Below are 131,655 nucleotides of genomic sequence, written 5' to 3'. Positions count from 1 at the left end.
CATCCATAACCGCTTATTCTGTGCAGGGTCACGGGCACAGAATATGTGATTGGTCAGACTTTAGAGCCCTGACACAGGAAGGTCCCTGTCAGCCATTGGGCTTGAACCCAGAACCTTCTTGCTGTGAGGCAACAGTGCTAACCATTACACCACCGTGCTGCCCCTTGATAAACATGACATTTGAAATGGCGTTTTATCATTTCATAAATTTTGTTCATGAACATTACTACATTTCACTGCTTTTTTTCACTATACTTTGAAATGCACTTTTAAGAGTTTGCTCTTTCGCCCACCCTTTAAGCCTAAGCCGGCAGTTCGTGGGCATGACAAGTCTAACGCTAACAATGGAAGAGCTCTCCTTCTGAGCAGTGACCAGCCACACCATGCCCAGTTATTTAGCAAAGTTTGGGAAAACACTATGGATTCAGCAACTGCTGAATGAACGAGTGACATAAGATTTCTGAAACTTGCAGAGAAACAAGGCTCTCTGAGCAAGCTATGGCAGTATTTTGCTTTTCGGGCAAATGATGGCAGAGAGGTGGAATATCCTTCTACACCTGTGTGCAAGCAGTGCCTCAAGTTATGTGTGGCAGGAGGAGGCAGTACATCTAACCTGATCAAACATTTGATGCACGTACATCTCCATTTGTACAAAGACTTCTAGGAATGGAAAGTGCACATGATGATCACACAAACAAATTGAAAATAAGATTGTCTAAATGATAGGTACTGAACATTTGTCCATGGTTAGCTTATTCACAATATTTCCCATCCTGAATCTAGCCAACAAACTCGCCCGCTTGCAATGCAAGTTTAGCCGGCCTGACCTTACATGGGACTAGCTAGCAGGCAGCCATTGTGAGGATGGAGTGAAGGCTACCGTTTGTCGTCTTAGCTAACTTGGCAGCCTACTCCTCAATGAATTCATGAATGAAAGAACAATGAAGCTATAGAAATAACTTTTGTCAGATGTTTGTAAAATTATCCTACTTAATCCTTCTTTCTACTTCCAGACAGAAGCAGGAAGTCAATGTTTTCAGTCACTGGATGCAGTGTTTAAACCATAGACATCCTATTACGTAGACGGAGCATCCAATGTAAATTCTAAAAGCACTGACGAGACGCGGGGCCGCCATCTTGGAGTGGTGATACCCTGCACTCAGTGTAATGCGCTGGCAGCGCTGGCTCGCATTTTTTTGTCATACATGTAGCTATGATAAAGGATAGCGGCGGGGTTATTATTCATAGTTGGCTTCACGTTAATAGAATATCCTGATATTAAGTGAACAGACGTCGGAGATTGTTGAAGTTGAGGAAACGGTGATTAATATCCTACAAAAAAATGTGTGAATACTAAATACATTAGATATGAACAGCTTAACGTTTTTCTATCGGCTACAACCACCAATCTGTTGCAATGGATAGGGTAAATTCAGGTAAAGTGGGACACTTTTTTAAATAAAATGCGGTTTTAACAATCTAAATCCATTATAATGATTCAAATGTGTGCATGTTTTCTTTAAATAGATTGTTAAGAACATATCAAAGGGGAAATTAATCTAGTCAGTGAATTTATAAGAGCCTTTTACATCCTTCAACACAATCCGACACCCCCTTCAGCAAAGCTGATGTATTCAGGTTGAGTGGGGCACTTTGTTTGGTATGTAGGACAATGCGTGATGACCATATATTGACCACAAACATTTTTTTTTTTGTTTTAAAGCATATCAAAACATTTATTTATAACAAATTAATGTCAAACATAAAAAATAACAATGTAGTAAATGAATAAACTAGTAAATAAATAAAAAAAGGTAGTATATGAATAAACATTTAATAACAATATATATAATATTAGCATACAACATTAAAACATGACTCGTGAAACCACTTATCACACTTACAGCAGGCCACCCATTCCTCTATTGCCTTTCGGTCACTTGCATCCCCCATACACCCCCTTGCAGACAGTATAATAATAATAGGATGTCTATGATCTCGCGCTTATCTCACCACTCCAAGATGGCGACCGTATTTCTTGCGTCAGAACAGCCAACGCTCTGTCTACGTAATAATAGGATGTCTATGGTTTAAATAATACAACTTCTCATGTTCAGGGCTCGACATTAACTTTAAAAAAGAAGTACTCACAAAATAGGGGGAAAGTGGAAATTTACCCCCCCCCCCAATATTATCACTTGCCCCCTATTTTGCGAGTACTACATTTTTTAAAATAGGAAAAACAGAATAGTTGTGAATTGCAACATAAAATGAAGATCACATATTGAGTTGAAGTTTGGTTATTGGTTACTTTTTACTTGTAACAAAAAAAAAACCACCACCACGAGATTCTTAAGCAAACTCTTCCATCCTCACTTTCGACTTTGTTTCTGTAAAATACATTTTAAATACAATCGTGAATTTCTCTGGAGTTTTCAGGCTTCAAAGTGGATTAAAGTGTTTTCAGGCTGAGCTCTTTTCGTATTCTTTAACCACTCATTTCCTCATTGCTCTTGAAGCATTTGCTTCCATTTTTCTTGATAGCAGGGCGACGGTAATGCCTTTTACCCATTTCTGTTTGAACAAGCAAAAACAGCGCAAAAATTAACCATATTGAAGACAGATTAAGCCTTGCTTGCATGAAAGATGGTGTCTGTCTGACCCCAGCTGTAATTATCACGTAATGCGTGACATCATACACGAGGGGTCTATCAACAGTATGCGTAACATACTACAACAGCGGGGGTATATAAAATAACTTGTAAAGCAGTAAATGAAACCGAGACTAAGAAAACAGTCAAGACATAAATGGCAGATATGTAGTGAGGGCCGCTTTTAGGCCATTATTAAAAAATGTTCTGCTTCCGGTCCACCGGCCGGGTGAGTGCTATTTGCGCGGTTGAAATTTTTTTTTTTTAACGCCTGTTTTTCGACATTTTTTCAGGTTCGTAAATCTAAAATCGAACTTGACATTTACGCATTCCCAGGGCTTTCCACTAAGGCTCATACTAGCCAGCCATGACAAATAAATAGCCAGCCGGGGGGAGTAAACACAAAATAAACTCCTGTGCACGCAGTTCCCAGGATTAAATGTATTTTCCACAGACCATTTATTTATTCACTTTACTCAAATACAAAGTAAAATGGCAGTAAATCTTCTTTCTTTTCTTGCGTATTGCATCATGAGGCGTTCCTGGCTTGTAAATCTCTTATTTTCGGTGCATGACACATTCACGCAACTGAGCATGCTATGAATTAACAACGACAACAGTCTGCAGTGGGGCTACACAAACACTCAGCGAACATTTCTCCATTTGTGTATGAAAATACACTCCAACGACTCAGTTTGGTTTCATTTACAACCAACGGTGTCTTTTGATGCCAGGACGTAATTGAACGAGAGAAGACTGGTTTACCGGAGACAAAATAAGCGTTATCTCTGCTTCTGTTCCCTCCGACCGCCCCGACACACTACTGCCTCCGCCGAATGCGCGCGCGCACACCACATGTTGGGGCCGCGGATCAGTTACTCTCCTTTGATCAACGAAGTCAGCGGGGAATTTGTGGTTATTATCGGTACAAACAGTGCGAATCACAACTTAAATGAATGCGGTTCAGTTTGACATTACTGTCAGTCCATTAGATAAACATTTAATTTTATTAAAATCGAAAATTAATATTTAGAGCCTGTGGGCTACAAAAATAATAGTCATTAAAGTAGCCGGCTGGACTCAATTGTGTGGCTGGCAGCCGGCACTTGTGGAAAGCCCTGCATTCCACGCAGAATATAGAATTGAATCAGCTCTGCGCATGCGCCACAAAAAAATGGCAGCCACCATGAAGGAAGGAGAGCCGGAGTTTTCAAACATTTGCTTAAGTGTGAAATCGCAAAATGGTATTCTAGCGAACAGCAAAATAGTAAAGATTCAGAAAAACAAATCATTCAGTGATCATTTTAATAGTGTAATTTCATCCGAACTAGGCCTAACGGTCGATTTAGAACTACAAAGAGTCTGTGTGTCGGACATTTTAAGTACCTTTGTAAAAGTTTTGCAAATGTTGCAGTCAGCATTTAAAATGCTAACTTAAAGTTTTTGTACAAGTTTCAGTAGATTAAACTGTCATTTTATTAAATGTGTCTGCTTTTGTAATAAAAAAGTACTGAAAGAAAAAGCAAACACAGCATTGCGATTTCTTATCCATCCATATAAAAAAAAAAATCCCTGCCTCCCGACTGAAAATTTTTTTGCTCACCCGGTGGACAGGAAAGGGATTTTTTTTAAGGATGGCCTTAGGAACTGAAATAAAAGATCAAAAAGCCTAATTTTTGTGGTTGTACTGTTCCCACTACGCGTTATATACGTCCAGTATGTTAACGTAGATAAACAGCCAGCCAAACTCGGTTTTCACGAGCCACGAAGCGAGCGCCTTGCTCCTTTATTTACAGTTTCATGTGTGACAAGTGAAAGACTGAGTAAAAAGCCGTTGCTTTCGAAGGTGTCTACACAAAGTTTAAGACATAAGGAAAACCTCCATCACGTTCATCGGAGCTACATATTTACAACAATTAGTCTCTATCCCATAATCCATAGCGTATCCCTTACAAGCCTTCAAAGTAAGAGTACATCATGAAATAATGTAAACATTTTAGCTCTAAATCATATTATTTAACATTACATAAATTATGAACTCCCCTTTTTTAATGAAATAAATTAAAGGGCAAATCACAACTTTTATCAGAGGGCAGAACACTCCCCGTCTGGCATTAACTAATGCCACTGTCCATATATTTATCCTCAGTCTTTTCTCAATCAGTCTCCAAAAGAATGATGACATCAGAGATGGGCCTCAGGTAAAGTTTTAATGGTGCCCTGAAAAGATGTCCTCACTTCAACCTTGCAAACCTTCCCATCCCTACTTGGAAAAGTGGACATGACCAGAGCCATTGGCCATTCGTTCCTTGGTGCTTGGCCCTGTTTCAACAGCACAATGTCCCCAGGTTGTAGGTTGCGACGTGTCCTGTGCCACTTGCGTCTTGAGTGAAGGGTGCTGATGTATTCGTTTCTCCAGCGGCTCCAGAATTCATTATCAAGTGCTTGTACTCATCTCCACTGGCATTTCAAGAGGTCTTTTCCAGTAAAGTTTCCTGGTGGAGCAGGCAAGCCTGGTTTCTGAGTCAAGAGCATAGCTGGGGAAAGCAGGAACGGTGAGAAGGGGTCCGATGAGATTGGGGCCAAGGGTCTGGCGTTGATTATTGCAGATACCTCTGCCATCAATGTACAAAGTACATCATGTGTCAGATGAGTGTGTTTGTTCTGTAAAAACATGGAGTCAAAGATTCTGCGTGTTACATCTATCATCCTCTCCCATACTCCTCCCATGTGAGAGGCATGAGGTGGGTTGGACTCCCATGTGCAGCTGTTGCTATGAAGATACTTCAAGATGTTAGACTGCTTTTCATCAGGCGATCTCATGCCTTGTTCTGAACTGGCAGCAAGGAAGTTGGTGCCCCTGTCTAACCGGAGCTGCTTTGCTGGGCCTCTAGCTGCAAAGAATCTTCGCAATGCATTTATGCAGCTGCTGGCATCCAGAGACTCAATGATTTCAATATGTACACCTCTGGTACTCATACAAGTGAACATAATGGCCCACCTTTTACTTTGAGTCACACCGCCTCGTGTGCGTCGGGTCACAACCGTCCACGGTCCAAAAACATCCAACCCAACGTAAGAGAAGGGTGGAGATGTGTCAAGTCGTTCTGGGGGTAGGTCTGCCATTTTTTTGGACTTCTACCTTCCCTCTGAGCTTGCGGCATGTCACACAATGATGAAGTATAGATCCAATTAGCCTTTTGCCGGCGACGATCCACAGTCCTGCTGCTCTAATAGCTCCCTCCGTAAACTGCCTTCCCTGATGTCTCACTTCACTGTGATAATGTCTTGCAAGCAACTTAGTTACATGGTTTTGCTTTGGAAGGAGGATGGGGTGTTTTATCTCTGACTCAAGAGAGGCATGTCTGAGACGTCCTCCGACCCTCAACAGACCGTCACTCGTACGGATCTAAGTTCAGGAGTGAGCTTGAACTAGGGATTTCCTTCTTTGCCTGTAGGGCACCATACTCATTGGGAAATGCATCTTTTTGAACAGTCTCAAGGATGAGCCTCTTAGCAGCTGCGAGTTCCTCAGGAGTGTAAGGCCTGCTGCATGGATGCCATCCTTTACATGTGTGCTGTGTTGCGTCGCTGGAGCCAGCTGACCTATGAGAGCGTGCTTGGTCAATCAAGAAGGAGACAGCTCGCAGTAGAGAATTCCATGTTGAAAAGCACTGGAAACGTTCTGACGCAAGTTTCTTGCTTTCAATGTGTGTAGCAAGAGCAATCACTTGTGGTCTCACTTCCACATCCACTTCAAGGTCTACAAGTCTAAAGTTCTCATGCACTTCAGGTTTTGGGGGTTTGTAAAGAAAGTCAGGTCCCTTAAACCACAGTGTCCATGAGCTGCGATGCAGGTACAGACCTGGTGGCTAGATCTGCTGGGTTTTGCTCCGAAGAGACATAGTTCCACTGCTCAGGAGAAGTTGTCAGGCGAATGCGGTGCACACGGTTATGCACATGTCTGTGAAGATTCTCAGTCATCTAGGTCATAGTAAACTGTGGGTGGTAGAAGAGAGCAACTGGACTTGTTTGAAGATTCTTGAAAATGTTTCACCTCTCATCTGAAAGGCTTCCTCAGTTCTGTCTGACTAATAGGGAGTATCAGGTATTTATCTTCTCATGGATCATAATAGAATCAGAATTCTGATTGCTGCATAATAGGTAGCTGATAAAAGATGTCTTAGACCCCCACCTCTGTTCAGTGATGGCCGTTCCAGGTTGACAAAAAAAAAAAAAGAATGATCCTCTCTGGCTAAAATGTCATACATTTATGTTATGCACATACACAAAGAAGCGCTTCGAGTCATTGCAGATGTAACCAAGAACGACTCAGCTGTCACAGTAGAACCTCACAACATTTGGTTTGTGATCCATTTCATCTAAGATGAACTCTGCCATCTCGACCACCAAAACAGCTCCACACAGCTCAAGGCGAGGAATAGTGGGCTCTGGCTGTGGTGCAAGTTTTGCTTTCCCGAGCACAAATCCAACTTCACGGTGACCTTCTTCAGTGACAGCTCATAAGTATGCTACTGCGCCTATGGCCCAGTTTGAAGCGTCAAGGCCAATTTATGCTGACAACCCAGTCCTCGCAGATAGTGTCGCAGACAGTGTCTGCGTAGCCCCCCCACCTTCGCAGACGCTCTGCGCGCACCTCCCAAAAATTGTGACCACTGCAGAAGCCTCGCAGACAGAGCCGCAGACAAGAGGGCTCTGATTGGTCCACTCTACATCCGCTGTACACGCACTTCCGCTTCCCTACTTTCCCGGTTTGGTTTGTTTTCACGACCGGCATTTTTAAAAACACGAGCGAAGATGGAGCAGCACGAAGAGCGGTTGATTGAGGAAGTACGTACATCTATACGACTCCAGTTCTAGTCATTATATAAAAAAAAAAAGTTCTAGTCATTATAAGCAACCGGAGGATAAACACTCCACTAACCACACCCACCAACTACTCCTAGCAACTTCGCGCCCCCTTGCGTTGTGCCGATGAATAACATCGCGCACGCCTATTACTCCCGCTCAACAATAAATTACAACTGTCTGCGAAAAGCTATCTGCGAAAGCCTTGTCGCAAGAGCATGCAGAGGCCTTCAGAGAAGACACATAGCTCAGTGTACGTGGATGCCAAAAGGGATGTTGGTACATAGCAGCGAGGTACGTAAAGACTGCTTAGCTCCTGAAGTGATGCTTTCCAAGCCTCCCATTGGCTCATTCTCTCATCAGAAAAAGGCGCATCCCAGTCTTGAACTCCGATGGAAAGCTCTCGCAACAATGATCTACCTCTAACTGTTACTGGTGCTGCTAATCCCAAGGGATCAAAGATGCTGTTAATGATAGAAAGCACCCCTCGACGGGTGTATGGCTTGTCAACAACAGCTACTTTGAAGGTGAAGGTGTCTGTTTTTATGTCCCAGCATAAGCCCAGGATCCTTTGGGTTGGCAAAGTCTCATTGTCGAGACCTAAGTCCCTGATGCCTGTAGCCAGTTCCTCAGGTTCAAAGGCTTGCATCACAGAGACACTGTTCGATGCGATTTTGTGAAGTTTCAGGTTTGACTCTGCAAGTGATGCACAAGTATGTTTCAGCAGATCTATGACTGCAGACTCTGTGGGAAGTGATCTCAGTCCATCATCCACATAGAAATGTCTTTCAACAAACTATCTTGTGTCTGCTCCAAACTTTGGCTCACCTTCTTGAGCTGCTCTTCGGAGGCAATAGATCGCAACCGCTGGGGATGGACTATTGCCAAAGACGTGCACACGCATGCGATACTCTTGTACTTCCTTGGACAGGTCATTATCTTTATGCCATAGGAATCTCAAACAGTCTCTGTGGTAAGGTCTTACTAGGAATCCATAAAACATTTTCTGGATATCAGGACTGACTGCGACAAGGTCCTTCCTAAACCGTAGCAATACACCCAGGAGAGTATTATTTAGGTCGGGACCTGTCAGCAAGACTGAGTTGAGTGATACACCGTGTTGCTGGGCACTTGAGTCGAACACGACTCGTATTTGTCCTGCCTTCTGGGGGTGATAAACCCCCAAAAAGGGCAGATACCAGCATTCACGTTTCTCACTGACAGTCAGTGCACTCTCTGCATGCTTATTCTCGAACAGCTTTTCCATGAAAGAGGTGAACTGCTGCTGCATCTCAGGGTTCTTACTCAGAGTGTGCATCAAAGAACTCAGACGGGACAATGCTTGCTCCCTGTTGTTTGGGAGTGGGAGACAAGGTGAACAAAATGGCAAGGGGGCCACCCAATTGTTCATTTCATCCTGCTGGATTTCAGCCTCCATTATTTTCAGAAAAGTTTCATCCTCAAAGGACATAGCACACTTGTTGTCGTTCTCTGTACGTTCAAACACCTTGAGCCCGAGCTGATCTTCAGCTGGTGTAGGCTTTGATGTACGTGTAAAGAGGCCATTTCTGTGCTCTCGACCGTAACTTGGTTTCTCCTTTACATCAATGCTATTATGACAAGGAGCAAAGAGGGATGGTCATCCATTCTGGAGAATATGGGTCTTGAACACACTTACATTTGGCTTGTGAGCATTGTCGATGCAAACTTCGCCCACAACTACCCAGCCTAAGTCAAGGCACTGAGCAAAAGGTGCATCGTGGGGCCCATTCACTTGCTGTCTCACTTTGTGCACCCGTATCATGTCTCTTCCCAATAAGATCATCTGAGCATTAGGGTCCAGCTTGGGAATGTATGGGGCAAGGTGTTTTAAGTGAACATGTGCTAGAGCGACCTCTGGTGTTGATATTTCAGATTTGTTGGTCATCATTTCATTGCATTCAATGAAAGGTGGGAGATCCAAGCATACACCTCCATTTACTGCTTCAATCTGGAAGCCTATTGCCCTCCTGCCAGTCATCTCAGTTGAACCGGCACATGTCCTCATCAGATATGGTGACGGACTGCCTTTAATCCCAAACAGGTGAAAGAACTCAGAACGAGCAAGTGAACGGTTACTCTGGTCGTCAAGGATAACGTACATCTTGACAGAGTGTTCTGGCTGACCACGAGGGAAGACCCGCACCAAACACAGCTTGGAACAGGATCGAGGTATGTTGCTGGCTTCACCACAGACCTCAGTGCACCGTGATGTCACCTCAACTGGATTGCCATCTTGCGACTCTGTATCTGAATCAGGTGTAAGTGATGGAGAACGTGGTTGAGAGGTGGCAATGTGCATTGTAGAGCAGTGTCTTTCACTTTTGCATTCACTACATTTCAATGTGGCTTGACAATCCTTAGCCAGATGGTTCGGAGAGCAGCACTTGAAACAGCGTTTGTGTTCTTTTAAGAGGTTTCTTCGTTCCAACAATGTTTTCATTCTAAAGGCTCTACATTTAGCCAGAGGGTGGGTTTTCTTATGAATAGGGCAGTATCAAACAAGATCTGTGTCTTTGGGACTTGTATCAGTGGTTATGTGATAGTATGATTTCATGTGTGGTTAAAGACACAGGATAAATAGAATAAATACTAATAAATACGTTGGTAAAATTATATTAAAAAGGGTTAAAAACTCAATTCATTTAAGGTATTAAAAATATATGTGTTCATGGGTTAAAAATGGATTAAAATGCATTTAAAAATACATGTTCAATGGTAAAAAACAAAACAAAACTCATAACAGTGCATAGAGATGTTAAGAGGATGTGTTTTCGGTGATTGATTAGTTTGCCTACAGGCCTGAAGAGGGAGCCCATGCCGCTCGATGCTTCACTTGTAATGAAGCTGGCAAAGGGTTCAACCGTGTCCTGTCTCTTCATTTACATTTCGCTCTTCAGGTACGAAAAAACACGGTAATTGTGTAATGTGGTTGTAGGTATATTTTGTTTATAATTCGTGAGTGCCCGGACATAAAGCAGAGCGTCAGGGAAAGTGTTATTTTGTATATTTTGTTGTGTATTGCTGGTGTAGCATTGTCGAGTAGCAGTAGCTAAGCTAACTAGCCACCTGTGGCTCCCGGAGCAGGTTCTCAGGTCTGAGAAAGCACTGTGTGCGCGTGTGTTAAAAGTCTGAGAGAGTACTGTGTGTACATTATCAGTATGGTTATTCCCGTGTAGTGTTGTGTATTAATGAATACATGAGAATGCAAAATGTATAAATTATGTTTCTTTCACTTGTAATGAAGCTGGCAAAGGGTTCAACCGTGTCCTGTCTCTTCATTTACATTTCCCTCTTCAGAGAGGACATTACAGTTACAGTAAAGTCTGTCTTATACACATATACAGTTTTGTTTCCAATGTGTCTAAATGAGATTTTCTCACCTTTGTTGTGAGACTGGCTGCTGTTTGACAAGATGAAGCTTGGGTCATTTCTTGCTTTAGCCTGGCCATAGACAAAGTCAACGAAGAATGAAAAAGGAGGGAATATCACTCTGTGCTCTTCTTTATAACGGGAGCCGGTGAAAAGCCACTTATCCTGTAAACTTACAGGCAGCTTCTCGACTATAGGCGTTATCCCGCGGGGAGTATCGAGATACGGTATGCAAGACCTGGAAGATATCCCTCATTTTTTGCTGTCAGGAGCTCCAAGAGAAGATCGTGGAGTTCTCTTAATTTTGTGTTGTCTCTGGGAGATAAACGGGGAAAATTATCAAGTCTCTTGAATAGGGCATTTTCCACAATTTCTGGTGTAGCGTAGCATTCTTCAAGTCTGTCCCAGGATAGCTCGAGGGCTGCTTGAGGGTTGATGGCATGAACAGCACAGATTCTCTTGATATGCTCGGAAGACTCTTTGCCGAGCCACTTGACTAGGAGATCCAACTGTTCACCGTATGTGAGCCTTACGTCCCGTGTGGCATTGAGAAATGATGATTGCCATGCTCTGAAGCTTTCTGGTGTATCATCAAATTTTGAGAGACTTGTAGTCACCAACTCTCTGCGTGCGAGGAACTTGGCAATGTCTATCATTGGTGGGACAGTAACATGATGAGGGGAATGCTGATTGTATTGTCTTTGCTGGTTATCCGGTGAGCTTGGAGAAGGTGTGTGATGAGCCGTACGTGCGTGCTTCACCACTGAGGGTGTGAAGATGTTGTGTGTGGATGTTTCTCCTGCAACCATGGGTGATGTCTTCAAAGTGGGATTTTCTCCATGGTGGAAGAGTCCGTTGTGCGGTGGAGCTAAGCTTTGAGTGTTGAACTGTGTTTGCACATACTCTTCCGTTCTCTGTTGGACCGCTTGGGGTGGAATTGTACTTCTCACACTGTGAATATCATAATTTTCAATGGCTGCAACTGCTTCTAGGATCTCAGCTCTAGCCCGAGCGGCTGCTGCTTCTTTCTCGCTCTCCAAGACCTCGATTTCTGCTTGTAGCATGGATTTTTCGAGGTCTAATCTGGCTGATTCCTTCTTAATTTCTTGCTGTTTCTTAACATAGGCAGCCTTAGCAAACACAGCTTTCGCCGAGGCTCTAGCTCTGGCTGCTGCTTCAATCACAGAAGATCTTGTAGAAGATGAACGTTGAGAGTTAGCTTTGGATGCAGCCTTGACCGAAGACTTTGCAGAGGCTGAACAGCGGAGGCTAACTTCTGATGAAGCTATATTGACTCTTGCATTGGCTTCATGGTTGGAGTCCATAGCTGTGTCTTGTATTTTCACTTTCACCCTCTGATGGTACAGCTTTTTACTGTACTGTTCCCACTACATGTTATATACGTCCAGTATGTTAAAGTAGATAAACAGCCAGCCAAACTAGGTTTTCATGAGCCAGGAAGCGAGCGCCTTGCTCCTTTATTTACAGTTTCATGTGTGACAGGTGAAAGACTGAGTAAAAAGGCGTTGCTTTCGAAGGTGTCTAGACGAAGCAGTGTTTTCCCCAGAAAAAAATTAAAGACCTAAATTCTGGCATGATAAAACACAGACAATTGAGCGCCAACGGCGCAAAGCAAAACTAGGGGGGTCCGGGGGCATGCCCCCCCCCGGAAAATTTTTTGAAAATAGATGCTCTCAGGTGCATTTTCAGGGTCTCTGAGAGGTTTTATAGATACATGATTATAGGATAGATTTTAACAGTGCTTCAATGATTTCTGACCTAAATAGTATTAATGTATACACATTTGAAATTTCACCTTAAAGTTCAACATGCAAGTTAAACTGTTTTGTTATAGATTACTTAGGTATACGATAGATTTGAAAATCTACGGGGATACCTTGCACTTAATTATCTATGATCAAGTAGTGTTGTAACAAAAATGTGCATGAAAATATGAACAGTGGTTTGCTCCATCTTATGCAATCCAATGAAGAGAATCGATCATCATGACCTCCTGTTGATCACAAAGGGATCTGAACCTAAGACCTGCCACCTTAAAATAAGTTGCTGTATTACTATAACTGTAATGATTTAGAATGTTTCTGATGCAATTACCATAATATATGTATAACTAAAAGATGCACTGAAAAGAAAAGTAAGGCAACTGCATATTATAAAATTTAAATTTTGGCACTTTATTAAATGGACTAGATTAAGATTAAAACATATTTAAAGGAAAAGAAAACTTAATTCATTCATACATTTAAGTTTGCAGAAAGATTATGTATTTATAAAAACATTCATGAAGAGATTGTGTTAAGTGTCAAATGTAGCATAATTTCGAATAATAATGATAAGCATATTTGGCAGTGTGATGTCACTGTGAGCCTTTAACAAAAGAATAATCCGGAGCCTTCTTTTGTTAAATGGATCCCAGTGACATCACACTGCCAAAAATGCTGATGATTATTATTTGAAATTATGCTATATTTGACACATTTGGAAAACTTCACTTTGTGAGAGTGTTTATAAGTACATAATCTTTCTGCAAACCCAAACTAATGAATTAAATTTTCTACTCCTTTAAAGCAGATTAATTCTCCTTGGCTTTTGCTTGGCCCAATGTTGGGCAACCCTCTCATAGTCCATCTCGCTGTCATCCATGCTGATGTGGATTAATTTGTCCAGCGAGTCTTCTCCTAGCTTATTAAAGTCAGTCGGCTTTGTCCGTCTGGTGGGGGACAACATCGGCAGCCAATGAGATCGCTTATAATGAATCGGAAACTTCCGGGATGTTTGACATTTTCTTTTGATATTTTTATTGGACGGTTTGAACACGTGATCTTGACGTAGCCAACAGATTACAGTTTGTTTACATCATACCACACGGACATATTACTTTGACAGAATCAACACAAACATTGGAAAAAAGATCGCTTGTTTAACACAAATATCAATCAATATGTAAATGTATCTGTTATTTGCTCTCCTATGTATCTAGTTACTTGTGGGTAGGAAATTTAACGTATCGGTATAAATCTAAACGTATCAGATTTTAACTAAAGCAACTAAGCGTATCGGCAGGCAGAGCAAGCGTATCGGGCCCGATACGCTAAAACGCTTTGGGGAAAACCATGACGAAGTTTAAGACATAAGGAAAACTTCCATCACGTTCATCGGAGCTACTTATTTACAACAATTAGTCTCTATCCCATAATGCATAGCGTATCCCTTACAAGCCTTCAAAGTAAGAGTACATCATGAAATAATGTAAACCTTTTAGCTGTAAATCATATTATTTAACATTACATAAATTATGAACTCCTCTTTTTTAATGAAATAAATTAAAGGGCAAATCACAACTTTTATCAGAGGGCAGAACAGTGGTGCTAGCTCGTAATACATGCTCATTCCAACTTGCCCGGTTGGGCATGTCGGGGACATATCCCACTTACCCGAATGCATGTTTCACTCACCCTGGGCAATGGGTAATGCCGGGTAAATTGGAATGAGCATATATTACGAACTAGCATTGGGGTTTTTTTTTCTAAATCTGCCTGGAGGTTTTTTGACACCCATCCTCCCTGACTCTGTGAATTCTTCATGAGAAAGGGGATTCCTTCTGAGGACCAGTAATGACGCACTCAAAACACACATGCAGGTTGTTATGGCAGTAACAGGAGACTCTAATGGGGAACCGAGATCTCTAGAACGTTCCCTTCAACAGACCTTTTCAAACAAAAACAAATCCTCAAGTGTCAATTTTGCCATTATTTCAAAGAACAGAAAATACATATGTAAATATGATGTGGTGTTGATCCTATACTGCAACAACAGATAGGCAATATATAAAACTGCAACTTACACCATAGCTGCTTGGACGATTACTGCTCGACATTCTTTGGTAGTTTGTAAAGCAGCCTGCTCGGGAGGTTGCAAATGTGGTTTACATCGCCTACTTACAAGTTTCACAAAGTAACACACACACACTTACTTCAAACCAGGCCCTGTTTCTCCCTGAACTGTAATAGCTATGTAGGATTGGACTGAACGGACATTCCAGAGGATGGTAAAGCTTTTCTCAGCCACAGCCTAGACTTTGTAATAAGGTGAAATACGGGTGTAATAATCCCAGCTGTTTACATGACAGATTATATGCAAATTGGCTGGATCATCCTGATATTGCTTCAAAGTGGATCCCCACGCTCTTCCACTAGAAAACAAATAATCTGATAATTACACCGCATAGTTCTCTCTTAGCAAAAGCAAGAATGCTTCATTCAGCTGTATAATATTCTCACAAGCAGGACAGACACAGTACAGTGCAAGACTCAATCCAGTCACTGCAGTCCTAACGTGTTTTAACACAACAGCCGTCTTTAATCAAACAGCACCAGGAAAACACAGGAACACAGCACTTCAGTGCACCAGTGTAGACACTGCCATCCTGCGTCTCAAGGGAATACACATCTCCCTTCCCCTTCACACTCTGTCATTTAATCTCTCTATCTTTCTGTCTCATTCTTGGCTCGTGCTGCTCTGGTTTCATCTGCACTCTGCTGGGGGATTCCTGCTAATTCCTTGCACATTCCCGTCTTCCTCTATTAAAGTCAGGTCACCATTCGCCTTCCCATTCACGGTATTGCCACGAAACAGAACGACAGAAACGGAGACACACACACACACACACACACCCTTTGGAACAGTATGAGCTCTCGGATAGAATATTGGTATACGTTCTGAAGCAGATTTGCAAATACTGTACAACAGGCACGAGGGAGGGAAACAGGGGAACTGTAAATGAATACATATGATCTAATTAAAGCTAATAAAGGGCTGGTGTCAGTTTACATGATGCGAGTTTGATTATGATCCTATGTACACATACACACGTGCTTGTACCAGTATATAAATGTAGATACACAGTGTGTGTATATATATATGCAGTGTGTGTACTCAGTGTGAGGTTTCTCCTCACGCATGCACATGCGCAGCTTCACAATCAAAGGTCGGAAGTTTGCAACACTGGCATCCTCCGACATCTTGAAGCAATCTCAACTTTGCTGGGGGTGAGTGTGTGTGTGTTATACGCCTAAGTGTGTATTTTTGCATGTATATCTCCATGTACGTGTGTGAAGGAAGTTTATGACATGCAGTATCAGGGATGGGGTAGAAAATGTTGGCCAAAAAAAAAAAGAAACCCTGACAAGCAGCACATTTGGGATGATTACTGCATGCTACAGTATATTTGTTGCATTACAAAGAGACAATGGCATGTTTATCTGCTTTATCTATTATGACAGCGAAGATGCTATTACAAACAACACTGTTCCTTCTCTATTTGAGTGCTTTAACATGGGGGGGGGAGCACATTAACACTTTTGTATAAAACAGTCATGGAAATACAATCAGAGCATTGCAGTGAAGCACAAGAAATTAACAAATGCAGAGAAATGAAGCCTTGCGTGATCCAAATGTTTGTCATGGCAGTTCCTCTACTCACGGACACTGAAGTTTTTCAATAAGGGCATGTCTTCATTGGCAATTTATAGCACACCATAAAAACTGTTTCCACTGAAGAGTGCCTGACTAATTCTCTCTGTAATGCGTCAATTACATTTTTGGACAAATATAGGGTCACAAATTGTGTTACAAAAATTACCTACTTGGTTGATTCCCAATTCACTAACACACACACACACACACACACACACAGAGATGAAGCTCCCCAGAAAGACGAGAGCTATTTACACTGCACCATCTGCGACTACAAACGAGATTTATAAGTTTAATGAGAAAAATGGTAAATAAAAGAATCCAGAGACAGACCTTTCCAATGTGTGTAATGAGAGACGAACAGGCCATCACGTTGCTCATTAGAGAAAGGCAGTCATAAAGGCAGGGGACATTCCTCATTACATGAGCCTTCACGCATGCTAAAACATTAATCTTGTTAATCCCATTCTCCTCCACCATACTGCTGCTCCAAAACTCACTTCCATCATGCACCGGGCTGCCTGTTCTCTCACATACAGTCAAGGACAAAATCAAATTTGATTTCTAATAGCTAGGCCTTCAAACCTACTGTGTGCGCAACGTGTGTGTGTGTGGGGGGGGGTGAAAGGAGTGAAAAGGGATCATACATGCAAAAAAGTCATTTTCGAGCAAAAACCAATGTACTGACAGGCCATCAAACGAATTAGTCGATTTTGCAGAAGGAAAAAACATGTAATTTGCCTCATCTGAAAACACGCCATACGAGCAAATCAGCACTGTTTTTCAATCCCAAGTTTACTCTGCTTATCATTAACACGGAATAAAATGGATGGAAACATTAGCCACGCTCTCCCTCACTGTTGAACCTGAGGACAAAATATGCAAAGTAGTGCGTGCGTGTCTGTGTGCACACGCGGAGATAGTTGTGTATATATTTTGAGAAAAAGTGAGTGTGTGTACACCATGTTCCCATTCTTATGATCTTGAAGACAGACTGTGTTGCGAAGAAAAGGTGAAAGTAGGATGCGTGTCTACTAAAACAGGAGTGTGTGCTAGTCTGTGTGTGTGTGTGTGTTGCAGGATGAATAATAGTGAACAGCAGCATCACACCAAAAAAGCTCTAGCGTCCCACAGCATCATCCTGCTCTACAGGTATTTCGTGTGAGCTGCATCACTCCTCTTTCGACACCTCACTCCACTGTTTGTGTGCACATTCATGCGAAATAGTGAGAACGTATGCGCATAGTTTTGTATATGCGGTTCAGTGAAACTGCCTGATATTGGTCTTTTTTTCCTTATTTGTTCGTTAAAGATTAACGACATACGGTACATTCCAGAAGACCAGCCTGTCTGCATTCCAGTGTAACGCACCCCAAAAAAACAGCACCAGATCTTGGGGAAACAAATACTCCGCAGACCTGCAGGATTCAGCCAGAAGAAAACTTAAAGCAACACATGTTCACACTTATAAAAACACACATGCTTGTCTGCAGCACTTTTTTTTTTCGCACACACAATCTTGGGGTTTAGGGACCCCTTGGATGCGTTGTCATGACAGTGCAGAAACACGCGTGCACGTGTGTGTGTGTGTGCGCGCGCGCATGTGTTTGACTGCATGTGGGGTTCTTACCGGACGGCACAAAATGAAGAGCTTTGTTTGGTTCCATGATTGCTTTCTCAACCCATCATTTTCCCATAGTCCAGTCACTAATGAGGGGAAGATCACCTATGCTCGGATCTCCTCCTCTCTCTCCTCCTTTCTCCCTCTCTACCTGTCTCTCCCTCTCTCGCTCCCTCTCAGACAAATTCAGTGAGTCAGCCTCGCGTTGCCTCTACACAGCTGTGACTCTGGGTCCTAAAGCCTGCCGCAGTTGCTATCTACCTGATGCCTGCAGTCATTCATAACTATGGACCCTTTTCAGTCACGTGACCTTCGTAAACGCGACCGCCATTTTGGACATGTAGTGGACTTCGGCTCGAATCAGTTTGAATGCGAGGAAGGCGACAAACGAAAAACATAAAAGAAAAAGGAGCGAGATGCATAAAACACCTTCACTATCCAGCGACGTAGGGCATTTACAGAGCGAGCAGAGGGAGAGGTATTTGCAAAAATTGAGGTTAGCGGGCTTAGAGAACGACGTTTACCTGCTTCCACCAGGATTGTTCACTGACGTACGGAAGTACACGAAGCCCTCGTCTTTACCTGACTTCGGCCCACATGATCTGTATACCTATGTCATTAAAAACCCATCGCCATACACATACACGCCAACGTCCGAGGTTCCGGAGCGCGCTCCGGCTTGCTCCAGGAGTGCTCCGGCCGAGGTTCCGGAGCATGCTCCGGCTTGCTCCAGGAGTGCTCCGGCCGAGGTTACGGAGCGCGCTCTGGCTTGCTCCGGAGCAAGCCGGCGCGCGCTGCTTAATTTGAGGGGAACCTCGGCCGGAGCACTCCGGGAGCAAGCCGGCGCGCGCTGCTTAATTTGAGGGAGAGCAAGCCGGCGCGCGCTGCTTAATTTGAGGGAGAGCAAGCCGGCGCGCGCTCCGGAACCTCGGACGTTGGCTCCGGCAGCTATTTACACTGGATCCGGTGTAAATAGCTGCCGGATCATAATTACAGTAAACTGGTAAATACAGTAAAGGAAAAACTTGAGACTGAAAGGTTTTAACAGTCATCCAAATGACTGAACGTAAACATTGCTACAGTAACATACCAGCTACTTGTTGACATTAGCTAGTCAACAATAGCTACTACAGAAGAACAAAGAGGTTACAGTGGGTTATTTTAGCCTATTTGGTTACACACTCGCCGCCACAGAATGTTAACAGCAATGTAATGCCTTTTCTGGCTAATTTTATTCGTCTTACCTCCAACAAAGTGGTCACTACACAAGCGTTGGTATGCCGAGGGCTGCCAATCTGTTAATGGCCGCTATCCATCTTCTCCGTCGGGATCCGATAAAATGATAACCCTTGCCTTGTTTGTTGATGGTCACTACATCCAGGTGCACAACAATATAGTGGCATGATGGAAGTCTTGCTGAAAGTAAACACTTTCTTTGCTGCCGTTCCTCAATGTTGGCTGTGGTAAACTACTGGTAGTACACGTCCAAAATGGCGGCCACGTTTGTCGTGACGTCACGTGAAAAGGGTCCATATTGTGAGCAGGGGCAGACTGGCCATCGGGAGTAGCGGGAGTTTTCCCGGTGGGCCGGTGGTTCAGCGTGGGCCGGCGGAGAAAAAAAATACATTTGCGCTGGCCTTTAATAGAGTGCTCCGAGATGATGCTAAAAATAGTAACACTGTGGTCTGCGCGGCCATCTTGGAAGTCACTCGCTCCAGAGCGCGCATAGAGTACACATCATAGAGTAAACATTCACCGATTCGTTTCCGCGTTAGAGGGCTTAGAAGCTTTGATTTTTTAAGAATTTAGACATCTGAAGTGATGGAGCACTACTGTGAAAGTTTGGATAAGCAGGCACGGGAGCGTTATGCTGAGAAGGTACGTTTCATTGGGAATGTAGATCCATACACTGTTAGTGAGAAGGAATGGAAAGCTGACCCCAGCTTGTTGCCGCATAATTATCAATTATTTTAGTCAGTGAATAAAATCTAGACATAGTATGTAACTTGTACTAACAGCATGTGTACATAAACATTACTAGGCCTAGATCTTAAATGCCATTTGATGCAACAATGCAGTGCAGTAGACATAAGCTACCTAATGTGACAAATATATCCATTAATCATTGCTGAAAGTACATAGAAAAGATAATAGTTTGTATCACATTTATTTTAGTAACTATGAAATTCAAGACAATTTAACCTACCTGTCACAAAGTGATCAGAACAAGTCCGGATACAGTCAAGTTGTCCTAAATTTGATCGGTTAATGGTAGCCAGCCACTGTCGTCTCCTCCGCTCGCTTTTCTCCTGTGCTGCAATTCCCGGGTTAGTCACGACTTTAGGGAGACTGTGGAAGCTTTTGCCACCCTTTTCCCCCGGCTACTACAGCCAACAATGACACACGTATTCGGCATTTTGCTTCGCTGAGCAACAACAATGCACTGACACAGCGACGTTTGACTTCCAATATGGCCGCCGCCGGGTTCGCGCTGATCTCGAAGCACTCTATTGCCGCTTTTCCACTACCAACGCGGCTGAGTTGGGCTGAGCCGTGCCGTGCTGAGTCGAGCTGAGCGGGGCTGTTGGAGTTGCATTTCAACTACAATCGCGCTGAACCGTGCTGGCTGGAAGTGGGTGGACACATTGGGTGGAGTTAGCGAAAGTGGGTGGACGTCAGGTGATGTCGTTAGGCGGCGCAAACAGTGACAACAGTGATCTTTTAAGCGGTAGTCTCACGACCCGGAGAGTAAACAATAAACATGGAGGACATGTTGTCGTTAGTGTTGTTGGTCTTGGTGCTGTGGCTTGTTGTCACCGACAACGCCAACAGATACTGGCAAGAGCGTATAGATGAGGCGAGGCGCATAAGGCTTCATAATTCTCGTAATTCGTAATTCTTCTTCTTCCGGGTTTACGGTGTTTACAGATCCCAGCGTGCTCGCGGGGCGTGTGTGGGCATGTGAGGACACTCCTCCTCACCAATCAGTGCACAGGGGAGTGTCTGCTCACGCCCCTAGCCTCACTCAGCTCGGTTTGGCTCGCTTCAGCCCCACTCCAAAACCGTGCGAGTTTTGGGGGCTAAGCAGGGCTGAAGTGAGCTGAGTAGTGCTGTTCTTAGATAGTCGAAACGCGAGCCGTGTCGGGCTGAAGTGAGCTGAAGCGAGCTGAAGTGAGCTGAAAAAGGGTAGTGGAAAAGGGCCATTTATGATAAGCAATGTTAACAGTTTCTCTAGTGTCTGGATAATCATCATTGGCTTACATGGGCGTCAGTCGTGGGGCTGTTGGCCAATCACAGCTGAGCCGAGGGTTTCGGGCCGGCCCCCTTTTCCTCTTCATCTGTCAATCCAGTGCTTTAAGTGGGCCGGTACGCACCGGTACGGAGTACCGGCACTTATCAGTTTTAGCCCCTAGCGTACCAGGACTTTTTACGGCGTACCGGCACTTCTCATGAGCTCATCGTACTCTGTCTAGAAAGTTCTATTTCTCTCCTTGCGGTTTGTGATCATACTCTTCCTGTATGCTCACGCATATCAATATCTCTCCTCCAATCATGTCCTCTGCCCTCCGGCACCGTGTTTGACCATAGGGCTGCCATAGACCGTATACAGTCTGTGTGTTTGACAGCGGAGGAGGACAGAGGACGGAGGAGACGAGAGGAGGAGGGATATTGAAGTGTCGCTAGGTCTCGCGAACGGTGAGTGCTGCTGAACATTAGCGCGAGTTTGAGTTACTGGGCGGTCATTGTGGTAGTCTCTGGTTCTGCGGTTGGTCTGAGGTAATTTAGTTTAATTTAGCGAATTAACCTACCATACATCGCGAATGTTGGCGTGGATTCAAAAGGGCCAAAAGAGAGCGCGGACTACTGACGGACCGGGTGAATATGATGGTTGTGCATCAGCCTGAGGTTCCCCCCCCCCCCCCATGACCTCCCTTGGGCCAATATCCAAATGAACAAGATAAACATAAATTATCTGGAAATGTGAAAGCTCAATAAAAAACAAACTTATTTTGTAAAAATATTTGTAAAATGTAAAAATTATTTAAATATTACTTGGTCTGCTGTTACTGTCACCCACCGCGTAATTTACCTGGCAACAGTCGAATAATGTGAGTACCAGCACTTATTTTTTCCCACTTAAAGCACTGTGTCAATCAATTAATCATCCGTGCAAAAATGGAGAAGAAATGCAAGGGAGGAGTACAAAAATTAAGAGAAAAGAAAAGGCACGCACTACAAGCAGATGCGGCCAAGTGTCAGAAACTGACAAATATATTTTCTGCTGCTGCATCATCTGCACCATCTCTCGCGCCGTCGCCGTCTGGAGGACAACGTGCCCCGGAGGGGGATGCTACTCAGGTGGGCGGCTGTAATGTAATAACATTATTTAGCTTGCTTGCTAACTTTTAGCACAACGCATTTAGGCTAGTTTGGCTGTAAAAACGTCATTATTGTGTATGGACTACACTAGTACTGCTAGGCCTAGTATACTAACAACAACATTTTTTTTAACCATCTTAGCCCTATTATCAAAAAAAAAAAAAAAAAATATATATATATATATATATATATATATATATTTTACTGATAGTTTGGTTTAGTGGTTTACTAAAACAATACTAACAGTACGAATCTCTTATTTAGACTGAAGATGATCCAGCTACTGCTAGAGGAAGCCAAGCCCAGGAAGTCAATGCTCTCTCTTCAAAAGTTGATTTTTTTACAAGGCCAAAACCAGAGGATTTAGATTATTTCTTGAGTCATCATCCCCAGCAGAAGGCAGAGAAGGCTATAGTGCAGAGAGCTTTTTCTTGCAAAGATGGCACAAATAGGAAATGGCTTTCATACAGTGAAGACAGACAAGCACTCTTCTGCTTCCTTTGTATGACATTTGCTAAGGCTACAGATAGCAGTTTATTCATCACTGGCATGACAGACCAGAAACACATACATCAGAGAGTGGAAGAACATGAGAGGAGCAATCTACACAGAGGTTGTGCAGAAGCATTTCCTTAGGTCCTCAAAACGCAATGTTGAGAACCTTCTCATGGGACATCAGATGTCTCTTTGTAAAGTGCAGGTGCGCAAGAGGCGGCAAGTGTTGGAGCGCATCATAGATGTGGTGAAGCTCATTGGAAAAAGAGGTTTGAGCTACAGAGGGTCACAGTTGGAGACAGCATACATGCTTGATGATGATGATACAGTGGATCATGGCAACTTCTTGGAAATTATTGTGTTGCTTCAAAATATGATGTTTGCCTCAAGGAACAGTGAGCTACTTGAAGAGAATGAAGAAACAGAGCTGGAGGTTGAAGCTGCTCTGCCACCAAAAAGGGGTCAAAGAAAGAAATCCATGCCTGGAGAGATGTCCCAAGATGAGACTGTCTGACACAGAGGCATTGTACAGAATCAATGTCCACAATCGCATCATGGATACAGTCATTGAGAGCATGCACCAGCGATTCCTCAAAAATGGCACCTTGTATGCTGATTTGGCTCTTCTGGACCCAAAAAACTTCAGCCAGGTAAAATCATATTCAAGTGGCTTCCCAGAGACAGCACTCAAAGATCTGAGCAAATGTTTACTACCATTTGATGACAGGGCAATGGTCACCAATTTACAGAGTGAGCTCCTCAGTCTGGCAGGACAGTGGGATAAGTTGAAGGCCTCAATATTTGAGGAATACACAACCATGACAGCAAAAGAGGTTGGGTCAGAGGTTGCTGAAAAGGAGATGGTGAACACAAAGTGCCCATCTTGCAAGGACTGCCCATTGTGTTGCTACCATATGCTGAGGAAGTACAACCTCCTGACAGATGCATACCACATAATCGGCCTTGCATACAAGTTCCTGCTTACTCTGTCAGTCACACAGGTAGCATGCGAGCGCAGCTTTTCAACACTAAAATTCATCAAGGACAGGCTCAGGAGCACTCTCTCTCAGCAGCACCTGGAGGCATTAATGCTCATGGCCACTCAGCAAGATGTTCTTAAGATGCTGGACAGCGAGGACATCATAGATGGTGTTGCAGAGAAAAGTGTGCTGCTGCAGAAATTGCTACTTCAGTCAGGTGATTATATGTTAACTATTATGGTATGATCATTATTACTGTGACTTACATGTTCACCAATCTACACACTATTAAGCAACTATTGCAGACCATTTTAAGTAACTATAAAAACTACTATATGTTTGTTTGCAAACCCTAAACAAACATTTACTAAACGTTAGAATTAGGTTTGGTTTGCAAACCCAAGCAAATAAACATTTAGCAAACGTTTCTCTTAGGTTTGGTTTGCAAACCATTGTACACAAACATTTATTAAACATTTGTTTTAGGTTTGGTTTGCAAACCTGAAATATACAAACGTTTAGTAAACGTTTCTGTTAGGTTTGGTTTGCAACTCTAAAATATATAAACAGTAAACAAACGTTTGTATTAGGTTTGGTTTGCAAACCTGAAATATACAAACGTTTAGTAAACGTTTCTGTTAGGTTTGGTTTGCAACCCTAAAAATATAAACAGTAAACAAATGTTTGTATTAGGTTTGGTTTGCAAACCCAAATATACAAACTTAGCAAACAGTTGCATTACGGTTTGGTTAGCAAACCCCTAAAATACAAATGTTCAGCAAACATTTTCATTTGGTTTGGTTTGCAAACACAAAAATACAAACTGTTTGCAAACGTATCTGTTAGGCTTGGTTTGCAAACCCAAATGAACAAACATTTATTTAATGCTTTCATGAGGTTTGGTTTGAAACACAATCATGCAAACTCTTAGCAAACATTTATATAGAGATTTTCACTGTATCATGCATGCCCATTTTACTACTGAATTTAGACGTTTTAAAATAAATGCTCATTTTAGGCTATATAATTTAAAGGTTTTGAAAGTGTATGTTTACATGTATAGATTCAGAGGGTTCCTGATGCTTCTATAAATTTGATAAATGGAAATGAGTATTTCTTATTAACAAATCACCATAACTAGCCTATATGGTCATATCTAAAATCAACAAATCGGAATGGGCATGGAATCTTAATAGGCTGATGAAGTGATACAATTAGGCCTACTTGCCCTTTTGTATTTTGCATTTGTAGACTGTATTTGCCCCTTTGCTACCACTTGTCTTGAACACTACAGGTGCAGTATGTCTATAGTAAACACTATATTTGTCAATTTTGCTATATCTGTACAGGGTGCTGCCTGTACCCGATACACAATTAAGTTATATAATTATGTCCGTGCACTGTTAATCCCGGCCGTTAATCCTGTTAATATTTAGGCCTGTAAAACCCAGCTAAAACATTCCTCAACTAGGCCTATATCACATATAGCCTACCTGTAGCCTGAGGCTATAAACCCCCTAATATTATTAAGCCTATCGCTATAAATCCCCTAATATTACCTGCTGTACTGTAGAGATAATATATAGGCTTAGCAGCCTGCCTATATACCTGTATATTTGCTACTGCATTTAGACCTATATTCTCTCATATGTGGATCAAACCATAGAATTCAGAAAATTATTAATTTCTGACCAAACCCAGCCGCCTTCTAATGTAGTGGCAGAGGTGTGTGTATATGTACAGGGTGACCCAAATTAAGGTGACTCTATTTTTTTGGGGGTCACCCTGTATATAGGCATATGGTCCAGGCACATAGCCAAGAGGGTGCCCTCGCCCACCCACCAATAGCAAATCCTGGCTATGTGCCTGATATAGGCCTAATAAGTATAAAACATTGTGTTCAGTATATGGGCCTACTATAATATAGGCCCTATACGTGTGTGTGTGGTGTGTGTGTATATATATATATATATATATATATATATACTGTAGGGCGGCACGGTGGTGTAGTGGTTAGCGCTGTCGCCTCACAGCAAGAAGGTCCTGGGTTCGAGCCCCGGGGCCGGCGAGGGCCTTTCTGTGCGGAGTTTGCATGTTCTCCCCGTGTCCGCGTGGGTTTCCTCCGGGTGCTCCGGTTTCCCCCACAGTCCAAAGACATGCAGGTTAGGTTAACTGGTGACTCTAAATTGACCGTAGGTGTGAATGTGAGTGTGAATGGTTGTCTGTGTCTATGTGTCAGCCCTGTGATGACCTGGCGACTTGTCCAGGGTGTACCCCGCCTTTCGCCCGTAGTCAGCTGGGATAGGCTCCAGCTTGCCTGCGACCCTGTAGAAGGATAAAGCGGCTAGAGATAATGAGATGAGATGAGATATATACTGTATAATGTCGTCTGCTTCAAAGTAGGCCCTATATATGTCAGCTATACAAAAAATGCTTAAAACACATTTAGAAGCTCATAAAGTAAAATTCGAAAATTTAATTATGTAAAACTTGAATACTGACAGATTATATAATGAGGCTGGGTGATTTGTCATTGATAATCACATTGAAGGTGTCAAAAGTTTCTAGCTAAGCTTGGTTTGAATCCCAGTGACTTTCAGATACGCCCAAGTAACGAGAAATTTTAATTATTTGCCATTTCATGAATATTCCTCCAGTGAGGATCAACTTTTGTAGGCCTGTGTTTCCTATTATTAGTAGATTTAATGTTCCCGCCCTGGGTACACTGGCCCTCGATACATTAGGGTTTAACCTCGCCCCATCCACCACCCACCCACCTTATAATTTTCAGCCTACATAGGCCTACACAGATATGGCCTATATATAGGGCCTAAGGCACAGCACAGGGCTGGTGCCCCCCCGCACGGGTCCCCATAGACCCTTACGGCTATTTACAGAAACCGGTATTCAAATTAATAAAGCTGTAACCTATTCTGAATTGTGTTTATAGAGGCCTACATCTATATTGGCTCCTTTTCAACAAGTTCAAGTCAACTTTTCATGTTACAAGATTTATAATAAACATAGGCATAGGCCTAAGACTATTTACAGACCTTGATCAGTCAATAGAGGTAGGCCTAGATAGATCTATCTAGGGCCATTGTATATAGATTAGTTGTAGACATATAGGCCTAAGCCCTATACAACCCATGTAGGCTATCACTTCTGCCAGGGGCATCTGGTACAAACATCAATCTATGAAGACATAGTTTGTGGGTACAACTTGCATTTCTCCCTGTGTTAGAGGCCCCCATATATATATATATATATATATATATATATATATATATATATATATATATATATATATATATATATATATGTATGTATGTATCTTTCCCAAGAGTTTATGTCAGTGGAAATTTTAATAAAGTTAATTTATTCAGCGTCCTGTTTGTCAGCAGGTCTAACGTTAGCATGGATTTTGTGGTATTTTCCATTAATTTTGCAGGCAAAGCAATTAGGCCTAAAGGGTGGACCAGGGGGTCCATAGTTAGGGGGGCATGGAAGAATTTTTGTCATATGGATTTTTTTTTTCATACCCAAATCCAGCGTGAATGCATGTGTAGGGCCTAGGCCTATATTGCGCAAGCCTAGCGAGTGAAAAAATGTTTTGAATTCTTTGTAGGCTTATTGGACCCCTTGGGGTTTTAAAAATTTTTTTTTTACTTGCTGCTCCTGAATTAGGCCAAGTCTATAAGTCTGTAGATCTATTCTTTTCCCTCTTGCTGAGCAATGATTAAAAAAAAAAATTATTAGGCTAATTTTATTTTATTAATGTTAGGCCTATTATTAATATTATTATTACTATTATTTATTTATTTATTTTGGGGGGGGCACTGCTAAGCCGATTCTTTTCCACTTCTCTGCTGCCTGGTGGATTTTGTTTCCTAATATGTTACCCCCCTCCAACTATTAAATAGTCCACCCCTAAGATCCACAGGCTTGCTTGGTTTGGTATTTTCCCCCTGGGTATTTTCCATCAAATAGACCTCTTGCAGTCATGTGACCGAATCCCGGCTGGAATGTAAACAGCCACCATCTTGTCAGTCAACAACACAGCTGAATATAACCGACGGACTACACGGCTCATTTTTCTAATGAACAGATAACTAGATATATGTCTAAAATAAACGACCTACAGATTAGTGACCCTTATCGATTACGGACGTAGTTTTCACGACCGTGTCAGTGGATATTGAACTGCCAGAGGTGGAATACCCAGATGTGTATAATTACCTCATTAACTTTCCCTCGCTGTTCAGTGGTGAAGCACTGCGTGCTTATAAATCTCTGGACAGTTATCTTTACAGAAATTCAGGATTTGTCAGCCCCCCTCAGATGTGGCATCTTGTAAACAAGAAAATAACAATCCTCATCAGACGGGTAAGTCACTTAAGTATTGAGTACTAGTACTGATACTAGATATATCAGTAGTATTTAGTATAGCACTGACCAGCCGATTATAGAATAGAATAAGGTAATTCCAGCTGTAATTCCAAATCGTCCGTCTTGTTTACCATGGATCTGGCGTTGGAGAGGTAGAGGCTTGGCAGTGGAGGTTTGAGTGGCTGTTTTCTGAGCTTAGTCAACAGGCCGGCTTTGCAGCCTCGCTTTTGCTTCCTCTCCCGACGCCGCCTCCTTCGCCTGCCAGACCTGATAACAATCCACGGAGACCCCGCTGGTCTCGCTATCTCGTCAGGAATGTTGTGCATGCGATGGAAATCGCTACAAACCGTCATTTTCTGCTGGAAACCAATGTCCAGTAAGTCCATACGGTTGTAGTGGATATTGAAGTCCGGTACAGACGAACAACACGCAAAAATACACACAAAAAACATAAAAAACGTGCACAGGTATTTACTGTATATAAGGTATACCTGATAGCAGCAACCCATTTTGCACGCCTGTCAGGGTCCCGTGGCAGCCTACTGTCAAGTGTATGTGAGCATCATGGGTTTCCCACACTTGAAAGGGAAGGACTCAGACACAGGATTCCACTCGTCTTATGTTTTATTGATTTTCAGTGGAGTTGACATTGTAGTAGAATTGTATATAGTAGGGTTTTCCAGAAGAAAAGGTAGAAGTAGAAGTAGAAGGCGGAAATATGGCATTTGACCGACAAGATGGCATCTGTTTACAATCTGGATCGGCTGTGACTTCACATGCAAGTCGTCTATTGGCGGTAAAATAATACGGGTCATCACGTGTCATCCCAAGCGCGCACGTGTACGTAGTTCTAAAGGACAGCAAGTCTGGACAACAAGTTTGCGTCAGAGCAAGGCATCAGAGAAGCATTAAAAAGCAAAAAACAGTTTAGATCTCCCATTATACAAATATATCATCACCATTAAATCACTGAAGTTATTTTTTGTGGATTTACTGAAGTGAACTCGGAAGTTTAAGTCTTCCAAAAACACCGGCTTCAAAACACATCAGGCCTAAACAACTTGGAGGTAAGTTAAAATTGTTTTAAACACATTTTGTCAAATCAGTTAGTGTTAGGCTACGTTATTAGTCTGTCTGATGCTTTAGAGTGTTCAGTCATATGGAAGCGTATTGCTGCCACACTCAAAAAAAATTGGCTTAGTATCAAGTAATTACGTGAAAACTTTGTTATAACAGTATCTTATCACGTTTTTACAATATATTTATCATGTAATAACATATTATCATGTAATTTCATGATACGAAATTATCACGTTATTTCATGATATTTTCATGTAATAACGTGAAAACACCTTATCAAGAAATAACGTAAAAGTATGGTTTAATGTCATAGGCTAGGCTACTTCCATTAAAAGCAGATGGCCTAGCCTAGCCTAACACCGAGCAAAAACATGGCTGAATCCTGAATGACTCAGTTTTGTATAAATAGGGGACTACATAGGTGGCAAAATGTAGTGTTTTTCCTGCCATGGAAGTGCACTTGTATACCGAGGGGAAAGCAATTTGCATTACAGCCGTAAATGAAACTGAGCCGAGGCGCCATTTTGAATCCTCATTCAAAATGGCGCCTCGGCTCAGTTTTCCCTTCCTTCTCAGTATTGCTCGGTGTTACCCTAGGCTGACACTTGCACGACTTTTGGCCACGATTTTGTCGTGGCAAGTCGTGCCATTTTGGGGCACGAACTGGGAGGCTCCCGCACTGTTCACGACTAGTTCATGCATAGTTCACGACGAGTTCACGAATGCGTGCCCGTCCACATTCACGAACTGGCACGACGAGTTCACGCATAGTTTGCGCAGTTTATGCACTTCCCGCATTGGCACAACGAGTTTGCGCAATTCGGACAGTGTTGTGCCGACTTGGGCATGCCTGTGTCATGCACAACCTCATCCTCATCAGATACCCACACGCAATTTCAGAAGTGGACCGCGAAGATCCGGACACACATGATCTGATCCCTGGTGGATGGAGAACTGACCGACACCTGCAGGGGCTGCTGCCTCTAACCGGCCATCATACCCAGAAGGATGCAAAGGATCAGCGAGACTACCTGTCACATTACTACATGTTCCCTGCTGGTGCTGTCCCTTGGCAAGAAAGAATGGTAGTAGCTTCTTGAGCTGCATCCACAGTTGTTCCATTTTTGAAATAAAAGAAACGAAACTCCCCCCCCCAAAAAAAGTCATGAAGGAATAGAAAATAAAAGACATTAAAGAAAAAAGCAAGAAAAAAAATTGCGAATGGCGAGAAGTGTCCGGGAAGCCCTATATATACCCCCGCACCGACACGAGCGCCACTGTCGCGCAGTAGTCATGAACTGCTCGTGAACTCGTCGTGAACTGCTCGTGCCATGCGCAAACTGTTCGTGAAGTGCGTAAACTAGTCGTGAACGGCTTGTGCCGTCAATGCGTGACCGTGTCAGTGGGAAGGCACGGCCACGCTGCGACGCGCACCAATTCATGAACATGTCGTGAACTACCCGTGAACTCGACGTGAGCTGTTCGTGAACTATTCATGGCAGTTCGTGACAGTCGTGGCATGGCGCGCACTTCCACGCACTGGCACGCATCCTCCCGCATCGTCCCGACGAGTTCACGACGAGATCACGAACAGTTTGCGCATAGTTCACGACCCGGTCGCGAAATTTTGTCGTGACCAAAATTTTGAACATTTCAAAATTCTCGTCCTGACATGGCACGCAGTCACGACGGGTTTACGCACACTTCACGCCAGTTTACGACTAGTTTGCGCACTGGCACGACTCGAGTCGTGCCAATGCGTGCCACGGAATCGTGCAAGTGTCAGCCTAGCCTTAGGCTATGTAGGCGCAATTAATGATTTTGTGTATTTAGGATTGGATAAGTGATCAATCTTTAATAATTACATTAAATCAGTTTCATTAAATTTGAAGGTTAATAATTAAAATGAATCAATCCTATTGAATCGTTTAATTTGACTCATTTGAATTGAATCATACCATAGAATCAGTCTCATTTGAATCGTTTGAAGTGAATCATTTAGTGAATCATTTAGTGAACCGTTCAATGAATCATTTAGTGAATCATACCATTGATCCTGGATAAATTACCAAACAGCTAAATTATGATACATCATTATTGATCACTTACCATATTACATAAATCGTCTACACCTTTGAATTCTTTGCGATTGGGCAACTTCAAAATATCGAAACAGCAGATGAATACACACAGCTTTTATAATAAATGAATTTATTATACAAAGATCAAAAATGGATAATCAGTTGGAATATATACAGTGAGGTGTGTGTATATGAATGTGTGTGTGTGTGTGTGTGTGTGTGTGTGTGTGTGTGTGTGTGTGTGTGAAAGAGAGGGAGAGAGAGAGAGAGAGACACCTTGGGTCTCTCTTGAGAGGGTTGGCTCTTGTGGCTGTGGAATGTTATCTGCAATCTTGGGGGAGGTGAATCCTCATTATTTAGTGAGCACGTGTTTTCTAAGTAACAAAGGAATTCCACACTCATAACATTATCAAACTCACTGAAATCTTAATAAGGTCAAAATGTATAAGAATGAAATTGAGGATTTTAGTAAGGAATGAGAGAGAGAGAGAGAGAGAGAGAGAGAGAGAGAGACATGCACAAATTTATGGATTAACCAATTTTAAATCAACAAACAAATGATAGAGAACCAAAATTCAGTGTATACACTTCATTTAACTTTATATAACTTCACATTAAGTGAATAACTAATTCCTAAGACTTAAACTTTTGCCCAATGCCGGTTCTTACTGAAAAAGTCTCGTCTTCTGTCGAAATGGCAGGTTGGAGAGGTTGTGTGGAAGCGCTTCAGTGAGAGAGAGAGAGAGAGCGGTTGCTCTGAAGTTTTCTTTGAAGATCTTCGTAGCTCGTGAGAAGAAAGTTCTGATCAGACAGGGTTAGGACGGTCCAGCCGCTCCCAACACCAATAAAACTGCCTATTTGGTTGTAGTCTAGTACGTACTAAAAGAAATAACTGAAAAAAAAACAGTTTATAACTCACTTGAGTTAAAGCACACGCGTGTTTCCGGAGTCCACTGTGATCAAGGGTGGACAGAAGGAGGAGAACGTTCTAAAACGTGTCTCTTGCAGGAAAGAGTCGTGGTTTCGGACGGTCCGATGGTGAGCGTCCCTCTATGGTCTGTTCTCCGCTGAGTCCAGACACCAGAGACAAAGAAAAATGGAGTTTCCAAGTCTCTTATGTGAAACCTGAAGAATGTGATGTACGTGATCCCGCCCAGGCGTGACGTAGTCAACGCGGAAGTGGGCTGGGAGTTGTAGTTCTTAGACACAAGATGCGCATGATACCTACATTCCCCCTTTTGGTCTCAGGGGTATGACGGAGTCGTAGCACTGAGAGCATCGTACTGTATCATCGCCGTGTCCATAGTCCTTGAGGTAGACTTGTTCTGTACAGTTCATGGTGTCCTGTGAAGACTGTGTAAACTTGTGAGTTCCAGTGAGACAGTTGGAGGTAGAGGCATTAGAGCATACCTGTTACAATCACCATAGGCACTTGGGCATATAATCACTATCTAACTAGATTAGGGTTACCTCAAAATTTAAACAGTGAACGCTACATATATTTCATTTCAGTGAACACTACATACATACTTCATTTCCTACTCAAAGAAAATAAAACAAGAAAAAAGAGAGGAAGTGGAGTAGAGAAAAGAAGCGTTAGTGGTTAGGGTGTTAACCTAATCTTCTGGCAAGGTAACGGCAACAGGTGGTTTGGCCAGAAAGCATGCGCTACTATGGCCAAAACTGTCAGGGACGCAGACCCCTTTATCCAGCTTGGCGTATAGTGTCGCTATTCGTTTGTGTAGCATGCATGCGATACCAGCAGAAAAGACCCAGCCACTGAGAATAAGTCCCAAAACAATCAGATGTATGGTAAATTCTAGGTCAGGTGACTCTCTGACCCGGTTTTGGGAGACTATGGTCGAAATTCCATTCTGACCTAAACTAAATTTCACCGTTTTGGTCCCTTCAACCAGCAGTTGCTGTTGGAGGGTGTTACTGATCTCAAGATCATAACCTTCGAAGGCATCTATCATCTCAATCTCTGAATCATACCAGTCAGTACTAAGATGGTGTAGGGTGATGTCACCTATGTGAATGGTGGCTCCCTGTGGTACACTAAGGAACACTGTTTGGTTTGGGATTTTCATTTTTGTGGCTGTGTGGTGCTGGTTGTATGACATCAAGATTTCAGTTTTTGGAGTGTTAACAACCCACCGACTACCAGCTCTTTCTACTCTAGTTTCCATATCCTCGTCCTTTGCGGACATTTGACCTACACACTTTTGTTCGGGCGCTTTCGCCCTCAGACCGCACAGGCGATCCGTAGTGTCTCTAAGAAATGGGTTGCTTGGGCAGACCCAGTGGATGTCTTTAGTGGAGGTGCACATCTCTAGGTTGGGAATAAAGTAGACAGAGGGGTTGTCATCATGGTATGCTACCATGGGTGATGTCTGTATGTGTATACAGACATTGTTTTTCCAGAAACCCACGTTGAGGACAGACTTGAGTCTATATATGTTGTTTCTCTCAATGATGGGTAGATTTAGTATGAAACCTATCTCGAAATCTTGTGGACTCACAAAAATGGGGATAGCACTGCCGAGACTATATGCCAGGTGTATTTGCGAGGAATGCACGTTAGTAGTAGTGGTGGATTGTAGTATATTCTCCACCAAGCTAAGGGGTGTGAGATACGATGGGACCTTGCCACTACTCAGGGAACTGATTGAGTCACCTACTTCTCTAAGCAGGTCTTGCATTAAATCCCTTACTACTCTGACATATTTGATCTCATTCTTGATTATTTCGGCCAATTTGTCTACAGTCTGTATAGTGCTATAGATTAGATCTGTTAGGGTTTTGCTGGGATTCGAACCTGGTTCGTTGGTGTGATGATCCAGCAAACCCCCACTAGGCCACCAGGGGGATGACTCAAATGCAGAGGCGTGAGGCGGAAGTAGAAAAAGAATCAAAAAGGTTTATTTAAACTATATACACTATATACAGGGCAAAACAAAAGACAAAAAAAACCAAAGAGTGTAATCCAAAAGAAAAGCAAAGTGCAAAAATACAAAAGCTAAGAAGATCAAAAAAACACAGTACAAAGGAAACTGGAGATAAACATAACAGCACAAAGACTCCGTGACAAGAGGACTGAACTCAGGGGTATAAATAGACAAACTAATTAAGGACACAGGTGAAGATAATTAGGCAATTAACACAAACACAAGACACAGGAACAGTGGCGGCCTCTAGAGGCCAAAATAAACACGACATGAAAAGGAAATAACAGCGGCCTCTAGAGGCCAAAACAGTCCTAGTCCTAACAGGACCCCCCCCTCTAGGAGCGTCTCCTGACGTTCCCAGGGCGATCCGGATGGGCCGAATGGAAGTCCCGACATAGTTCTTTATCAAGGACATCCCGAGCAGGAACCCAGCAGCGCTCCTCAGGACCATAGCCCTCCCAGTCCACCAGATATTGCAACCCGCCGCGGACCCGGCGGGAGTCAAGCAGGCGATTCACAGTGAACACAGTCTGCCCCTGGAAGATGCGGGGGGGTGGGGGGTTCCTAGGGGCAGGGGCATACGTAGACGTCAGTACGGGCCGTAACAGGGAAACATGGAAAGTGGGGTTGATCCTCAGAGTCCGGGGCAACTGGAGCCGGTAGGAGACAGGGTTCACCCTGCGCACCACCTTGAAGGGGCCAATGTAGCGAGGAGCAAGCTTGCGGTTCTCCACCCGCAGTGGAAGGTCCTTAGTGGACAGCCAAACACGCTGCCCAGGGCGGAAAGCGTGTGCAGGTCTTCTATGGCGGTTGGCCTGAGTCTGGTTGGTTCTGGAGGTCTGTATGAGGGTCTTCCTGACCTTGCTCCAGGTCTTGCGACACCGTCTCACATATTGGTTGACCGAGGGCACCCCCGCGTCCTCCTCCTGGTCCGGGAACAGAGGTGGCTGGAACCCGAATTGGCACTGGAATGGCGACAGCTTGGTGGCCGATGACTGCAGGGTGTTGTGGGCGTACTCCGCCCATGGCAGCCAGGTGCTCCACGATGTCGGGTTATCCATAGCCAGGCCTCGCAGGGTGGTTTCCAGGTCCTGGTTGAGCCTCTCCGTCTGACCATTGGACTGTGGGTGAAACCCAGAGGAGAGGCTGGCAGTGGCTCCGATGACCTTGCAGAACCCGTGCCACACTCGGGAGGAGAACTGGGGCCCTCGGTCTGAGACGATGTCCTGTGGAAGACCAAAGACTCGGAAGACATGATTAAACAAAAGTTTCGCAGTTTCAAGAGCAGAGGGGAGTTTGCACAGTGGTATGAAGCGGCAGGCCTTGGAGAATCTGTCAACTAAGACCAAAATGACCGTGTTACCTTGTGACTCAGGGAGACCCGTGATAAAGTCGACTGCCACGTGGGACCAGGGACGCCGGGGAATGGTCAGAGGATGCAGGAGACCCTGGGGACGCTGTCGTGGGTTCTTGGTTCTGGTGCAAACCTCACAGGACAGGACAAATGACCTTACTTCCTGCTCCATGTTAGGCCACCAGAAGCGTCTTTTCAGGAAGTCCAGGGTCCTCCGAGCTCCCGGGTGGGCGGTGAGAGGGGAAGAGTGACCCCACTGGAGAACCTTGGCCCGGGCTTGATGTGGGACGTACAAGAGGCCTGGTGGCCCCGTCCCAGGACCGGGGTCCTGGCGTTGGGCTCGTCGGACAGCCTCCTCAATACCCCAGCGGACAGGGGCCACAATCCGGGACACAGGGATAATAGGCCCGACTTCATTCTCCCTGTTAGTGGCAGAGAACAGTCTGGACAGTGCGTCAGGTTTGGTGTTCTTGGAGCCGGGGCGGTATGAGAGGGTGAAGTCAAATCGACTGAAAAACAGGGCCCACCTAGCCTGTCGAGGGTTCAGTCTCTTGGCTTGCTGGAGGTACTCCAGGTTCTTGTGGTCAGTCCAAACCAGGAATGGATGTTGTGCTCCCTCCAGCCAGTGCCTCCACTCCTCAAGGGCCAGTTTGACCGCTAGCAGTTCTCGATCCCCCACATCGTACCGGGACTCAGCAGGACTCAGGCGGTGGGAGAAGTAAGCGCAGGGGTGCAGCTTTCCTTCCGAACGTTGAGAGAGCACCGCGCCGACACCACTGTCCGAGGCGTCCACCTCCACGATGAATGGTTGGGAGGTGTCCGGGAGAACCAGAATGGGTGCCGTGCAGAAGCGGTCCTTGAGGTCTTTGAACGCCTTTTCTGCCTGAGGAGACCAGCCATAAGATCCACCTGTCCCTTTGGTGAGGTCTGACATGGGTGCTGCCACAGAACTGAAGTTCCTGATGAACTTGCGGTAGAAGTTAGCGAATCCTAAGAACCGCTGAACCTCCTTAACGGACTTGGGAGTAGGCCAATCCCGGACGGCCAGGGTCTTGGCAGGGTCCATTTGGAGTTGGCCTGTCCGTACAATAAATCCCAGAAAGGAGACCTCGGGAACATGAAATTCGCATTTCTGGGCCTTGGCGAACAGATTGTTCTGTAGCAGCCTCTGGAGAACCTGGCGGACATGGTGGCGGTGCTCCTGCACGGTCTTGGAAAAGATAAGGATGTCATCGAGGTAGACAAAAACGTATAGGTTAATCATGTCCCTTAAGACGTCGTTGATTAGGGCCTGAAAAACAGCTGGTGCGTTGGTGAGTCCGAAGGGCATCACCTGGTATTCGTAGTGCCCAGACGGGGTGTTAAAGGCAGTCTTCCACTCGTCTCCCTGTCGGATACGGATGAGGTGGTATGCGTTCCGTAGGTCCAACTTGGTGAAGACGGTGGCGCCTTGGAGCAGGTCGAAAGCTGTGGACATCAGCGGAAGGGGATATCGGTTGCGCACAGTGATCTTATTCAGGCCCCTGTAATCAATACATGGTCGGAGCCCCCCATCCTTCTTGCCGACAAAGAAGAAGCCGGCTCCAGCAGGTGAAGTGGAGGGTCGAATAAACCCAGAGACCAGGGCATCTTTGAGGTATTCCTCCATGGCCTTGCGTTCTGGCTGAGAGAGTGAAAACAGTCTGCCACGAGGAGGGGTAGTCCCAGGGAGCAAGTCGATGGCACAGTCGTAGGCCCGGTGCGGAGGAAGAACGGCGGCCCTGCTCTTGCTGAATACCTCCTTGAGATCCCAGTACTCTGTGGGAACTTGAGATAACTCGGTGAGATCAGGGGGCTTGGCAGGAGACACAGGAGAGCTAGAGAGCAGACAAGAGGCATGGCATGCAGGGCCCCATTCCACAACCTGGCTAGTTACCCAGTCTATGCGAGGGTTGTGGCGAGTAAGCCAAGGAAGGCCTAGAATAACTGGGAACTCAGGTGAAGGAATCAGGTGCAGGGATATTTCTTCCTTGTGACCTTGAGACTGGAGGAAGACTGGAGAAGTAACTTGAGTGACTCTTCCATCACCTAACGCTTGGCCATCGAGGGCAGACACAGACAGAGGGACTTCAAGAGGTGCAGTAGGTATATTGATGCTTTGGGCGAAGTGAATATCCATAAAGTTCCCAGCCGCCCCTGAGTCTATCAAAGCTTGACAAGAGTGGACAGACTCACCCCAGGAGATGGAGACCGGGATGTAGATTCCTTGGCCAGGGAGTCCGGGAGAGAGAGTAGGCCCCGTCACAACCCTCCCTCGGCTGGACGGGGCGGTCCTTTTCCCAAGAGTTCGGGACATGATGCTCGGAAGTGACCAGGCTTGCCACAGTAGATGCAGCACTTGTCTCTCCTTCTGCGCTCCCTCTCAGATGCGGAGAGGCGAGTACGACCCACTTGCATGGGTTCTGGACAGTCACTGAAGGAGGTAGACGGTCTCCAGGTAGAGGTAGGGAGGCTGGGGGGGCTCAAGGCTTGGTGGCGTTCTCTCATCCTGTTGTCCAGACGAATAGCATGTGAGATGAGGGTTTCGAGGTCACTTGGGCATCCAATAGAGGCCAGACCGTCCTTGATGGGGTCAGACAGACCATGGTGGAAGGCTGACACCAGGGCAGTCTCGTTCCATCCACTTACTGCTGCGAGTGTTCGGAACGAGATGGCGTAATCTGCGACGCTTCCTCCTTGCCGGATGGACATGAGCTTTCGGGCTGCGTCGGTACTGATGTCTGCCTGATCGAAGACCCGAAGCATCTCTTCAGAAAACAGCTGGAAATCAAAGCACTCAGGTCCCTGTCTTTGCCAGATAGCAGTAGCCCAGGCTCGCGCCTTACCAGCTAATAAGATGATCACAAAGGCAATCTTGCGGCGATCCGTAGTGTAGGTGGTAGGCTGAAGCTCAAAGGTGAGTTGACACTGGGTAAGGAACTCTCGGCACTCACTGTGCTTGCCGTCATACCTCTGTGGTGCAGGAAGGCTGGGTTCGCGAGGTGAAGAAGGCAGCATTGCAGGAGGCACTGGAGCAGGAGTGGGAGCTGGATCAGGAGCAGGAACTGGATCAGGAGCAGGAGATGCAGGCAGAGATGTCAGCTGTGCCAGGGTTTTCCCAATTTGCTGAAGCAGTTCCTCGTGGCGAGCGAGGGCCTCACGTTGGCTGGTGAGCGTACGTCCATGAGCGTCCATGGTTGCTCCGAAGCGTGTCAAAGCTGCCATAATTCCCTGAAGGTTGGCCGGGTAGACAGTTGAAGCAGCCTCTGCTGAGTCGGTCATGACGGAGTCTTTCTGTTAGGGTTTTGCTGGGATTCGAACCTGGTTCGTTGGTGTGATGATCCAGCAAACCCCCACTAGGCCACCAGGGGGATGACTCAAATGCAGAGGCGTGAGGCGGAAGTAGAAAAAGAATCAAAAAGGTTTATTTAAACTATATACACTATATACAGGGCAAAACAAAAGACAAAAAAAACCAAAGAGTGTAATCCAAAAGAAAAGCAAAGTGCAAAAATACAAAAGCTAAGAAGATCAAAAAAACACAGTACAAAGGAAACTGGAAATAAACATAACAGCACAAAGACTCCGTGACAAGAGGACTGAACTCAGGGGTATAAATAGACAAACTAATTAAGGACACAGGTGAAGATAATTAGGCAATTAACACAAACACAAGACACAGGAACAGTGGCGGCCTCTAGAGGCCAAAATAAACACGACATGAAAAGGAAATAACAGCGGCCTCTAGAGGCCAAAACAGTCCTAGTCCTAACAAGATCAATATGCATGTTAACGGTTAATATAGTTCCCTGCAGGGATTTGCCTAAGCCCTGCAGCTCTTCTTGTTGGATAAGCAGTTTCTCTCGGATCTCTGGCATTTCCTTTTGCAGAATGCTAACTTCTCTTTTCAACGTATTCAAACTGACTGTGTTGGCTGCAGAGAGACCAATAGAAAACAAGGATCCAATGGCAGATGCACCGATAATTAAACCCCCAAGGAACCTTTTCTGACGTGTTTTACCACTCAGTTCTTCCTTGGTGACTATGAATTTTTGTAACTGTTCTAGCATGTGGGTAGTGGTGTGTTTAGCGTGTACAACTACATTAGATATCTCGCCATTTGGTCCGTTATCGTCGATCGAAGGTATCAGTGACTTGAAGTGTTTGCGGTATACGGCCCATGGGTCTAGCTGGGCGTATACCCGTTGAGTGTGGATGTGACAGTTTGTAAGAAGGAGCCCAGGAGCCTCCTGCAGGACGATGCCAGCTGGGGGGCCAGGCTCCACCACCTCACTTGACTGACTCAGTTGTAAGGTGAGGAGGATGCACAGGATTCCGAGGGAGTCCATTCTGTAACATACAGAAGGGTTTTTTTTATTTTTATTTTATTGGGTTGATAAATGTGATCGGGAATGTTGGTGTATGCTTAAAGATAAGTGATGCATACAAGCTAAGTAGACAGGATGGGCCTAGCTATCCTCCACCCCCTTTTGGAGTGAGGACTGTTCAAAAAGTTTGCTTCGATTATTATGGACCCATCGATATGAGAGCGTTTGATTAGGTTGGGGTGTCCTAATGTGATACACGACGGGGAATGGTTTTCCCACGATCAAAAGGTCTCAACCAGGATGGTAGGAACTTCTCTAAGATTCGGGCATAGTAGGCTTTGTGTCCTACACTCGAATCGAGATTCTTTTGGGCACCTGTAAAGGTTGACTGTAGGTGGCATCGTAGGTCGCTGACATATTGATGTGCGGTGTATGCAGTTGCGATGCTCATGTCCTCTGGTTTGTATAGGAGATGCGGGGGAAGAACCGTCTCTTGCCCAGTCATCATCCCAAAGAGTGTGACTTCAGTGGCACACTGAGGGGTGGACCTGATGGCCCTTAGCACCAAGGGAAGTTTCACATCCCAAATTTTACCATGGTGGGTGACATACTCTTGCAGCATGCTCACAATGGTTTGAATGGCTCGTTCAGCCTGACCAGAGAATTGAGGGTGGTACGCGATATGGAATTTCGCCTCGACGCCTAACATGTTCCACAGCGCAGCCATTACATCAACAGTGAAATGGGTGTCTGTGTCTGAGTCGATGGATAGAGGGAGGTTTTTCAAAGAATTGTGGCCACTAGGGGGAGTTGCGATGTCGGGTGTTTCGACACCGGACTCAGTGTGCAAAGACATGAACTGAAGTTCATCAGAAATTTGATCTCGCGTGGCACTTGGTTGATCAGTGTTCGCACTAATCTCATTGCAACGAGTTTGTGCATGTTTTGTGGGATCCAACGACTGTGGGATTTTGATTTGTGTAAAGCTGACTAAGTTTATATTGCAGGGCTTGGTTGGGATTGGGTCGCCTTGTGAGAGCCGTGTGTCAGAGATGGTGGTGAAGACTGTAGCGCACGTGAGAGGTGCGTTTTGTGTGTTTGCCTTTACCACTGGGGGGGCCCTACATCCTGATCCTCGCCTGCTGTTTCAGAGGGATCTCCTCCCCCTTTCACGAGATCTACTCGTGGTTCCTGGCCTAGTCATGCCAGTGGGTAGCTTTTGTCATTTTTCTCGGGCTCTTTGGTTTTATCGGTTGAGGAATTTGACTGTTCCTGTAACAGTTTCCTAAATTCAGCCAAGCAGGCCTTCAAAGAGTCCAGTTCTGAGTGGGACTCATCAGGTTGGTCCGAGTCACTGTGTTGTTCATTTCTACCTCTACGTTTAGTGTTACGATTGGAATGCTCCTGCCATCTCTGGCCAGAGTGGGGATGACGGTCTTGCTGCCAACTGCTTTGTTCCTTGTGACCCTTTTTACATGATGGGCGGTTGCCATAGTCACTATGACCTTGCCATTGGTCTCTCCTGGCCTTACCTTGCCGATTCTCTCACTCACCTTGGTGATGGTTCAGCAAGGAGTGGGCTGGACCGGGATTTTTCCAGGTGGGTCCCCCTTTCAGTGCTTCACCTCCTTCTAAGGTTAGCGGGGGCTTGTCCTCACCCTGGAGGCTAAGGACTCTGGGTTCATCATCGTTTCCGTTTACGGTTTTAACAATGGTCTCCCAGGTCATTTGGGCTAGCTGCCTAGTTTCCTTCATCAAGTAGCAATTTTGCCGACACATCAGTGTGACTTGAGTCCGCACACTTGGGTGGAGGTTATGTAAGAAAAGGGATTTGAAGCCCCTATCTTCTTCTAAACCCGGTGCATTGCTACCCTGGAAGTAGGCGGTACGTAGCCATCTATAATATTCACGAAGCACCTCAGACCGTTTCTGTTTGATTTGTATAGCACACAATGTCACGGTTTCATCCGTGTACGGCGCATATTCTTCCCGCATGTAATTGCAAAGTTTCGAATAACTATCGCAAATGTTTGGTGGTAGTGTCTCTAAAAAGGCACAGACGCTGCTACTGGAGGTCTTCCAGACCAGTTTAAGCTTCTCTCGCGTTGTGGCTCTCGGTAGGTCCATCAGGCATCGGTCAATTTCTTGTAAATAATCATTTACGTTGGTTCTTTTATTATCGGGATCGAATCGCTCAATATATTTGGCAAGTAGGTCAATTTGCCGTATACGGAGGGCTTGATGCGCATCCTTACGCGACCCCCTTCGCTCTCCTGAGTGCTCACTATCTGAGCTACTCTGGAATTGCTCCCGTTCCGCACGAGAGTCATAGTCTGATTCACCCGAAGGCGGATCAGGGAAGCTGTAGCGCACTGACCTAGGTGTACTATGGGCCTGGGCTCGGGATGAGCGCAGGGCAACTCCACCCTGGCTAGACGACGACGGAGTCATGTAGTGAGTTGATGGAGGAGGCTACGCTCCCTAGATAAATCATTGACCTCGGCTGTCAGCTCGGCGTTGCTGGTGGTCAGCCTGTCAACCTCTCCGTGCAGGGATCTGATCTGTTGATCAGTATCCTGGAAGTGTAACAAGAATAGTTTACCTAGTGCATCTTGGACACTGATTGTTGTTCTCTTTGGATCTCTCATTTGTGTTATTGAGTTGATTATGCTAGCTTGGCACTCATGCCCCTAATGGTTGCCCTATCGGAGTCAGAGCAGTGAATGAGGTCTGCGATGACCTCAAAAAGAGACACATCTTGGCCGTTGTCTTCAGTCTCTGAGGCACGAGGGGATGCCATTTTACTTAGATTGGGTATTTAACCAATCAATTAGTTAATTATTAATCAATTATGATTAATTAACATTAACTATGTAATTAATTAATTCACAAGGTTATTTGTTTGGACATGTTCTCTTATCCTAAGTTATCAATAGGTTGTTAGAATTTGTGATATGGTTATCACACTCCTGTTAACTGTTTTAACACACCTGGGGATATACTTTAGCAGTGGCTGAATCTGCTGTAACAATACTCAAGAAGTCGACAAACCAATCGCCTCACACGGGGCACCAATTATGTAGGTGTAATTAATGATTTTGTGTATTTAGGATTGGATAAGTGATCAATCTTTAATAATTACATGAAATCAGTCTCAGTAAATTTGAAGATTAATAATTAAAATGAATCAATCCTATTGAATCGTTTAATTTGACTCATTTGAATTGAATCATACCATAGAATCAGTCTCATTTGAATAATTTGAAGTGAATCATTTATGGCCCTTTTCCACTACCCTTTTTCAGCTCACTTCAGCTCGCTTCAGCTCACTTCAGCCCGACACGGCTCGCGTTTCGACTACCAAAAAACAGCACGACTCAGCTCGCTTCAGCCCTGCTTAGCCCCTAAAACTCGCACCGTTTTGGAGTGGGGCTGAAGCGAGCCAAACTGTGCCGAGTGAGGCTGGGGGCGTGAGCAGACACTCCCCTGTGCACTGATTGGTGAGGAGGAGTGTCCTCACATGCCCACACACACCCCGCGAGCACGCTGGGATCTGTAAACACCGCAAACCCGGAAGAAGAAGAATTACGAATTACGAGAATTTCTGAAGCCTTATGCGCCTCACCTCATCTATACGCTCTTGCCAGTATCTGTTGGCGTTGTCGGTGACAACAAGCCACAGCACCAAAACCAGCAACACTAACGACTCCATGTCCTCCATGTTTATTGTTTACTATTCGGGTCGTGAGACTACCGCTTAAAAGCTCACTGATGTCACTGTTTGCGCTGCTTAACGACATCACGTGACGTCCACCCACTTTCGCTAACTCCACCCAATGTGTCCACCCACTTCCAGCCAGCACGGTTCAGCGCGGTTGTAGTCGAAATGCAACTCCAACAGCCCCGCTCAGCTCGACTCAGCTCGACTCAGCACGGCACGGCTCAGCCGCATTTGTAGTGGAAAAGCGGCATTAGTGAATCATTTAGTGAACTGTTCAATGAATCATTTAGTGAATCATACCATTGATCCTGGATAAATTACCAAACAGCTAAATTATGATATATCATTATTGATCACTTACCATATTACATAAATCGCCTACACCTTTGAATTCTTTGCGATTGGGCAACTTCAAAATATCGAAACAGCAGATGAATACACACAGCTTTGATAATAAATGAATTTATTATACAAAGATCAAAAATGGATAATCAGTTGGAATATATACAGTGAGGTGTGTGTATATGAATGTGTGTGTGTGTGTGTGTGTGTGTGTGTGTGTGTGTGTGTGTGTGAAAGAGAGGGAGAGAGAGAGAGAGAGAGAGAGAGAGAGACACCTTGGTTCTCTCTTGAGAGGGTTGGCTCTTGTGGCTGTGGAATGTTATCTGCAATCTTGGGGGAGGTGAATCCTCATGATTTACTGAGCACGTGTTTTCTAAGTAACAAAGGAATTCCACACTCATAACATTATCAAACTCACTGAAATCTTAATAAGGTCAAAATGTATAATAAGAATGAAATTGAGGATTTTAGTAAGGAATAAGAGAGAGAGAGAGACATGCACAAACTTATGGATTAACCAATTTTAAATCAACAAACAAATGATAGAGAACCAAAATTCAGTGTATACACTTCATTTAACTTCATATAACTTCACATTAAGTGAATAACTAATTCCTAAGACTTAAACTTTTGCCCAATGCCGGTTCTTACTGCAAAAGTCTCGTCTTCTGTCTTGTACTCGGTGCAATATGTATACTGTTCCTACTTATTCAGGTGACATTGGGCATACCTAACCACCTGTGTTTTCTTTCTCTTCCCCCCCCCCCACCCCAAATCTGTCCCTCTGAGTTACATGGAGTCAACAGGAAATCTTTTGGTGGAGACGGTGGGGACCTCGACTGGCTATCGTAGCCTGCAGGGAATCGGCTGTCAGACGTTCTGTCGCATGTCCCAGACCCGGTGAAATGTAACTGAATTGTCTTTGCCAGGCCTAAGGGTCCCATCTGCATCTCATCATTGCTGAGGAGTGTGCTCCCATCACCCAATCAAGCATCTAGCCAGAGCAGGTCATGATATATTTTTTACCATATTAACATGCCATTGTGCGTCATGCCTGATGTAAAGACTCTCGTCTCTGCGAGCCTACCACACAGATTTAATACTTGTCATTTTTAGGGCATACCTAACAACGTGTTTTCTTTCTCTCCCCCCCCATCTGTCCCTCTGAGTTACATGTTGATCCTGGGATTGAGATGCTGGCCTCTTCTGCCCCTCAGACCTGCTTGATCCATCCTGGTGCCCTGTGTCTGGTCGGAGTTTTATCGCCCCACTCCTGTGAAGGACGGCCCCATGAGGACAGTTGAGGGTTATACCTGTTAAAACTGTTAATATTATAGTCAGGCTGTCTGTTGTTGCCCAAATGAGGATGGGTTCCCTTTTGAGTCTGGTTCCTCTCGAGGTTTCTTCCTCATGTCGTCTGAGGGAGTTTTTCCTTGCCACCGTCGCCACAGGCTTGCTCATTGGGGATAGATTAGGGATAAAATTAGCTCATGTTTTAAGTCGTTCAAATTCTGTAAAGCTGCTTTGCGACAATGTTTATTGTTAAAAGCGCTGTACAAATAAACTTGATTTGATTTGATTTGATTTGATTCTGTCGAAATGGCAGGTTGGAGAGGTTGTGTGGAAGCGCTTCGGTGAGAGAGAGAGAGAGCGGTTGCTCTGAAGTTTTCTTTGAAGATCTTCGTAGCTCGTGAGAAGAAAGTTCTGATCAGACAGGGTTAGGACGGTCCAGCCGCTCCCAACACCAATAAAACTGCCTATTTGGTTGCAGTCTAGTAGATACTAAAATAAATAACTGAAAAAAACCGGTTTATAACTCACTTGAGTTAAAGCGCGCGCGTGTTTCCGGAGTCCACTGTGATCAAGGGTGGACAGAAGGAGGAGAACGTTCTAAAACGTGTCTCTTGCAGGAAAGAGTCGTGGTTTCGGACGGTCCGATGGTGAGCATCCCTCTATGGTCTGTTCTCCTCTGAGTCCAGACACCAGAGACAAAGAAAAATGGAGTTTCCAAGTCTCTTATGTGAAACCTGAAGAATGTGATGTACGTGATCCCGCCCAGGCATGACGTAGTCAACGCGGAAGTGGGCTGGGAGTTGTAGTTCTTAGACACAAGATGGCGCATGATACCTACAGCTAGGCTAGGCCGTCTGCTTTTAATGGAAGTAGCCTAGCCTATGACCAGGGCTCTACAGTGCGCACATTTCACTTGCATTTGCGAGCGAATTTTTCGGCATGCGAACGACGAAAAAAAACCGCGCAATTGTGCGAGGGCTTCTTGCGGCAGACAATTTAGGAAAGCACTGAGCACAGACGCGACGAGCTTAACATTCTAAAATGTATCAAATGTTAAACTGCAAAGTATGTAAATCCAGTGCTGGATAGCCTACCTAATATCATTTTTTTACACTAGAGACAAGAAAATTACATCAATGTGTTCATCAGAGCCTTGTAGTGCTCAATGTGAAAGAATTTTGTGAATATCTCCTTCCGTTTTCGTGTAAATCCCTGTTGTTTGGAGGGAGCACTCTGAGAAAATCCTGCACTTTCTGTGTGACACTCTGTGCCTCTGCACTCAGCCCGCGGGTGGGGGAGGGGCTGCTCGCTCTCACACACACACACACACACACAGGAGGGAGGGGATGCTCGCTCTCACACACACACACAGGAGGGAGGGAATGCTCGCTCTCACACACACACACACACACACACACACACACACACACACACACACAGGAGGGAGGGGCTGCTCGCTCTCTCACACACACACAGGAGGGAGGGGCTGCTCGCTCTCACACACACAGGAGGAGGGGCTGCTCCCTCTCTCACACACACACACACACACACACACACACACACACACACACACACACACACACACACACAGGAGGGAGGGGCTGCTCCCTCTCAGAGAGACACATGCTTGTAGCATCATGGCAGTGTAACGAGTAACGGCCTGTATTGTTGTAAGTGTGTGTGTTCAGTGTTGTGTACGTGTGTGCGTGTGTTCTGCCTGCGCCTTGCTCCCTGTCTGTAGTTGCGTGCATTGCCTCTGTCTTGCACTGCGGTGGTTCCCACGGTAACCGGGGGGGAGTGAAAAAGTTACATTTTTTTGCCATTCTGCCATGCTAGTGCGTTTTACTCGGACATGAGATTTCAGCATTTTTATTCTTCTCGGTCTGTAGCTTGAATAAGTTTAGGCTACTGAATAACACTTTCAGTTAAAGTTGAGTCTGGTGCTTTTGTGCTGATGCTACAATAGCCTACTATCACAATAAATATCCCCTGTAACATTTCCCATTTTCTACTCATCTTTCTGTGATTGCCCCTCTTTCCCATGGTTGTATGTTGTGGGTGTGGCATTAGGTAGGAAAAGTGCTTTTTAGGGATCCATCAGATCATTCAACTGAGAGATAGCTGAGAACTGGTTCGGACCGAGCTGAGAAATCTAGTCGCTATGCAGAGAATAACGGCATTTTTTAAAAGCAATGATGGTGGAAACAAGAATAAAAGAACGGATGAGGAAGAAAGTGTAGTGAAGAAAGCTAGAACGACGGGAGAAGGTGCAGGAAAATTATATAATGAGATGGAAAGCACACACCCCAGTGCAAACATTTAGATGGGAACATACAACACAGCAGAAAAACAAATAATATACAGGATATAGAGGATGTGCAGTCACGTGACCCGCATGTGTGTACTCCGCCATGTTGGACGGCATCAGGATTGTTTACCTTGTGCAAGCGTAATGGATCCAGGGAGTAATCCCCAAGAAAATTCGGAAAATACCCCATCTACATCGTACGATTACTTGTCTAAGTTTGTTCAGCATCTTGAAGGTGACGTGAGGCAGCGTTACGTGGAAAAGTGTTCCAGGTTGGGGATTGCAGATCTGTACAACTTGTCGCAATCCTTGTTCAGGGAAATTCGGAGCTGCGGTGCTGGCGATTTGCCCGATCTGACCTACCACGACATTTACAATTTTCTTGTTAATTGTGAATTGTTACACTGGCAAAGCCCTCAAAGCTTAGAAGAGCCTGGAAGCTTATAAATATTTTGTTGCGGGATGGGTATCCCAACTATACCTCTGGAAGGTTCCGACGAAGGAAGTCTACTTGATAACCTCACGGGTAAGTTGCATTAAGACGTTTATCATAAAGAGACTATGCAGGACGTTTTATCGTAGGAATGTTCGAAATCTAAACTCAGTTCCAGATAATGACAGGGTTGTAAATATGTATGTTTTTGTCTGAAAAAAAAATCACAAATCACTGCTATCTTTATCTACGGAGAATTATTATTCAATATCAGTTATAAATGTATAAGGGTCACAGATATGTCCAGCTTCTATATTCAAGCAAATTAAAAAAATATTTTCTTGCACCTCTATGTGCCTAAAATAACATACATATTCTTTTTCAGTACTTTACACAATCTGATAGGAAGAACTTTATAAACAAGTTATGCATTTGTATACATATTTTATTAAGAACATTAATATTACACGTCCATGTGAAAACTAGTTATATTTTTTGATCACAACTTGGTGATAGGTGGTGCAGTATACTACAATTATACAGCAAGTTCTAACTAATATTTTGAAAAGACCCCAATGGTCCAATAAAGTGTGCAGTGACTAAAAATAACCAGTAGGCCTACAGAAAAATTCAAGTTCTCTTAACTTATATCATGTTATGCATTTTTACTTCAGGTTGCCCATTCCCAGGCTTTGTCAGCTGCCCCACTCAGACCTTGGGTAGCTACAGACACAACTGGAGAGGTTCTGTCAGCCCACTGCACATGTATGGCAGGCTTAGGGGGAAGCTGCAGCCACATTGCAGCCACCCTCTTTTCTGTTGAGGCAGCTGTCAAGATTGCAAAGGAGACATCCTGCACATCCCTTCCCTGTGCCTGGTCTAACACATCTGGGGCCAAGATTGATTATGCAGAAGGCTGCAACATAGATTTTACCAGCCCCCAAAGGAAAAAAGTCAAATTACACAAGACAGTGTCTCCAGCAACAGGCACTTCCAGGGATATCCCTTTGCCAACATCTGATGATAAACAGTCCCTGTATGACAGCATTCATGCAACTGGAGTCAAATCTGCAGTCTTGTCACTGGTCCCCAAATATTCAAAGACATTCAGACCAAAAGCAGTAGCTCTGGGATTACCAGCATCATTACCTGAATTATACCGGGAGACATTTGAGCAGCTCACCTGCCAAGAGCTACATGACAAGTGTGAAGAGGTCTTCACTACCCTTCAAGTTTCACAGGAACACTGAACTTGAAATCAAATATTTTTAATATAAATAAACATCATTCTGCTCTCCCCACAGTATTACTTTAAAAGTTTCCCCTTGAATCAACTTAAATTTGGGGCCAGATAACATGAAATTATATTCTCTCTGTAGTATAAATAAACGCAGCTATCTGATCTCAGTGTTACTTATTAAGCTTAACTGTTAAAAGTTTAAATTTATTGTATGACAATGGCTATGATCAACAAAGCGTCCTTCATTAACTAAAATTCTTATGTAGTAAACTTTTAATGCTACGGAAATGGTACCCTACACATTTTAAGTTTCTTGCTCGATTACAGGCAGCAGTGATTGAGCGAGAGACCCGAGAACAAACAAAGTGCAAGATTTGGTATCAACAGAGGGCAGGACGGATCACTGCATCACTGTTCAAAGCTGCCACATGCACAGATCCACACAACCCGTCTGTCTCACTGATCAAGCAGATCTGCTATCCAGGGGCTTTCTCACTCCAAACAACGGCAACACGGTAGGTTATAAGTTCTACATAAGACTCAAAATTATACCAGAAGCAACAAAAATAAAATTTGAGTAAAGTAACACACAAACATCAGACGTATGTATACACTTTGTCACATGCGTTTAAAGATACCAAGCCGAAGAAACATGAAAAAACATATTTTCAGATGCACCTAAGGACACTGAAGATAATTTACAATCACCTCATTCTTATTTTGTAAATATTTGATAAGTGTATCACCAACTACCACTTAAGTTCCACTGCTGGGTGAGTGTGGTACAGGCTCTTAATCATAAAGAAAGAATAAGTTATAAAGATAAAACAGGGTGGAAACTCAATACTCTATCAGAGCATAGATACTGGAAATATTTTCTGGATAGAAACCACCCTTGTGTAAATTAAAGAAGAGTTCCGCTTTCTGTGTCAGTATGCACTATGTGAGAAACTTCCTGCTAAATGTATATCTTTTATTCCTAAGTACTGCAAAACTGACCGCAATGCTTTAGTAAAAAGAAATTATTATAACCCATGAACAGCTAAGCTACTTATTGTTATAAGCGCGCATTCAAACTAATCTAAGCTACTTATTGTTATATGGGTGCATTCAAACTAATCTAAACTCTATCTTGATATAGTCACATCTGTGTAGGTGCAATCAGTTAATTATTGATATTAAGTGATCAATCTCATTAAATCAGTCTCATTAAATTTGAAGGTTAATAATTAAAATGAATCAATCCCATTGAATCGTTTACTTTGACTCATTTGAATTGAATCATACCATAGAATCAGTCTCATTTGAAGTGAATCATTTAGTGAATCATTCAATGAATCATTTAGTGAATCATACCATTAATCCTGGATAAATTACCAAACAGCTAGATTATGGTATATTTAGGGCCCGAGCCCTACTGGGCGAAGGTCCTATTGTTCTTGTAAGAGTTCACTATTCTTCTTCTTCTTCTTCTTCTTTATTTTTCTCCGCTGTTGGGCCATTTTCGGGGCGCTTGAGCCCTACTGGGCGAAGGCCCTATTGTTCTTGTAAGAGTTCACTATTCTTCTTCTTCTTCTTCTTCTTCTTTATTTTTCTCCGCTGTTGGGCCATTTTCGGGGCGCTTGCCATGGGCGAAAACGCGCGAAATTTGGCACCAGTTCCGAGAATTGCCACCGCTACTCAGAACCAAAAGCCCAAACTTGGCCGGGGCTCAGGGCCTCTATAGCGCCCCCTAAGTCGTTGTGATTTTGGCCTCCCGCATTAAGGTGCCTGATTGCCATATAGTTTGTAGTAGTGGCATGCCATTTGGTACGCATATGTATCTCACTGAGCCGGACAAAAATGTAATGCCAATGCATTAGCCACGCCCAACAGGAAGTGAGGTAATTTCACTTTTGTGCGCAATGCATGGCCACGAAGACGGCGCAACTCCTCCTAGACCGTTCATGGGAATGTCACCAAAATTGATACACATCATCTACAGACATGGCTGACAAAAGTTTCTAAATACGTTTCACGTAGGATAAACCGTTCAGAAGTTATACGTCAATCAATTTTCACTTCAACATTTTACATGCTTAAAAATTCATAACAACTCTTCTAATTGCTCAAAACTGCTCATTCTTCACACGCAAATCACGCATTGGGCTTCTGACATGTTACCCAATTTCTGTGATATTTCGCCACTGGGGGCGCTATTTTTGGGCAAACATTCCAGTCTTTCCTCAAATTTGGTCAATCTTCACGGCCACCCTCTTACTACCTCCCATGTCATGTATACCACATTTTGGGAATTTTCGTCCATGGGGGGCGCTGTTTTTGGCCGACGCAATTTCTCCAAAACGGGTTTTTGGTAAATAATTCCATAATGCTTTTCCTTCACACCACTACCTTGTGATAGTACGTTGCTGTTGTAGACACTTATTTTTCCATCTCATAATCGCTCATGTACAGCATAGCGCCACCTACTGACATGGGAAAAACCAAAAAATTTATTCTTCAAAAATCTATATCTCATCTTCTATTTACTCAATTGTCATCAAACTTCTTACACAAACTCATCGTTGCTCACCTGACATTTACGCCAAATTTTGTGCACTTTCGCCCCTGGGGGTGCTGGTTATGGCAGAAATGATATTGCAGCTTCTGATTTGTCAAACTTGGCAAGCAAACTCTTTACAAGACCCTTATTGGGGCGCTTGCCATGGTCGACTACGCTCGAAATTTTGCCCCTTTTTCTTGGACTGCCACCGCTACTGAGAACCATTATTATTAGGCCCCGAGCACCGTACAGTGCGAGACCCTATTGTTGCCTTGTGTCCAATTCTGTGCTTTGTCGCCATTGTGGGTGTAATGTCTCTTGCCGAAGAAGCTGTGGAAGGTTTTTCGCGGGGACGCATGCCCCCGCCCCCCTTGGCCGCTGGCGCGAGGGCCCGTTGAGGCCGCTTGCGGCTTTAATTCCAAATTATTATTGATCACTTACTATATTACATAAATCTGCACCTTTTTGAATTCTTTGCGATTGGGGACTTCAGATATTGTTCACACCAACAAGATGAATACACACAGCTTTGATAATAAATTAATTTATTATACAAAGATAAAAATAATAATCAATATATACAAGCAGTGAGGTGTGTGTGTATATATATGTGTTTATGTGTGGTGTGTGTGTGTTAGGCCCCTAGGCCTGAGCCAAGGTGTGTGTGCATGAGGGAGCTATAAAATTTAGAATGTTCTTATCTGGTGTTTTGGTATGTTGAGTGTGGAGGAGGGGCTTGACCATGTGTTTAGACAAAAGGCTAGTTCTGTATAGGTTAGTGCAGTAGGCGTGGCCTACCTACGTATGTTGTCCAAATCTACTCTGATTGGCTTACTGTGCCGTTGTCTCGTGTCTCCCCACCCCACACGAAAGCAGAGTAAAGAAAGGCTGAACGAGCAGCGTGCCAGATGAAAACAGCTTTAATAAAGTAACGCATAGTATTTTATTGTAAGTAACGGGAACGGCGTTATAACGATGTAAAAAGTAATTAGTTAGATTACTCGTTACTAAAAAAAGTAACGCCGTTAGTAACGCCGTTATTTCTAACGCCGTTATTCCCATCACTGATTATTATGCCCAAATATATTTTACTCAATATCTTGCCTCTAGCAAAGTTCTGAGAAGATGTTCGCCGTTGCAGAGCTTCGCTGTTCATGAAGCACGTGAGTCGATTCCGTGAGTCGATTCCGTGGACAGAGAACTTCTCGATCCGACGCGTCGTTCGTGATGAAAGGAAAGTCTCTGATTAATGTGCACAGAACTTCAATCAGGAGGAATTCTGGTCGCTCCTAATTACAAATTAAAACTGCGTTTGAGCTGCAGTCGTGACGTCACTTCTAATACGAATAAACTGGTTGTAACTCAGGTTGAGTTTAAAGATCGCGCTATTCTGGACTTTTACCTTGGCCAGTGGTTAAGCACAGAACGCGCTGGATGGTGAATCTTGCAAGAAAGAAGTGTTTTCGGGTTTGAGAGCATCTCTTTTGTGCATCTAGATTCCTTGGAATCTGGACACGAGAGACAAAGAGCAGAGCTTCCGCCTGGACTTATGCACGCATGGCGGACTGACGTAGATGATCCCGCCCACGTGTGATGTAGGTCACGCGGAAGAGGACTGGGAGTTGTAGTTCTTAGAGACAAAATGGTGGCATGATACCTACATCTGTATCTGTTTTTCACACTACACTGCTATTCTCACTTTGCTAAAATAAAACACATAATATGCAAACAACACCAGGACTGTTTTGTTCTACAATTCTAGTAAATGCCTGTCACTAAATGCAGTTGTTCCTTCCCTTGCAGATGGGGATGCAACCATGAGAAACAAGCCCGTGATATGTATCAGGAGCACATTGCCCTCAACCACCAAAATGTAGAGGTGACAACAGCCGGGTTACACCTACATCCTGAATACCCATTCCTTGGAGCATCCCCAGATGGTCTTGTGCAGTGTGACTGCTGTGGAAGAGGAGTGCTTGAGATTAAGTGTCCATTCTGCTTGACCAAAAAGGACATTTATGCAGCAGCAGAGGACAAACAGTTTTGTCTCAAGAACAACAATGGCATACTCCGGCTCGACCACCGCCATAAGTTTTACCACCAAGTCCAGCTACAGCTACTTCTTACTGGAGCCAAATACTGTGACTTCATGGTGTGGGCAGAAGTGGCTGGAAGTGATGACAACAAAATCTACCTGGAGAGGATAGAACCGGACAGGACATTTATAGAACAAGCAGTTGGTTAAGCGAAACCCTTCTTTGTGCAGTGTATCTTACCAGAACTGGTTAGTAAGTGGTTCAGTAGGAAGCAACATCTCACACAGGATAAGAATACAGATGAACCAGACAGTACACCTTGCTACTGCAAAGATGACACTGTGGCTAGCTCGCTCATAATATGCAAGTCTGGATTTTGTCAGATTAAGTACTTCCATCAAGTATGCCTAGGATTAAAAAATCCCCCAAAACGTAAATGGCTCTGCCCAGACTGCAGAACCATAAGCCGACAGACCAAAAAGTGAGGTCAGTCAAATGGTACCACTGATTCAGACAGGTTAGTCAGGGCACAGCTAACACGTACAATTTTGTCTAATGTTGTTAGTCCATACTGGTCACTTTGTAAATAGGTAATAGGTATTTTTGATTCCAGTATTGTGTACTTCTGTCTGGTAAGTCCAATGACCCATTCAACATGTATACGAAGCGAGGCCAGTGCTCTGGTGCTTTCAATGTCCAGTGGACTTAACTGCTGTTTCCCTTTTGTGAATGCCGGAATCTGAAGACGTGCATTGTAAAGACCTACGGAGTCTTCAATATCAAACCCTCTGTCAGCTAGAATCACATCTCCAGGAAGCAAGTTGTTCAAAAAGCCGCAGTTGTTGATGTGCTTGTCACTTGTGCGACCACCCCAGCCTTTTGAAATGAAAGAGATCACTCCCTGGGGTGTTATTCCTATTAGATATTTAATGGTGTTGTGCGACTTGTAGCTCAAATACGTTTCAGCCCAAGCTTTCAGGTCGCTGGCTCTTTCAATAAAGATTTCAAAGCAGTCAATGATACAAGCACATTTTCCGTAGCTTTTTCTGAAAGAAGCAGGCATTGTTAATTTCAACTGGTCCCGTTCAGGCCAAAAGATAAGAGCTGACACAAGCCGCCTGTCCATCACTGCTAGAACGTCATTAAACATTCTTGAAACTGTTGACCTTGATACTCCAAAGAGATATGCCAGTACGTGCATGTTTATGTTGCATTTCAGCCGCATACACACCAGAAGCAGCTGTTGAAATGGATTAAGTATAGTCTTATCACGTAGATGTTCTGCAATGTTTTCCAGTATAGCAATAAACAACGCAAATGTTGGTATACCAGTCAGGACCTTCACTTTGGCATCATTTCCTTCTAGTGCCTGTCTGTCAAGTGAAATATCCCAAATCTTTTGTCGCAGTACCCTGTTTTCCTCATGCAGATTTTGGCACTCTGCTTGAAGCGCCTGAACATCAGGCTCCTCCAAAGTTTTATCGTCCTTATCAATATCCTGATCCCCAAGATCATCATCTCCATTCAAAATATCTTGGTCTGCAGCTGCAACTTGTCTGTTCTCAACTACTTGGGCAGCAGATTCTGAAGCAGCACAGTCTCCGTGAAGCGACAAGTCTAGAAGGGCACTTGCTTCTGTTGATCTCTTGCTTTGTTCAATTTTTCTCCTTTTTGTTGTCTGCCTTCTATGAAAGTCTTCCAGTTTCTTTTTTTTCTTTCGCTTCTCTGGTGAACTTGTGTGACAGAAGACAGAAGGAGTGTAGTCCGGGGACAATGGGTTGTAATTTTTCTTCCCTGAAAGATAAGGTAAATGAAACATTTAGTTGCCCCATATTGCTGAATTTAAAGCAAGGTTGTAATATAGACATCTGCTGTTATTCAGCCGCAACAGTGATAAGATATTCAGTATGAAATAGCTCCTCTACATAACTTTTGCCTGAAAACACATATCAGCATACTACATATCAGTAGCTGATTTGTGATATGTAAGATAAGATGCACGCATGGCCCAGTTTAGCCTTCACTGTGCACAAGAAGGGCCTAAAATACAAATCATCCACTCATTTTTGTACATATGGTGGTATACAACAATGTTCAGCTTGTTAAGGTTTTGCTGGGATTCGAACCTGGTTCGCTGGTGTGATAATCCAGCAAACCCCCACTAGGCCACCAGTGGGATGACTCAAATGCAGAGGCGTGAGGTGGAAGTAGAAAAGTATCAAAAAGTTTATTTACAATATATACAGTCCAAAAAGAAATAATCCAAAACGCTCAGAAGATGAAGGGAAAAAAATATCCAAAAGTTCAGTCAAAACAAAAGCCAAAAAAACCAGAAAAGAAAAGGCAAAAATACCAATGCTCAGAAGATCCAAAAAACAGTAAATACTAGGTCCAAAAAGTCCAAAAAGAAAAGCAAAGGGCAAAACCAAAAAGACAAAGGCAAGGAACACGGTACAGAGGTAACTGGAGCTAAACATAACAGCACAAAGACTCCGTGACAAGAGGACTGAACTCAGGGGTATAAATACACAAACTAATTAAGGACAGGGTGGGGCAGGAAACAGGCAATAAGACAAACACAAAACACAGAACACAGTGGCGACCTCTAGAGGCCAAAACAAACATGACCAAACAAAGGAAATAACAGTGGCCTCTAGAGGCCAAAACAGTCCCAGTCCTAACACAGCTATCATTTTCAGGTACAACACAAAGAATATTTTCTGACACCCCTGTGTCAGTGTGTGTCAGGCTGTGAGCCAAATAGGTCTGGATCACTCTCTCCAAGGGGGACATGAAACATAGGAAGTATGAGAAAAAAACAGTAAATCAGAAAGCTGCGCACATTTGCGCAGCTTCCGCGAAAACGTGCACAGCTTTCTGATTTACTGTTTTCTTCTCATACTTCCTATGTTTCATGGACTGTAACAGCATTTGCTAATTTCGTAATTTTAATACAGAATTTACTCTGATGAAATTATTCAGACACTCCAATGCCCCCCCTAAAAAAAAAAACAGATCTGCACGATTCAGCCATGAAAAAGGCGGCATCCGCCGTTTGCATCCCTGTTTAAACTCATAGGTTAACCGACTTTAACCCCGGCTCGATGGTCGGTCAAGATTTTTTTTTAGTTTTCGCCATCCCTACTATGGATTGGCCTTTCAAAGGCATATATGAGCCAAAAAGATAAAACATTGTCATAGACTAGGCCAGGGTAATAGGGCTAGGCATAGCCATTTTAAACGTTAGAGATCAAGCGGACTAATGGCCACAAACACTGTACTGTCTAGTTTCTAAGTATGCAGTTATCATTCAATCCAAAAATCAGCTTAACAGATGTACTAGGAGTATTGAATTAGAAGATTACACCTACCGGAACTGATATGAAGTGTTCACTACAAATTCAGCTGGTAGAACTGGGGTACCAGTTTTCTCTTCGCACAGCGGACACTCATTTTGTGCGTCTCTCCTCGTCTGCGGGGAATCTATAAAATGACAGGCCCTCCTTTTGGCCCTGTCTATTGGTACAACCAAATGCTGAACAAGATATAACCATTCTCGAAAGATCTACTCCCACACACTTGATAATTAGAACGGGTTCGTCTAAGTTCTATGCGCGGCCTTGCCGTCCAAGATGGCAGATAAACAAATATCACGTGACCTCGTGACGTCACGTGCACGCTCTCTATACAAATGGTGCATGTCACAACACAGCAGAAAAACAAAGAATATATATACAACTGGGCGTGTTGAGTTGCAGATGTTAATTGCACATTAGTTATAGAAACTCAGTTCAGCATCAAAACTCAGGATATTGCACTGTATTTGGTATTGCATTGTATTGGGTATGGATGTAAAAGTGTAGAAATATAAAATATACAAAAGCTATAAAAACTAAAAAGTTGCTCTGTGAGGTTGCGCTGTAATAAGTATTGCACTGTATCAGGTAAGTGTGAGAATATTGTCCTTTTAGGTCCTTGTTGGTGCATTGTTGCACCTGCCAGAAGTGGCATCAGTCAGTGCATGTAATTAGCCTATTTCACATTACGTCACTTGCAGAAGAACCTCACATCCGTTTTCAGCCTTTTGAATGGAAGAAGTGGCGGCACGCTAATCTGCTGGCTAACAAGTAGCAACCATAGAAAGTCAGTAAACTTCCTTTCCAAAACAAGGCAGATAGGTGACTGGAATGGTCGCTAACAATATGTAATGATAAACAACAATGCGCAATATTATTATCAATCTTATCTGTGAATGACGCAGTTTTGTTAACATATGTTGCTGCCGTATACCTCTTCTTCCATTCAAAAGGCTGAAAACGGATATGAGTTCCCCTGCAAGTGACGTAATGTGAAAAAGGCTAATTGTTCAAGGTGGTTATGGCCTGTGGGAAAAAATGTTTTTGAGTCTGTTGGTCCTTGCTTTGATGCACCTGTAATGCCTGCCTGAGGGCAGCAAGTCAAAGAACTCGGAGCCAGGGTGGGAGCTGTCCTTGATGATGTTGTTAGCTCTGCTGAGCTCTGCTCTCTGTTTAGCTACTGTTTGTTCATTCATTCAGTTGTTCGTTATTCATTTGTTTGTTCATTCATTCATTCATTCTCAATTGAATTTTGCGTTTTATGTGTTGGTGTGTCTAAGGTTTGCGCTGCAATAAACCTTTAAAATGAAAACCTACTTGTGCTTGTGCCCCCATTTTTTCCCTGTGCTCCTAAAATTTTTTAACTTAGGAGCATGTGTGCTCCTGAAAAAAAAAGTTAGTGTAGAGCCCTGCCTATGACGTTAAACCATACTTTCATGTTATTTCTTGATGAGGTGTTTTCACGTTATTCCATGAAAATATCATGAAATAACGTGATAATTTCATATCATGAAATTACGTGATAATATCATGTTATTACATGATAAATATATTGCAAAAACATGATAAGACATTGTTATAACAAAGTTTTCACGTAATTACTTGATACATATAGGGGGCGAAGCCACTATATGTAGTTTTCATTATTTATGGCTCACAGATCCTCTCCCATAGCCAATATCAAGTGCCTGTGATACAGGCCTGTATTGGCTCTAGTTAGGATAGAGAAATATGAAACACTGTGGAAAGAGATCAGAAATAGAAAGTTACTGTTAAACTATTCCAGTGGGAGTTACTACTGTAGGAACAGGCCTGATTTTTTTTTTTTTGGGGGGGGGGGGGGGGGGGGGGTAAAAATTAAAGTAGTAGAAAACTATTTTTGTGTGATGGCCGCAGTTCTTAGATATGTACATACAGTTAGGTCCATTATATATTTGGACACTGACACAAATTTTGTTTTTTTACCTGTTTACTGAAACATATTCAGGTTATAGTTATATAATGGACATAAAGTCCAGACTTTCAGCTTTCATTTGAGGGTATCCACATTACAATTGGATGAAGGGTTTAGGAGTTTCAGCTCCTTAACATGTGCCACCCTGTTTTTAAAGGGACCAAAAGTAATTGAACAATTGACTCAAAGGCTATTTCATGGGCAGGCGTGGGCAATTCCTTCGTTATGTCATTCTCAATTAAGCAGATAAAAGGCCTGGAGTTGATTTGAGGTGTGGTGCTTGCATTTGGAAGATTTTGCTGTGAAGAAAACATGCGGTCAAAGGAGCTCTCCATGCAGGTGAAACAAGCCATCCTTAAGCTGCGAAAACAGAAAAAACCCATCTGAGAAATTGCTACAATATTAGGAGTAGCAAAATCTACAGTTTGGTACATCCTGAGAAAGAAAGAAAGCACTAGTGAACTCATCAATGCAAAAAGACCTGGACGCCCACAGAAGACAACAGTGGTGGATGATCGCAGAATAATTTCCATGGTGAAGAGAAACCCCTTCACAACAGCCAACCAAGTGAACAACACTCTCCAGGAGGTAGGCGTATCAATATCCAAATCTACCATAAAGAGAAGACTGTATGAAAGTAAATACAGAGCGTTCACTGCATGTGCAAGCCACTCATAAGCCTCAAGAATAAAAAGGCTAGATTGGACTTTGCTAAAAAACATCTAAAAAAGCCAGCACAGTTCTGGAAGAACATTCTTGGGACAGATGAAACCAAGATCAACCTCTACCAGAATGATGGAAAGAAAAAAGTATGGCGAAGGCGTGGTACAGCTCATGATCCAAAGCATACCACATCATCTGTAAAACACGGCAGAGGCAGTGTGATGGCTTGGGCATGCATGGCTGCCAGTGGCACTGGGTCACTAGTGTTTATTGATGATGTGACACAGGACAGAAGCAGCCGGATGAAGTCTGAGGTATTCAGAGACATACTGTGTGCTCAAATCCAGCCAAACTGATTGGTCGGCGTTTCATAATACAGATGGACAATGACCCAAAACATAAAGCCAAAGCAACCCAGGAGTTTATTAAAGCAAAGAAGTAGAATATTATTGAATGGCCAAGTCAGTCACCTGATCTCAACCCAATTGAGCATGCATTTCACTTGTTAAAGACTAAACTTCAGACAGAAAGGCCCACAAACAAACAGCAACTGAAAACCGCTGCAGTAAAGGCCTGGCAGAGCATTAAAAAGGAGGAAACACAGCGTCTGGTGATGTCCATGAGTTCAAGACTTCAGGCAGTCATTGCCAACAAAGGGTTTTCAACCAAGTATTAGAAATGAACATTTTATTTACAATTATTTAATTTGTCCAATTACTTTTGAGCCCCTGAAATGAAGGGATTGTGTTTAAAAAATGCTTGGACCTAACTGTACATTTTAAGTTTACTTAAATATCCTTTTTAATTAATTTTGTATATATGCATCATACATGTGTGTATATATATATATATATATATATATATATATATATATATATATATATATATATATATGTGTGTGTGTGTGTGTGTGTGTGTGTGTGTGTGTATATATATATATATATATATATATATATATATATATACACTTGCAGAATAAATGGGTCGCCACAACCCTATTGATCGAAAAGCTTAGAAACAAAAAATTAAAAATGAACTGGCAAAGGTTAGACCTTGTCAGGAGCAAGGAAAAAAAAAACTGAGTCACAAAAAACCTATATTTGTAATGTAGATCCTGACAAGGTTTCCAGTGGTACAGATTTTAGCCATATAGATTACACTCTGAAGGAAGTTACTAAATCTGCTGAGTCAGTTAGTACGCCTACATCTACAGTAGATGTTGAACACATTACAAATGAGTTATGCAGCGTGGATAAATCAGAGGAAAAAGTGGAACAGCAAAAGGTATTGCAAAATGACAAACACCAGAAAGAGACAGATTCAAAGAGAGGCAGTCAAATGACCTTGAGAAATTTTCCACTACAGAATGATCCACTATATCTTGGCTACTTACCGTAGAGTGGAGAAATCTGAATTGAGGTATTTCACCTGACGTCACAGGGTCATGTGATGCCCCGGTGTCCGCCATTTTGAACGTCAAGCTAGCTAATGTCAACAACATAGTCGCTATGTTACTGTAGCAATGTTTACGTTCAGTCATTTGGATAACTGTTAAAACCTTTCAGTTTCAAGTTTTTCCTTTACTGTATTTACTAGTTTAATGAGCTAGCACGCTAGCTAACGTTGTGTTCCTTTGCTGTTGGTAGACTGTAGGACAGATCAGAGGCAGTGTTGCCAGATATTGCTGACGTTTTCCAGCCCAAAATATGTTCAAAACCCGCCAAAATGAACTTAAAACCACCAATCTGGCAACACTGATCAGAGGTAATGTCCTACAAACAGGGCTTAATGAGCAAGCCGGAGCGCGCTCCGGAACCTCGGACGTTGGCTCCGGCAGCTATTTACACTGGATCCGGTGTAAATAGCTGCCCGATCATAATTACAGTAAACTAGTAAATACAGTAAAGGAAAAACTTGAGACTGAAAGGTTTTAACAGTCATCCAAATGACTGAACGTAAACATTGCTACAGTAACATACTAGTAGTAGTGCTAACAGTAGTGGCTAGTGCTAACAGTAGTGGCTAGTGCTAACAGCTAGCTGCTAGTTCACTGCTACAACACAGACACCGACCCTAATAATACAGTTCTTGGTCATTGCCTGGTAACAGCAAATTTATAACGGGCCATGTCTCAACAGACTAAGAAGTTATTTCAATGACATTTAATAACATTTTGTTTATCCTGAGGACCGAAAGTAAATGAAAATGTGAACAAACCTTAGCTGTAATAAGATGGTGACCACCGGCTCCAGGGACGACCCACTGATGTAGGCATGTTACCCAGCCTGACACAAAATATTTATAGGCATCCAAACTCTTATACGCTTTCAGACAAATACCTGTGTATGGCGATGGGTTTTTAATGACATAGGTATACAGATCATGTGGGCCAAAGTCAGGTAAAGACGAGGGCTTCGTGTACTTCCGTACGTCAGTGAACAATCCTGGTGGAAGCAGGTAAACGTCGTTCTCTAAGCCTGCTAACCTCAATTTTTGCAAATACCTCTCCCTCTGCTCGCCCTGTAAATGCCCTACATCGCTGGATAGTGAAGGTGTTTTCTGCATCTCGCTCCTTTTTCTTTTATGTTTTTCGTTTGTCGCCTTCCTCGCATTCAAACTGATTCGAGCTGTGACGTCCAAAATGGCAGCATCACATGACTTGGTCACGTGGGTGAAATACCTCAATAGGAGGATAAAGTATATTGAAGAGGGTAGATGGAACCAGTAGACAAAAATATGAATATTCATGTAGTTATTTTTCATTTTGCACATGACTCTTTATCTGTCAAGCTGTTAACTATAAATTTATGAACAATATTTTTTATTATGTAGCTGCAGTTCCTGTGGTACTATGGCTGCCCCATTTGACATGGGATATGATAGTAATTTGGAGACTCAAATTTCCCATCCTTTAACTAATGAAAAGAAAGCAAAGCGGAGGACATATATGAAGAATTATATGGCCAAACGTCAAGCAGATGCAAGAAGAGCTACGGTTACAAATTTAGGGGAAATAAGTGACATTGAGGATGAGATTGAAACTTCCTTGAGGACTGACATGAATGATGACAATATTGATTGCTCAGAGGGTCATGATGAATTTGACACTGGAGCTGAATCATGGCCATTGCAGGAGGAAAATGGAAACATGACAGCTAGGCCCACAGAAAATAATGAGCACCACCTGCCTGTCCCAAGCCTACTGGATAATGTGTATGACCATTTTGATAGTGATGATGAACTGGCTGTGGAAAGTCTCATCTCATTATCTCTAGCCGCTTTATCCTTCTACAGGGTCGCAGGCAAGCTGGAGCCTATCCCAGCTGACTACAGGCGAAAGGCGGGGTACACCCTGGACAAGTTGCCAGGTCATCACAGGGCTGACACATAGACACAGACAACCATTCACACTCACACCTATGGTCAATTTAGAGTCACCAGTTAACCTAACCTGCATGTCTTTGGACTGTGGGGGAAACCGGAGAACCCGGAGGAAACCCACGCGGACACGATGCAAACTCCACACAGAAAGGCCCTCGCCGGCCCCGGGGCTCGAACCCAGGACCTTCTTGCTGTGAGGCGACAGCACTAACCACTACACCACCGTGCCGCCCATGGCTGTGGAAAGTATCAAAGAAATTGAAGCACTGCAAGAAATTGACTGTAGTGATGATGAAGAAGAATCTGCACTGTCAGAATGTGAAGATGAATTGGATGCAATGGTTTGTGCATCCACTGCTCCAGATGCCCCGGCACACCCTGGTCTGATCTTTGCGAGGCAGTTTATCAAACAAGGATGAATACAGTCCAAACAGATGCTGTTCTTCCTGTTCTCTTTAAGCATAAGGACAGTGTCTCTGCCACATTGCCTAAAACCCATGCTACGGTAATGAGGACAACTCACCAGGCCATGCATGAGAAGATAAAACATGTAAGTGGGCACAGTTATTATTACTTTGGTCTTGCAAATCAACTACAGTTTGTGTTAGGATTATATCCTGTTCATGTCATCGCAGATCTAGATGTGCTCATGATTACCTGGAATAATGATGGCCTCCCCCTTTACAATTCTAGGCAGATTAGCTCTTGGCCTGTACTAGCTTACATTTTGAACATTAAGCCTAGACACATATTTGAAGTTCTGCTTACTGCTGGTGAGGGCAAACCTTGTAATCTTAACTTTCTGGAGGAATTCATCGAAGAGCTGTATGATTTGATACAGAATGGCTTTATATACCAGGGAAAGACATACAGAGTGAAAAGTAGCTGTTTGTGATGCTCCTGCAAGAGCCATGATAAAACATACCAAATCATTCTCTGCAATTGTAGGCTGCTGTCAGTGTGAGATGGAAGGATTGCATGATGGCAAGAGAATGATCTGGGTTTGTTAGGACTGGGACTGTTTTGGCCTCTAGAGGCCGCTGTTATTTCCTTTTCTTGTCATGTTTGTTTTGGCCTCTAGAGGCCGCCACTGTTCCTGTGTTTTGTGTTTGTGTTGATTGCCTGTTTGTCTTCATTATCGTCACCTGTGTTCAATTTATTTTGTGTATAAATACTCCTCTGTTTGTTAGTGCTAGTTTCCTCTGTCCCATGTACCTTGCCTGTGCCTTAGTATTCTTGGTTTTGTTGCTTTCTTTTGGACTTTGTGGATTTTGTTTTGACCTTTGGATCTTCTGAGCGTTTGAGTTTTTGCCTCTTCTTTTCTTAGTTGGATTTTGGACATTGAACCTTGGGATACTTTTATTTTTGTATATCTTCTGAGCTTTGGATTATTCTTTTTGTTTTTTCCCTTGGATTGTATATATTGTAAATAAACTGGTTTTGATACTCTATTTTCGCCTCACGTCTCTGCACTTGAGTCATCCCCCTGCTGGCCTAGTGGGGGTTTGCTGGATTATCACACCAGCGACCCGGGTTCAAAACCCTAACAGGGTTGGCAGCAGCCATTACATTTCGCGCAGTGATGAGAGCTTCAGGTCTAAGCGACAGCCTGAGTATCACAAACCAGGTGAAACTCCCCTCCTTAAACTTGTTGTAGATATGGTTTCCGCTTTCCCACCAGACTTCATGCATCAAGCAGGTGGAACAGTCAAGAAAATGTTGTTGTGGATTATCAAGTGGCCCAAGAAGGCTGGCAATGGCAAGAGGCATTGCAAAATGAGTGCAAGAAATATAAGCATCCTTGATAAGCGCATTCAACATATCAAGCAGTTCCTACCCAGCACGTTTGCGCGCAAGTAGGGCTGTGCGATATGGGAAAAATGAATATCCTGATACATTTTCTCCATTTCACGATATACGATATATACCGTATCTCGATATATTTAAATCTCCTCTAAAGGACCCCATGAAATCTAACTTTTACTCTTTACTGTTTTCACTACAAGCCCTGCAGATTAAATAACATTCTTGGTTAACTTTACAGGTGGTTTTCAACAACACATTTTAAATTTTCATGTTAGTGATTTAATCACAACTGAATTGAAATAAGACTATTTTTATTCAACAAAGACGTGGCACAAACTGCAAAAACAATCTTGAAAATTGCAACAAAGGGGCAATACAATATAGAGCTGCTCATGGCTCAAATCAATAAAGTGCAAGCTTAACACTGAGAAAGACATTTAGCCTAAATAAGAAAAGTGCTCATTCATTAAATGATTTAAAAAATATAGATCTCCAAACTATTAACCTGACTACTGAGAACCACTGGAACATTCACAATAGAGAGAGAGAGATTGAGGGAGAGAAGAGAGAGATCTGCAAAACATAATTTTTCTCTTTGCACACTTTTGAACTGAATGTTTTCTGGCTCTGCCTCTCAGATGTGTATAATTCCGGTATTGACTTCTCTGTAAAATGTCTGCGACCAGGCAACTCATGTTTGGGATTGAGTGTGTTTAGTAATTTTTGGAAGCCTGGTTTTTCCACTATACTAATTGGGATCATGTCTTTGGCAATGAAGTTAGTGATTGCATCCGTTATAGCTCTCCATCTCTGACTCGTTTTCTCATATGGGGTGGCTTTGGAGAACGAGGCCGCTATGGTCATTTGTTTAGCTTGTGTGGTGGTTTTAGCTCGTGGGCAAGTAGTTCGGAGTTTAAGAGACTCTTCATACTGTACCGGGTGAGTTTTCAGGTGATGGAACATATTGTAGTGCTGCTGTCTTTCATGATGACAGGGTTTTTTTTTTGCACACTTTACAAATTGGCATTTGCTGTTCCACGTCCTCCTCGCGATATCCAAAAAAATGCCAGATGAATGATCCCTTACTAGTTCTTTTAGGAACCAACTCGTCCGCTTCCATTTTTAATTTGTTGCTGAAATTGACACAGCTTACACGGTAGCCTATGCAACACCAGCGACTGCACGAACTGAGTCAGCGCTGTAAACCGTGTTGCCAGAAACTGCTGAAGTTTTCCAGCCCAAAATATGTTCAAAACCCGCCAAAACGCACTTAAAACTGCCCAATCTGGCAGCACAACCGAAACTAGGAAATCTTCCCGCAAGTTCCTTTCAGCACTGAGATGTCGCCCGGGATTGGTTGGCAAGTGTGTGACGTTATTTATTTTATTTTTTTTACCCTTAGGCAGCCTCTCACTTTACTGCCTGAGGGACAGGGAGAAAAGCACCAGGAAAGGTTTTAAACAAACGCAACAAACATGAAACAAACGCAAGTCGGAAGATGACCATAAAATACTTGATAGTTACGATATAATAATTTTATGTATCTCACACAGAATATTCGGCAATATATCGAGTATATTCGATATATCGCACAGCCCTACGTGCAAGCTAAGGAAAACAATTGAGTTGGCAGATTACAAGTTTACAGAACTCCACCAATTCCTTTTGTATACAAGCAAAATCCTCCTGCAGGATCTAATGGCCACCGATGATCACTACAAGCATTTTATAACATACAATACTGTGTGTGCACTCATGGTGGACAGTGAAACTGCAGCCATCTACACAGACCTGGAAAAACTTTTGATGAAGATTGTGGTTGATGGCTTCACTGAGCTGTATGGCACTGCTTTTATGACTTACAGTGCACATGCTAATATCCATTTTCCAGATGTTGCTGCCGTCCATGGCAGCCTAGAGTCTGTGTCCGCTTACCCTTTTGAGAATCACTTGGGTCACCTCAAAAAGAGCATAACATCTAGCAGGGCTCTACACTAACTTTTTTTTTTTCAGGAGCACACGTGCTCCTAAGTTAAAAATTTTAGGAGCACAAGGAAAAAAATGGGGGCACAAGTAGGTTTTCATTTTAAAGGTTTATTGCAGTGCAAACCTTAGACACACCAACACATAAAACGCAAAATTCAATTGAGAATGAATGAATGAATGAATGAACAAATAAATGAATAACGAACAACTGAATGAATGAACAAACAGTAGCTAAACAGAGAGCAGAGCTCAGCAGAGCTAACAACATCATCAAGGACAGCTCCCACCCTGGCTCTGAGTTCTTTGACTCGCTGCCCTCAGGCAGGCGTTACAGGTGCATCAAAGCAAGGACCAACAGACTCAAAAACAGTTTTTTCCCACAGGCCATAACCACCTTGAACAATTAGCCTTTTTCACATTACGTCACTTGCAGGGGAACTCATTTCCGTTTTCAGCCTTTTGAATGGAAGAAGAGGTATATGGTGGCAACATATGTTAACAAAACTGTGTCATTCACAGATAAGACTGATAATAATATTGTGCATTGTTGTTTATCATTACGTATTGTTAGCGACCATTCCAGTCACCTATCTGCCTTGTTTTGGAAAGGAAGTTTACTGACTTTCTATGGTTGCTACTTGTTAGCCAGCAGATTAGCATGCCGCCTCTTCTTCCATTCAAAAGGCTGAAAACGGATGTGAGGTTCTTCTGCAAGTGACATAATGTGAAAAAGGCTAATTACATGCACTGACTGATGCCAATTCTGGCAGGTGCAACAATGCACCAACAAGGACCTAAAAGGACAATATTCTCACACTTACAGTGGTGCTTGAAAGTTTGTGAACCCTTTAGAATTTTCTATATTTCTGCATAAATATGACCTAAAACATCATCGGATTTTCACACAAGTCCTAAAGGTAGATAAAGAGAACCCAGTTAAACAAATGAGACAAAAATATTATACTTGGTCATTTATTTATTGAGGAAAATGATCCAATATTACATATCTGTGAGTGGCAAAAGTATGTGAACCTCTAGGATTAGCAGTTAATTTGAGGGTGAAATTAGAGTCAGGTGTTTTCAATCAATGGGATGACAATCAGGTGTGAGTGGGCACCCTGTTTTATTTAAAGAACAAGGATCTATCAAAGTCTGATCTTCACAACACATGTTTGTGGAAGTGTATCATGGCACGAACAAAGGAGATTTCTGAGGACATCAGAAAAAGTTTTGCTGATGCTCATCAGGCTGGAAAACATTACAAAACCATCTATAAAGAGTTTGGACTCCACCAATCCACAGTCAGACAGCTTGTGTACAAATGGAGGAAACTCAAGACCACTGTTACCCTCCCCAGGAGTGGGCGACCAACAAAGATCACTCCAAGAGCAAGGCGTGTAATAGTCGGTGAGGTCACAAAGGACCACAGGGTAACTTTTAAGCAACTGAAGGCCTCTCTCACATTGGCTAATGTTAATGTTCATGAGTCCACCATCAGGAAAACACTGAACAACAATGGTGTGCATGGCAGGGCTGCAAGGAGAAAGCCACTGCTCTCCAAAAAGAACATTGCTGCTTGTCTACAGTCTGCTAAAGATCATGTAGACAAGCCAGAAGGCTATTGAACAAATGTTTTGTGGATGGATGAGACCAAAATAGAACTTTTTGGTTTAAATGAGAAGCGTTATGTTTGGAGAAAGGAAAACACTGCATTCCAGCATAAGAACCTTATCCCATCTGTAAAACATGGTGGTGGTAGTATCATGGTTTGGGCCTGTTTTGCTGCATCTGGGCCAGGATGGCTTGCTATCATTGATGGAACAATGAATTCTGAATTATACCAGCGAATTCTAAAGGAAAATGTCAGGACATCTGTCCATGAACTGAATCTCAAGAGAAGGTGGGCCATGCAGCAAGACAACGGCCCTAAGCACACAAGTCGTTCTACCAAAGAATGGTTAAAGAAGAATAAAGTTAATGTTTTGGAATGGCCAAGTCAAAGTCCTGACTTTAATCCAATCAAAATGTTGTGGAAGGACCTGAAGTGAGTAGTTCATGTGAGGAAACCCACCAACATCCCAGAGTTGAAGCTGTTCTGTATGGAGGAATGGGCTAAAATTCCTCCAAGCCGGTGTGCAGGACTGATCAACAGTTACTGCAAACATTTAGTTGCAGTTATCGCTGCACAAGGGGGTCACACCAGATACTGAAAGCAAAGGTTCACTTACTTTTGCCACTCACAGATATGTAATATTGGATCATTTTCTTCAATAAATAAATGAACAAGTATAATATTTTTGTCTCATTTGTTTAACTGGGTTCTCTTTCTCTACTTTTAGGACTTGTGTGAAAATCCGATGATGTTTTAGGTCATATTTATGCAGAAATATAGAAAATTCTAAAGGGTTCACAAACTTTCAAGCACCACTGTACCTATTATAGTGCAACCTCACAGAGCAACTTTTTAGTTTTTATAGCTTTTGTATATTTTATATTTATATTTCTACACTTTTACATCCATACCCAATACAATGCAATACCAAATACAGTGCAATATCCTGAGTTTTGATGCTGAACTGAGTTTCTATAACTAATGTGCAATTAACATCTGCAACTCAACACGCCCAGTTGTATATATATTCTTTGTTTTTCTGCTGTGTTGTGACATGCACCATTTGTATATACTGTATATTATTTTTTTTTCTGCTGTGTTGTATGTTCCCATCTAAATGTTTGCACTGGGGTGTGTGCTTTCCATCTCATTATATAATTTTCCCGCACTTTCTCCCATCGTTCTAGCTTTCTTCACTACACTTTCTTCCTCGTCCGTTCTTTTATTCTTGTTTCCACCATCATTGCTTTTTAAAAACGCCGTTATTCTCTGCATAGCGAATATATTTCTCAGCTCGGTCCGAACCAGCTCTCAGTTATCTCTCAGTTGAATGAACTGATGAATCCCTAAAAAGCACTTTTCCCACCTAATGCCACACCCACAACATACAACCATGGGAAAGAGGGGCAATCACAGAAAGATGTGGCAGAACGGCAAAAAAATGTAACTTTATCACTCCCCCCCAGCTGCCATGGGAACCACTGCAGGTGCAAGACAGGGGCAATGCACCCAACTACAGACAGGGAGCAAGGCGCAGGCAGAACACACACACGTACGTACACAACACTGAACACACACACAACAATACAGGCTGTTACTCGTTACACTATATTAGGTAGGCTATCCAGCACTGGATTTACATACTTTGCAGTTTAACGTTTGATACATTTTAGAATGTTAAACTCATCGCGTCTGTGCTCAGTGCTTTCCTAAATTGTCGGCCGCAAGAAGCCCTCGCACGAATGCGCGTTTTTTTTTCGTTGTTCGCATGCTGAAAAATTTGCTTGCAAATGCGAGTGAAACGTGCGCACTGTAGAGCCCTGACATCTAGTCATGACCCCGTTGTATCAATGCTAAAGGGTATTCAGAGGAGGCAAGCTGTCCTGAAGGGAAGACCATTGAGAACACCACTCCCACGGATAAAATTTACTTGCCCGGACAATGTTTATGTTGATCACAGGGAGGATGCTTTGAGGCCCTAGGCCAGGGTTTCCCAAAGTGTGGTGCGCGCACCCCCGGGGGTGCGCGAGCTGCCACTAGGGGGTGCGCAAGATAAAAAATGTAATGGCGATTTTTAACTCCTCTTCTACGCCGTAACGGTTCTGCAGTAGTTCGTGGCTTCATTCATTCATTCGCGATGCTCAACTGGTTGAAATCGGCAAAAGTAAATGCGCCACCACAAATCAGGGATGAAGGAGGAGAAACCCCAACAGATAGGGAGGAATCGGGGGCAATTGGTGAGGAGGAGAGAAGAGAGGGAGACGGGATTGCAGTGGATATGCTCCTTAATTGTTGTATCTCTTTAAAATGCATATGTTCATAATTATCATTGCTATTTTTACTGTTATTATATGTTAACTTTTTTGCAAATTAAATTCATTCTCAATTCATTTTCATCACCTTGTAATGACAGGGTTGTGTTGCTAGTGTTTTAAACACAGATGAAAATCATATATTTTCCCCATATCTGGCTGGTAGACTACATGCCTCGATGTGATCTCCCTTTGTAATGAATTTGCGCATTTACCGTGTTGCAACGTTTTAAAACTGTTACATTTCAATCAAATTCTATCTAATTCAAATACGAGAGCGCATAATATATTAAAGGATATGGGACATGAAACATAAATGCACGCTATATCAGTTTCTTTCCATTAAAAATATGAATTAATTGCATCAACAAATACAAAATCATCTATTAAATTCAGCAAAATCGTTATATTCATGATGATTATATGGCATTTCTGCTTGACTTCCGATATGCATTTTCTACAACCGGAAGAGCCGCTGTCATGTGATCATACGTCACAAAAACTTTCGGGCACAGCACAAGCGGGTAGATGAATGGAGAAGTGGATGACAAGAAAATTGTTTTTATAGTCTTTAAAGTACATTGGACATCTTACATTGGACATCATGGTGTATTGTGCTGCTTATGGTTGCAATAATTCCAATGAGAAATGCCCTGGAGTAAGTTTTTTTGCATTCCCCAAGGACCCGAAGCTGAGGAAAGTGTGGGCTCACTACTGCCGTAGAAAAAACTTTGCACCTACTGTTTCCCACAAACTGTGTTCGGACCATTTCACAGAGGATTCTTTCAACTTTAATACTCAGGTACTGAACGAAATTAATTGCCAAGCCAAATTTAAGAGGCTACTTAAAGATGGAGCCGTTCCCAACATCCCAATTCAGGAACAAGACGGCGGAGTGAAACCAGAAGTGCTACGGCCACCACGAGGTGCATTCGCTAAGCGTCTGAAAGCCGAGGTAAGGATTAGTATTATAATTTTGGGTGTATCAATTATTGATTATCATAATTCTGACTCATTTACTCTTATATCTGTCCTTCTTTGTTTATGTACCGAATCGAAGAGTTGTAGTGAAGTTGTAGAAGAGTTTTTTTTTATTATAATACAATTTTTTTTCAAATAAAGTGAGACAAAATCATAAATAAATATTAATTTTTAACTGAAACCCCCACCCTCAAATATAATTGGTATTATTTAATATATACGCGATGTGAATTGGCAAACCGGCCGTTTGGTAAGCATTTTTTTTTTATTATGTGCGAATAAAACATAGAGTTGACAAATTTCAATGCAACAATAGATATCGATTATGTTTTCAAAACAATTGAATAATTTTCTAGAGCAACTATGCGGATTCCGACATAAACATCGGTGAGGACAATAGGCCGTATAGCCGGGTTCATGGAGGCAGTGATAGCGCCATAATATACAGGGCCTAACATTCCTACAACTGTAGAGACAGTCAAGAAATCCTGTAACATTAATGGACATTTAAATAAATGTTATGTTGGTAAGTTTGTTTAACTTTTCTTAATTTTCATCTCTTTCGCCAAACGGCGTAGTGTTGTTGGCTGTGTGATGGTGTTTCACCATTTTGAATGTTTTCATCTCGGACTCTGGAAGCATTGTATCTCAATCAATCTCGAAAAATATCAGCAAAAAAAAAAATAGCTTGCAATGGACTTTAGCTAGATCTATGATGAACTTTCAATGTATGATACAAAAATAATACTTCTTTCAACAGATCATTAGCCTTTGAGCAGAATTGTTTTTAACTTACCAGGAAGTGTTATCAAGCCGACCGCTTTCAGTTTCATGGGGACTGAATGAACTCTCACTCTCAGAATCATCTGACCCGTCAGAGTAAAGACAAGATCCATGTTCATGTGAATTTCCAGCTATCGGTTCGAATTGATAGGGTCTAACTTCACATCTCTGTGAAACATCGGGAATATCACTGTCGATGGTGTCCATTTCGGTAACCTGTTTACATTAGATTCCCAAGCGCTGGCTCCTTGGAAAGTTTTTGTTACGTCACGGGTCACGTGACCACCTAGCTCATTAACGAATCCTTGTTTTACGCTGATGTATAAAAAAAACTTGAATAATGTGATGATTTTCACATTTTTGACGCCCTGCAGTGATTTAGATGGCATTTCTTATGTCCTTTATACATAATTATGCCCAGAAAAAAATCCATGTCCCATATCCTTTAAGGTGATTCGATGTTCTCATTCGAGCACGACGTGCTGCCTTTGTTTGTTTTTTTTCACTTTTGTGGTTTCCTGCAGGTGTGGCAAACGATGTTTGTTATCATTTTAGCACGATTAAAGATGCTGCCTTTATAAGAAAGCGTGTGTTTTTTGAAACTGGGGAACTGGGGGTGCGTCAATCTGGTTGGAGTATAGAAGGGGGTGCGCGGTCAAAAAAGTTTGGGAACCACTGCCCTAGGCTATAGTGAAGGTATGGCCAAGTGCTGCGAGTACACACAAGTTACACCCTATTTCACTCAACCCATTTCTTCATTCTGCATTGGCTGCTATCGAGTTCAAACAACTCGCTGGAAGTTCATTCACTTCAAAGAAGAGGATTTAATTCGACTACGTCCAGGAATACGCATCGACTTGAGTGAAATGCCCCGCATGGCTGGCCCTGATACTGCTGATATTTCTGTCTTTATGGGATTCCTGCACAGTCAGATGGATCTGCTGTTCTAGAAACATATGTATGTATAAATATTGCAACCTGTATAGTAGTACATTTAAATGTTATGGAATTCTCTCCTTTCAAAAGTAAAAAAAGGAGATTATAATAATAAAAATAATTAACACACATAACAGGTCTCTTATGGACTATATTTTGTAGTCCACATTAAATAACAATGGTGCAGTAAATGTACTATTACAGTGAAGGAAATATCAAAATATAAAGTGCAATTGTGGTATGTTGTTCATTTCCAGCGGGATGGGCTCTGCACTTGGCACTCGACTTTTATGGACTGTCCACTGAAGATGGCGTCTGGACAAGACCAACTTCAGGTAAGGTCACTGGCTTTGTATTTACTCTTCTACACACACTGTCCGTGCACTTGCAGAGCCAGGGACACTTCATTTTGTTTGTAGGAACCCTCGACTCACTTCCACAGAACTGTCATGTTGTTTTGAGCTTTGCAGTGGTTTTAAAACTAGCGTTTTGTATCGGCAAAAAGACTTGCCCCGCGCACTGCCATGTTGGCGCTTTCCGGTTGAAATCGCAAAAAAACTAATTTTCTTAAAACACATCCGATTGACGTGATTGTGGTAGGAACCCAATGTATGCACTCCCAATAATGCGAAAATAGACCTAGAAAGCATTTCACTCTGGAGTATTCCTTTAACATAAGTTCCATTTTGAAATTTAAAAAAAAATTTTCTTTTCATTTTTGGAATGCATAAATTCTAGTTTCTGTTATATTTATATTGTAAAAAATTCCATCAAAAATTAGGATATATAGTTTTGCAAGTTTTTCAAATGTGGAGTTGAAAACCACACAGTTCATTTATAATTACGTGAGCTCTTGCTTGTTTCTTGTTTAAAATTACTTCATATTCTAATGGTTTTGAATTCATGTCTTATTAACAGAAAGTCCAGAATGACTTGGTGGATGGCATCATTCAGATGAATGAAAGGATGGAAGGGCTGTACAGATACATGATAGAGCTAGATGAGCACCGCCACTCATCTCCAGAACAACTGATTCCAAATCCTGGAAATTCCAAGGAAGGGGAGACTGTCATAGGTCATTTTGCTGCCCTCTCCCTCCTGGACAACAGCAGCAGGCAGCAGAGGGACCTGTCAAACTACAGGCTGTGCCTAGATTATCTGGGTCTACCTTGCAAGAATGGCGTATCTGAGGTTAGTCCATTAACTGTCCAAACACATTTTGAAGAAATTAGTCTAGACACGTTAGCATAAATGTGTTTTGTGATGTGTATATATACACACATCAATATATTTTACAGGAAACTGATAGTTTCAGTATAACACTTTTTGTTGTGAAGACTTGTCACCCAAGTAACTTGCCAGAGTTTGTTACTTGCAGCAAAATTTGTGACCATTCATCATGGATTAAACTTTTCCGTCGCTACGACGGATTTCCGTCAACTGGGAGCGCTAAAGGTCAATAATGAGAGTGATGCAGATCCGAGGAAAAAAAAGGGGGGTAGGCCCATAGGTCTGACACCGATGTGATTTAGAACTTCACCAAGCTGCTGCGATTGCCTGTTGTTGAACCCTTTCTTGTGCTATGTTTGAGTTTATGTAAAGGAATAAGTTGTTGTGCTAGATAGGCAGAAATAAATAAATACAGCCTACGCTACTGTCTAGTCCCAGGGAAGCTCAGCTTGAGTTTCGTTTCTATCGGTGGCTCCAGCCCGACTTTGCACGCTTGTAACTTGGCCAGGGGAGGTCCCAGCCTCTCCAAACTTGGCAGCCAGCGACCTCTGCCCTCTCCCCAACGAACCAACGCTGCCAGGGCAGGCCAGCCCCGCGCCTCGGGACGTGATTCACTCTGAGGCGAGCCGCGGCGCTCCGCATCAGTTTCCTTTTAATGGTGGCTCCACTGATGAAACAATCTGGCTGTCCTACTACTAGGCAACTACTACTTGCCTATTACTAATACTAGGCCTATTGTAGTAGTAATAATAATAATAATAATATAATAATAATAACATTTGCCTATTGAAAGGCAATCAGGTGAAAAATCTAAACAGCCCTGTTGAAGCCGCAGCAAGATCTATGCTATTAAGCCTTCTGTAGGTTAAACAGGCTTTGGCAGACAATGTTCTGGAAAGGCTGTACTTTTCTTTGGTTTGATTAGCCTACGATTTAATCTTTAAACATTATGGTTTCAGCAGTTCGCTTAAACATTGGAGGCTGCAGAGTCGGGCTGCAAGATTTCCCGACACTTGTTTAAGATGCCAAACTTCATAGTAAGGAGAAAATAATTCCACAGTATTTAGTGCCTCGTCAGTCTCAAAAATTAATAGTGAAGGACCAACGCGAATTAAGTGCCAAAAAAAAACCTCGTAGGCCTATATTTTACATTTTCAAAAAAGTCCGGAATTGGAAGTCGGTCAGTGGAGTGTAATGAAGTGTCTCATTCACTAAGCACAAAAGGTCGGAAAACAGTGGAGAAAACAGCTATTGCTTAAATAGCCTACTAATGTTTTACATTAGTAATTTAATGTATGTGACAAATTCATTGATTAAATAGATAAAGAAGCGAATACTCCAAAGCTCAAAATTCAGGAAAGTGGCTCCGGTGTCGCAAGTGCACAAGAACAGTTATTTGAAAGTTAACCTAATGAATTTGTGCGTGCGCATGTGATTTCATGAAGAACCGGGACAATTGGCATTCGGTGAAAGATTCACACCTATGACTCATTATATTCACGCGTGCCCTCTCGTCCATTGTTGCTTTGTTTTCCCGATTTACATGAGTGTCTGAAGATGGAGTTTTCAGAAATCTCCACTCTGCCCCGAGTTTGCAAAAGTAGCTGTTTTCAGTGACTGAAACCTCCGTATAGGTGTGAATGAGAGGTGCAACCGAATAAATAAATATGCGTCTTTTTTATCCGGCTACATGTAGGCTATCACTGCGCAAAGCCTCTAATGTTGAAATGGTAGTAATATTTGTTAAAATAATAGTAGGCTAATTTCCACATTAATTGGTAAAATGGCCCACGGGATGTGATGGGGGGATGGCCATTTTATAAGGGGGATGATTTGAGATTTTTATTTCAGAAGGGGGATGCCTCCCCCCACATCCCCCCTCAACTCGAGTACTGCGTATAAGGCCATATTTCACCGGACATGGGCCCTTCGATTTCCATTACTAGAGCGCGTCAAATTACTTTCGGTTTTGCCAGCATTGATGCGCTTCTTTTAAATGAAGGCACAGATGTGTCAGACATCGACAAAACGGTAAAGAATAAGTGGAGATGGGCTTGGCTAAATGAAATGGGCGATAATGGCAAGCTCCTGCTGCTGTGCCAAGGAAAAAGAAACAAAAACAGGCATCAGGTTTTGCCAAACTAGATGCCTTTGGCTTCACTGCGAAGAAGCAGAAAAAGTGAACTTTCACTTTACTTTTCTTGTTTCCTGGCTTTATTTCAACAGATTTTCTTATTTTTCTTTCTGTTCCACCCTTTTGAAAGCATGGTTCAAGTTCGACTGCACTTGCACTTTTCTCTTAACCACTGCTGTGCATTACTAAAGTATTGTTGAAATAAATTTGCACTTTGTGCTGAAAACTTGATGTTTCATCATGAATAGCCAGTAATGACAATGGTCAAGTCTTGCCTTAGCTTTAGTCATTGTTAAAATTATGTAAATGTACTATAAGTAGGGGCCTAGGGGATAATGGACAACACGGCATTTAAAATTTGACGCATCGCTGACGTAGTAGGGGCCGACGACATGGAGCTTTTTTTTTTCAGTCAGATGATTTTTTTTTTTTTTGCTTTAATCCATGCATCATGCAAAAAGGTACATTTTTGAAGAAATTGCGGAATCTGAGTTTTGTCCTTAGAACTGAAATACATTGTTTAATAAGTTTTAATGTAGTTTACTTTTTCAAATAGTCAAAATGCTTCCAGAACTGTTGGTGTTTGAATACGGCTTAGGAAGGATAGAAAAGATTGGCATTCAATTATACTGGTGTAATTATTCAAAATTTGTAGTAAAAAGGTTCACATGACCATGAGTTTGGCATCATTCCAGCTGATATGGAGCGGCTGTAGCATGTCAGCACATACCCCCAATGCAATTTCATGGCAGTTGGGGTAGGGTGGCATGGCGTCCTTGGCCATGCCCTGGCTACAGGCAAAGCATATTTGCACATACATACATATATATAGAAAATTATTGATTTTACTTATTATTTTTAAAGATTTTTTTTTGGGCTTTTTTCACCTTTATTGGATAGGACAGTGCAGAGACAGGACAGGAAATGAGTGGGAGAGAGAGAGAGAGACGGGGAGGGATCAGGAAACGACCTCGGGTCGGAATCAAACCCGGGTCCCCGGATTTATGGTATGGCGCCTTATCCACCTGAGCCACGACACCCCCTACTTAACAAAACAAAGCTACAGATTGTTTTAGCCCCATGCCCCCCCCATTTTCCCTTTTTATGAAACTAGAAGATGTAAATAATAAATTACTCACTTATTTTTGTGAAATTTTGAAGATAATGCCATGTTTCCGTGGTAACCATTATTTTATACTGTACTCGGCCTAATAAACACACATGCCCTAATAAACGCGCATCAGCAAAAATACTCATCGTGAAATGGCAGAATATTTAATTTTAAAATTTCATGTTTTTGGACTTTAAAATTATTGAAACTGTATTGCTGGGATTCAAATCAAATGTAGCAGCAATATTATGAGACAGAATGTTATACACAGAAAGTTGACCCTCACTGGCTAGAAACTGAGAAAAATTGGGAAACTTAAACTCTAACACATTTTGGCCATTTTTTTCAGAAACATAACATACACTTTATGCCATGTGGAAGAATTATTAACACTCTTTGCCATTCTTTATGGACAGTAATAAGATGTGGGACCTCCATTGTGATGGTCAACGACAAATCACTGGGGCCTCGTTTATACTGTTTTCATGAGATGTATTTCCGAAATCTCCTCAGGTCGCAATCATACAGTGTTATACTGGTTTAATTTATTGTTGCAATTTTATATGCAGCTTGTATCATTGTCATCTGAGGAGATTTAAGAAATACATGTCATGGCAACAGTATAAATAAATAATATTCTTTTTGTTGACAATTTACAAGTTTTAATATTTAATTCTTTAATAAGACTATGTTAATTTAAAAACAAGTTTGTATATATCAATATATATTCCTTGCTTGTATGTTTCAGCTCCATGCATTCAACAACACCATCACAGGTGACACTGCTACAGCCAATAACAAGCACAGAGCATTCCGCAATGCCTTAGCTGCCACGATACCTGATGTGGGGACAGGTGAAGGACAGATTTCATTGACGGGCAGTCTGAGACAATGTCTTAGAATCCTTGCCCCTGATTATATTTGGCAGTATTTTGCAGCCAAGGGCGGGAAGGGGTCCAAGAAAAAATTCTCTTTTAGGTCCGACCTTCCCACAACATACAACATTGTGTGTGGTGTTGTGATTAAAAAATCACATCAATCAGCACAGTTCATAGAACGCGAATTGGGTGAGGTCATGAAGTCATGCCCTCACAGGGCCAAGACGTACCACACTGCTGTAAGTACTGGCCAGTCCAGTGAGGACGCAGCAGCTGCTGCCGTCATTGCTGCTGAAGCTGCTGGTGAGGACATTGAGATACCTGGCGGCAACAGGCAGCCAGTGAATGAAAATATTGATGAGCATGATGAAAACAGTGACTCTGAATCAGATGAAGAACCATCTTCATCTGACCATGATTGTGAAAATTAGTGACTTTTAATCTTCTGCAAATGGTTTTTAACCCTCAGAAACCTATAACATATCCCAGTTTAGTATTTTTAGTTTTTGGAGGGGTCATGATGCTCCGCCGACAAAGTTGAGGAGCATTATGTTTTTGGGTTTTCCGTCACGTCCGTCCCACTCACTTGGTTTCCGGATGGTAACTTCGAAAGGATTTGTCGGATTTTCTTGAAACATTACACATATGTTCCCTACCCCATCCCAAAGAACCCTTTTGATTTTGGGGTCCAAAGGTCAAGGTCACAGCGGACTTCAATACAATTTTAATTTCTGGGCTCTAACTTGACAAATAATCAACAGATTTAGATCAAACTTTGCACATTTGTTCTCATTCCACTCAAGGAATATGTGGTTAATGACTGTGACCAGCAGAGATTGTATAAATATGTAAATATATATATATATATATATATATATATATATAGAGAGAGAGAGAGAGAGAGAGAGTGTGTAATTCAGTGCTGATTGATAGTACTCAAATGTATATAGATTGTGCAAGACTCTCTTACACTGGTTCACAGGATGTCTACATCAAGTTTTGTATTTTGTTTTACTGCAAAAACTGCTTATTGGAAAATGACTGACCAACACAAATATGTAATCATATATATTTAGCTGCCATTGAGAGTCGGTGCTTATGTTATTGTGCTTAAACACATGTAGATTGTGCATGATTCTTATTGCATTTGTATAATATTTTACATTAAATTTTGTAATTTTTGAAATATGATGTTTTGTCTTTTTCTATTATTGGTATAATATGGTTTCTCTCCAACTCCTGTTTGATTATAGTTCAAGGACAGGTGTATACTACATATAAAAAGGCAATAACAGCAGAGAACAGTGAGCCACTCACTAGTACAGCTGCTTCCTGCTTTGGGCAGGTTTTGTTGTAGCAATCACATGTAAACTGTTCTCCCTCAAAACACTAAACAAATGTTTTTATGTAAACAGTTCTCCGACAAACGCTGAACAAACGTTTCTATAAAACCAATTGCAAACTATTCCCCAGGAAACGTTCCATGCAAACTCTTCACAATCAGTTTGCAAACTCTTCCCTAGAAATGCTGAACAAATGTTTCTGTGCAAACAGATTGGTAACTGTTCCCTACAAACTGTTGACAGTCCGTTTTCAAACTGTTCTCCCACAAATGTTTAACAAACGTTTCTATTCAAACTGTTGGCAATCAGTTAGCAACTTGTTCTTACAAAAACGTTTAACAAATGTTTTAATACAAACTCTTAACAGTTTGCAAAACTTTCTTGTGCAAACGTTTAACAAACGTTAATATGCAAACAGTTTGTTGAACGTTTGTAATATGTTGGTGTGCAAACTGTTTTTGCTTACAGGTTTTGGTTTGTTTTTGGTTTGTTTTGGATTTGCAAACTCATGTCTCACAAACGTTTCCCAAACTTTTGAAAAACGTTTGCTTCCTGGGGGGGGTCAGGTTAAATGATGTCATTATCCCTTCAATAATGTTTACATGCATATTTTTTTGTCTCCCACATATATGTGAACATATTTGATCCGCCTCCATCATTCGGCTCCAGCATCCGCCGCATCATCCACCTCCAGCATCCGCCGCATCATCCACCTCCAGCGTCTGCAGCCAGCATCCACCATCATCATCCACCTCCAGCATCCGCCTCCAGCATTCACCACCATCATCCACCTCCATCATCTGCCGCCATCATCCGCCGCCCTGGCCCCTGAGTGGGCCAGTCAGGTACTAAATTCCTGGGCCACTTTTTTGCCCCAGTCCACCCCTGCACTCATGTATACCCACTCTTTCTGTAATTGAGACTGGACTGTCAGGCAGATGCTGAGGTCTGCGCCACCCCGACCCTGATATGATTTTCCTTCGTAACTCGTCATTGCACTTGTGTCTTGGTTGAATGAGATGTGATGGAGCTCACAAATTTAACTTCATTCTCAATTTACTATAATTTCATCTACTGCTGCCTGATAAGACATTGTTGTGCAGTGTGTGTGTGTGCGTGCGCACGCGCATTTCTCACACAAACACATAACATGCGGTAAAAGCCTCACAATTAGCTTCCATTCAAGGCTTTACCACAGAATATCAAACATTGTCATATTTGTGATGTTCACATTTCACAATCCAATCACACTTCAGCTTATTTGCATGCTCTCAGACTCATGTCATTAATAAGATTCCCTCTCACATGGGAGCTTTGTATCCTAGCAACAAGGGAAAGGAGAAATGGATCATCCATGTGGTTCTGAAACAAGTTCAACAAGCACCTTTTTATTATATATATATATATATATATATATATATATATATATATATATATATATATATATATAAATAAAGGCCTTCCAAAATAAAGGAATCAGCCATTGAGAGTGAAGTGTGAGATAAAATCTTAGGACTTGACACACTACATGATGAATTTTACTGTAGTTTTAGGGACATTTAGGAGTGAATAGGCAAATTAATGAACATTCCCCCAAAGGAATAAAGGAGGAAAAGAGAAATAAACAGGCACAGTCTGGAACAAAGCAGATACACATGCATGTGTGCTCTCTCTCTCTCTCTCTCTCTCTCTCACCCCTATTAACTCACTGCAGCTTATTGATGCTGTGCCTCATCCTAACCCTAACCTTCACATGAGTAATTAAAAAAAATTATAATAGCTTATGTTTGTGTAAAAAAACAACAACAAAAAAACCCTCTTCAAATGTCACTACAAAGACAAAATTGTTACATATTCCTATCATTATTGGGACATTTGGTCCCCAATAAAAATATGACCGACCCCCCCCCACACACACACACATCCATGCCGACCAAACCCTCCCACGCACACACAGCTGTCAGAACCGTCTGCTTTCTGGCGGTACAAAATTCTACAAAAAACACTCTCAGTCTAATTGTCTCTTTCCTCACTGTTCCTTAAATAAGAAAATACAAAGAACAAAATACAAACATAGCAAAATACATTGGCTAATACCTCTTGACCTGTGAAGAGAAAAATCTAAATACAGCTTACATATAATGGACTATAAAACATCAACTGCTACTTCTTCGATGTGGCAAAATCCCATCATATAGTGATATAATAACTGGTAAACTATCAGCTTGTTCTACACTCACACAAAAAAAGGTCTTAGCATAATATTATTCCAGATAAGCTGGAATGACAAAATGGGACAGTGGTAAATGTTAGAGTCATTAAGCACTAGGGTTTGGTACTGAAACCTGGTACTAATATGGTACAGATTCCTACACGACTGGCATCTACTGAACCCAACTGTAATGCAGATTTAAGTTCTACTTAAATGCACCACGGTAAACCTGGGTTCATATACGGTAGGTCATTCCCTGCGCAGTTGACATTCTCTCTTCTATTTCTCAAGAAATAAATGCACAAAAAAGACAAAATGTATATTTTCGTCCTCTGGAGTGGAAAAGCCCACTGAAACTAATCATTCAGTACCACAAGTCACCAGAACTTTATAGCAATGGCGAAAGTAAGGAACCATCGAAAATCGCATGACCGAGGCAACTATGTAAGCTTCTACAAAGATTATAGTTGTCTACTTCATAGGATATTGAATGTATTGCAATGTTAGGATACAGTATGGACTCAGTACAGTGAGATGTAAGACTCCTTGCAAATACGGTATTACAGAAACCTTACAGGAAATGTGCAGTAATAAAATCATTATATACATTTCTACACACACACACACACACACGCACACAAAAAAAAAAATCAGTAAAAGTTTGGTTGGTATGGAAAATGAAAAAAAAAAGAGAGCAATGATTTCTGAATTTACTTTGACTTGTATTTCATTGCAGCCAGCATGAACCCAAGATATTTCATGTTTTGTCTGGTCAGCTTCATTTCCTTTATTAATATACATCCATTCCTGTGTTTCAGACCTGCAGCACATTCCAAAAAAAAAGTTGGACGGGGGCAATTTAGGGCTAATAACGAAGTAAAACAATTAAATAATGATGTGGTTTGAAACAGGTGATTACAATCATGATTTGGTACCAAATCAGTATCCAGGAAAGACCTAGTCTTTGGGGACAAAGGGCCGAGAATCCTCAGTTTGTCAGCAAATGCATGAGAAAATTATTGACATGTTTAAAAACAATGTTCCTCAATGAAGGCTACGAAGGGATTTGGATATTTCACCTTCTATGGTGCATAACATCATTAAATGATTCAAGTAATCTGGAGGAATTTTGGTGCGTAAAGGGCAAGGAACACAAGCCTAATCTGAACACCCGTGATCTCTGATCCCTCAGATGGCACTGCATCAAGAACCGTCATTCATCTATAACCGATATAATTGGGATTACTTTGGCAAACCTTTGTCAAGTACTACAATATGGAGTTACATCCACAACTGCCAGTGAAAATTTTACTGTGCAAAAAGGAAGCCTTATGTTAACTGTGCCCAGAAACATCGTCAACTTCTCTGGGCTCTGAGGGATCTGGGATGGACCATCACACACATGTTGTTAAACGAACCAGTATTCCAACTTTTTTTTTTTGATGAAATGGACGCCGTGTGTTCCAGACCAAAGGTGAAAAGGTACCATCTAGACCAGCCTTTCTCAACCGGGGTGCCGTCAAAAAATTATATATTCTAACATTGAAATAAAAAAATGAATTAAAATTCCAAAAAACGATAGTTACACTAATGCAGATCATCGCCGCCTCATGCATCATCAAAATTTGTCTCACGGCCCCCTTTCCCATGCCACAATGTCACTGCCGGGGTCAGCGTATGGTCAGCATGACTGAGTATATTTTATATGGGGGTGCCTTGAGAATTTGCATACGTCTGAAGGGTGCCATGACTGAAAAAAGGTTGAGAAACGCTGATCTAGACTGTAACCGAGTCCAAAAGCCAGGGTCTGTCCCAGTATGGGGTTGTGTCAGTTAGGGGTGTGCATTGGCACAGCCCTCACGATTCAATTCGATTACGATTCGGAGGGTAACGATTCGATTCGATTCAATCCGATTCTACGATGCATTGTGATGCGTTAAAATTTTACTGAAAGCAAGGCAAATTTTTCAGTAGTCATGAGGCAATACAAGCAGTCAGATACTGAACATTTTATTGGCTGTTGTGTGTATCACTCCTGTTTTAAACAAAATAAAATTGAATGTTATAGAGTTTCAAATATGAAAAAGAAAACAAATTACAGCTTTTTAGTGCTTTGAATGAGACCAGATCTTTCTTTTTTACACACAGTAAAGTAGCAGCCTTTCACACAGGGCACCTGAACTCCTGTGCAAACTCAATAATAACAGTCACTGTATTTTAACAACAACCACCCAGCAATAAAAATAGTCAAGAAAATATTCAAGAAAAAATTGAAGTGCATCTTTATGGCAATACCAAGTACCTGAGATGTTAAACCGATCTGGGAATCAGTTGCATAAAACAAAACATCATAAATTGTAATGTAAACCAAAACTAAAATGTGTAGGCCTAGTCTACTACAAAATTTGTGCAAACAACTTACACATCAAAATCAGTAACAACCTCCCAGCAATAAAAAATATTCAAGTAAATATTCAAGTGCGGGCGGCACGGTGGTGTAGTGGTTAGCGCTGTCGCCTCACAGCAAGAAGGTCCTGGGTTCGAGCCCCGGGGCCGGCGAGGGCCTTTCTGTGCGGAGTTTGCATGTTCTCCCCGTGTCCGCGTGGGTTTCCTCCGGGTGCTCCGGTTTCCCCCACAGTCCAAAGACATGCAGGTTAGGTTAACTGGTGACTCTAAATTGACCGTAGGTGTGAATGTGAGTGTGAATGGTTGTCTGTGTCTATGTGTCAGCCCTGTGATGACCTGGCGACTTGTCCAGGGTGTACCCCGCCTTTCACCCGTAGTCAGCTGGGATAGGCTCCAGCTTGCCTGTAACCCTGTAGAAGGATAAAGCGGCTAGAGATAATGAGATGAGAGATGAGATATTCAAGTGCAACAGCAGCTTAGCAGCTTTAAGCAACAATAACAATCTATTTCAACATGAGGAAATGTATGGTAAGTCGGAATATAATAACTTGATTTTGGTGTGGCATTGTTTACACACCGCGTAGGTCTTGTCTACTTTCCCATCAACCTCGTAGAATCCAAAATGTGCCCAGATGTCAGCTTTCCAAGCTTTGGGTGCGTTAATAATAACCTGTCTCTCGCAGTCCTCTTCCTCCACCTCAGCCATCTTGCTAAGCTAGTGCTCTCTCGACTGGCGTGCAGCTACAGACTGCGCATGTCTGTGATGTTGCTCCGGAAATGCCCACGGAAGTTTTTTTTTTTTTTAATACGCTGAATCGATCTGGCATGTTGCCGAATCGATGCTGAATTGTCCATGCCCCGCATTGCGATGCATTGCCGAATCGATTATTGTTGACACCACTAGTGTCAGTGTCCCTGGCAAAGGTAACTTAAACTTCTGTGATGGCATCATTAATGTAGAAAAGTACATGGAGATTTTGAAGCAACATATTGTGCCTACCAAGACGACATCTTTCCCAGGGATATTTCAACAAAACAATGCAGAACCACATTTGGAAACACATTACAAAGGCATGGCTGTGGAAGGAGAGAGTGCCTTAAAGCATTTTTTAAGTGTCGTGAGAAGAAATGGTAACATTATAAAGTGGTAAATGCTTTACCATCCCAACTTTTTTTGAAATGTGTTGCAAGAATCAAAATTGAAATAAATGTTTATTTTGAAAAAAAAAATCATGAGCTAATGCATCAAATAATGTGCTGTGTTGTTTTGAGTGCAATACAGGTCAAATATTATTTACAAATCATTGTTTTCAGTTTTAATTTAAATTTCAACACACTGTCCCAACTTTTTCTGATTTGGGGTTTTTATAAAAAGACACAAATCATTTTAATAAAATCAACTGAAAAATTATGATCAACTGAATAAAATATTTGCCGTATGGTGCTCCGAAATGCACATTACAGACACCATAACCATCACTGCACCTCACATGCCATCACCAGTCAACATTACACTTTCCTTGATGGCAAAAGATGCCTACCATTTAGCTACCGTAGTAGCTACCTTAAACACAGTTAAAATGCTTAAATATATATTGTTCAATTTGAAGTTTAAATTTGCCTTATAAATAAAAAAAGCAGTTCTTTAAGGTCGTCAAACATATACAAGTATTCGTTCAGGCACTGGCACCATTTTAAAAGTATCAGAAAACACCCAAATGATACCTAACACAGAGTTGGTTGATACAAATTCTGTTTTCATGCTTCAAAAGTCAATTAAGCTCTACAGCTGTACAGGTTAATTTGCCTTCTCCTTTAAGCATGTGCAGATTGGGTCTGAATTAAAGCTGTGCAATGATTAACAATTCTGGTCATTAGTACCAAGTAAAACAACCAATTAATTGTATTTAAAATGTTCCTGTCTGGATGTTCTTTAACATATTTCCGTTTGGTTTTAGGTGACTTGCTTTGCTTAAGTGTCATCCTAAAAGTTAGTGGAGTGAATGCAGGACAAGGATAACTGGAGATCATGTCCTGCCATGTAGGCTGGTGTCCTCTGGCAGGCTATGACAGTTACAGTGAGTGGTGATGTGTAAATGCATGGACACAAGTGAGCCATTATCACCTGACTTCTTGGTCACGGTTTGTTCAGAGTCAGGCCTGAACTCTGACCCCTGTGTAACACATTCTCGATTGAGATTTGTGGGAAAAGGATGGTTGACTTTATTGCTGTCAACATTATGCTGTACAGCCTCCAAGTCTATTTCCTCTTAATTTTTCTCCTTACATCTCTATTTCCAACTCTCTTTTTTGCCATTTTCTTTCAAAATGTTAATTTATGCTCACTGAAAAGCTACAAAACGAGGAAGCCGCTGGTCACAAAGAAGGAGGAGAGTGAATGATAGCTGTCAAGAGGGCTGTGGCTAGCATCCCCAGTGTGTCAATCACCGTGTGCTCATGCCCTAGTGAGCTAAACTTTTTTTAAAGTGCTTTATTCCAAAACTCATACATTCTTTTTCTCTTTCCCTCCCTTACCATTGACCTCCTGTGAGCCGGCATCGGTGAAGAGTGAGCTCATGATCGCCTCAAAGTTGCAGCCAGGCTTGGCCGTGTGCGGGTCCTGTGAGATGTGCTGGAGCATCGTCTTCAGCACATCGTCTAGCGATGCCTCGTCCTCATCCAGCAAAATACTCACCCTCTCCAGAAAGCCATCCAGGTCCCTGTGAGCCCTCACTTCCTCCTCAAAATTGTAATATAATTGTCAGTGAAGGACACGTGGACAACAGGTTGTAGTAACTTCTTTTAGTGAACGTAAGTCAGATCATAACACAAGCACACAGGAACTTCTGCACTCTACTTCTCATCTCATCTCATTATCTCTAGCCGCTTTATCCTTCTACAGGGTCGCAGGCAAGCTGGAGCCTATCCCAGCTGACTACGGGCGAAAGGCGGGGTACACCCTGGACAAGTCGCCAGGTCATCACAGGGCTGACACATAGACACAGACAACCATTCACACTCACATTCACACCTATGGTCAATTTAGAGTCACCAGTTAACCTAACCTGCATGTCTTTGGACTGTGGGGGAAACCGGAGCACCCGGAGGAAACCCACACGGACACGGGGAGAACATGCAAACTCCACATAGAAGGGCCCTTGCCGGCCCCGGGGCTCGAACCCAGGACCTTCTTGCTGTGAGGCGACAGCGCTAACCACTACACCACCGTGCCGCCCTGCACTCTACTTATACATAACAAACCTTCTCTGCTCTGCTACTTAAAGCCTCTGATCCCACCTACAGGTCATTTGCAATATAACATTCCCATCCACTACATTCCTCCTCCCTTAAAGGAACAGTCCACCGTATTTCCATAATGAAATATGCTCTTATCTGAATTGAGACGAGCTGCTCCGTACCTATCCGAGCTTTGCGCGACCTCCCAGTCAGTCAGACGCGCTGTCACTCCTGTTAGCAATGTAGCTAGGCTCAGCATGGCCAATGGTATTTTTTGGGGCTGTAGTTGGATGCGACCAAACTCTTCCGCGTTTTTCCTGTTTACATAGGTTTATATGACCAGTGATATGAAACAAGTTCAGTTACACAAATTGAAACGTAGCGATTTTCTATGCTATGGAAAGTCCGCACTATAATGACAGGTGTACTAACACCTTCTGCGCGCTTCGGCAGCGCATTGATACGGAGCTCAGATATCAATGCGCTGCTGAAGCGCGCAGAAGGTGTTAGTACGCCTGTCATTATAGTGCAGACTTTCCATAGCGTAGAAAATTGCTACGTTTCAATTTGTGTAACTGAACTTGTTTCATATCACTGGTCATATAAACCTGTGTAAACAGGAAAAACGCGGAAGAGTTTGGTCGCATCTAACTACAGCCCCAAAAAATACCATTGGCCATGCTGAGCCTAGCTACATTGCTAACAGGAGTGACAGCGCGTCTGACTGCGTCTGACTGACTGGGAGGTCGCGCAAAGCTCGGATAGGTACGGAGCAGCTCGTCTCAATTCAGATAAGAGCATATTTCATTATGGAAATACGGTGGACTGTTCCTTTAAGCTATTACTTCCACCTAAAACCCATAAATGGAAAATTAATCATTCTGCAGCCTTACTAAACTAGCCACCTTAACATTCAACAGTGTCACCTACTCAACAGTAAGCTAATCATGACACAAAATGATGCAATTTTTTTTCCAATTCAGTCAACATTCATAGTCCTTCAAGTAATCAGGTTTAGACACAGTCCTTTGAGACCATCGTGCAGGCTTCACTTATGGTGTCTGGGGGTGGAATGCCCGTCACTGATGGCTTTGTATTGTCTTGAACATTTCCTCCCAGCACACTCTTATTCCTCGCTGCTGCAGAGTTCTCTGACACTGCCGCAGCATCAGCTAATGACATAGGCACTGCAGGTGGTTCTGTGATCTCAGGTTCTATTAAGTTCTTGTCCTCAGGTCTTGCAAGTATCTGGTCAACATGCCTTCGCACTATGGTTCCATCTCCTAGCATGACTTTGTAAGACACTGGTCCAGTGACTTTGGCAATAAAACCAGGGATCCACTTAGGCCTATGACTGAAGTTTCTTGTAATCACTGCATCTCCCACTTGGAAACTTCTCTCTGATCCTTGCCTGTCATGATGTTTCTTTTGAACACACTGCTTCCGTTCTACCTTGGTTCTAAGGTCAGGATGCACTAGGTCTAATGTAGATCTTAATCTCCTGCCTTGCAACATTTCAGCAGGTGACAGCCCCATGGTGGACTGAGGGGTAATGCGGTAACTAAACAGCGCTCTTGAAACTTTGGTAGTGATGCTACCCTCATCTGCCTTTTTCATCATGAACTTAAATGTCTGAACGGCTCCCTCAGTGCAGCCATTTGAAGAAGCATGGTAAGGAGCTGAGGTGATGTGTTCAATACCGTTCTTACTCATGAATTCTTTAAACTCGGCACTCACAAAACATGAGCCGTTATCAGACACAATCATCTCAGGTAATCCCTGACTGCTGAAACTCTTCCACAGACATTCAATTGTGATGGCTAAAGTTGCTGAGGTTACCACGTAAGCATCCATCCATTTGGAATAGGCGTCCATCAGAATCAAAAACATATGACCCATAAAAGGTCCGGCATAATCTATGTGTAGCTTCTGCTATGGTTTACTTGGCCACTCCCAAGGGTGGAGAGGTGCCGGAGCAGGTAAGTTGCAATGTTCTTGGCATGTGCTACACCCTTTCACTACTGCTTCAATGTCAGCATCTAACTTTGGCCACCAGAAGTAGCTTCGTGCTAATGCTTTCATTCTGGTGATTCCTGGGTGACCATGATGCAGCTGGTATAGCAAGGCTTCATGACCTGGAGGAGGTACCACCACACGTGACCCCCACAACACACACCCATCTTGCACACTTAATTCTGTTTTTCTAACAACATAAGGCTGAAAAGCTGGGTCTGAGTGTTGTGTTGGCCAGCCATGTTGGATGAACTGCACCACTCTGGACAGCACTGGGTCTTTGCGTGTCCACTGGCTCATTTCACTTGCTGACACAAGCGTTACTTCCTCCATCATCAGCACTCGGTCCTCCTCTTCTCTCTTTGTGGACTGCTGAGGCAGAGGGAGTCGGCTCAGAGCGTCTGCATTGCTGTGGTGTTTTCCTGGCTTATAGACAATTTCGTACTTGTATGCTCTCAAGGTCACAGCCCAACGTTGAATGTGAGGGGATGCCATTTGAGGCACAGCTTTCATCTCATTAAAGAGGGACAGTAAGGTTTTGTGGTCTGTGCAAACGACAAACCTCCTTCCATACAAGTATTTATGGAAGCGCTGAATGCCAAACATCACCGCCAGTCCTTCTTTGTCCAATTGCGAGTAGTTTGATTCCACTGCTGTGAGTGTCCTTGACATGAAACCGATGGGTTGCTCTTGCCCGTCTGGCATGCGATGAGACAACACCGCCCCCACTCTGTAAGGCGATGCATCACAGGACAGTATTGTCTTTATGGCTGTCATAATGCACTAACACCTCTGACGACTGCATGAGTCTTTTAGACTCCTCAAAAGCCCTCTTTTGCTCATCCTCCCAGTTCCACTGTGTTTCTTTTCGTAACAGTCTATGTAAGGGAGCTAAGAAGGTTGACAGGTTTGGCAAGAACCTGTTGTAGTAATTGAGTAGGCCTAGGTAAGCTTTTAGTTCTGTGACATTAGTTGGTGCTGGTGCCTGTTTTATTGCCATTACCTTGTTTGGCAGAGGATGGAGCCCCGATGCGTCCACCTTGTGTCCAAGGAACTCGGCCTCTCATTCCATGAAGGCACATTTGTTGCGCTTGAGTCGAAGACCTGCCTCTTGTAGCCACCTCAGAACCTCGTTCAGGGTCTCCAGATGCTTGTGGTCACTCCGGCCAGTCAGCAAGATGTCATCTAAGTATACCGCTACATTAGGGATTCCCACCACCAGACCTTCCATCAACCGTTGAAAAATGGCTGGACTGGAAGAAACGCCAAATGGAAGGCGATTCACCTGAAAGAGCCCTTTGTGCGTGTTAATAGTGACCTATGGCTTTGATGCCTCATCGAGAGTGACTTGGTGATACACACGACTGAGGTCCAGTTTACTGAACTTTTCACCCCCGGTCAGCTTCTCAAATAAGTCCTCCAACTTTGGTATTGGATACTGCTCAAGCTTGGAGACTAGGTTTACTGTGAGCTTGTAATCTTCACAGATGCGCACAGAACTGTCAGGCTTTAGCACCGGCACTATTGGTGCTGCCTACTCCGAGAACTTCACTGGTTCAATTATGCCTAGCTTGGTGAGTCTTTCCAGCTCAATCTCTACTTTCTTTCTCATGGCATAGGGCACTGGACTGGGCTTGTAAAACTTTGGAGCAATGCCCTCTTTTATGTATATTATTGCTGGTGGGCCTCTCCAGGTCCCCAGTTCCTCTTTGAATACCTCTTCGTTCCGCTTTAGTACATTCTGTGAAGTCAGCTGAGGCAGTTCCATCTTATTGACATGTACACAGTTCATTTCCAAATCCCTTAGCCATGCCCGGCCTAGCAGGTTTGGTCCACTACCTGCTACCATGACTACTGGTAACTGCTTGACTTTATCTTTGTATGTTACAGTTACATCAGCCATCCCTAGTGTAGAGACTTTTTCACCTGTATATGTTTTCAGAGTCAATGAGCAGTTTTGCAGCTCCTGTGCATTTCCAGCTGTCCATAACTTGCCATACTCAGTCTTTGTCAAAATCGTCACACTACAGCCTGTATCCACTTCGAATTTTACTATGTTCCCATTGATGTCTAGCTGTGTGGTAATGGGGTCTACTTTTGCCATTTTTGAATCTTTGAAGTTGTGCATTGAAAACAATTCTTCATCACTGGATTGTGAATCAGAGGACTCACTGATATGGTGTGTGGACTGCTTTTTCTCTTTTCGGTTATCCTTTCCATCCTTAACAAAATTCTTATGCTTCCCTCCCCCCTTAGCCTGCTGCTGATCAGTAGGAGGAGAGGACCTGCACATCTTCACATGCCCCTTTTTTCCATACCCATGGCACTTTTCATTCAAAAACCAACAGTCCCATGCCAAGTGTTCACCCCTACACCTATAACAAGCTAATGGAGCACCCTTGCCCCGCCATTTAGGTCTTGTACCCACACTATACACTGTCAGTGATGTTGCACTTTTGCTTAAGGTACTGTCCAACGTCTTTGGCTGCGATTGCAGGTCACGCACATCCTTGTTTGCTGTCTCGATGGCTTGTGTGACTTTCAAGGCCTTTTCGAATGTCAGCTCAGACTCCACCAACAGTCTTCTCTGTATGCAATCATCTGCAATGCCGCACATGAGCCTATCGCATAGCATCTCTTTCAGCTTTTCTCCATAATTGTAATGTTGCGCCAGCTGTCTTAGCACTGCCACATACTCTGTCACAGAGTCATTTGCCACTCTAGTCCTTGAATTAAATGTAAATCTCTGGACTATTTCACTGGGCCTTGGATTGTAATGTGACTGAAGCAGCTCAGTCAAATCCTCGTATGACTTAGCACCAAGCTTGTCTGGGCTTAGCAGGTTTCTCATTAAACTGTATGTCTTGCTGCCTACTGAGCTCAACAGTATTGCCCACTTTCTCCCCACATCAGCAATCTCATTTGCCTCAAAAAAGTGCTCAAAAACCTCACAATATTCCTCCCAAGTCTGAGCCTGACTGTCAAACGCAGTAAGTGTTCCTACCATGGACAGAGCCATTCCACGGTTAGCGCTAGCTTCCTCGTTGTCTGACATTAGCTGAGAATCTGCAGCACTGAACTCACCAGCTGTTTTCTTCCCTAACAGCGTCTTCCGAGCTCACCAGTTTCCTCGTCGCCAAATGTAATATCATTGTCAGTGAAGGACACGCGGACAACAGATTGTAGTAACTTCTTTTAGTGAACGTAAGTCAGATCACAAGCACACAGGAACTTCCGCACTCTACTTCTACATAACAAACCTTCTCCGCTCTGCTACTTAAAGCCTCTGATGCCACCTACAGGTCATTTACAATATAACATTCCCATCCACTACAAAAATTCATCAGCTTTACATACTAACACCCATGTAGACATATGCATAAACAGAACATACATGTACACAGATGTGAAGACAAAGATAACAGAGCCACTGATTACAGACACAGCATAAATTTAAAATTGTCTCAATATAACTCTGCATATATTTGTAAAATGTTAAAAGACTGTGGATGAAAAAAAAGGTCTTACTCTACATGATGTATTGAGCAAGGCACTGCCATGGACATCAGAATCTAGAAGTGCAGAGACCACAGAGAGTAAAATAGTGAGAATGACCATAAAACAATTTAAACTTGGCAGAAAATACATGTTCAGACATACAGAGTACATGCATGCAAGTGCATGTATATGGATGCTCATGTACACATTTGCCACTGATCACTTGTTTGTTCTGTATCGTATTCACGTTTATCCAGGAGTGCAGTTTAAAACTATCAAAGGATGGGAGCATACTTATTATATGCCACAGACCTTTTATCACAAAGAAATCTTCCAGTGTTGCATGCTCTCTGAGCAGGAGACCTACTTACTGAGAGACATTTAGCCTGGATTACCATGGCTCACCACTTACTCTTTGCTGCCTGCACTTTCAGATTAGACAGCTGCTGCAATGGGTTTAGGATTAGAAGGGGAACTTTTGAGAATTAAAGGCCTGGTTTAAAACCCAAACTTTGTTTCAGAAAGATTTTTAATGCGCAGTAAATCTGTGTTAAATTAATAGGGTTATGTAACCTCAGAGTCATTTAATCACTTATCGCAAACATTTTAAAAATCAGATTTTGGTATATCCCTGTATAAGGCTTGTCCCTTGTATAAGAACAAACTATAAATATCTTTTCAGACATTTCTAGTTTACAAACTGCTTCCCTTGGTTTGAAATAATACCTATTCAAGATTTTAGTTAGTGAAAGACAAACTGCAGACAAATTCAACCTCCAGTTAATCCAACTCAATTGATTAAATTCATTCTACGATCAGATTCGGTAAACTGGGATGTGGGAAACAGATGAACAGCATTCTGTAAATGGCAGCAATTTTCCTGTCCAGCAGACATGCTCATGCCTAGATAAATAACTTATACCCTGCCATCACAAAAAAATAAAATAAATTAAAAATCACATGCACAAACACACTTTGCCCAGTTTGGCTGCAGTATGTCAGATGAGTCGAGTGGGTTTTTAATCCAAATAAGTGCTGATGGGCATGCCCTGGGGGCGACCGAGCGTTGGCTTGGATGAGACAACCCGAGAACAATCCCTGCTTGCACTGATATAAGGATATCTAATGCTGTGCAGGACTTGCTGGAGCAGAAAAATGAATATATAATTGAAACGGAGTACATTTATTTGAACAGGGCGAGACAGAACGGTACACACCCTGTCCACTGATATTAATTAAAAAGAATCACTTTTGTTGAGTTTAAATTTTATAAAATAAATTAGTTTCACATGTTGACAGAGGGCGGCACGGTGGTGTAGCGGTTAGTGCTGTCGCCTCACAGCAAGAAGGTCCTGGGTTCGAGCCCCGGGGCCGGCGAGGGCCTTTCTGTGTGGAGTTTGCATGTTCTCCCCGTGTCCGCGTGGGTTTCCTCCGGGTGCTCCGGTTTCCCCCACAGTCCAAAGACATGCAGGTTAGGTTAACTGGTAACTCTAAATTGACCGTAGGTGTGAATGTGAGTGTGAATGGTTGTGTGTGTCTATGTGTCAGCCCTGTGATGACCTGGCGACTTGTCCAGGGTGTACCCCGCCTTTCGCCCGTAGTCAGCTGGGATAGGCTCCAGCTTGCCTGCGACCCTGTAGAAGGATAAAGCGGCTAGAGATAATGAGATGAGATGAGATGTTGACAGAAAGAATGCACCATGACTTGATGCCTGAGAAAATAGATGCGCAGCAAGATATCTGAAAATGCAAGACGATATTTGGCACTGCTGTAACTTCTGGCTGTGTTTGCTCATAGCACGCCACCAGCAGCATCACACCTGCCAGCAGCAGCGTTACTTATTTCTTAATTAGCTTGAAAAAGCATAGCTAATAATGATGTAATAACTGCAAAAACACTGCATTACAAATAATTAATTCACTATTGCTGACTAATAAATAAAACATTTATGGACATAAAAGGCCTCTCCTCTTTCCCCCCCATTTCTGGTATACTAGTCCCTGTTTTTTTTTATTATGTTTTTTTTTTCCTTTAACTCCGGTTGAGTGATGGCAGCTGACCTGTCACCATGTGTGGGTCTAAGGGTGTCACCACCTCATCACAATGCACCTGAGAATGTTGCCTTGGCAACAACTGACCTGCTAACCTGAGCATCTCTGGAGCTAATCAACAGCTCTGGCTCGATTAGACTCACATACACACACGCCTGTACCTCCTTGGTGTGTCTTTTTACCACAGAAGTGAAGGTCATCTCCTGATGGGATAGGAGAGTCCTGGCCCTCTTCCCGATCTTCACTCCCTTCCTCCTGCTCATCTCGCTCCCTCTGCTCTGAACACATGCACATGCACATACACTGCATATCCCCCAAATTAAAGACAACACATTAACACTGGTCAGTTCACACAGAATGACGAGTCTCAATGAATAATATTCATATCATAGTGATGGTCTGATTTGGTCTTCAAAATAAATTAGACTGGAAATGAAATATTGGTTATTTATCAAAAACAAACATAGTTGCCTGCACTGAAAAAAATGAACTCACTCTGTTGCTGGTGTTATAGAATCCTCTTTTGTTGGATTAACCAAACAAAGTCGCTTTTTAAGGTGTAATTAAGTCAGTTGCTTTATTTCAATTATGATTAAGACTTCTTTATATTAACTCAACAACATGTCATTCAATCAATCCAACCTTTCTAAATAAAACGCATATTACATTCAGCGTTAACAACGTTTGTCCTTCTGTTGATGCTGTACCTCCTTGAGTTCCTTCAGAGAAATTTGCTGCGCAATGATGTTCCGCCATTTTGCCTTAGGACAGTTCCTATATGTCCTTAGCAGATCATTTATGGTTACGATGGTCAACTGTACGTTCATAGAACTGAAAATTGTGTATTTCTGAACTGTTGTGTGTAAAGAAACTAAATATTCAGTTTAACTGAAATTGTTGAAATCAATATACACGGCTGAATAAATGCAAGTTTATTTTGAAAATGGTGTTTCCTTCTACAGCTTATTTACTTGGATTTACCCAAGAATACTGTGTTTTGTATGAATTTACATAATGTTATGTCAAGTGTGGTTCCACGCAACTGTTACTTTACAGTAAATTAGCTTGACTGTGTTTTACTTATCCGTGAAAGGTTAATTGATTGAATCGAACAGTGTTAATTTGATTCAACATAAGAGTATTTAATACAGATGAACTAACCAAGTTACTTTGAATATACTCAACTCACTCATGTATGATTTACTGCATTTCAATGAGCTCAAATTAAAGAATACAGTATCTTAGAAGCTAAGCGACACAGTTTTGTGGAACCACTTGACATAACTTTTTTTTAATTAAATCCAATAGAAAAATTTTTTGAGTGTGTAATTCCCTGTTATTTTGTTACAGACAAAATGTACATATCTTATTGTTATAGTTCTCTGTATTTATACCAAGACAAAATATATGAACTGTATGTAGATGCTCTGGCAAATAAAATGGATTGTGGTTTCAAATAAACACTGCAGTTACCGTGTTGCCTCCATCTCTGACCTGTACAGATTTATTTTTGCAGAAAAGAAAAACCTAAACTCTTTTGTTCACATTAGAGGAAATACTTATTGCACAACGTTTTTGTGTGTTCACTGTTTTATATAAAAATGTATTGATTTTTTTTCTTTTTGGGTTGCTGCTTCTGCTCTGCATTTTTCTTCTGGATTTCTTACAATGAATCAGTCATGGAAGCAATGCCAATGTCGGATTTAAGCTTTTTAAACAGATTCCAATTTCATTATTTAATTAGAAGTTGAAATGAAACTCATTTGTTTCGAAAGTAACCCTTTTTTGTGAATTTATATAGACTCAGCATAACCAAATGTCAGCTTCAAAACCAAGTTGTACAGTTTCTTCGGGGGGGGCAGTAGAAAAGAACAGTAATTACATTTACTTAAAATCTAATTCTTTTGCATTGTGTATGATGCTGATCGGTTTAGTGTGTAAAGGCCTCATGGAGTTATCGGAATTCAATAATAAGAAATAATGCAGGTTGATCCTGGGGAATGACCCCTCCCAGCTTCAAAACTTGTTTTAATATAAAGACATTTAAAAAAAATCTCAATCTAATAGCAATATATTTCGCTCATTCATTTATATTTTAATTTGACACTTACAGCTTTTAATGGATTATACAGTGTTTGATTGATCTCTGCAATGTTGAATTTACTTCACACCTGTTGTGTTAGTGTATAAGTGTTACATGTATTGAGTTATAGGTTCACTTTTTAGCATTTCACTATTTTGTACTTTGTATCCAACATGAAGAGTGAACTAGAGCAGCCTGTGCTCTGAGCAAAGGACTGGAAACCAGAGGTTTAAGCTGTGATACATGAAAGGTAGGGTGAACACATCGCATGATGAGTGGTAATGCCAGTCTAACAGAACATGGGTTGATTATCTTCTTGATGAGGAAGGGTCCAAGGAACCTGGGTGCCATCTTGCGAGAGACGGCCCTAAGTGGCAGGTGGTGCGTGGAGAGCATAACTCATTGGCCCACTCGGTAGGTGGGTGCCTTGGAGCGATGTTTGTCAGCCTGCTTCTTGGATGTGAGTGCGGCGCGAATGAGTTTTCTCCGGGCCAATGCCCATGTCCTCCTGCAGCAGTGTATAAAGGCCTGGGCTGATGGTATGATGACTTCCTCCTCCTGGCTGGGGAACAGTGGTGGTTGATACCCTAGTGAGCACTGGAATGGAGAGAGACCTGTGGCAGAGGAAGGGTGAGTGTTGTGTGTATTCGATTCAAGGAAGGTACTTGCTCCAAGAACTGGCATCCCTGGATGCCATGTACCTGAGTGCAACCTCCAAAGCCTGGTTGGCCCGTTCTGCCTGGCCATTGGTCTGTGGGTGGAAGCCTGAGGAGAGACTACAGGTGGCCCCAAAGAGTTTGCAGAAGGCTCTCCAGAACTGTGCAGTGAACTGAGGACCCCAGTCAGAAACTATGTCAGTAGGCAGACCATGTAGGTGGAAAACATGGTGGATGAGTAGTTCTGCGGTCTCTTTGGCTGAGGGGAGCTTGGGCAGAGGAATGAAATGGACGGTCTTAGAAAAATGGTCAATGACAGTGAGGATGCATGTATTGCCACCTGAATTGGGGAGTCCTGTGATGAAGTCCAGAGCGATGTGAGACCAAGGTCAATGTGGAGTAGGAAGGGGTCTTAGTAGGCCAGCAGGGGATCGATTGGGTGCCTTGTTCTGGGAGCATGTGTCGCAAGCTGCCACAAACTCCTGGACGTCCTCCTTGATAGATGGCCACCAAAAGCGCTGCTGGATGAGAGCCAGGGTTCGGGCAGCTCCCGGATGACAGACCAACTTAGAACCATGACCCCACTGCAGCACCTGAGTTTGCACATGACAGGGGACAAACAGATGGTTACAAGGAATATTGTTGGAGTTACCTTCACCGGAATCCTGCTCCAGGGCCTTCTGCACAAGCATCTCAACCTCTAGAATAGCAGCTCCCACCAGGCAGCGTGGAGGAAGGATAGTCTTGGGTGGCTTGGACTCCTCTTGGTGGAAGGAGAACATCCTGGACAGGGCGTTGGGTTTGCCGTTCTTGGAGCCTGGGTGGTAGGAGAGCGTGAAGTTGAATCAGGAGAAGAAGAGAAACCAACAGGCTTGACGGGAGTTGAGACGTTTGCCAGACTTGAGATACTCCAGCTTTTTATGGTCGGTCCAGACTAGGAACGGGATGTCAGACCCCTCGAGCCAGTGCCTCCACTCCTCCAAGGCTAGTTTCACGGCCAGTAGTTCATGGTCGCCGATGTAGTTTTGTTTGGCTGGGGATAGTCGGCAGGAGAAGGAGCATGGGTGGACCTTGTTGTCGTTGGCCCTCTGGGATAGGATGGCTCTGACCCCTGACTCGGAGGCGTCGACCTCAACAATAAACTGCTTGATGGAATCAGGTATGGTGAGAATGGGTGCTGTGCTAAACCTGTGCTTGAGACTGGAAAAGGCTTTCTCTGCTTCCTCCTCCCACTTGAACTTGGTCTTGATCGAGGTCAGGGCTGACAGAGGTCTGGCCACCGTGCTGAAGTTGCAGATGAAATGCCTGTAAAAGTTGGCGAACCCCAGGAAGCACTGGAGCTCTCATCTCGAAGATGGGGTGGGCCAGTCAGAGACTGCCTCCAGCTTGAGGGGGTCCATCTGGATCTTGGCTGGTGAAATGATGAACCCCAGGAACGAGACAGAGCTTTGGTGGAACTCGCTCTTCTCTACTGTAACAAACAGCTTATTCTCCAGCAGGCGTTGAAGAATCTGCCGGATGTGACCCTGATGTTCCTCCAGGGAGTGAGAGAAATTAAAGATATCATCCAGGTAAACAAAGACAAGAGGTATTAAGAAAGTCCCTCAAGACATCCTTAACCAATGCCTGGAATACTGCGGGCGTGTTAGTCAGGCCGAAAGGGACTACGAGGTACTCATAGTGGCCTGTGGTGGTGTTGAAGGTCATCTTCCACTCGTCCCCTTCCCTGATCCTAGCTAGGTGATCGGCGTTATGCAAGACCAATTGGCCCACAGGGCGTTGACAATAGATAGATAGAAAGAAATGAGCACACCTCAATACTAAACTAATTCCAAAGGAAAGAACCCTGACCATCTTTCATTCAATCACAGAGCACACAACTTTCTGATCTTCACCAAAGAAAGCACTGAAAGACTAACTAGGTTTATTTTGAGGTGGATATATAGCAGAATCCATCCATCCATTATCTATTTCACTTGTCCATCAAGGTTGCGGGGGAAGCTGGAGCCAATCCAAGCTGACTTTGGGTGAGAAAAGGGGTGTGTGAGTTATGCATGTGGGGTGGAGTTTGAGTGAGGTGTTTTCTGATGTAAATTTATGTTTCCTGGCTGTAATACATTCAAAGACTATGGAATGCCATCTGAGACCAATATTAAATGTATAAATATAATGCAATTAATTGTATCCTATATTTAAAGCTAAAGAGAGGTTAATGGAGGAGACTGCATTTTAATCAGAGATATAGCTTATCTTGAGAAATGAATATTTTATGGATAAATTTTATGGATAAATAGCACTTAAAGTAAGCTGTAGTTGTATGCAAAATGACAAGATGTGCTAGATTTAAGACATGATAAACTGCTATTTTACAAGCTGCCAAACAATAAGGGTGGAACCCATTGTAGTATGTCTTCTGCTGTATGTTTTCTGCCACCACCATCTGTGCCCCTGGCCTGTGGACCACCTCAAAGTTGAAAGGCTGGAAGGCTAGATACCAACAGTTGATCCGCATATTGGTATCTTTCATGTGGTGGAGCCACTGGAGCGGGGCATGATTGGAACAGGGGGTGAAAGAGTGCCCCAGCAGATAGTACCAGAGGGTGATGACTGCCCACTCGATAGCCAGACACTCCTTCTCTGTGGTGCTGTACTGACTTTCTCGCATCAAGAGCTTGTGGCTGATGTACAGCACTGGGCATTCCTCTCCCTCCACCTTCTGGGACAGAACATCCCTCAGCCCTCTGTCCAATGCATCTGCCTGCAAAATAAAAGGGAGAGAGAAGTCAGGGGAGTGTAAAAGTAGCCTCCACACAGTGCAGCCTTTACCCTAGTGAACGCCTGTTGGCACTGCTCTGTCCACTAAACCGGATCTGGTGCTCCCTTTTTAGTGAAATCAGTCAGTGAGCTGGTGACATCTGAATAGTTAGGTATAAACCTGTGATAGTAGCCAGCCAGCCCCAGCAACTGTCTCACCCGCTTTTTGGTCTTGGGCCTTGTGCAGGCTGCAATCGCTGCGGTTTTGTCAATTTGGGGACGCACCTGCTCATGACCCAAGTAGAAACTCAGATACCATACTTTCACCCACCCAATTGCAAACTTCTTCAGGTTAGCCATGAGGCCTGCATGCCTCCGCAACTCCAGGACAGCCCTGAGGTGTTTTAGGTGCCGCAGCCAATCATTATATATAACAATAATGTCATCTAGGTAGGCAGCATAGGTGGCATGCAGACAGAGGATTTTGTCCATGAACTGCTGGAATGTTGTATGAGTGCCAAATAACCAGAAAGGAAGGATGATGAATTGATGTAAGTCAAACAGTGTGGAAAAAGCTGCTTTTTCTCAGGATAGAGGAGTCAAGGGGATCTGCCAATATCCCTTTGTCAAATCCAGTGTCGAATAAAAGTGAGCAGCGCCTAACTGATCAAGCAACTCATCAATGCAACGCATTGAATTTAGACACCGCGTTGAGTTTTCTATAGTCCACACAGAATCAGACTGACCCATCAGTCTTGGGGACCAAGGCCACTGGGCTACACCAATCGCTATGGGGCTCCTTGATTATTCCCATTTTGAGCATGGCCTTGAGTTCATCCTGAACCACAGCTTTCTTGTGTTCGGGTAAGTGGTATGGGTGGCTCTGCACCACCACCCCTGGGGGAGTCTCAATTTGGTGTTCTATGAGGTGAGTGAGGCCGAAAAGGGGCGAAAACATGTTGGAAAACTCTACTTGCAACCTGGCAATCTCCGTGAGTTGGGCCGGTGAGAGGTGGTTTTCACAGGGGACTAAAGTGACTCGAATGGTTACTTTTGTTTTTACCTCCGGCTCCAGCTCTGCCCTCTCCTGAACTACCAACACCACAGGGAACCCTCATCCCATTGCTTTAGTAGGTTGAGACGGTAGCCACTGGGGGTGCATAAGCGTACTCTTGGTGCCGGTCCCAAACCCGGATAAACTGGAGAGGGTTGCGTCAGGAAGGGCAACCGGCATAAAACTGTGCCAAATCTAACATGCGGAATGAAAAGAGAAATACCATACTGGATCGGTCAGGGCCCGGGTTAACAACGACCGCCTCCAATACTGTTGGTCAACAGGGTGCCAGTGGAAAGTGTGCTACTGTTGTGCCAAAACGGAGAAGGAGAAAGAGGGGAGGAGGCGTGTTAGGAGAGATCGTGAAAGATGGAAGGGAAGGAGCTTAATATTGAGGGTAGGAACACTGAATGTGGGAACATTGACTGGCAGAGTGAGAGAGTTAGCAGGTATAATGGAAAGAAGGAAGTTGGACATTTTGTGTGTGCAGGAGATGAGGTGGAAAGGAAGCAAGGCCAAGAACACTGGAAATGGATGCAAGTTGTTTTATTATGGAGTCGATGGAAAGAGAAATGGTGTTAGTATTGTTTTGAGGGGAGAGTTGGTCAACAGTGTGATTGATGTGAAGAGGGTGTCAGATAGAGTGATAGGCATGAAGCTGGAGATTCAAGGAGTGGTAATCAATGTTGTGTGTGCATACGCCCCACAGGTTGGATGTGAGAATGAAGAGAAAGAGTCTTTCTGGGAAATGATAGATGAAGTGGTAGAAAGTATACTGAGGGAGGAGCGCGTGCTGATAGGAGCAGATTTCAATGGACATGTTGGCGAGGGAAACAGAGGAGATGAGGACGTGATGGGCAGATATGGTGTAAGAGAGAGAAATGTGGAAGGGCAAATGGTGGTTGATTTTTCAAAGAGGATGAATTTGGCAATAGTTGTGATGTTCTGTTATTAACATTGGTTAAAGGGAGACCTCTAGTGGTCATAATTTGTCATAGTGGCGTTAATTTTGTGCCTTGAGTATTCCCGTAGGCAGTTCAGAATGTATGAAGGAACTGTACAGTCACGATTTTCTTACTCCGTATCTTATGGCCAGGGAAACATTTGCCTGTAAGTATTTTTATGTTCAACTGCTGTATAAGTTCATACTGAGACTATTTCTGATGTAAACATTGGTTAATGACCGAAAATAAGTCTTATATCTCTTGAGTTCGTTTGTAAATGCTAACCGCTAGCAGCTATATGGATTTCTCCATAGAAATTAGCATTAAGCTAACCAATCGGTTTCTATTCATTTTAATGTACAGTGTCAAGTAAATGCACTCAGGAAATTAATGTTACTAAGATATATTTTGTATGTCTGCTTTACAGTTTTACAGTGAGTCTTAAGTAAAGCTTTGAAAAGAATTTTGGCGTCCTGCTTTTCTTGGGAAACCTGTTATCTATCTGCCGAGCTTGTAGCCACACACACATGAGCAGGGGCAGAATAGTAAAAGGGCAGCTCTTCCAACGGCCAGCGATCCTCCAATCTGTGAGTAGAAAACGAACTCAAGCAATTATCATGACACAGAACAAAGAAGATGTGGATTTTGAAGAACTGGAAATACGATCACACGTATCCAGCTGCTCATGAACCAGCAAACTGTCTGTAGCCAGCTCTCTCGCCTTGAAAGCACAAGCTAAAGCCGAAGCCACCCATGCAGAGCTGACATTTGCTAAACAAGAAGCAGAGATGTTAAAGCAACAAACTATAATTCAAGCTAACCTGCATGTATTGAGAATGGAAAAGGCGGCTACAGCTGTGCAAGCAGAAGCTGAAATACTAGAGGCAGCTACTGAAGAATATGAACATATGAGCGCACCTCAGCAAAGAAAAAACATCATGCTGCCTCAGTCCCCAGTTGAACTACATGGTGAAAATGCTGCAGTGCAGATGCCTGTTCAACAGCCAGGTCATCAGTCCTATCAGAGTGTAACAGCCAACACATTAAGCTCATTCACAGCCTCACCTCTTGATGCAAAGCCACCTATGACCTCACATCCACCAGTGTGCCAGCCTACCATGGACAACGGTGTTCAGAGCTGCAGGAATCAGGGTGATATGCCATCAAGTGAAATCAGTGACCATGAGTCTATTGAATTGGCCCCACACCACTCGTCGTGAGGACAAGCCTGGACTTCACAACAGCACACTAGCACTGCGTAGAAGATACCATGCAGCTACAGGGAACTTCCCCATAACATTAACTATGTCAGCAATGAATTCAAGCCTCCCCAGACATATCAAACACATTCATCCCCTATGTACAACAGCAGCCCATCCAGTGCAGCGGCTACAGCTGACCTAGAGAAGTACCTGATGCGCCGCAAGTTGGTGAGTTCAGGCCTAAACCTGAGAACTATTGGGCCTGGAAGGCATCTTTCCTCAGCTCAACTGATGACTTAAAGCTCTGTGCTAGACAGGAACTTGATCTGCTGTGCAAATGGCTTGGGGCATCATCATCTGAGCAAGCTAAAAGAATCAGAGCAGTACACATTCACAATCCACCTTCAGGCCTCAGGATGTTGTGGCAGAGACTGGAAGATGTTTACGGCTCACCGGAGGTGATCGAGAATGCTCTCCTCAGAAAGGTTGAAGATTTCCCCAAAATCTCTGTCAAGGACAATCACAAACTAAGGGAACTTGTAGACATTCTCATGGAGCTAGAAGCAGCTAAGGCAGATGGGTACTTACCTGGCCTCTCGTATCTTAACACCTCCCGCAGAGTCAGCCCCATAGTCCAGAAACTCCTGCACACCCTACAAAAAAAGTGGATTACTGTTGGGTCACGTTACAAAGAACAACACAGGATTCCATACCCACCATTCTCAGTCTTCGTAAACTTTGTCTGTGAACAAGCCAAAACATGCAATGACCCCAGCTTCGCCAGCATAACAGGATCATGGTGCGTAGCCAAAACAGAAAAGAGTAGCCTAGTCAGCAACCCAGTGAGAACATCAGTCACTGTGAAAAGGACTGAAGTCTCAGCAGACAGCAACAACAGTGGCAGCGCCACAGCAACCCAACCTGACAAACAGTGACAAACAGTGCCCTCTACATAACAAGCCACATCCACTAAGAAAGTGCCGCGGCTTCAGAAACAAAATACTGGACGAAAGAAAAGCATACCTGAGGGAAAAACACATCTGTTTCAGGTGCTGTGCGTCATCTACCCATGTGGCCAAAGACTGTGACAAGCCTGTGCAGTGCAAGGAATGTAACAGTGACAAACACCTCTCAGCACTGCATCCAGGGCCTGCCCCATGGAAAGCTGAAGTCCTACAGGCTGGTACAGACCATGGCGGGGAGCATCGACAGGAATTGGAGGCTGTCCCATCAGTGAATCCCAAATGCACTAAGGTCTGTGGCAGTGTTAACACCTCAAAGTAATGCTCCAAAATCTGTCTTGTGCTTGTGTATCCTGCAGGACAAAGAGACAGAGCGATGAAGACCTATGCAGTTCTCGATGAGCAAAGCAACAAGACACTGGGAAGAATAGAGTTCTTTGAGCACTTCAGCATTAAAGGAGAAGGATCAACATACACTCTAAAGACATGCTCGGGGGTGTTCGAGACTGCAGGGCAGCGTGCCAACAACTTCATTGTGGAATTGCTAGATGGCAACACACAAATTCCCCTGCCTAACTTGATTGAATGCGACATGCTGCCAGACGACAGGTCTGAAATACCATCGCCTGAGGTAGCCAGACATCATCTTCATCTTGAGCACCTGGTGGATAAAATCCCAGCTGTAGACCCAGACATGTCTATCCTGCTCCTCCTCAGACGGGACTTGATCCAGGTGCACAAGGTACGAGAACAGTGTAATGGCCCTCACAGCGCACTGTTCACCCAGTGGCTCGACCTTGGATGGGTGATCATTGGAGATGTGTGCCTGGGAAGAGCTCACAGGACAACCGGCGTGAGTGTCTTCAGAACCAGTGTGCTGGTGAGTGGGCGTCACTCCATCCTCAGCCCATGCACCAGCAGCCTAGTTGTAAAGGAGAAGATTGACGTCCCTGAGCCTTCCCACAGCTTCTCAAGTGTCTCTGCATTTAGTCACAGTAACGAGGTAGATAGCCTGAACAGCAATGTGTTTCAAAGAACACAGCATGATGACAAGCTTGGCATGTCTATTGAAGATGAGCTTTTCCTTGACCTTATGGACAGAGAGGTTTACATGGATGAAGCAAACTGCTGGGTAGCACCTCTGCCTTTCAGGCCAAACAGGCCACACCTACCCAACAACATACAACATGCCATCAACCATCTCACATCCCTGCACTGCATGCTAGAAAAGAAACAAGGCATGAAGGAACACTTCTTATAATTCATGCAAGCAATGTTCGATGCAAACCAAGCAGAGCCTGCTCCACTGCTGACACCACAACAAGAATGCTGGTACTTACCGATCTTCGGTGTCTATCACCCACAGAAAAGAGACCAGATCCATGTGGTGTTTGACTCTAGCACCAAGCACGAGGGCCTTTCCCTTAACGATGTTCTTCTCTGAGGGCCTGACATGAACAATACTCTACTGGGAGTTCTCATCCGCTTCCGCAAAGAGCCCATAGCCATGACAGTGGTTATTCAGCAGATGTTTTACTGCTTCGTTGTCCAGGAAGAACATTGCGATTTTCTGAGATTTTTGTGGTTTGAAGATAGCAACCCAAGCAAGCAGATCACTGAGTACCGCATGAAAGTGCATGCTTTTGGAAACTCTCTCTCCTCTGCATCTATGGCCTGAGAAAAACAGCCCTGCATGGGGAGAAAGAACATAGTGCTGAAGCTAAACAATTCATCCTGAGGAACTTCTACGTCGACGATGGGCTTTCCTCTTTTCCCACTGAAGGCGAAGCCATTTCTGTCCTGAAAACAACAAAGGAAATGTTAGCACAGTCAAGCATCAAGTTACACAAAATAGCATCCAACAGCCGTGTTGAGATGGATGCCTTTCTCCCTGAAGAGAGGGCCAAAAACCTAGTGGATTTGGAGCTAACTGTAGACCCTTTGCCACTACAACGGAGTCTAGGACTTACCTGGAACCTGCTGTCTGACACGTTCACCTTCCGCATATCCAGAGAACAGAAGCCATTCACTAGAAGGGGAATCTTGTCTACTGTCAATGGCCTTTATGATCTCCTGGGATGTGTCACCTGTAATGATCCAAGGGAAGGTTTTGGTCAGAGAGCTGTCTACCGAACAAGCTGAATGGGACGATCCTCTACCAGTGCTGAAGGAAGAACAGTGGAGACTGTGGACTGACTCAATCTGCGAGCTTGAACAGCTTCAGATTGACAGACCCTATGTGCCCATTTCTCTGTGTTCCGCAAGACACAGAGAACTCTGTGTTTTCTGTGATGTGTCCACTATGGCCATATCAGCAGTGGCCTAGCTCAAAGCAACAGACACGGAGGGAAACAGTCAAATTGGATTTGTCATGGGCAAGTCAAAGCTGGCCCCACATCCTCCGCACACCATTCCACGACTGGAACTTTGTGCTACTGTCTTGGCCACTGAAATGGCAGACTTAATCACCGACGAACTGGACATAGACATCCACAAAATCACATTCTACACAGACAGTCGGATTGTTTTGGGCTACATCCACAACACAAACAGAAGATTTTACATATACGTAGCCAACAGAGTTGCCCGCATCAGGAAGTCCACAAGCCCTGAACAGTGGCACTTTGTCAGCACAGAACACAACCCTGCAGACCATGGGACCCGCTCAGTGCCAGCAGCTGTGTTGAAAGACACCAACTGGCTCAAAGGCCCAACTTTCTTGTCCAGAGACATCTGCTCACAATCAGAGACATTTGAGATTATGGACCCTGATGCAGACGTAGATATACGCCCACAACAGGTTACAGCTTTCACAACCAATGCTTTTGAAAGTGAGTTGAGGTCACACCGATTTGAACGTTTCTCCAGTTAGAAGACACTCAGTACGGCTATAGCCAAGCTCATACACAAGGTGAAAGCCTGCATTAAAAGTCTGAACAGCAAGACTGATGCACTGACACAAGCAAAACTAGTAATAATAAGAAATGCTCAACATGATGTGTTTGCAGAAGAGATTAAATGTCTTTTCAGGAGTGATGTCATCCCCAAAGCCAGTCCTTTGAGAAAGCTGAACCCCATTGTGGATGCAGATAGCCTGCTGAGAGCTGGAGGGCACATCCCTTTGGCTGACATACCCTGGGAAGAGAAACACCCAATCATTGTCCCCAAGAAGCACCACATAGCTACCTTATTGGTGAGGCATTACCATGAACAGGTCGTACATCAGGGCAGGCATCTGATGGAAGGTGCTGCCCGTTCTGCTGGTCTGTGGCTGATTGGAGGCAAAAGGCTGGTGTCAAACATCATACGCAAATGTGTGATCTGTAACAAGCTAAGGGGAAGAATGGAAGAACAAAAAATGTCAAACTTACCTACTGAACGACTCAACCCAGGTCCTCCATTCATAAATGTAGGTGTTGATGTATTTGGCCCATGGATCATCAGCGCAAGACGAACTCAAGGTGGCATCACAGAGAATAAATGCTGGGCAGTCATCTTCACCTGCCTAGTTTCAAGAGCTGTGCACATTGAAGTGCTGGAATCTCTATCATCCTCAAGCTTTGTACGTAAATGCATTAAGGAGATTCATAGCTGTCCGTGGTCCTGTTCACCTCTTCGGTTCTGACAGAGGAACAAACTTCATCTGGGTGTGCAAGGAGCTTAAAATAAACTCGGAAGACCCCAAACTGAAAATCTATCTTAAAGACCAAATCAGCACATGGACATTCAACTCTCCCTACTCCTCACACATGGGTGGAGTGTGGGAGCGGATGATAGGTGTCGCCCGTAGAATACTGGATGCCCTGCTGCTTAAGACAAAAACACCTCATCTGACTCATGAGGTTCTGGTCACGCTCATGTCCGAAGTTATGGCCATCATGAACGCCAGACCTCTAGTTCCTGTCTCTTCTGATCCAGACATGCCCACTGTTCTGACACCTGCTATGCTCCTAACACAGAAGATCAATCCAGTGTCACCACTACCAGGAGAGTATGACTTCAAGGACCTCTACAGCAAGCAGTGGAAGCAGGTCCAGGCTCTGGCCGATGCATTCTGGAAACGCTGGCACCATGAATACCTGGCGTCACTTCAACCAAGGCGAAAGTGGCACGTGGACAAGCCAAACCTGTCAGAAGGAGATGTGCTTCTTAAAGATACACAAGTCAAGAGAAACGAGGGGCCTGTTGGAATGGTGGTGAACGCCATTCCCAGCAAAGACTCTAAAGTCCGCAAAGTGGACGTAAAGGTAGTCAGGCAGGGCACTTGGAAAGTTTATTCTAGGCCTGTCTCAGAGGTTGTTCTACTTGTAAAAGGGGAATAGTGTTATAAAGCATTATAACAGGCGAGGAGCGTGATGTTCTGTTATTAACATTGGTTAAAGGGAGACCTCTAGTGGTCATAATTTGTCATAGTAGTGTTAATTTTGTGCCTTGAGTGTTCCCGTAGGCAGTTTAGAATGTATGAAGGAACTGTACAGTCACAATTTTCTTACTCTGTATCTTATGGCCAGGGAAACATTTGCCTGTAAGTATTTTTATGTTCAACTGCTGTATAAGTTCATACTGAGACTATTTCTGATGTAAACATTGGTTAATGACTGAAAATAAGTCTTATATCTCTTGAGTTCATTTGTAAAAGCTGTCAGGAAGACAGCTGTGGGCATTTGGTGGTCCTCCCACGTGTTGGAAGCTGAGCATTCCCTGGCTTAGTTTGGAGCAGCTCATAGATCGGCTTGGCAATCCTGGAAAAATCCTGAATATATGAGCCATAATATCCCAGGAACCCAGTCAGTTTCCTTACCTCACCCACTGTCTGTGGTGTCTTGCCTGTCACGGTTTTGACTGCTTCAAGGTCCCGTGTGTCTATCTTGACTCCATCAGCTGACACCAGGTGCCCCACATACCTGACTTCTTGTCTGAAGAGCTTATATTTCTCAGGTCTCAGTTTTACTCCATGACGCTGGAGAGCCTGGAGAACTTTGCGGAGGGCCTCCACATGTTCATCAAATGTTTTTGCATAACAGAGCATGTCGTCCAGATATGGGATGCAGCATTCATCCCTAAGCGGGCCAAGCACCTCCTCCATGCTCCGCTGGAATGCTGCTGGGGCGTTTGAGAGTCCGAATGGGATGCGGACCCATTCATACAGGCCCCACGGGGTAATGAAGGCAGTCAAATGGCGTGAACCCTCAAAGATGAAGCCTTGATGGTAGGCTTTTCCCTGGTTGAGGATACTAAACCAGGCATAGCTCCCCAGTGTGTCTGTCAGGTCTTGTATCCTGGGCAGTGGATGTCGATCAGGCACAGTCTTTTTGTTCAGGAGGCGATAGTCGATGCAGAGACGTAAGCTGCCGTCTTTCTTCCTCACACAGAGAACTGGAGCAGCATACGGGGACTTGGATTTAACAATCCAGCCTTTTATCAGCAGCTCCTGCACATATTTACCTCCTTAAACAGTGGCTTTGGGACTGCCGAGTATGCTCTCTGAACAGGGATCTCATCTGTGAGGACAATCGACATCTGCAGGCTTGGTATGCATCCAATATCATCACTGCCACGTGCGAAAGCTCCAGCTTCTTCACACAGCATTTTGTTGACTTTCTCCTTCTGTTCATCATCAAGGTGGCTGAGGTCTATGGGAGGTTGCCATGGTGATGGACTAGTGTCAGCAGGCTTTGATACCACACTGTTAACAGTCACAGTGGGCTTGGGTGTTTCAGGTAAGTCTGTTGTAATCACTTTTTCAACACAGTGGATGCTGCCAAGTGCTGTCATTCTTGGTAGAGTGACTGTGTGTTTGGTGTTGTTGCCCACAGGTACAGCTATGTATGGTTTTCTTGGATTTTGTACCTCCAACAGACCTTCACCCACATCCAGTTCTGCCAGCTGCACACTGTTCTCATCAGGCTCAAACAGGAAGACTGCATCAGATGTACTCATGTGGGGAGGGACTTGGCACTTGACCCATGCCACCTGACCTGCTGGGATGACAGTGTCCTGTCTGCCTGTCCGTAGGCGCCCGCACTGCACGGAGGGTTTGCTGGCCTGGATGAAGCTCACCAGTAGCTCTGCTTTTTCTGCTGGTATCAACAAGGCATTACAGAGTAGGATAGTGAGGGTTGGAATCAGCTTTTCAGGTTTTTCCTGTATCATCTCTTCCAGCACACTGAAACCCAGCAGTGGTCTCTCCAGAGCAAGGCTGCTGACAAGAAAAGGCACAATGATTGATAGATTAGGATCCTCATTTCCGATCAGGTTGACTGTAAGGGCAACCCAGCCATCAAACGGGAGGACATCCCCATTCACAGCATACACCTTTAGCTCTTCCTGATCACCAGTAATGTCACTGAGTGGCCTTACAGGAATGTCAGGTAAGTACGTACTCTTCCAGTCTCTGTCAATCATGCTTACTTGAGCTCCAGTGTCTAACAGAGCACTGACTGCTAAGCCATTTAGGTTACAATGGGTGAGAGCTCTCCCTCCAATGAGTTTGGCTAGGTGTTCCCTTTTGCTGTGAGGTAAGTCATGAGTGAATTGAGTGAATGTCTTGTTCGGTTGTTTTTGTCTCTTTTCCATTATTTTGTCCTTTGTTGAATCATTTTGCTTGGTCACGCTTTCATTTTCAGGCTGATCAGTATGACAAGTGTCAAGTTGGGACGATTGCTGAGACCCGGTCACTGTTTGTCCCTCGACAGGGACCGGCTCCAGTTTCCCTGACGGGTTGGCCTCTTTAGACAGCCAACTGCCCGGTGCCCTTCTTCACCACAGTGGAAGCAATGAGGACAGTCAGGACGATTTTGCTCCACACACTTGTCACAGCCGTATGGTTTCTCTCTCCTGCGGTCTCCTCTGCCTTTCCCATTGTGGCTTAACTGTCCGGCAGCCTGTGTTTGCATTGACTGTCTCATGAGCTCAACCACACCTGTAAGCTGTTCAAGTTTTTCTGTTAACTGCTGGATCACATCTGTTTTTGGCTTTTTCTCCTCCTTTACACTGGGAGACTGTACCACGCTGACTTCAGACTGAGCACTGTGAACATTTGTGAGTCTTCGGCGAGTGGCAGGACCTAGCCTTCGCTGCCTTTCACTTTCATTGCACATGATTCTCTTCATCTGTTTCAGAATAACCTCATCTGACACTCTGGTGTGGCTTTAGCTCTCTGCGGACATCTTCATGCTTGTGACCTAAGCCCTGATACACTGTGTGGAGAAACACATCCTGCACTTTGCTTGCACTATACTTGACATCTGTGTCAGCATGTTTGGAGGCCAGCATAATCTTCTGTTTGAGTCCTACTGTATGACTCTGTACAGGAACTGTTGGGGTGTCTCATTGTCTTTTTGTTTGGTGCACATGAGCTCCTGGAACAGCTTGGTGTTACACTGCTCACCCAGGTGGGAATGGAAGAAGGCTTTTAATTCCTCTACTGTCAGATCATCTTTATTCATTAACATGTCTTTAAAAGTTCCAGGTTTGATGACTCGTAGGACAGCTCTTACCACCTCTGCATCACTGAACTGCTCCTTTAAGCCCTCTTCCATCTGCCAACAGACACTGTTGTAGCTGAGATCTGACCCTTGGTCCCCTATCTGACCCCCCTGAATCTTCAGTTCCCTGCGGTGAAGGTAGGACAAGTCTCTTAAGGAGAACAACTTGTCATGTGTGGGGGGTGCAGCGTTTTCACTTCTGGTGCCTGCTACATTGCTGCTCTGTGAGGTGAGTTCTGTTTTTTTTGGATGACTGTGGTGCCAATTGTGGACTGGGTGTGCCTCCGTATTACATAATTTTCTTGCTCAGCTCCTCATAACTACTAAGTATTTTCTGTAGCTCGATGTTATGTGTGTCATCAGCTGTTGTGAGTGTCATGTGGGTTGCACTAGCAGTCCCAACATCGGTAGAAGCGCTATCATTACTTGGGTTAGTATCATGTGTATCAGTTGTTACAAGTACTTGTGGATTACGGCCCCGAATGACTGTGTCGATTACCTCCCTCAAAGCTAACAAATGTGCCATCCCAGTATCCTCCAACCCAAGTAAAAACTCACTGGACATGAAACTACACATGTACTCAAAACACCCCTCCTCATCTGTTGACTTGACGCGAGACTGGTCCATTCTTGGCACTGGATCCGTGGACTTTGCAATCTGGAATAGTTCATCCACAGAGAGGGTGAGCAGGGTCTTTTTGATGGACCACACCAACTTTTGCCTCTCACCATCCGCCATAACTGCTTCCCTATTCCTCACACTTGGTCACAGGGTCCAGGATCACAATTCATGCTCTATTCTCGATGAGTGGTGTTTTTGGCACAGTTATTGTTCTCTGTTCATTATGAGTGACACAGTTAACCTCTTTATCAGTAAACAGGAACCTGACACTGGCTGCAGCTCGCTGGTTGGATCAGGTCGCTTGTGGTCCAAGGTTGCAGTATCACTGGATCAGCTTCCGGCCACCAGGTGGGAGCGCTCCCGGACGAGCCCCCAATAAACTGTTACGGGTACCGGCGGGTACCACATATACAGCTTATGATCTCTCTGGAAACAGGAGAAATGAATGAGACAAAGAAACTCCACGTCCTTTCTGTCTTCTTGCTCAGCAGAGAGAGGAGGATTTATTAAAACATTCACAATTTAAATCCTCCACTGTTATACTGTCAATACATATACACCCAATGTTCTCTATGTAAAGAGACACAACTTCAAAATAAAATACCATTTATCTTTGTCATCATTCAGCCAGTACTGAATTATAGGTTTTGTTTGATTACTAAATCAAAATTGACAATAACCACTGTTACATATAAATATAGCTTAGACTACAAACCACATATGCTTAAGTGCATGTTTCCTGTTTCAATTTTTAAATCCTTTACTCTTCTGAAACTGCATGAGCTTACAGATTTTTAACTTGTTTTTAACCAATTTTTACATTATGAAATATAAGGTTTTTTTTTACATGAACTTTCACAATATCACACACTTGAAAATATAAAGACTTCCTAAAAATGTTCAAGGAGCTAAAAATAAACCTCTGACTGACGTGACTTAAGTTACAACAGGTGACGTCATCAGGCGCAAAAATGCGGCTACTACTTTGTACGCATATGTCCACATATTCGTAACACAAGCTTATTACCAGACATTAAAACATTCAGCGACATGTTAACATATTGCGCTTCAGTTACTTAGCTTAATTTATTATTTCACCAACCTGGAAACAGGAGAAATGAATGAAACAAAGAAACTCCACGTCCGTTCTGTCTTCTCGCTCAGCAGAAAGAGAAAAGCTGCAAAGCGAACCAAACTGACGTAAAGCCCCTGGGGCCACGTAAACACCACACTGCCCCCTGCTGATGAACACACATTACTTCTCCTGATATGTACATCAAATACTTTAGTGCAATGTTAGCGAATACAGGTTGATTATCCCTTGAATAAACACTCAAAACATTAATTATGAAATTACAAAAACTACCACAAATGTGATAACACTTTAGTGGGCGTTAGCAGCTATATGGATTTCTCCATAGAAATTAGCATTAAGCTAACCAATCGGGTTCTATTAATTTTAATGTACAGTGTCAAGTAAATGCACTCAGGAAACAAATGTTACTAAGATATATTTTGTATGTCTGCTTTACAGTTTTACAGTGAGTCTTAAATAAAGCTTTGAAGAGAATTTCGGCATCCTGCTTTTCATGGGAAACCTGTTATCTATCTGCCAAGCTTGTAGCCACACATACATGAGCAGGGGCAGAATAATAATCAATACATACTTCGAGAAGAAAGAGCAGCACAGGGTGATGTTTCAGAGTGGAGGAAGATCTACACAGGTGGACTACATACTCTGCAGAAGGGGTAACCTGAAGGAGATTGGAGACTGTAAAGTGATGGCAGGGGAGAGTGTAGCTAGACAACATCAAGTGGTCGTGTGCAGGATGAGCTTGAAAGTGAAAAAGAGGAAGCATGAAATAGTGGTGCTGAAAGATTAAGAAAGATTAAGTGGTGGAAACTAAAAGAGGTTGAACATCAGAAGGAGTTTCGGGAAGAAATGAGAAGAGCATTGAGTGGTCATGGAAGTCTGCCAGAAGTGTCACGGAACAGACGGGAGAGGAGATCAAATGCACTCAAACCACAGTTTATTAATAATAGGGGAAAGAGGAGTTGGAAGAATGTGTGTGGGTGAAGTCCAGTGGCAGGAGAACTGAGAGGCAGGGATGGCTGGTGGTGACATCTGAGGTCTCCCATCCAAGTACTGACCAGGCCCGACCCTGCTTAGCTTCAGAGATGAGACGGGACCAGGCGTAGTCAGAGAGGTGTAGCTGTAGGGCTGAGCAAGCTGGAGATCAGGCGAAGGTACAGGAGGGGCAGGCAAGAGGCAGAGTCGACAGAACAGAACGCAGATCAGGTTACCGGGGCTGGAGAGCAGACAGAGTCAGACAGAACAGGAAATCTTCAGGAGTCAGAGTAGTAGGAACACAGAGCAGGTTATCAGGCTGAGAGTTGCAGACGATCTGACACAGGCTAGGGAGAACTGCAGCTTAAATACACACGGGGAGAGCAGGTGATCGGCAACAGCCAATGACAGTCACTGAAAGATAATAAGAGGAAGTGAGTGCGGGTGTGGCTGGTAATGCTGAGTAGAGATGTTACCTGAAGAGAGAAGCCCACAGGTAGGACCATGACAAGAAGATTGGAATACTACTGCTGCACTAGTAAGAGAGGCAGCAGGGAAGGCGCAAGGGTGGTCATCGGGAAGGAAGACAAGGAGACATGGTGGTGGAACAAAGAAGTGCAGGAAATTGTAAAAGAGAAGAGGCTAGCAAAGAAGAATTGGGATGATCAGAGAGACGAGGAAAGCAGGCGGTTATACAGAGAGATGAGACAGAAGGCAAAAAGAGTGGCAGCGAAGGCGAAAGCAGATGCATACCAGGAGTTGTACGAAAGACTGGAGACCAAAGAAGGAGAGAAAGACCTGTACAGACTAGCTCAGCAGAGAAACAGGGAAGTGAGGGATGTACAGCAGGTAAGAGTGATGAAAGATGGAAATGGAAATGTGCTGACAAAGAGAGTGCATTAAGAAGGTGGAAAGAGTACTTTGAGGATTTATTAAATGAGGAGAATCCAAGAGAGAAAAGGTCAGATTCATTGGAGACAGCAAATCAGGAAGCAGAGTTGGTTAGTAAGGATGAGGTGAGGGCAGCCATGAAAAGAATGAAGACTGGGAAAGCAGTCGGACCAGATGGTATCCCGATTGAGGCTTGGAGATGTTTGGGTGAGACGGCTGTGGAGTTCCTAACGAGATTGTTTAATAAGATCGTAGAGAATGAGAAAATGCCAAATGAATGGAGAGTGTGCTAGTCCCAATATACAAGAATAAGGGAGATGTACAGAGCTGCAGTAATTACAGAGGAATAAAATTGATGAGCCACACCATGAAGCTATGGGAAAGGGTATTGGAGGCGAGATTGAGAAGAGAGGTAGCAATCTGTGAACAGCAGTACGGGTTTATGCCAAGGAAGAGCACGTCGGATGCAATTTTTGCTTTAAGAATGTTAATGGAGAAGTACAAAGAAGGCCAGAGAAAGCTACATCATGTGTTTGTAGACCTGGAGAAGGCATATGATAGAGTGCCGAGAGATGAGTTATGGTATTGTATGAGAAAGAGTGGAGTGAATGAGAAGTATATTAGAGTGGTGCAAGACATGTATGAGAACAGTGAAACAGCAGTGAGGTGAACAGTTGGAACAACTGAATGGTTCAAGGTGAAGGTGGGACTTCATCAAGGATCTGCTTTGAGTCCTTTCTTGGTTGCTATAGTGATGGACAGCTTGACGGACGAAGTGAGGCAAGAGTCACCATGGAACATGATGTTTGCGGATGATATTGTGATATGTGGTGAAAGTAAAAAGGAGGTTGAGTTGGGTTTGGAAAGATGGAGGTATGCATTGGAATGAAGAGGAATAAAGGTGAGCAGTAGCAAAACAGTATACATGTGTATCAATGAGAATGGGGATGAGAGTGTACTGAAGATACAAGGAGTAGACGTAAAGAAAGTTGGTGAATTCAAGTACCTGGGGTCAACTGTGCAGGAAAATGGGGGCTGCGATAGTGAGGTGAGAAAGAGAGTGCAGGCAGGGTGGAGCAGTTGGAGAAGGATTTCGGGATTCATTTGTGATAAGAAAGTCCTAGCAAAAGTGAAAGGTAAGATGTATAAGACAGTAATGAGACCAGCTGTGATGTATGGATTGGAGACCGTACCCTTAACGAAGAGACAGGAGGCAAAGTTGGAGATGGCGGAGTTGAGGATGTTAAAGGAACAGTCCACCGTACTTCCATAATGAAATATGCTCTTATCTGAATTGAGACGAGCTGCTCCGTACCTCTCCGAGCTTTGCGCGACCTCCCAGTCAGTCAGACGCAGTCAGACGCGCTGTCACTCCTGTTAGCAATGTAGCTAGGCTCAGTATGGCCAATGGTATTTTTTGGGGCTGTAGTTAGATGCGACCAAACTCTTCCGCGTTTTTCCTGTTTACATAGGTTTATATGACCAGTGATATGAAACAGGTTCAGTTACACAAATTGAAACGTAGTGATTTTCTATGCTATGGAAAGTCCGCACTATAATGACAGGCGTACTAACACCTTCTGCGCACTTCGGCAGCGCATTGATACAGAGATCAGATATCAATGCGCTGCCGAAGTGCGCAGAAGGTGTTAGTACGCCTGTCATTATAGTGCGGACTTTCCATAGCATAGAAAATCGCTACGTTTCAATTTGTGTAACTGAACTTGTTTCATATCACTGGTCATATAAACCTATGTAAACAGGAAAAACGCGGAAGAGTTTGGTCGCATCTAACTACAGCCCCAAAAAATACCATTGGCCATACTGAGCCTAGCTACATTGCTAACAGGAGTGACAGCGCGTCTGACTGCGTCTGACTGACTGGGCGGTCACGCAAAGCTTGGAGAGGTACGGAGCAGCTCGTCTCAATTCAGATAAGAGCATATTTCATTATGGAAGTACAGTGGACTGTTCCTTTAAGGTTTGCAATGGGAGTGACAAAGTTGGACAGGATAAGGAACAAGGCAAGGTAAGGCAAGTTTATTTATATAGCGCATTTCATATACAGTGGCAGTTCAATGTGCTTTACAGAGGTAAAGGCAAAACAGTAAACAATAGAAAATAAAATTACATAAAATAAAGGGGGAAGAAGGGAGAAAAATAAAAATAATATAAGAATTAAACAATAATAGAAATAAAATAATAAAATTAAGTAAAAGTTCAGTAAAAAACAGCAGAATAAAATGGAATAAAAGTTAAGTAAAATTTAAAACATGCAAAGACTGTAAAAGTTAAGTAAAGTTTAAAACATGTAAAGATGATTGTTACGTTCCCCGCGGCAACTAGGGGATGGGGGGAAGCAACAAAGATAAACCAGAAAAACCCGGGAGGAAAAAGAGGACAAGGAAGCGGACTCAAGGCCAAAAATGGAAACCATTTTTATTCACAAAATAGTAGAAAAACAGCTAAAAGCACTGGTCTCCAAACAAAGAAAAAACAAACACAAGAGCCAGGTTTTCTCACCAAAACGACAATAAACAAACCACAACCAAACAGTTCTGGGATTACGCACGCTCCTTTTCCCTTAAAGGAGCAGCGCACACTTGCTAGACGTAGCTCACAACTCTCTCTCTCCTAACTGTCACCGCCACAGCCCACCGGCTCACACACCTCTCGAAAGGCGTCTCCCTCTCACTTTTAAACATGGCCCCTTAATGAGGTGAGTGGGAACAGCTGCGTATAAAAGAAAGGGGCGTCCACCTGAGAGAGAAAGAGAGAAAAGAAAACACGCACCCACACATAACCACACACACGACCCCTGGCACCAGGGTCGTAACACCCCCACCCATAAAAAACAAACCCCCAGTTTGTTTAGGAAAGTGGTAGGAAATACCGGTTTACAATTTTCAATTCATTACCTCACCCACGGGAGAGCGCATCAGCTACCACATTATCAACCCCTTTTTTATTTTTGATCTCAATGTTATACCCCTGCACCAACAAAGACCAACGCATCAACCGTTGGTTATGGTTGTACATCTGGGCCAGAAACACGAGGGGATTATGGTCAGTGTACACGGTCACTGGGAGTGTACTTGAGCCTACATAGACCTCGAAGTGTTGTAAAGCAAGTAACATGGCTAGGGTTTCCTTCTCAATGGTGGAGTAATTCAGCTGATAGGATTTGAATTTTGCAGAGAAGAAACACACTGGGTGAGGAACCCCGCTACCATCACTCTGGAGCAATACCGCGCCAGCCCCGGACGCACTAGCATCAACTTCTAGCTGGAAGGGAAGAGAAAAATTAGGTGCAACAAGTACGGGGCACTACACAAGAGAGATTTAGCTGCTTCAAAAGCATGCTGACACTCTGTGGTCCATACAAAAGGGATGTTCGGGCTACACAGAGTAGTAAGAGGGGCAACTACAACAGAGAAATTTTTACAGAAGCACCGATAATAGCCTGTCATGCCCAGAAAATGGCGCAGCTCACGCCTGGTGGTGGGAACTGGATAGGCTACCACAGCCGAGATTTTAGCCTCCACCAGTCAGACCTGCCCCTGCCCCACCTGTTTACCCAGATAGGTGACGGTAGCCTTGCAAAATTCACACTTGGCAAGATTAAGAGTTAGATTCGCATCCGCCAGCCACTGAAATACTGTCCTCAAGGTGGACAGGTGGCTCAACCACTTACTAGAATACACCACCACATCATCGAGGTATACATTACACTGTGGAACATCACCCAATACTTGGTGCATTAAGCGCTGGAAAGTAGCGGGCGCATTCTTTAACCCAAAAGCCATGACTGTGTACTGCATGAAGTGGTCAGGGGTCACAAAAGCCGAAATATCAGACGCTCGAGGTGTTAATGGAACCTGCCAGTACCCTTTTAAGAGATCTAATTTTGTGATGTAAATGGCCGGGCCAATACTGTCCACGCAGTCATCAATACGGGGGAAAGGGAAACTATCGGACACCGTAACCGCATTTACCCTCCTAAAATCGGTACAAAAACGGGGCATTCCATCAGCTTTTGGCACTAACAAACACGGGGAACTCCAGGGGCTGCAACTAGGCTTAGCTAACCCATTTTCCACCAGGTACTCCACCTCAGTCTTCATTAGCTGACGTTTATCTACTGAGCATCGATAGGCATGTTGCTTAATAGGAGCAGACCCCCCCACATCAATATCATGCTGCAATACCTTAGTACAAGACGGCACATCCCCAAGCAAGGTAGGAAAGGACTGAAACAAGCTCAGAATTTCATATCGCTTTTCGGCTGGAAGGTAAGAAAGACGGGAGTCAGCATCCGACAGAAACTCAGAATTTATTAGTTTACCACTCTGTTGGCCACCAGAGGGCACATTGAGTCCGTCATCTGCTGATACCTCAGCACACACCAGGGAAGCCGGCTGTTCAGCGCTACCCCGCACCTGAGACGGTTCTCTGGGAAAATAAGGTTTTAACATGTTTACATGACACAGTCTTGTTTTTCGTCTACGTTCAGGGGTGCGGATGATATAATCCGTGTCTGATGCTTTTTTGTCTATCACATACGGACCCAGAAACCGGGCGGTGAGAGCAGAACCAGGCACCGGTAGCAACACAAGCACTTGGTCACCAGGGTGGAATTGGCGCACCACCGCCTTACGGTCATACCGCTTCTTCATATCCTCCTGGGAAGCGGAAAGGGCCTCCCTTGCCAATGAAATGGCACTATGTAATCGAGCTCTACACTGTGACACAAAATCTAAAACATTAGTTTTAGGAGGGGAACTGGTCATGAACTGGTCTTGCAACACTTTTAAAGGGCCACGTATATTGTGGCCAAACACCAGCTCCGATGGACTAAACCCAAGTGACTCCTGCTTAGCATCACAGATAGCAAAGAGCATAAATGGCAGCCCCTCGTCCCAATCCTTCCCAGACTCATAGCAATATTTTTGCAACATCAATTTTAGAGTTTGGTGCCATCGTTCCAACACACCCTGTGACTCTGGGTGGTAAGCGCTACCTACGGAATGGGAAATCCCCAAGGACTGCAGGGCCTGTCGGAATGCTTTTGACATAAAATTCGTGCCTTGATCTGTCTGCACGATATGTGGAAGGCCAAAAGTGGTGAAGAACTTTAGGAGGGCTTTACTCACCACCAATGCAGTAATTTTCCGAAGAGGAATAGCTTCAGGAAAACGAGTCGCGACACACATCACCGTCAATAGGAACTGGTTACCGGATTTAGTTTTTGGTAGGGGACCCACACAGTCTACAATAACATGCTCGAACGGCGCACCGACAACAGGAATGGGACACAGCGGGGCTGGAGGAACCTTTTGATTTGGTTTACCAGTCATCTGGCATGTGTGACACGTTCGGCAAAAACGGGCTACGTCCGCTTTCATTCCAGGCCAAAAGAAATGTTTTAAGACCCGATCATACGTTTTAGTCACCCCCAGATGACCGGACCACAGATGTTCATGGGCCAACGACAACACATGCTGCCTACAACCCTCCGGAACCACTATTTGATGGACCGACCCCCAGTCCTCATCCACCCCTCCCAGTCGAGGAACCCACTTCCGCACCAACAAGCCATCATCCAGTAAATACAACGATTTTATTTTATTTCCACGATTATCATCACCAACAACAGCAAAACACTTTTTCAAAGAGGGGTCAGCCTTCTGAGCTTTTATAAGGGCGTCCCGACTTAGTGGCAGGGTGACATCAGGAGTGGTAACCGTCTCCACTACCTCTGGCAACTCAACAGAAGGGGGCAGCTTGTTCTCAAACAAGGTGGTACCAAACAGAGAGTCAGACAGATTCACTTCCCTACCTTGCTTACGGGCCTGAGCTCTGGTCAAGACACTGATGCCGAACACATCTGGGTGTTTTTCAGCTAAGACATCAGGCTCATGAATAGAGATAGGAACACTCACAACTTCCGGAGAAGGGTAAACTTTCCCACCTGCCAAATCATTTCCCATAATAAATTCAACACCTATAGGGAAAGAGGCACGAGCAGCCACCGAAAAAAAAAAACAGTTACTAACTGTGATCGCACATGGACGCGGTGGAGAGGCGCAGGCACAAAACTCATCCCAATCCCCCTAACCACAGCACTCACATCACAGGCAGACTCTTTATTCAAAGGTAAAACGCTAGATAATATAAATGACTGGGAACCACCAGTGTCACGGAGGATGGTAACCAGACGCTGATCCTCCACTCTACCTGTGAGGGACACGAACCCACGAGAAATAAACGGTTTAAAACACTCGTCTGACTCGGGTATGGCAGGACACTGACTGGTTGGTGACGAGGCCATCGTTTTAATCAGACCCAATCCTTTTGGTGGTTTCGGCGCAGCCCCCTGCTGCCTTTGCTTCAGCGCCTCACAGTCCGCGACCAAGTGGCCCGGCTTGAGGCAATAAAAGCAGGGCTTTCCCCCTCTTGGGCCCTGAGCAGGTGGACTGGAACGGGGAGCTGGACCCACTGGCGAGTCAACAGCCTTGCGGGAAAAAGTGCTGGTGGAAAAGGGATCATGCCGCTCGAAGTTGGTTTTGTGTGTCAACGAAAATTCATCTGCTAGCACCGCAGCCTGCTGCAGTATTGACACCTTTTGCTCATTTAAGTATGTAACAATACGGTCAGAAACACAGTTCTTAAACTCTTCCACCAGCACCAGTTCCCGCAAGGAGGTTACATCCCCAACTTTACATGCGGCACACCACCTATCAAACAACACACCCTTTTCCCGTGCAAAGTCGGCATAAGTTTGGCTATGGTTTTTCCTGAGCCCCCTAAAGCGTTGGCGGTACGCCTCTGGCACCAGCTCATATGCCCGCAGGACAGCGCCTTTAAGTTTATCATATTCTAGGCTATCAGTAACTGAGAGTGACGCGCAAGCTTCTTGGGCTTTACCACTTAGTTTGCACTGTAGCAAAACTGCCCACACCTCCTGTGGCCAGCTTAATGCTACAGCGATTCGCTCGAATGCACTAAAATAGGTTTCAACCGCAGCCTCGCGGAATACCGGGAACAGGGGAATGTTTTTACTCACATTAAAGCCCCCTCCGGTCAGAGACGGCGGCAACTTGGTCACCACCCCCGACCCTGTCTGTAGTTCCAACTGCTTCATTTTAATCGTAGTATCTGCCTCCAGTTTCCTCAATTCCAACTCCCTCCGAAGTTGGAATTCCCTCTCACGCTCCTCCTTCTCCAGCTGGAGGAGAGCGAGGTGAATTTTTAGCCGAGCGTCAATCTTCGAACCAGGGGAGGATTCGACTGAAAAGGGATCAAATTGCGGCAGAGTGACCGGTTTCTTTTCCCCCAGCACACTGGAGCGAGGGGTCAACCCAGTCGGCTGGGCCTCAGCCAGCTCCTCCAAAAGAGAAGAGGGGCGGCTCACCGCAACATTTGTCTCCCCAATACCACTTGTGAAATCCCCGGGCGCCAGGCTAAGCACCCCCTTAGCCACTAAAGCCTCCGCAACCGCAGCCTTCAGGTCACTCTTAAGGAGAGAAAATGGGACAGAGACACCATAATGCCTGGCGATTTCGAATAAGTCCCGTTTCCTACACGCCTCCAATTGACCCCACGTAGGACCGACTGCAAACGCTGCTACATCAAATGTTGCCATGGCTAACAGTAGCGCTACAATCACAAAACAAGAGAACAACTAACCCACTACACAACACAGACCCACCGGCTAACAGTTCACCCCCGGTTCCTACCTAACCAACACTTCACCTACCTCAATCTTCTCGGAGCGTGCCGGGCTCGAGGTGACTTTAAAGGCTATCCCTCGGCGGCCGGAGCCCCGAACGCCTACCCCCACCAGGGAAATATATCCCCACCCAGGATTACTCCAAAAACAAAAAAGGCAAAATAATAAACGAGTGCCTGATGGAAAGACTGAAATCAGCCTAGCTGGACACTCACCTATCTCAATCAGGGAAACTGTCAAAAACCATACACACGCCGGTGATCCACAACCAAAACCCTCTCCTTCGATGGAGCGCTCCCGGACGAGCCCCCACTTGTTACGTTCCCCGCGGCAACTAGGGGATGGGGGGAAGCAACAAAGATAAACCAGAAAAACCCGGGAGGAAAAAGAGGACAAGGAAGCGGACTCAAGGCCAAAAATGGAAACCATTTTTATTCACAAAATAGTAGAAAAACAGCTAAAAGCACTGGTCTCCAAACAAAGAAAAAACAAACACAAGAGCCAGGTTTTCTCACCAAAACGACAATAAACAAACCACAACCAAACAGTTCCGGGATTACGCACGCTCCTTTTCCCTTAAAGGAGCAGCGCACACTCGCTAGACGTAGCTCACAACTCTCTCTCTCCTAACTGTCACCGCCACAGCCCATCGGCTCACACACCTCTCGAAAGGCGTCTCCCTCTCACTTTTAAACATGGCCCCTTAATGAGGTGAGTGGGAACAGCTGCGTATAAGAGAAAGGGGCGTCCACCTGAGAGAGAAAGAGAGAAAAGAAAACACGCACCCACACATAACCACACACACGACCCCTGGCACCAGGGTCATAACAATGATGATATTTATCAGTTAGCAGAAAGCATCTAAAAACAGCTTGGTCTTTAATCTAGATTTGAAGTTGCCAACAGCAGGAGCATTTTTGATGTCCTCTGGGAGTTGGTTCCATAGCTGTACTGCACAGTAGCTAAAAGCTGCTTCACCACACTTTGTTTTAACAACAGGTTTTACCAATAAATTTTGCTGATGTGATCTGGTAGATCTGATTGGGTTAGGCCGCTGCAACATATCAGAGAGGTAATTGGGCCCTGTACCATTTAGAGATTTGTACAACAGCAGCAATGCTTTAAAGTCAATTCTGTAGCTTACTGGAAGCCAGTGAAGGGACCTTAGAATTGGAGTAATGTGCTCTGTTCTTTTTGTTCGTGTGAGAACCCTAGCTGCTGCATTTTGAATCACCTGAAGTCGTTTGATGGTCTTTTTTGGCGGGCCTGTGAAAAGGCCATTGCAGTAGTCAACCCTACTAGAGATGAAGGCATGTATAAGTTTTTCCAGATCATTTTTTGACATAAGTCCTCTTAGTCTGTAAATGTTTTTTAGGTGATAAAATGCTGATTTAGTGATTGCTTTCATGTGACTGTCAAAGTTTAGCTCGCTGTCAATGAAAACACCAAGATTTTTAACCATATATTTTGTTTTAATCCCCTTTGTGTCAAGAATAGTGATAATCCTGAGTTTTTCATCTTTTTTCCCAAATAGAATTACTTCTGTTTTATCTGTGTTCAGCTGAAGAAAATTTTGTGACATCCAGTTGTTGATTTGGTCGATACACTGGTAGAGACATTCAAGGGGGGCATAATCATTAGGTGATAGAGCAAAATAAATTTGGGTGTCATCTGCATAGCAGTGATACAAAATTGAGTTGTTCTTGATAATTTGCCCAAGTGGGAGCATATAAAGGTTGAATAGTAATGGTCCAAGGATCGACCCCTGGGGGACACCACAGGTCAAGGACATTGATGTTGAGGTACAATTTCCCATGGTAACAAAGAAGCTTCTATCTTTTAAGTATGAGTTTAACCAATTGATAACTTTACCAGTCAACCCAATCCAGTGTTCAAGTCAATATAGCAGTATGTTGTGATCAACAGTATCAAAAGCTGCACTGAGGTCCAGTAACACCAGGACCGATGTTTTGCCTGCATCAGTATTAAGGTGTATGTCATTTATAACTTTAATCAGCACTGTTTCAGTGCTGCGATTGGCACGAAATCCTAACTGAAAGTAATCAAAACAGCTGTTTGATATGAAGAAGGCAGTTAATTGATTGAAGACAATTTTTTCAAGGATTTTCCCGATGAATGGTAGAGTTGATATTGGCCTGTAGTTGTTCAATACTGAAGTATCCAGATTATTCTTTTTAAGTAGGGGCTTTACAATTGCTTTTTTCAGGGACACAGGAAAAATGCCAGTCTCTAGGGATGTATTTATGATCTGAAGCACATCTGTAATTATGAGGTGAAGAACAGACTTAAAAAAGTTGGTGGGCAGAATGTCCAATTCAGATGTTGAAGAACTGAGATTTTGTACAGTTTTTTCAAGAGTCTCGTAATCAATCAAACAAAATTCTGACATTGTGTTGAAATTGTCTGTCTGTGTCACTGGTGATTGCAGCTTTTCAGTTATTTGCAACTGAGATATATTATGAGCAATATTCTGCCGTATTTTATCAATTTTACCTTTGAAGAAGGATGCAAACTCATTGCATTTATTAACTGAGAGAAGTTCAGGTCCTAATTGTGGTGGGGGATTAGTTAGTTTCTCTACTGTTGAAAATAGCACACGGGCATTGTTCATATTCCTGTGGATGATGTTGGAGATGAAAGACTGTCTTGCTTTACCAATTTCATAATTATATTTACAAAGCATCTCTTTATGGATTTGATAATGGATGTGAAGTTTAGATTTGCGCCATTTTCTTTCAGTCTTCCTACATTCTCTCTTTAGCAGTTTAACAGCTGGGTATTGCTTCCATGGTGCTTTCTGCTTGTCATTGACTCTTCTGATTTTGAATGGAGCAATATCATCCATAATTTGGGTCATATTTAAATTAAAAATTTCCAGTAAGTCGTCTACAGAGTCTGACATTTTAGTTGAGATCCGTGAGAGAGCTTGCTCAAAGAGAACATGTGTTGTCGTTTATGACTCTCCTACCCATAGTCATTGAGCTGTTCTGAATGTGAGGGGACATACGTAGAAACATCAGAGAAAACACAGAAATGAGCAGATAAGGCCAGGTCAACAACAGTAGTAGAAACAGTAAGACCCTTTACGATAACGAGGTCAAGGGTATGACCACGAGAGTGGGTCGGCCCCTGTACATGTTGTACTAGGTTGAAATTGTCAATAAGTGCAAGTAGTTCTCTGGCAAAGTGTTTTCAGGATTATCTACATGCAAGTTAAAATCCCCAGATATAATAAGACAGTCAAACTCTAAGCAAATGACTGACAACAGTTCACCAAACTCTTCCAGAAAAACTTTGGCTGAATGTCTCGGAGGCCTGTAAATAGTTAATAACAATATGTTAGGAGAGCATGTAACAAGTGCACATAAGTGTTCAAAGGATGTAAAATCACCACGTGAGGACTGTTTACATTGAAAAGAGGCTTTGAATATATTTGGGATCCCTCTACCTTTCCCATGTCGGGTAGCACTCATGAAATTAAAATTTGAGGGGGCTGCTTCAATAAGGGTGGTAGCACTCTTTGCTTGATCCAGCCATGTTTCACATCACATCACACATCACATTATCTCTAGCCGCTTTATCCTTCTACAGGGTCGCAGGCAAGCTGGAGCCTATCCCAGCTGACTACGGGCGAAAGGCGGGGTACACCCTGGACAAGTCGCCAGGTCATCACAGGGCTGACACACAGACACAGACAACCATTCACACCTACGGTCAATTTAGAGTCACCAGTTAACCTAACCTGCATGTCTTCGGACTGTGGGGGAAACCGGAGCACCCGGAGGAAACCCACGCGGACACGGGGAGAACATGCAAACTCCACACAGAAAGGCCCTCGCCGGCCCCGGGGCTCGAACCCAGGACCTTCTTGCTCTGAGGTGACAGCGCTAACCACTACACCACCGTGCCGCCCAGCCATGTTTCAGTTAGAAGCAAAAAATCAAGATTGTATTTGCAAATAAGATCATTAATTAAAAATGACTTGTTTGAAAGTGATCTAACATTCAGAAGAGCTAGCTTTACACAAAGTCTAGAAGTAATATCCGCTTGGGCACTCTGATGTTGTTTTGAAACAGGAAGGAGACTAGACTGGTTTACCCCCTGGGTTAAATATGCTCTATGTTTTCTATTTCTTATCAACACAGGAATAGAGAATGGCATAGGCATACTGGGTCCCAGCTTGTTTTCAAAACTACACCCAATGCAGGGACCCGCAGCACATCATACAAGACTCTCTGTATATTCCATGAGGTTGGGAGGGGGAAGGATTGGAGATGTCATGTATTTTTTAGATGATGAAAAAGATAGGTAGCCAGCTGAAAGTCCTGGGCGAACACAGTTCAGTCTGTTGGTTGATTTTCAATGAACTGGGTACAGTGCTTGTTGTGAATGATTTGGGCTGGAAAAAGAGAGTGCAGCCATTGGCAGCAATCTCTGCATACTTTTAGGGAAATCCATGCAGGGGGGAGATGGGGATGGTACAATAAAGTCAGAAGAGCGAGACTGAGATTGGGACTTTGGTGTGGTCTTTGTGAGTGTCTCCATGACTGTCTCTGTGGTGACTGTCTCCCTGACAGTCTCTGTGATACTTGCATGGGGTCAAGATGTGGATGATGCAGCCTTGGCATGATTGTCTTTGGTCAGGTCCCCAATCTGGATGGGCGATGCAGATATCTGTGGCTGCCCATTGTTAACAACATGCTCACATTCTCCATGTGATTGTTGATGTCCTTGGCAGTCTGCTCCAGATGGTCCTTGGCAGTCTGCCCCAGATGGCTGTGTATCCTTGTTGAAGCATCTCTACTGTGCTTGCATGGGTAGTTGTTTTGGCTTTGCAGAGGTTTTGTTGATATCTGTAACTGGGTCAGTCTGTGAGCACTTATCAGCAGTTCTGCTCAATGTTGGCTGAGAAAAGAATGCATGCTGGAGAGAGAGGCTGTAGTGATCAGCCAAAACTTTGGTCCCAATCCAGCTGAGTTCAGTGCTATTTGGCCTGAAGAATTCTCTGCGATTCCAGAAAAGGTTAAAATTGTCTATGAAGTTCATACCAAATGAAAAACAAGTTTTTTCAAGCCAGGTGTTAAGACTGAAGAGTCTAGTAAATGCAAAACTTCCCCTTGCAGGGAGTGGGCCACTGATAAAAAATTGTATTCTAGTCTTATAGAGGTCAGAAAAAAGTTTTCTGAAATCATCTTGGACAAACAGCTGTTCTCTGAAAACATCATTTGCTCCCACATGCACAACAATATGTTTGATAGTTTTATGCTTGGACATGAGTTTCAAAATGCTGTCTTTGGTGTCAGAGATGGATGCATTTGGAAGGCAGCAAATAATCATCCCATGTCCTTTTAAATGTCTTACAGTGGAATCACCAAGAACAAGGGTTGTGGGATCAGGTGGTGTTATGAGCTGCTTTTTGCCTCTTCCCACAGCTCTTCGGTTGTGGTGCGATCTCTTTCTATGATGTGCTTGTCCTCCTGAAAATTCCGCTTCCACATCCCTGAGGCATTCAAATTTGTTCTGAAGCCTTATGGGCTGTGGATTTTCCATAGGACTGTAAATCCTATTGTAGTTTGTAGACCTGGCTCTATTTCTAATAGCATGGCTGTGGAGCATGGGTTGCATAGTATCAGAACGAACTGGTGTTGAAGTAATTACTCTTCTGTTTTTATTTTTGGGCCTGCCACCCATAGTGTGCCAGTTTTCTGTACTCACATTTTGCTCTGTTAGCTCGATGTATTCATCCACTCGATCTGCAATGCCATCGGCCTGTCGGGGTGCAATCTCTGCATTCTCAGCCACTGTTTCTGTACTCCTTTCGTGAGATATCTCTCTTAGTTCGTCCATCTTTGGCAGGGCATCAATCTTTGATTCCAGGATAGAAATCCTCTGTTCTAGTTCTGTGCATTTTCAAGCACATCAGAGGGACAGCACATGTGAAGAGCTTGGGAATTAAGCTAAGAGAGATGAGACTGAGATGGTATGGGCACATCCTGAGAAGAGATGCAGAGCATGTTGGAAGGAGAATGTTGAGGATGGAGCTGCCAGGCAAACAAAAATGAGGAAAGCCTGAGAGGAGATGCATGGATGTGGTGAGAGAGGACATGAAAGTGGCAGGTGTGGTAGAGAAGGATGCAGAAGACAGGGATCAATGGAGACGAAAGATCCGCTGTGGTGACCCCTAATTGGGAGCAGCCAAAAGAAGACAGGTACAACATGGCCTGATATTCTTGCGCTTGCCGCAAATTCTCCTGGGTTAAGTGACTGAGTGTGTGGAGAGTTTCATGCAGGTTGAGAACATACTGAATTTCATTTTTACTGTTTGAAGGTCCCTCCTCCCACTTTTCCTGCAGCACGTCCAAAATGCTGCAAGGCTTATGCCCATATAATAATTTGAATGGAGAGAATCCCGTGGAGACTTGTGAAACCTTTCGTACTGTGAACAACAGGAGCTCGAGCCATTTATCCCAATTAAGTATGGATTCACTTACAGACTTACGAATCAAGTTTTATAGAGTTTGGTTAAACTGTTTGACCAAGTTGTCTGTCTGTGGGTGATAAATGCTGGTGTGGATGGATTTGTCACACAAAGGGTGAGGTTTGTACCAGCGTAGAAGGAATCCACTGTTGGAGAATGGAAGGCAGTTTAACAAATTTATTTAAATGACACAAACACACACAAACACTCATAAAATGTGCACAAAAATAGTCCATAAAAAATATTCAATCTGTTAGCATGGCAGGGGGATAACAATAAAACACAGGCACCATGCAATAGAAAAGTCTACGCATAAAAGTCCAAGTCCATTTAGTTTGGCATGGGGTTGGGAGAGCCTAGTCGTCTTGTTATTGCAGGCGAGCTCCAATCACTCCAAAACACTATGGACAAACAACGAAAGACTCTGTCAGGGCTACACCCCACTAGATATTATATTATACAAACACACACGCAGACTAATCAACTTTCCTTTACTTATCTTTAGTGAGCGTTGAGTCATACTCCGCATTCGGCCACTGTGTCATCTCACTTCTGTAGGCTTGCTCCTCCTAAACAGGCTGAGCAACTTCAGCTTGCCTTGGACCAAACTTCACGCCAGGCTCTATCGAATTGTCTTACTTTCGCAGGCTCATCGCATACAGCCAACGTGCTAAGGGAAAGAGAGTTCCTCAATCGCGGGCACAAATAACAACGTAACACAACACTCACACCCCAGTATCGGCAGGTGGGCTTTCCTTTACTTAGCTTTAGTATGCGTTGGATCAAGACTCCGGGTCCAGGT

General features: G+C 43.5%; 1 protein-coding gene across 5 annotated transcripts; it reads left to right on the top strand.

Annotated features, from left to right (window-relative positions):
- The first annotated feature begins 10,389 nt into the window (after positions 1-10,389).
- On the top strand, positions 10,390-55,347 carry LOC132889330 (uncharacterized). 5 transcript variants are annotated; one of them, XM_060925711.1, is made up of 5 exons: positions 10,405-10,459; positions 22,693-24,120; positions 48,873-49,953; positions 53,477-53,575; positions 53,784-55,347. In XM_060925711.1, exons 2-3 carry the CDS (start codon positions 23,337-23,339, stop codon positions 49,019-49,021), a joined length of 933 nt encoding a protein of 310 aa, XP_060781694.1. In that variant the 5' UTR covers positions 10,405-10,459; positions 22,693-23,336; the 3' UTR covers positions 49,022-49,953; positions 53,477-53,575; positions 53,784-55,347. The 5 variants fall into 5 exon arrangements, 4 of the variants coding, with proteins under 4 accessions (XP_060781694.1, XP_060781696.1, XP_060781697.1 ...); XM_060925712.1 differs by lacking the exon at positions 10,405-10,459 and adding an exon at positions 21,946-22,407; XR_009655052.1 differs by lacking the exon at positions 22,693-24,120 and having other exon boundaries at positions 10,390-10,459; positions 49,766-49,953.
- The last annotated feature ends 76,308 nt before the right edge of the window (positions 55,348-131,655 follow it).

This window comes from Neoarius graeffei, chromosome 7 (genome assembly GCF_027579695.1).
Source record: "Neoarius graeffei isolate fNeoGra1 chromosome 7, fNeoGra1.pri, whole genome shotgun sequence".
Classification (NCBI taxonomy): domain Eukaryota; kingdom Metazoa; phylum Chordata; class Actinopteri; order Siluriformes; family Ariidae; genus Neoarius; species Neoarius graeffei.
Note: the sequence above shows the minus strand (reverse complement) of the source record. Positions and strands in the feature narration are given on the sequence as shown.

Excerpts from the sequence above, each read along its gene's own strand:
- LOC132889330 (XM_060925713.1), top strand. The coding sequence starts at position 23,337 with ATGAAGAAACAGAGCTGGAGGTTGAAGCTGCTCTGCCACCAAAAAGGG. Across the intron at positions 24,121-48,872 it reads GAAATTGCTACTTCAGTCAG|GTTGCCCATTCCCAGGCTTT; the intron begins GTGATTATATGT and ends TTTTTACTTCAG.